Source organism: Symphalangus syndactylus, chromosome 24, assembly GCF_028878055.3.
Source record: "Symphalangus syndactylus isolate Jambi chromosome 24, NHGRI_mSymSyn1-v2.1_pri, whole genome shotgun sequence".
In the NCBI taxonomy this organism is placed as follows: domain Eukaryota; kingdom Metazoa; phylum Chordata; class Mammalia; order Primates; family Hylobatidae; genus Symphalangus; species Symphalangus syndactylus.
Window position 1 is genome coordinate 33,472,255 of NC_072446.2, and position 121,896 is coordinate 33,594,150.

At 44.3% G+C, this 121,896-nt stretch overlaps 1 protein-coding gene and 1 pseudogene across 5 annotated transcripts; one reads left to right on the forward strand and one right to left on the reverse strand.

Annotated features, from left to right (window-relative positions):
* Positions 1 to 11,800: 11,800 nt before the first annotated feature.
* On the reverse strand, positions 11,801 to 121,588 carry DHX35 (DEAH-box helicase 35). Of its 5 annotated transcripts, XM_055265499.2 has the most exons (23): positions 121,450 to 121,559; positions 114,024 to 114,157; positions 110,582 to 110,674; positions 99,289 to 99,366; positions 94,123 to 94,227; positions 91,540 to 91,601; positions 90,638 to 90,707; positions 88,210 to 88,269; positions 82,678 to 82,790; positions 81,657 to 81,753; positions 80,619 to 80,777; positions 78,173 to 78,383; positions 71,452 to 71,576; positions 66,885 to 66,939; positions 62,943 to 63,038; positions 53,721 to 53,815; positions 51,840 to 51,917; positions 50,262 to 50,391; positions 47,154 to 47,235; positions 44,871 to 44,942; positions 41,248 to 41,359; positions 14,420 to 14,531; positions 11,802 to 13,646 (listed from the first exon to the last, which is right to left on the reverse strand). In XM_055265499.2, exons 1-23 carry the CDS (start codon positions 121,487 to 121,489, stop codon positions 13,540 to 13,542), a joined length of 2,286 nt encoding a protein of 761 aa, XP_055121474.1. In that variant the 5' UTR covers positions 121,490 to 121,559; the 3' UTR covers positions 11,802 to 13,539. The 5 variants fall into 5 exon arrangements, with proteins under 5 accessions (XP_055121478.1, XP_055121474.1, XP_063490254.1 ...); XM_063634184.1 differs by lacking the exons at positions 11,802 to 13,646; positions 14,420 to 14,531 and adding an exon at positions 32,674 to 34,562 and having other exon boundaries at positions 121,450 to 121,531; XM_055265500.2 differs by lacking the exons at positions 11,802 to 13,646; positions 14,420 to 14,531 and adding an exon at positions 35,594 to 36,815 and having other exon boundaries at positions 121,450 to 121,588.
* LOC129474301 (nucleophosmin-like) lies at positions 104,585 to 105,757 on the forward strand (annotated as a pseudogene).
* Positions 121,589 to 121,896: the final 308 nt, after the last annotated feature.

Consider the following 121,896-nt stretch of genomic DNA (forward strand, 5'->3'; position numbering starts at 1 on the left):
TGTGTAATGCATGTATGTGTGTGAGTGTGAATGTGCATATGTGAGAGGGTTGTGTGTGTACGTAGCTACACGTATGTGCACGCGTCTGTGTTTGTGTTCATGTATTTTGTCTGGCCATTATTGGCAATGGTTGAAGAAGATAGGTCATAGGAAAATGAATATTGTTTTACCAAGGAGACGTGTGCTCTCCTTGTGTAAAACACGGCTGGATGTGGTGGCTCACTCCTATAATCCCAGCACCTTGGGAGACTGAGGTGGGAGGCTCACTTGAGCCCAGGAGTTCGAGACCAGCCTGGGCAACATAGCAAGACCCACCCCATCTTTACAAAAAATTTAGAAATCAGCCAGTAGCAGTGCACACCTGTAGTCCTGTTACTCTGGAAGCTGACGTGGGAGGATTGCTTGACTCTGGGAGGTCAAGGCTGCAGCAAGCTGCGATCACACCACTACCCTCCAGCCTGGGCAACAGAGCAATACCCCATCTCAAAAAAAAAAAAAAAAACGTAAAAGAAAAAAAGAAAGGGAAGGGAAGGAAGGGAAAGGGAAAGGGCACAACAGGCAAAATGAAAGAAATGAAAATTTCAACTGAGAGACAGTGATGGAAACTGGATCAGAGGTGGCTTGATGGTGAGGGGGGTGGGTGGGAGGTGACTGCAACAAAACTCCAGGGAACTTTCCAGAGTCATGGAAATGGTCTATGTTTTGATTGGGGTGCAGATTACACAGATGTATACATTTGTCAAAGGTGATTGATCTATAAACTTAAAATATACAAATTTTATGTAAATTATACCTCAATAAAGTCAGTTTTTTAAAAAAAACCTTTATGAAGGAGGAAGGGAGAGAAAGGAGAGAAGTTGCTTCTGACCTGAAGGGTAAGGGTCAAACCCAGCCTCTGGCATGCTGTGAAGTCCAGGGGGCAGTTCCTGAATGTATGACCAAATGAATGAATGAAATTGGGGCCAAACTTAATTCTCCCCAAAGACAAAGTCCACTGTGCAGGATGAAATAAGCCATGGAGAGTGGCCTTGGGGGGATGTCTTAGTATACCCATTTTACAGATGAGGCAATTGAGGCTTAGAAAGCTCACCTGACTTGACTTGCTACGGGTCACACAACAAACGAGAGGCGATGAAAGAAAGTGACCCAGGCTCAGTTAACTGCCCAAATTCATCATACCAATGATGGACGGTAGGATTCGCTTAGGATAACCCTGTTGGCTGCTCTGAGCCATCTCTGGACACGAAGCCTTAGATAGACTTGGTAGTGCCCACAGGGGAGGACGGTCCCCCCAACACAGCCTCTCAGGGCTGGGCTGGCCCCCCCTCCCCCTGGGTGGCTCCCACAGGAACACTGCTCTCAACACAGCCTGCTGGGATTCTGCAGAGATAAAATGAGGGGACTGTCAGAGGTGTGGGCAGGGTCAAGGGCCCCAACAGGGGAGGGGAGCCCCTGGAACCAGGACCAGCAGGAGCAGCCACGTCCCTGTACCTGAGGGTGAGAGGAGGAAGGGCAGCGTCATTAAGCCTGTGCCAGGGGAGCTGCAGGGAGGGCCGCTTCCAGGGAAGAGGGACACAGCTGTGGCAGGAGCAGGGGAATCGACTCCTGGCAGCTCTCCCCCATTTCTCTGATCCCAAGGGGGCTCCTAGGACCCACCCTGCCTGGAGCCCAGAAGCCCCAGCCCCCAGGAGTCAGCCTTCCTGGGGCACAGGACATGGTGGAGATAATAGAGTGGACCGCGCCCTGACGGAGTTGGAGCCTATGGAAGGAACTTGGCAACAGACCTCGCCTGGGTCCCCTGCCCTGACCGTAACCAAGGAAGATAGTATTTTGGAATGAGGTACAGGCAGATGAAATACACAACCTGCTCCAAGGTAGGCAAAAAGGTCATTCGGGGCACAGAGAGGATGCCCTGTCAGAGTTCCAACTCAGCCCAGTCCTCTGACCAACTCTCTGACCTGGCCTTAGAGAGGGTCAGAGATGACCTGCTTGGTGCCTGTGATGGTTAATTTTATGTGCCAACTTGAGTGGGCCATGGAGTGCCCAGATACTTGTTCAAACATTATTTTGGGTGTGTCTGTGAGGGTGTTTGGGGATGAGATTAACATTTAAATGGACAGACTGAGTTAAGTAGACTGTCCCCCACCACATATAATATGGGTGGGCCTCACTAATCAGTGGAAGGGCTGAATAGAAGAAAAAAGGCTGACCCTCCCCGCTGTAAAAGTGAATCTTTCCTCCCATCTAACCTCTTTCCAACTGGGACATTAACCTATTTTCCTGCCCTCTTCCTAGAATGGAAACATCAGTTCTTCCTGGGTGTCTCTCAGCATTCAGGCAGGAGCTCCAGCACCAGCAACCTGGGATCTCCGGCTTGCCAACTCACCCTGCAGACCTTGGGACTTGTCAGCCCCCATCATCACAGGAGTCACGCCCCTAGAATCAATCTGTTTCCACGTGTATACATACATCCTATTGGTCCTACTTCTCTGGAGGACCCTTATACACTGCTTCTTCTTCAGTGGTTAGGAAAAGAACAAGGTTTGGTGAGGCCAGAGCAGAATTTCCTACCCCAGGTGACCAAAGCAAAGTGTCAGAGCCAAACCTGGGGCTGGATGGGTGACTGAGTACCCAATACTGGAAGTAAAAGATGCCAGGAAGGAGACAGAGACAAGGTAGGGTCTGAGGTCAGTCTCCATGGGTCCTCTCTGCCTGGTCTCCATTCATCTTTGCTCTGCTTTTAGTACCCCAATTTCATTCCAAGGACCACCCCTCTCCCACGTTCAGGCTGTGTGGTTTGAGCTGGGCAGGGCCAACCTTCAGGGTGAGCACACATACATGCCCAGCCAGGCAAATTGCCACAACCTGCTGGGCCAGTGACTGGTTCATACCAGCGAGTAAGTCCTGAGGCTGTTGCTGGAACTGTCCTGAAAATAAAGGTCTTCTTTGCCCTGAGGTTGTTCAGCATGAAAGTCTAGGGTTGCAGCAGCTGTGTAGACTAAGACTCAAGAACACAGAGCCAGGAGCAGTGGCTCAGTCTGTAATCCTATAGACTTGGTAGGCTGAGGTAAGAGGATCCCTTAAACCCAGGAGTTGGAGGCCTCAGTGAGCTATGATCGCATGACTGCACTCCAGCGTGGGTGACAGAGTGAGACCTCGTGTCAAAAAAAAAAAAAATTCATAAAAAACTTTTCAAAGAACTCGAAAAGGAAAGGAGCATTGAAAGATAAAGCACAGCTGACTCCTGACACCACTGGCCAATCTCCTGGATCCAGCGCTTCCTGAAGGCAGATGTATCTCTAAGTGTCTCATTATACAAGTCAATAAAGTCCTTACAAATACAGAGTCCAGAGCTCAGAGAACAAAAGCAGAAACAGGGCTGGATTGAAGCAAAGGGTAGGGGTAAGGAGAAAAGGCAGGGAGGAACCAGTCCTGAGGGATGACCTTGAGTGGGTAGGGGCTTGGAGGGGAGGGGTGGGACATGGACTGTCCTCGCAGAGTCTCAGGATGCCCAACATCCAACTTCCTAAGGAAACACAGCCTTCAGAGAACACACTCTGCCTCTTTTCCCAGAAAGTGACCTCTTGTAGCTGAGTTTCTACCTGCCCTTCTGGAATTTCTACATGCAGGTATCATTAGGTATCATTCGTGCCTCAGAGCCAACCCCGGACAGGAGACTAAAGCTGCTGTATTTGTTACTCAAATGCCAGAGGCACTCATTATCCCCAGTGAACTTTACAGAAAACATGCTGTGTGTCATTCTTCCTCGTCCCCCTCCCTCCTGCACCATCTCCTCACCCACCCGCCGTAGGTACATCCTCTGAGCTTCATCAGCCTGACTGCTTAAATGTCTCTTAAACCCACCCACACTTCTCTCCATCCCCACCGCCTCCCCCTAGTCCAAACTCCATCATCCCTCCCTGGATCATGTCAAGACCCTCATGCACAAGTTTATTCAAAGCAGAGGGACTGGGACCCTACACAAGGGGCTCAAAAACTCTCCAGTTCAAGAGCTCTGAGTTGAGAAACCTGACTTCACCCTTGGCCCAAGTTTGTCCTGGGGGTGGACAGTCTGGCCCCCTGGGCAGTGCAGTGAGCAGCTCTAAGCAGGGAGATGAGTGAATACCCGCAGGGCAGTGGCTCCCAGCAGGAGGAGGGAGTCAAACTGCTTTGGGCTGGAGCCCCACACAGACCCTGGGAGGACACATTGCCTTCCACTCTCCAAACAGAAGGTTTCAACATGAGGCTGGTTCACAGGGCAGGACATCTGCCCTTTTTTTTTTTTTTTTTTTTTTAAAGACAAAAACGGGATCTTGCTGTGTTGCACAGCCAGGTCTCGAACTACTGGGCTCAAGTGATCTTCCTGCCTGTGCCTCCCTAAGTGCTGGGATTACAGGCGTGAGCCACCACTCCTGACTTCATCTGCCTATTTTGATCTGCAGCAGGCTTCATATGGGGACTGAAACCCACCCCCCCACCTCAGTCCCACCACCCTCACACACACACACACGTGCGCACACACACACAGCTGCGCATTGCCCAGTGCTGCTGCAGTGTACAGGGTCCTAGGTCATCAACATCCGGCTCTGGGTGTGGGGAGGGGACAAAAGGACCTGAAATTGCAGGTTGGGAAGGGAGTGGAAAGGGCAGGTGAGCTCTAAGGAGGAAGAGGTTGGGCTTGCCCATCTTGGGGATGTGTAGGATGGGTCTGCAATGTTCATAGACAGCCCAGCCCTGAGACCACAGAGGAGAAAGGGCTTGGAAGGAAAATCAGATCCCACAGGGAGACCCTATTTCGCCAGGTCAGATGCCCAAAAAGGAGAAAGCTCTCAGCATCTGCCCCTCTAGAGGGTCTCAGGCATCTCCACCTCCAGCCACACCCTAAGTAAAGGCTCCTCCTCTCTGAGAACCTGAGGATTCCTGTCCCTCCTCAAGCTTCAGGATGTGAATCTGGAATCCTGGTTGGAAGGTCTGGAGTGAAGTGTTCCTCCCCCATCCCACAGCAGAGAGAGATTCCTTTCTAGGCAAAATAGCCTTAGCTCCAATGACAGGACCAAGAGAATAGAACACCTGGCTCTTTAGAACCTGCAAAACCCACTTTCTCTGACACTCAATTTCTTTGGCTAAGCAAAAGCCATGAAAAAAAGGCTGATCTTGTACAGCTAGTCCAGCTGAATGTGAGCCTATTTATGTGTACACCCTGTGTGGTAGGCAGCCTCTGAGATGGTCCCCAGTGATCCCCCCACTCCTTTCACACTTCATGTAATCCCCTCTCCTTTCTCCTTGAGTGTGGGCTGGATCTCGTGACTTTTTCTAACAAATATGGCAAAAATAATGGGATGTCACTCCTGCAATAAGGTTACAAAAAGACCATTGCTTCTCTCTCTCCCTCTCTCTCTCTCTCTCTCTCTCACTCTGTCTCACTCTGCAATGTTGTAAGCTTGCCATGTGGAAAATCCCACATGGCAAGGAATTGAGGGAGACCCCCCCCACAACCAATCACCATCAAGGAACAGAATCCTGACAACAACCTGTGAGTGAAAATGGAAGTGGATACTCCCTCAGTTGAGTCTTCAGATGATACTGCAGCCCCAATAATATGACAGTAACCTCATGAAAGACCTTGAGCCAAAGACATTCAGCTACACCATGCCCTGAATCCTGAGCCACAGAAACTATGAGATAATAAATGTTTGTGTGTTAAGCTTCTAAATTTTGGAGTAATTTGTAACAGCAACAGATAACTAACAAATACTTTTAGTACACAGAGCCATCAATCCTATGTGTATGTCTGTGGTATATGCTTTTGCTGTGTGTGTACATCATCTGTGTGTATGCTGAGTATTTAGTTAGTAATGAGTTAGGCACTGCAACAATAATGCTGCATAACAAATCACCCCAATACTCACGAGACTTAAAAACAACTGTAATTGCTCACAGGTCTGTGAGTCAGCAGGGCTCACACATGTGTCTGTGGTCAGCTAAAGGTTAGGAAGGGCAGCTCTACTGGTCTTGGCTGGACTCTCTCATGTATTTGCAAGTCAGTTGGCTGTAAGATGGTGTAGGATGACTGCAGCCAGGATAACTGGGCTGTTCTCCCCCTAGTCTCTAATGGTCCCTCATCCTCCAGCAGCCTAGCTCAGCCTTGTTCATGTGCAGCTGGGCACAGTTCAAGCTGTCTTGAGGCCTAGGCTCAGAATGGACTCATCGTCCCTTCCACTTCATTCTATTGCCCAAAGCAAGTTTCAAGTCCAGTCCAGGTCAAGAGGGTAGGGGAATAAACTTTATCTTCTATTAGGAGGAACTGCAAAGTCACATTGAAAGGGCAAGGATTCCCGCAGGGACAAATGAGTGGGGACATTTTTGCAATCTACCCCAGCTACTAAAATGTGCAGTGTGCATATCTTCCATACTATCCAAACCCTATGCCTTCATCTCAGGTGTCTCTGGCTTAGGTCAGCACCCTGATTTTACAGTCTATTTTTTGGTTCTCATAACAATGTGTACAATGTTCACATGCAGGCCTGCTCAGAAGTTGCCTACACATGTGCTCAGGCCCTACAGTCAGAGCCCCATGAAGACAAACACATTTGATAGCTACATATTCAATGTGTACCCACCCAGCTCTTCCTTGCTTTGTCTACAATGTGCACACACAGCCACATGTTATCATATGAGTGCAGGCAAGCAGGCATACCTAGGTTGCCTAGTCTAGTCAAAGTGGGCACACACATTCGGACACATGCAGACGTGTGCACATACCATTTTAGGAGCTGTACACAGTGAGCACACAATAACCACAGACACACTCACAGGATTGTGGCTCTGGACAAAGCCACTCTGAGAGGTCTGCTTGCTACATGCACACATTCCCACACCCCAAACCCACGTGCACATGCAATTCCAGGTCGGTAACTCCGGATCAGTGTGTGAATCCACAAACAGAACCACTCGGGAACTGTTGAATTCATCTCCATTGGGCGGTTTTCTGCTTCCAAAAAGATAAATGTCCTCCTCTCAAAGATAAGCTGCCAGCCCCACAAATCACTGCTCCTCTGCTCCTGCACCCTCCCACCCCCCGACCCTCCCCCATCACTCACCCAAAAGGAAAATGCAAAGAGTAATAATAATTAGACAAGGACAAATCACTGGGCTGAGTTGGGGATGGCTCCACTTAATAAAGAGCCGTTTCCCTGGCAACCAGGGCAGGTGCTGGGTGGCGGGTGGTCCTCGGAGGCCCACTAGAGGTGGGTGCAGAGAATGCAGCCCAAGGCTCAGCCCCTCCTCCATGTCCAGCAGGAGAAGTTTAAGGAACCCCCAATCTAGGGAATTAGGCAAGTCCAACCCCAATCCCGGGAACACCCATAAATTTTGCTCTGGAAGCTCACATGCAGTGGAAGGGAGACTGACGACAATCTGTCATGTCTTATATTCCACACTAAAAGGTGCAAAGCTTATCATATTTTTGCAAAAACTTATATTTTACTTTAAAAAGTTAAAATTTCTGAGGCTGGGCACAGTGGCTCACGCCTGTAATCCCAGCACTTTGGGAGGCCAAGATGGGCAGATCACCTGAGGTCAGGAGTTCAAGACCAGCCTGACCAACACAGTGAAACCCCGTCTCTACTAAAAATACAAAAATCAACCAGGTGTGGTGGCAGGTGCCTGTAATCCCAGCTACTTGGGAGGCTGAGGCAGGAGAATTGCTTGAACCTAGGAGGCAGAGGTCGCAGTAAGTGGAAATCTCGCCACTGCACTCCAGCCTGAGAAACAGAGTGAGACTCCATCTCAAAAAAAAAAAAAAAGTTAACATTTCTAGAGCAAATATGTTATTCCTAAATACTATTACAAGTGCTTGTTTTAAAAATTTTAAATAAGGCCAGACACTGTGGCTCATGATTGTAATTCCAGAGCTTTGGGAGGCCAAGGTGGGAGGATCACTTGAGACCAAGAGTTTAAGACCAGCCTGGGAAACATAGCAAGACCCTGTCTCTACCAAAAATAACTCAGTAAAAATTAGCTGAGTGTGGTGGGGTGGCTCATGTCTATAGGTGGCTCATATCTATAGTCCCAGCTGTGTGGGAGGCTGAGGCAGGAAGACTGCTTGAGCCTAGACGTTTGGAGTTGCAGTGAGCTACGATTCCCCCACTGCACTCCAGTCTGAGACTGCACTCCAACAGAGCAAGGCTCTGTCTCAAAAAAAAATTTTTTTTCAATAATATAAAGTAAGTATTTTTAAAAAGTGAAAGTTTTTCTCCTGTAGGCCCGGCTCTACTCCCATGAGGTGGCACCATTAGCCATCTCTAGAACTTTCTTTTTTTTCCCCCGCCCCGATACAGAGTTCCGCTCTTGGCACTCCAGGCTGGAGTGCAATGGCGTGATCTTGGCTCACTGCAACCTCCACCTCCCAAGTCCAGGTGATTCTCCTGCCTCAGCCTCCCGAGTGGCTGGAACCATAGGCACACACGACCACGCCCAGCTAATTTTTTCTATTTTTAGTAGAGATAGTGTTTTACCATGTTGGCCAGGCTGGTCTCGAACTCCTGACTTCAGGTGATCCACCTGCCTCGGCCTCCCAAAGTGCTGGGATTACAGGCATCAGCCACCATGCCTGGCCAGCCAGCTCTAGAACTTTCTATAGCACATTCAAAATAGAGACACACCTAGCAAAGTAATAATAGAGCTAACTCTTACATAGCACTTACTATATGTCAGGCACTGTTCTAAGCACTTTCTATCCATTAGCTCATTTAATGCTCAGAATAACTCTGTAAGATAGATATTGTCATATCCCCACTTTTCAGATAGAGAGCTGAGGCACAGGGAGGTTAGGTAACTTACCCAAGGTTCCATAGCCAGTGAGTAGCAAATCCAGGATCCAAACCCAGGCAACCTGGCCCAGAACCCAAACTCATCTCCCACACTCTGCTGTCTGTGATCATCCCTAAGATGCTGATGTTCATCTTGTTTTATGCTTTTCTTTATAGAAACCTCGATTCCCTGAGGCAATAGACCTGAAGAATCTGGGAGGGGAAGGGTTCCAAGGCTTGTTAAAGAGGAGGGGGTGGGGGGCCAGGTGGGGAGGTGGGGGAGCTGCAAGTCAGGGATGCTGAACTGCACTCCTCCATGGCAGCCGGGAGGGCTGTGGGGTGCTGGGGGAGGCCTGTATTGACTGCCACAACAACAGAGCCTCATGAAGAGCCCCTCGTCCTGGCTGCGCATAGAGGAAGTGCAGCTGCCCAGCTTCAGATAGGTCATGTGGTTCAGGATCACCTGGAGAGGCCATCTGGATGGAAAAATCAGCCTCTCCTCCCATTTTGCTGGGCTATGTTGGTCTTGGGGGGGTCTCCTAGTTTTCTAGCAGAGGAAGGACAGCCCCCAGAAGGACTGGCAGACGCTGGGAGCAGCTGGGGCTGTGTACTGAGTCGTTCTTCATGGGCGCCCCAACCTGCACCCATTCTCTGCCCCTCTTAGCCCTGCTCTGCTCCCTGGGGCTGATCTCAGAAGGCAGCACCCCTGAACCCCCTCAGCCCTGGCTCCTGGCTGAGTCCAGCCAGCGGGAGGCCACCCAGGGGTGGGTGGAAAGAAAGACAGGGAAGGGGGTCTGTTCTCTGGTCCCTTCTCTGCCTCCCCTCAGTTTGGCTCTTCCCTCTGGCTCCTGCAGCCTCAACAAGAGCAGTCACGCCCCCAAGAGTGTGACCACTGGTTCCTGGGGAGTCATAACCTTACATATTGCAATAATTTGTGACCCTCCACAGAGCCACAGCACAGGGCCAGGCATGGTGGCTCATGCCTGTAATCCTAGCACTTTGGGAAGCCGAGGCGGGAGGATCACTTGAGGTCAGGAGTTCGAGACCAGTCTATGATACTTTGCTCTAGCAGCCTGAGCTAAGACAGATTTCATCTTAACTTGATTACATCTGCAAAGACCCTATTTCCAAATAAGGTCCCATTCACAGATAATGGACTTGAACATATGTTGGATGGTGACACAATTCAACCCACAACAGGGTGTCATGATGAAAAACAGGTTGAGGCCGGGCATGGTGGCTCACACCTGTAATCCCAGCACTTTGGGAGACTGAAGTGGGTGGATCACTAGAGGTTAGGAGTTCAAGACCAGTCTAGCCAACATGGTGAAACCCCATCTGTACTAAAAATACAAAAATTAGCCAGATGTGGTGGTGGGTGCCTGTAATCCCAGCTACTCTGGAGATGAGGCACAAGAATCGCTTGAACCTGGAAGGCAGAGGCTGCAGTGAGCCAAGATCGCACAACTTCACTGCAGAGTGAGACTCCGTCTCAAAAAAGAGAGAAGAGAGAAAGAGAAAGAAAGAAAGAAAGAGAGAGAGAGAGAGAGAAAGAAAAGAAAAGAAAAGAAAAGAAGGAAGGAAGGAAGGAAAGAAAGGAAAGAAAGAAGAAAGAGAGAAAGAACGAAAGAAAGAGAACGAACGAAAGAAAGAAAAAAGAAAAGAAAAGAAGGAAGGAAGGAAGGAAGCAAGAAAGGAAGGAAAGAAAGAAAAAAAGAAAGAAGAAAGAGAGAGAGAAAGAGGGAAAGAACGAAAGAAAAATAAAAGAAAAGAAAGAAAGAGAAGAAGAAAGAAAGAAAGAAAGAAAGAAAGAAAGAAAGAAAGAAAGAAAGAAAGAGGAAGGAAGGAAAGAAAGACAGGTTGAGAAACACTGATGTGTGCTTACAGCGCAGGCAGGGACCTCCGCTTTCCCCTCTTCTCCCTCCTGTCCCTTCAGCCCCAGAGGCAGCAACAGCTTCCTGCTGCCCTAGTGCCTGGGTGTCTCAGCATTTCTTATTGGTTCCTTTCATCCTGGCCACTCTTGTATAAATAATCTCTTCATTATATTATCTTAAATAGAACCCTAGCATTGTTATAAGCATTTTGTGTACATCTTTTTCCTGCCAGAATCTTGACTGATTCATTTTGATTTCAAAAAATAATGATGTCTGTTACTGAGGACTAGGGAAAAAAATAATGATAGGGCACACTGAGAACTTGATGCTGCAGGTGGGGCTGTAAATTGGTACAACCACTTTGGAAGAAAGTCTGGCAGTATCTAGCCCAGCTGAAGACATGGAAATTCTTTAGCCAAAGTTTCCTCTCCTGGATATTTATCTCCTGGTTTCCTCTCCTAGAGCAATGTGGGCCCAACTATTTCAGGAGATATGTAATAAGAATGCTTCAGCCATCGGCCGGGCGCAGTGACGCACACCTATAATCTCAGCACTTTGGGAGGCCAAGGCAGGCGGATCACTTGAGGTCAGGAGTTTGAGACCAGCCTGGCCAACATGGTGAAACCCCATCTCTACTAAAAAACAAAACAAAACAAAACAAAAAAATTAGCCAGTCATGTTGACACCCACCTGTAGTCCCACCTACTCATGAGGCTGAACTAAGAGAATTGCTTGAACCCGGGAGGCAGGGGTTACAGTGAGCCAAGATGGGGCCACTGCACTCCAGCCTGGGTGACAGAGTGAGACCCTGTCTCAAAAAAAAGAATGCTTAGAACAAATACCTAATGCATGCGGGGCTTAAAACCTAGATGACAGTTTGGTAGGTGCAGCAAACCACCACGGCACATGTATACCTATGTAACAAACCTGCACGTTCAGCACATGTATCCCAGAACTTAAAGTAAAATAAAAAGAAAGAATGCATCAGCCAGCATTGTTTGCAATAGCCAAAACCTAGAAACAACCCAGAATTATAGCCATTGCATTATTATTATTATAGCCATACAACGGAATAATATTCAGCAAGAAAAATGAACTCCAGTTGCACACAAAAACATGAATGGCTCCCCCGAAAACATAATGTTAAATGAAAAAGGTAAGGCACAAAAGAATATGCGTGTATTAGTTCACTTAGATAAAATTCAAAACAGTCCAAACCCAAATATGTTGTTCAGGGATACATACTTAGGAGAGGAAAATTACAAAGAAAAGCAAGGATTCTACCTGGCTTTTTTTACTTTTCTACTTAAATTTCTGACAAGCACTCTTTATAAGTGCCAAAGTCATGAAAACACAAGAAGAGACTAAGAAAGAGTCATGGATGGAAGATACTAAGGAGAAATGATAACTAAATCCAATATGGGATCCTGGAGTGGATCCCGGAACAGAAAGAGAATATTCATAGGAAAACTGGCGACATCCATAAAGTCTGTAGTTCAGTAAATAGTGTCGGACCAGTGAAAATCTCTGAGTTTTGATAAACATGCTGTGGTTATGTAAGATGTTTCCATTAGGGGAAGGCGAGTGAAGGGTATGTGAGTATACAAAGGGCATACAGAAATTCTCTGTTTTATTTTTGCAACTCTTCTATCAATCTAAAATTATTCAAAATAAAACGATTTTTTTTTTTTTGAGATGGAGTCTCGTTCTGTTGCCCAGGCTGAAATGCAGTGGCGCCATCTCAGTTCACTGCAAGCTCCGCCTCCCAGGTTCACGCCATTCTCCCGCCTCAGCCTCCCGAGTAGCTGGGAATACAGGCTCCTGCCACCACGCCTGGCTAATTTTTGTATTTTTTAGTGGAGACGGGGTTTCACCGTGTTAGTAAGGATGGTCTCGATCTCCTGACCTCATGATCCGCCCTCCTCGGCCTCCCAAAGTGCTGGGATTACAGGCGTAATAAAATGAGTTTTTAAAAGCAATGATTGTTACTATAAATGAAGAACAGTTACCTCTTGAGGGAGTTAATTGGGGAGGGCACACGAGGGGGCTTAGCACTGTTCAATGTCTAGGCCTGGGTGGTAGATACGTGGGTGTTTACTTTGTAAGTTTGAACTAGACATCTCTGTTTTATGCACTTTTCTGTATATTAGTTATCTCTCAAAATTTTTTACATGTTAAAAATAGATGAAGGCTGGGTGCAGTGGCTCATGCCTGTAATCCCAGGGCTTTGGGAGGCTGAGGTGGGTGGATCTCCTGAGGTCAGGAGTTCAAGACCAGCCTGACCAACTTGGTGAAGCCTCGTCTCTACTAAAAATACAAAAATTAGCTGGGTATGGTGGCAGCCGTCTGTAATCCCAGCTACTTGGGAGGCTGAGGCAGGAGAATCGCTTGAACCCAGGAGGCGGAGGTTGCAGTGAACAGAGATCATGCCACTGCACTCCAGCCTGGGCAACACAGAGAATCAGGCCCCCTCCAAAAAAAAAAGATGAAAATAACTATCAGGCACAGTAGACACGTAGACTAGAAAATCACAGCTGTGGAAAGAGGAAAAAGAAGTAAGGAAAGCAAATATAAATCCTTATCTGGTAAAGAGAAAAAAGGGAGGGAGCCGAGAGGGAGGTCGCATTTCCTTTACCTCAAATGTCCAGTAAATTCATACCCATTCCATATATATAGGCCTTTTTACACAAACAAGATGCTACCACACACATTATTCTGCTCCCTGCACAATACATCGTGGGCATCTTCCACGTCAGCACATACACGGAGCAGGGCGCATTGTTCATCCCGCTGCACAGCATGGCATTGTGTGGCTCCGCCATCATTTATTCACTTGGTCCCCCATTGATGGATACTCAGGTTGTCTCCCTTGTCTCACGATGACATGCCAGGCTGCTGCTACGCACCCCCCTGCACTCGAGCTGGGTACACCTCGGCCAGGGTTTCCACAGACTCAAGACCCCTAAATGGAACAACGGGGCAAAGTCAGAAAGCTGTTGTCAAGTATTGGCTGATGTGATGTGGGATTTTTATTTTCTGCTCTGTTGCTGGCATTTATTTATTTTTTACTATTTTTATTATGCTAATGTATATATAACATAACACTGGTCGTTTTAACTATGAAATGTACAGTTCATTCAGAGACATTAAATACATGCTTGCTGCTGCACAACCATCACCATTACCCATCTCCAAGACTTTTTACGTACGTCACCCCAAACAAAACCATGTACCTGTTAAGCAATAACCCTCCATTTCCCCCTCCCTGCAGCCTTGGTAACCTCTATTCCACCCTCTGTCTCCATGAATTTGCCTGGTCTATATATTTCATATAAGGAGAACACAAAAGGACAAGTGTTGTATGAGCCCCATTGTTTTTTGGTTTTTTTGTTTGTTTGGTTGGTTTTAAGACGGAGTTTCCCTCTTGTCGCCGAGGCTGGAGTGCAGTGGCACAATCTCGGTTCACTGCAACCTCCGCTTCCAGGTTCAAGCGATTCTCCTGCCTCAACCTCCTGAGTAGCTGGGATTACAGGTGCGCACCACCATGCCTGGCTAATTTTTGTATTTTAGTAGAGCTGGGGTTTCACCATATTGGCCAGGTTGGTCTCAAACTCCTGACCTCAGGTGATCCACCGGCCTCGGTCTCCCAAAGTGCTGGGATTAAAGGTATGAACCACCGTGCCCGGCCCCCACTGGTTTTTTTCTCCCAGAACTCACTCCAATTTAGGCACCCACCTGGCAGAAGGAGCGATGTGGAGCAGCATAGACGAGGAAAGTTGGGATGTTCCTGGCTTTGAGGTTCGAGAGGTAAGATGCAGAAGAGTGCTTGTTGAGTGAGCTTTTCTTCCTGCAAAAAGGGAATCAAAACAAGGGAAACATTCTCAGCTGGAGGGAGGAGGTCGAGAACAGAGTGGGGAGAGGGAGCTGATGAAGGTCTCCAGAGAAGGGCCATGTGGGTTGCTATGCTGCTCAGGTAGGTGCTGAGTATGGGATGGGGGAGATGGTGCCTTGAATGAGTTTGGAGATCTGAAAGTAGAGGTGACCTGGGCCCCAGCTCCCATCTGCAATCTTCAGCCATGCTAGCAGAGATGGTGGGGGAGATACGCAGCCGCAGGCCACTCCCCTATATGTTCACAGCTCCAAAGTAGCACGGAGGAAGAGCTGAATGAGTGTGTGCACCTGAGAAGATCAGAAAAGTGAGCTGGGACCCACACCAGAAAGGCTCTCAGTTCTGCACAGTAAGGAGCAAATGGCACAGATAACTCAGCCCTGGTCCACAGACACCTTCACCAGCACCACTGTTGCAGTGAGGGGTCACAGCCTAGCAAGGACTCACTACATAAGCACCCCCAAATACAGTGCCCCACCCCCCAGGAAGCAAGGAAAGTTTCTTTACTAAGGTAAAGCAAAGATCCCCCAGGAAGGAAAGTAAGAAAAGAGGTCTTAATTGGCTGAAGACTCCCTCAAATGGCGAGTTTACCTTGAATTAACTAGAATTAATTTTCTACCTTCTGGTGGAAAGGTATGTATATTAGGGAGGGTGAGGGAGGTATTGAGACAAAAACCAAATTCAATCACAGAGTAACTAAAACTGACATATCTTGCCCACCTGAATTTCACTTTTTTTTTTTTTTTTTTTGAGACAGAGTCTTGCTGTGTCACCCAGCCTGAAGTGCAGTGGCGCCATCTTGGCTCACTGCAACCTCCAACTTCTCAGGCTGAAGCGATTCTCCTGCCTCAGCCTCCTGAGCAGCTGGGACTACAACCTGTGTCACCATATCCAGCTAATTTTTATTTATTTATTTATTTATTTTAGTAGAGACAGGGTTTCACCATATTGGCCAGGCTGGTCTCCAACTCCTGACCTCAGGTGATCCGCCCACCTCGGCCTCCCAAAGTGCTGGGATTATAGGCATGAGCCATCACGCCCGGCCGCCCACCTGAATTTTAGAGACTAAAAAACTCGAAACCACCATGCACGTTTTGCATTTTACGTCATTTCCAAGTTGATATCGATTGGGGTTGGACCAATTTGTGTTCCCTTAATAAACACATCAGTGTGCCATTTCCCCACACCCACACCAGCATTTGTTACCAACCTGAAAGGTACGCTTTTATTAAAAATAAAATAAAATAAGTCCACTTCTTTCTGACTGCACAATCGGTTACATCCACCACTCCATGGTATTATGAATTCTGTCCACAACGTCTCTTGGCACAGAAATGGGAAGAGAATATCACAGCAATTTTAATGAATTTGGAACAGCAAGTTCTTGGCTGGGAAAATAGTATGGCTTATTGAGGGATGTTGTTCCCTTTGGTGATTGTGAACATCATGTTCAAGGCAATATCCAAATGGAAACGACCCTATCAGAAGAAAGCAGGGAGGGGGTGTGGTAGGGTGGCCCGCAAAGCTCACTGAGGGCAGAACCCAGAGGCTGGGGCCCCCAGAGCCCCAAAGATACCCCTGCCTGCCTGGCAGTCAGGCTCTCTTCCTCTTCCTCCTCCTCTCCAACAGACCTATATCCCCACCAACCGTTGTCACCATCTCTCAGGCCCCTGGACAGCATCCTGGACTTTAGCTCTAGGTCCTCTGTCACCTCTCTAAACATGTACCTCTTTCTTTGCACCAGTGCATAGAATCTCAGGGCTGGAGGGGGCCTCACAAATGGTCAAGTTCAACTACACAACAGATGCCAGTTGAAACTCCCTGGTGGCATATCAGTAATGGGGTGCTCACACCTCCCCAGCGCAGCCCACTCCATCCCTGAACCCCCTGACTGTACGGAGCCCTATTCCTAAGGACCTAGAAGCTCAGAGGAAAGCTCACATTCCTCCAGGACACAGAGTGAGTAGGGACCCTCTTCCACATGACAACCCTCGTTTCTTCGAGGACGGCATCCTACCCCCCCAGTATGAGTTCCCCAGGGCTGCTGGACCAAATGGCCACAAGCTTGGTGGTGTCAAACAACAGACATTTCTCCTTCTCACACAGTTCTGAGAAGGAGGGCAGTCCGAAATAGAGGTGTTGGCAGGGTTGGTTCCTCCTGGAGGGTCCGAAAGAGAACCTGTCCCATGCCTGTCTCTGAGCTCCTGCAGCCGCCCGCCATCTTTGGCATTCCCGGCTTGCAGCTGCACCTCTCCAGTCTCTGCCTCTGTCTCCACAGCAGCTTCTCCTCTGTCTATGTCTTTTCCTCTTCTGCATTTAGGGCTCACCCAGATAATCCCAAATGATCTCATCTTAAGATCCTTAGTTTAATTGCATCTGCAAGAACTTCTTTTCTCTTTTTTTTTCTTTTTCTTTTTTTTTTTTTGAGACGGAGTTTCACCCTGCCACCCAGGCTGGAGTGCAGTGGCACAGTCTCAGCTCACTGCAACCTCCACCTCCCAGGTTCAAGCAATTCTCCTGCCTCAGCCTCCCAAGTAGCTGGGATTACAAGCGTGTACCACTAAGCCTGGCTAATTTTTGTATTTTTAGTAGAGATGGGGTTTCACCATGTTGGCCAGGCTAGTCTCAAACTCCTGACCTCAGGATATCCGCCTGCCTTGGCCTCCCAAAGTGCTGGGATTACAGGTTTGAGCCACTGTGCTTGGCCATTCCTTTTTCAAAAAAAAAAAAAAGGCTACATTCACAAGTTCTCAGTGGACATATCTTTTGGGGCAAATCATTCAACTCAACGCACCCCCTAAGTTTTTTATTCTTCCGACAGAATGGTCTCAGTCCTCCTGCCATTCCTCAGATGGTGAAATGTCAAGGCTGCTCTATTCCCATTGGTACTGATGCGACGTACCCAATTGTCCCAAATACCAGCAGACATATCTCCATCTCTCCCACCAAAATGTCACACAAACACTTGTCAAGAGCCAGCTGAAGTTTCAAAACACTCTTCATCAAATTTCCTTGAGCTACAAGGGGCAGCATTAAGAAAAGAAAGCACTTAGGCCCACTTAGTTCTGCCGTTGACTGTGGTGAGGTTTTCCGCTGCTCTGAGCCTTGGTTTCCTTGTCTGAAACATGGGGACAATCATACCCAACTCATATATCAATGCTCCAAGCTCTCGAATAATCTCGTCTCACCTTAGGCTTCAGATTCTTCTCAGCAAGGCCCTTCCCAGTTCGGACTCCCTGTATCGTCCCCACCGCACTGCCTCTGCCCTTTCAAGACCCTTGGCCCCTTCCTGGGCTATATCTGCTGCAGTGTCCTGGTTACGTGCTACTGATTGAAGAAACAGAGGCCCAGACAAGCTCATCCTCACAAACAGACGCTGGTCCAAGACCAGCAAACAAAGCACAGATGGCCTCATGACCCAACGTAACTGCCTCCACCCCTGCACCTACACCAATGCTTCCCAATCTTCTTCACATTATGGCACACAGAGAATGTGATAAAATCCTTAAGGTTCACTGGGTACACAAATGAAGCTGTTCAGGTCCAAAGGTCCCAGCCTGGGGGCTCCACCAGGGCCAGACCTCCTCAGCCTCTCACCAACGGCAGAGGGGATCTGTACCCCAGCATCTTTGGAGCCCATGTGCCGTCCACCTTCAGGGCAAACACAGTGACCTGAGTGTCTGTGTCGCCCAGTCCTCCAGAAGAGGAACTCAATTGGTCCTTTGCCAGCCTTGGATCTGAGAGTTCCCCTCCCAGAGAGATTTCCCCAAAATTGACTGAGAGCCAGTGCAACAGAAAGAGTTAAGGAGTCTACTTAAGATGTGAAATTAGCATGTCTACCAGTACCTATAGTTTCTGAGTTTTTTTGTTTTTTGTTGAGACAGGGTCTCGCTCTGTCATCCAGGCTGGAGCACAGCAACGCAATCATAGCTCACTGCAGCTTCAAACTTCTGAGCTCAAGTGATCCTCCCGCCTCAGATTCCCAAAGTGCGGGGATGACAGGCATGAACCACTGTGCCTGGCCAGTCGCTGGGATTATCATTGCTGATATTCCTTAAGGAAGAAGGCGAGGGAAGTAAATGGGGGAGACACCGAAGATAATGTGCTGGATGCAGAATTCAGACGTAGAAGAAGACAAGAGAAGACGTTTCTTCTTGGTCACTCTCCTAACAGTTTCATTGGTCCTTAGGGTGGAGGGGTAGGGAATTACTACCAGAACAAGGAAGCTTATGGCTTTTTGTTTTCACAGTATACACCATGCTTAGGATACAGTCATTATGTTGAGCACCCACTAAGCCTTGGGCACTTTGCATGCATTATCCCCTCCCCCATATCAACCTCTCCTAGACCCAATACAGTTTACTGAGGGTGCAACCCTGAGCAAGGCAGGCCAGCCCTGCCCTCGGAGAGCTTTGCCTCTCAGGGAGCAGACCAAAAGGTGCAAATAAGCACACTGCTAAGGCTGATATGGATTAAACGGCTTTATCATGTATTGTTATCTATATTGTACACTATATATTATTTATTTATATATAGTTAGCATCCATGCAGCTAAAAATAATAACATAATAAAGCACAGCAAGAGTATTGAGAATGCAAGGGGTATTATTTTAGGTAAGATAGCAGGAAAGACCCCTCTGAGGAAAGGATATTTGAACAGAGATCTAAAGGAGTGAAAGTGGGAGCCAAAGAGAGATCTACAGGGAGAGCATGCCAGGTGGAGGGAACAGCAAATACAAAGGATCAGATTAGAATGTGCAGAAGAATTACTCAAGACATTTTTTTAAATGCAGATCCCTTGGCCACTAGACTCAGAGATTCTGGTTCAGTAGATCTGGGAGGGACCCAGGAATCTCCATTTTTATATATCTCCAGTGATTCTGATGCAGGTGGTTCAATGACCACATTTTAAGAAAACATAGTTTTATATTTCTCCCATGGTTTCGATCCTTGATCATTCTCAATGACTCTGTTCTGTGCTTTTATAAAACCAAAAAAGGCTTTGGGGGTTTAAGGTCTACACATTCTAAAGTCAGAGCCCGGTATATCCTCCCAGCCCCTTCCAATGCATCCATGCGCCCTTCAGCAATCAAGAGAGAAGATGATGCCCAGCCAGTGGATCTTGGGGGAGGGATCTTGGGGCTAGATGGGCTGTAACTGCTGGTGGATGAAGGGTCTGAATGGTGTGCAAGCCAAATGCTCTGCCCCTCTCCTCAGGGCTCTACTCACCTATCTTGGGGCAAGATACAGGGATGGCAAATGTTCCTCCATTGGTCTACCTGTCTGACCCCCCAGCTTCCCCACTGTACTCAGGAATAATGGCCAAGGCAGCCTGGGCTCTGGAGTCAGAGGGCTGAGTTCAAATGCCATTTCCACCTCCTATAAGCTACCTGACTTAAGCAAGTGATTAAGCCTCTGAGCTCCAATGAATTCATCCAAAAAATGGAACTAAAAGTAGTATCCATACCTTCGAGTTAGTATATGACACATGGAAAAGCTCTTAATAAAACCTCTCATCTGCAAAAGCATTCCAATAAAATTTCATTCTCAATGTGAGTGATGTAATTATTAAATCAAAATAAATTCAGTGTATGCACAAGCCCAGTCTAATATGGTAGCACATTTAACAAAACACAGTCCAACAATCAGAAAGTGACCGGGAGAGATTCTACTCTTTTTTACTTGGATTCCTGAAAGAATGTCAAAGGATGTCATTACCCAACATAGTTCTTAAAATTCTATTTGCAGCCGGGCACGATGGCTCATGCCTGTAATTCCAGCACTTTGGGAGGCCGAGGTGGGTGGGTCATCTGAGGTCAGGAGTTCGAGACCAGCCTGAGCAATATGGTGAAACCCTGTCTCTACTAAAAATATAAAAATTAGCCGGGCGTGGCGGCATGAGACTGTAGTCCCAGCTACCCTGGAGGCTGAGACGGGAGAATTGCTTGAACCCAGAAGGTGGAGGTTGCAGTGAGCTGAGATCACGCCACTGCACTCCAGCCTGGGGAACAGAATGAGACTCTATCTCAAAAAAAATAAATCAGTAAAAGTAAAAATTATATTTGCATATGCTTTATTCTTTAATTTTCTCCCCCAACAGCTACCCAGCCACCCCTGAATCCTGCCATTTTCTCTCCCTCAACTCCCAGTCGAAACGCTCTTTAGCCCTTACCATGCTGGCCCTTCACTTTTCCTCCCCCTCCTTCTTCCTGTTCACACCTGCCTCTCTCTGTTGTACAGCTTAGCTGTTTAGATACAGTTTTCCAGTCCCTACTTTTCTGTCCATCTCCCCACCCCATAATAATCATGACTGTCATTACAAACGTGGCACCTTTGGGACTATAGGCAGAGAAAGTGGTGATATCAGTGAAACAGTGGAGAAAGAGTTTAACCCCCAAGCACACACACTCACCCTTCAAAGGCCGATTCTGTGTGCTGCGGCACATGCACGTATACACACACATGCAAGGCACATTTGTGCCCACATATGTGCCGTAGCATATGCATGTGTAAATGCCATGTGATGCGGTGCACACATGTATATGTACACATGCAAGGCATATTTGTACACATGTGTGCTGTAGTACATGCATATATGTGCACACATGCCATAAGCAAACGTAGGTTGTAGCATGTGCACGGGCGTGCAAAGACATGTGCAGGCACATTTGAATGTGTGCGACATAGTGTGCACATATGTGTGTGCACATGCCCTGTGTAAATGGCATGTGCTGTAGTGCAAGCACACCTGCCATACAAGCACCAGGGTTCTGTGGTCCAGACCTGGGGCAAACCATGAGTCCCAGGCCAAACAGGAGCCGAGCCAGGCCTCCCCACAGTCTGTCCTCCCTCCCACTTGCCTCAAGAAACAAAGACAGTTTATCAAGAACTCCCCAGTAAGCGGTTTTTTTAAGACCTTCAGCAGCAGCCGCCGGGCTGAGCTGAACGTCTCACTTTATTAGTGAGTTTGGCCTTGGGTGTCTGGCTGTTTGATCAATCCTGCCGGGGGTCAGTGCTATTTCCTCCCGGCCCCCCCGCCCCTGCCCCCGCCCCTCTGCCGCACCTGATGAACAGCTTGCCCCTGGACCGCTGATCACCTATTGATTTTCCAGCCCGAGGCTACATCCGCCACCAGCTGCCATCTCCAGCCCTGTCACCGGGACCACTTGGTGACTAACTGATCCCCCGGGCCCCTCCCACACCCGCCCCTCACTGCACACCCGGCTCCCCCACTCATGGCCCAACCTGCCCTTCCAGCTTTGTCTGTGCCCAGTTCCGACCCTCTCTTTCAGGGCTCAGTGCTGGGACCCAGGACACCAAAATCAAGGTCTTTTCCCAGTGACTCCCCAGCTGGCTTTGATGCCTGGCTGCATGACCTTGGACAAGTCACTTTATCTCCTTGTGCCTCAGTTTCCTCATATGTAAAACTGGGGCAATATTGGAAGCTACCCATCATGTATATCAGGCAGCAGTTTCCACAGTGTATTATGGGCACCTCTGGGGTCTCTGAGACCCTTTCAGATGGTCCATAAAAGTCAGAATAATGTTGACAATAATACTAAGATGTTATTTGTGGGGGTTTTTTGCTCTCAGTGAAAGCTTTTTAAAACTCCCAGTGGAATATTACAGGGGATACATGACATGTGGTATCTCAAAAACTTGCAGAAGCAGATATAAAAATCGAACTGTCTTCTATTAAGGCTGACATTATAGAGATCTGCAAAAATATAAAACAAAGCCACACTTCCTTCTCCTTAAATTTTGTGTGTTGTGAAATATAGTTATTTTTCATAGGAATATATTATTTATGCTCACATGTAGTGTGTTTATTATTGCTATTTTAAATAAATTATAAAGAAATATTATTAAAATTTGTTTTGACTCCTAAAATGGTAATTAGTGATAGATACAACCCACATGAACAAGAGCTTTGAGAGCCTTGATCATTCTTAGGGTGTAAAGGGTTCCTGAAGCCAAAAAGTTTGAGAACTGCTAGTACAAAATGCTAGCACCATGCCTGGCTCACTGTAAGCACTCAGTAAATTATTATTGCTATGATTTGGAGTTACTATCTTTGGGAGTTACAGTGATTTCTCCAGTCAAGCTGGGGAGGGGATTTGGGGGTGCAGATTTGGGGAGGTTGCCCCTGATTAGGGACATAGGTGGCACAAAGGTGAGATCCCCCCTGCTGGCTCCTAGCAGTCCCCCCACCTGGCACTCACTGTCAGCTTGGAGTGTTCAAAGCCATGGCCAAGGGAAAGGAGCACCTGGCTGATCTTGGCCCTAGCAGCTGGGATTGGCTGCACCTCGAGATACACCTCCCTCAAAATGGCTCAGAGGGAGGCAGCTGGTGCAAAGAAGGAAGAGGCTGGAGGAGGAGATGTAACAATAGCTACTCCTCGATTAGCCTTACCATGTGTCAGGCATCGTTGTAAGCACTTTAGAAAAGTTAAGTCATTTGAGCCCTGCAACAGTCTTAGACAGTTGTTTAAAAATGTACGTGGGATGATTTTGCTGTAATCAGGTATGGGAGAACGACAGACACAGAGTCAACTGCCTGAAAGGAAGATTGCATTACTTACAGTTCCCAAGAGGAGGGGACAACATTCAGGGCCACCTGGGGAAGTGCCAGATTGGGTCAGGAGGCAGAATGAACAAGGGAAAAGCATGGACAAAAGCCTTTATTGTGGCTTTCGTGGGGAAGGAACAGGTGAGGCAAGATTCGAGGTTTAAGATTGGCTAGTTTTAATCATCTTCGTTTACAGTCCAGGTTGTAGTGGTCATTCCTAATTATCTGGTATGCGGCCCTGGAGTGATTTAGGGCAGGGGGAATATTGGCCTGGTGTTTGAGAGTTTTATAAAGGGGATGTTTGGGGATACGGGCTTTGGACAGGTTGGTGTGTATATGAAAGGCAAGCTTGTAGGCCAGGCACGGTGGCTCACGTCTATAATCTCAGCACTTTGGGAGTCCAAGATAGGCGGACCACCTGAGGCCAGGAGTTCAAGACCAGCCCGGCCAACATGGTGAAACCTCGTCTCCACTAAAAATACAAAAATTAGCTGGGCAGGATGGCGGGTGCTTGTAATCCTAGCTACTTGGGAGGCTGAGGCAGGAGAATCACTTGAACCCGGGAGGTGGAAGTTGCAGTAAGCCAAGATCGCGCCATTGCATTCCAGCCTGGGCGACAGATCAAGACTCCATCAAAAAAAAAAAAAAAAAAAAAAAAGGGAAACTTGCTGGCAAGTTGTTCACTCTAAGGATTAGCCAGCCTTCCTAGGGGCAGTCCCTCCCTGGGTTCATCAGACTCCAAGATGTCAAAGCATCATAAAACAAACAAAAATAACATGCTTTACACAGAGCTGTATTCTATTATTCTCTTTATCGTACAGATGAGGAAACTGAGGCAGGAGGCTAAGGGTCACGCCAAGGTCACACAGTTGGTGAGTGGTGGCAGCAGGACTTGAACCCAGGCACTGCCATTCCACAGGCCAAGCTCTTCACCACTACGCCACATTGCATTGTGCCAGGCCTGCTTCCAGACCGGGGGCTGCTCACTGGTTGGTCTCCAATGGACCAGCACCTGGAATGAGATGGGGCCAGGCCTTGAGAACTCTTGGCCGTGACTGTGGCCTCATGGTCCTAGCACAGATGGGCACAGCTCTGGGATCAAGCTGTAGCTGCAAGCACCATGCCCTTGGGCAAGGCTGCTTGGTAGGTGCCCAGCCTCCTGTTCCCAGGGCCACTCCCCAGGCACTCTGGCCACTTAAACCTGCAGGAGGAATGTCTGCAATGAACAAAAATGCAGAAATGGGGTGACCTGGGACAGTCTGGGCATCCCAATGGCCCCTCAGATTTACCATGACCCATCTGCTCCTCCTGGCAGGCCCTCGGGTCTGCAAGAGCCCTGATGGTGGAGAGGGGGCTGTGCAGGTGGCCCCCTCCTGCGGGCTGGCTTTTGACCCCTCTGCCGCACCCACCCCAACTCCACTCTGAAGGACTCTGGCAGGCCAGGTCAATAATTAGAACTCCATAAAGGTTTGCTGCTGTTATTTGATTTTTGTCGTTGCTTTTTGAACTGGGCCTGTAAAATGGAGAGGTTCATGCCTTCCTTGGTGAAGTGGTCAAGATATAAAGACTTGGTGAGTACAGTACAGCTTCTTGCAACGTGGACAGAGAAAAGGACACCGTCACGAGCGGTGCGGGGGCTCTTTTCACTCCGAGGCGCTCAGGCCGGGACCGAGCTGCTGTGGGCGTGCCCGGTGGGCAGGCGGTGAGCTCGCACCGGGCAAGACACGGGTCTGACCCCTCCCCGCACTCACCCCCTCCCTGGGCACTCGCAGGACCCGGAGCAGCGCAAGGGCATCCTGGTTGCGCAAACGCGGGGCTCCAGCGCCGCCTGCCGGCCGCCGTGTGCAACGCTGACCCGGAGGTCTCGCAGACCGTCTTGGCCTGCGCTGGGGACGCGCGGGACACCCGGTTCCGGGAATCCCGGTGCGGGTCCGACCTTGCTGGGCGCAGGGAACGCGGCTCTGCAGGACGGGCCAACGCCGAGGGCATCGGCAAGCTTCGGGGTGTGGACCCTGCCTGCGCCCGCTGCATCCGTTTTGGGCAAGGCTGGGGCTTTTTGAGCCTCAGTCACTCCTTGCGGAGGACGAACAGGGTGGGAATTCGACTTCTCCCACCGCAGCGTCCCTGCAATCTCGTTCTCGACGACGTCCCAGCCTCCCTTCTAGTCCAGTCCCGCCCCCAACATTCCTCCTACCCTACTCGCTGGACACTTCCCGCAATTCCAAATCCCGGCGTGTGGCTCATCCACGTGAAAACCCTTCAGGGCTCCTGGTTGTCGCATAAAACGTTGCTTTCATATTAAAACGAACATGGATTCTGGGAGGCAGAGGCTGGACGATCCCTTGGGCCCAGGAGTTGAAGGTTACAGTGAGCCATGATCCCCACTGCACTCCAGCCTGGGCAACAGATCGAGATTCTATGTCAGAAAAATTAAAAACACATAAAAAGTAAATAAAACTAACATGGATCAGACAGAATGAAATTGAGAGAATGTGGAGCTGCCCAGCTCAGAGCTACCAAGCCCCTAGGAGTCACAGGGGAAGGAGGCTCCCAGAGCTCCTGCAAGCCAGCCGGCGGGGGGGGTGGGCCCATTCTCCCAGGGAAACAGCATTGTCAAGGTGGGCTCCGTCTCCAAACCAAGCTCCAGAAGCCAGGTCAGGAATTGGGACAGGGCACAGGAGGGACGGCTTGTCTATGCTGCTGCATGTCTGGGCCTCAGCTGACAGTGATCCAGAAGGCTGGGCCCTGGAAGAGCTGGGCCAGAGGACCCACTTCTGAGATAGCACCACGGACCAGAGCCCATGAGTGGCCTCTCCAGCATGCTGGTATCAGGTAGCTGGCTTGCTCAGGTGGCAGTGTTCCAGCAAGCCAGGCAGGAGCTGCATGGCCTTTCGTGACCCAGCCTCAGAAGTCACACCACATCACTTCACACAACCCTGGGTCAAAACCACCACCAACCTGGCCAGATTCATGAGAGGGACACAGACCCCACCTCTGCATGGGAGGCATGTCAAAGAATCTGTGGGGAAAAAAAAAGGCACGGCACCAGTCCATCTATTTTTTTTTTTTAAAGACAAGGTCTCACTGTGTTGACCAGGCTGACATGCAGTGGTACAACTGATCACAGCTCACTGCAACCTCAAACTCCTGGGCTCAGGTGACCTTCCCGCAACCTCATGAGTAGCTAGGGCTGGAGGCACACATACCACACCTGGCTAATTTTTTAAATTATTTTTTTGTATAGACAGGGCCCATGTTGCCCAGGCTGGTCTCAAACTCCTGGCCTCAAGCCATCCTCTAGCCTCAGCCTTCCAAAGTGCTAGGATTATAGGCATGAGCCACCATGCCCAGCTCCATCTAGAAACTATGGTTTTGTGGCCTAGGGAAGGTGTCACCTGGATAACGTATCGCCTATGTTTCACCTCTCCAAACTCAGGTGCTCCCTCCAGAAATGGCAGTGGTCTCTCCATCCCCACTGGATGAAAGATGGCCAAGACAGACCTCCCTGAACCAGTTGCAACAGCTGGGGGCCATGAGAGGATGAGGCCATGGAAAGGGGACACCGCAGGAGATGGCCGAAAAAGCAACATGATTTGCCTCAACTGTCATTTCTTAAATCCAGACACTTATAGGGAAGGGAGGGGAAGCGGGGGACACACAGGGAATAACAGGGAGATCAGGGCACTGGGAGAAGTGTTCTTATAGTGCCTCTGCCCTTTCATATCTGCTCTGCCAGGTTGTCAGAAGCAAAGGACCAGAAACACGGTCCACTTCCCCTGAGCCCTTTGCCAGGAGTGGACAGCAGTGTGGGACTCACTGCCTCCATGTGGCCAGCAGAGGGCAGCATAGCGCTGCGCTGCTGCGTCAGATGCTAGGCAGTTTGGCAGGGCCAGTCTGGAGGACTCAGGACTTAACAGGACCAGACTCGGGACCTTCCACATCCCTGGCTAAGGATGGGCTGCAGCCTGGATGTGGGTCATGTTTTAGCACGTGAGCTCCAGGGAAGCAGGGACTGTGCTGTGTGTGCAGTGGTCTCTGATCTGCAAGTGCTTGTGGGTGTGTCCAGTGTCAGTGAGTTGTGTTGTGAAGGGCACAAAGGTGTCCATCAGATTGTGCCTGGGTGGTTCTGAGCAGTGTGTGTGTCCTGATGCCAACACTCACCTGGTGGCCAGCAGCTCCACAGGCCTTCCACTCACTGGTCCCCCTGAAAACTCCAGTGTCCCGAGCCCCAGGGCCTGAGGCTGGGGGCAAAGTTGGGGTGGTCATTGACTACAAAAGATCATGAGAAACTTTTTGGGTGAAAATGTTCTATATTTGATTTTGGTGGTCACTGTGGTGTTTTGATTTGTCAAAACGTATTGACTATCCAATTAAATGAGTGCATTTATTATATGTGAATTATACCTCATTAAAGGTGGTAGTTTTTTAATTCGGGTCTTCTGACTTGGAGCTCAGTGCTCCTGTCCTCCCTACTTAGGTGATGCCCAGTTGTGGTGTCACTAATCTGGGTCCTGTGGCCTGTAAGGGTTATTCGCATACCCAAAGGGTGTCCGAATTCCATCTGTGCACGAACAAGGAGATAAATCAAGAGAGGCTGTGGGGATGCAAAGCCCTTTTATCCTAATCCTGGCTGGGGCAACAGACTAATCAATTGGCAAAAATCCCATGTGAAAATTTAACTCTCACGCCTGTAATCCCAGCACTTTGGGAGGCTGAGGCGGGAAGATCGCTTGAGTCCAGGAGTTTGAGACCAGCTTGGGTAACATAGTGAGACCTCGCCTCCAAAAAAAAAAAAAAATTTAACTCCATCTATGCCCACTAAGAACAGGGCCAAGCATCATCACAGTTCAGGAGAAGTGACCTTGGTTTATTAATCTGGGGACAGGAAACCTACCCTGTCTCCCTAGAAGCTGAGTTCCCATGACCCCATCACCACTGGGTCAGGAAATCGCCCCAGAATCTGCCCTCCTTCTGAGTCTGCAACTGAAGTCAGGAAGACCGAGGGTGATTTAGAACACCCTTCTCCAAGCAATGGAAAGTTTGGAGTAAGACTTACATTGAACAAGTTCCCTGGTGGTCTCTTCCAGTTTGCATGCTGCCTCACTAACCTGGCCCAGATTTCTGCCTCCTACCAGGCAATCTTTGGAAAACCAGACATGCAGTGCTAATTAAACTGGTTCTAAATGATCAGCAAGCCCAAGAGAGAGGAGGGAGCCACATCTGCGTGTAGCAAACACAGCTAAAGTCTACATGCTCCTCAGATGGCAAAAGCTCATCAAAGGATCTTCAAAGTCTTGTAGTATCCAGTTCTCTTTCGCCTCCTGAAGGCCAAAGGCTCAGAAGCACAGTGCCAAGTGCCGAAGTGGAGGGAACAAGAGTCCCTGTGGGCTGAGGGCATAAATTCCATCCTAAGGATACTGATCAGCAGGAAGGACTTAAATGACACGGTCTGTCCTACTGGTTCCTGCCTTGGAAGTATGAAGGCGTTCTGCCCAGATAAATCCCATAAGCTACCCTCCATTTTAGTAGCCTATTTAATCATAAACTGGGGAGGGCTTTTCCAGTGAGTTCCTTCGCCTCTACTGAAAGGGGCTGCGGGGCTGCATGCCTTTGAATCCTTGGTGATTAGACAAGCTCTGCGGCTGTTGCTGGCTTTCAGATTGCCGGTGAAAATTGACTGTACCATGGGGCATGTAGAATAAACATGAGTTAAAAGGGTGTCCCAAGGAGATCATGTATCTGAGTAAAAACGCACTGTGATAGGGAAAAAAAAAGCATCAAAATGTCTCATGTTGTTGGCCGACTCACTCCATCCAGGGTAGAAGTGGTTCCTGCCAGGATATGAGCTTGGAGGTGGGAGGCAGGCTCCTGAAGCCAACTCCACAACCTCCTGCCTCCCGGGGCCACTGGTGAGCAGGTCTAAAACCTTAGACAAGAAGGGCTACGTGTCCTAAAATCCACATCTCTTGCAGATGAACATTTGAGGCTCCTTCTCTCCATCTTATTTCATTTTACATTTTCTTTTATTGCCAATCCTTGTGTCCTACTCCCACCCCCCACAGGCAACACTTCCAATGCACATCTTGTTTGTACATATTTTTGCAATCGTATTGCTTTTGTGTGCATGTAGTTTTAGTCTCTGTGAACAGAACTATCAAATCAGTTCCTTTTTTTTTTTTTTTTGAGACGGACTCTCGCTCTGTTGCCAGGCTGGAGTGCAGTGGCACGATCTCAGCTCACTGCAACCACAGCCTCCCGGGTTCAAGTGATTCTCCTGCCTCAGCCTCCCAAGTAGCTGTGACTACAGGTGTGCACCACCATGCCCAGCTAATTTTTGTATTTTTAGTAGAGATGGGGTTTCACCATGTTGGCCAGGATGGCCTCAATCTCTTGACCTTGTGATCTGCCCACCTCGGCCTCCCAAAGTGCTGGGATTACAGCAGTTTCTTAATTCTTCCACTCAGCTATTTCTCAGGTCTGTGTTCTATGAACCTGCTATGTACTGATCCACAGTGTCATCCAATACATTGTCCCTGCACACCTCCCAGGGATGGACATTAGTCCCCACCCCATCCATCACACCAGTAAGCATCCTTACATGTGCCTCCTAAGGACCTTAGTGAGAATTTTGTTGGGACCACATCCCCAGAAGCAGAGTTTCCGGGCTGTGGGGCAGAAACACACTTTATTGGATGAGTAGTCCTAGGTGGCTCTCCAGGACTGCTGTACCAGCTGTGCAGAGCCTGCCGCATCTCCATCTGCCACCTTTCCAGTGTGTTGCAAATCTCATGGGTGCAGAGTGATGTCTAATTGTTGCTTTAGCTCGTGTTTTTCTGATGACTAACTTTGAATATCTCTTCGGTGGTTTGGTGGAGTTTTGGGTCTGCCTCTATACACTGCCTTCCATTCCCTTTGCCCATTTTTTTCTGCTGGGGTTGTCTTTTCGCTGATGATTTATAGGAGCTCCTTGTACATTCTTGGCATTTAATCCTTTGTTTGAAATACCTTCCCCCAGCTCCCACACCTACAGGTAGGCCTTTTGCCAACCACTAAAGCAAATTAAGCGTAATAAGAAATGAAGAGGCCGGGCTCGGTGGCTCATGCCTGTAATCCCAGCACTTTCGGAGGCCAAGGTGGGCGGATCACAAGGTCAGGAGATCCAGACCACGGTGAAACCCCGTTCCTATTAAAAAATACAAAAAATTAGCCAGGCACGGTGGCGGGCGCCTGTAGTCCCAGCTACTCAGTAGGCTGAGGCAAGAGAATGGCGTGAACTCGGGAGGCGGAGCTTGCAGTGGGCCGAGATCCCACCACTGCACTCCAGCCTGGGCAATAGAGCGAGACTCCGTCTCAAAAAAAAAAAAAAAAAAAAGAAAGAAATGAACAGAAGGGGGGCAAAGGAAGTAAAATAAAATGGGAAGTCACTGTTGAGTTTTAAACTAATACACTAAAGTGGAAGATGAAAATCACAGAAAAGGCCATAGTGGCTCACACCTGTAATCCCAGCACTTTGGGAGGCCGAGGTGGGTGGATCACTAGGGCTCAGTAGTTTGAGACCAGCTTGTGCAACATCAAGAAATCCCATCTTTACAAAAATGCAAAAATTAGCCAGGCATGGTGGCGCACGCCTGTGGTCCCAGCTACCAGGGAGGCTGAGATGGGAGGATCAATTGGGCCCAGGAGGCCGAGGCGGCAGTGAGCCCATATTGCACCACTGCACTCCAGCCTGGGTGACAGAGCGAGACTTTGTATCAAAACAAAACAAGAAGGCCAGGCGCGGTGGCTCACGCTTGTAATCCCAGCACTTTGGGAGGCCGAGGCGGGCGGATCACGAGGTCAGGAGATCGAGACCACAGCGAAACCCCGTCTCTACTAAAAATACAAAAAAAAATTAGCCGGGCGTGATGGCAGGCGCCTGTAGTCCCAGCTACACGGAGAGGCTGAGGCAGGAGAATGGCGTGAACCCGGGAGGCGGAGCTTGCAATGAGCCGAGATTGCGCCACTGCACTCCAGCCTGGGCGACAGAGCGAGACTCCGTCTCAAAAAAAAAAAAAAAAAAAACAAAAACAAGAAGAAACAAACGAAGACCACAGAAGAAAATATTTATAGAACCACAACAACAAAACTAAACGAGACTTTTTGTACCTGAATGTCCAAAATAAAAGTTAAACAAGCAGAGTACAAAAAAGACCAAGATGTTAACATAAACGTCAAGGAAAAAATATTTTTGAAGAGCATTAAAAATAAACACAACTGCATTCTTTTTAAAACTTCACGGTAAAAAGGAAAATAACGCAGAGGTCAGAGAGGTGGAGATTAAAGGGGCGAGGCACACCCATGAGGAAAAACAAAAAAACAAAGAACAGCAAAGGGAAAACACAGGGACAGCAGACACCAAGCAAACTGAAGACCGCACTTGAAAACAGAACAAGCCTAAAATGCAGGGAAGAAAAGCAACCAAGAGAACCAGGCTAAAATAAACAGCCTGAGGGTGAGCTGGTAAGGCCTTATCAGCCAGCTCCTGCTCTCCTGGGGTCCGGGGCGATGTAGAGGCTGATGGCAGTGGTGGGGACGCAGGAAGGAACTCAGGCGACCTTTGGGTCCTATATGGGTCCGCCCATCAGGCTGAGGCCAGCAAAGAGCCTGGCTAGGACGTTCATACTTGGAGCCACTGATGAGGCAATGGTCAAGAAGCCATGGGCAGTAGCCTGTGCTGGGTGTTCACCTGGCTATAGAGATCCTGGGGTATTAAATCCTGTACCCACACCCTGTGCTGGTCGTTCACCTGGCTATGGAGATCCTGGGGTATTAAATCCTGTACCTGCCCCACCCCTCCCTTGTGAACCTCCCAGCCTCCCTAGGCTGCTCATTGCCTTCAGGAGAACCCACAAGTGGGAGTGGTGGCCATGTGTGCCAGAGGGCCTGGGGGAACGCTGCGCTGGGCATCTCTTTGTCCATGCTTAAGCAGGCAAGGAGACGCCCTGTTCCAGCAAGTCCAATGCCACCCAAGAGTGCAAAAGGGAACACCGCCAGGATTCACTAGAGACATCAGCGTGTCATCCTTGCTTGCTGGAGGGAGCAATGACTGTGAGGACCCAGGGACAAGCCCTCTCCAGACCGCCTGCCACGCAAATTCCACCTGGTCATCCACAGTAGCCAGCTGTTGGTGCAATTATTTGATTGGCTATTTCCAGTTCCAATGACTCAGAAAAAAAGAAAAAAAAAAAAACAACAGATCAAACTGACGAGAAATCCAGAGTTCCATCATCCTCTTTCATCACAAATTAGAAGGCTGAGGAGAAAATTCAGATGAATCATTGGAGAGTGGAAAATATCTGATCTTATCTTGAGGTGAAGAAGGGATATGGGGCTGAGACTTGCCAACTCGAATTCTTCCAGGGGACAAAAATGTCCCCCAGCGGCACCAAAGTTCACTTGAAACCCAGGTGGGTGCTTGGCAGTTCAGATCCACTTCCCAGAACGATGATCTTGGTGCTGATGCTGCCAGATGCCCTGCCCGGCCCACTCAGCCACAACCCAGTAGTTCCCAGACTTGAGGATTACATCAATCAGTTTTTGTTTCATCATTTTGAATTGGTTTTTAATTGGGTGACAGATGAACGACTGTTGACATTTTATTTTTCCAAAGAAAACATTAAAAAATAAAACCACCATCTACTATCAGCATTGTTTCCTAAAAGCATCTTAGCACCAAGAAAAGACTAAAGGATGGCCAGGCACTGTGGCTCATACCTGTAATCCCAGCACTTTGGGAGGCCAAGGTGGGCAGATCACTTGAGGTCAGGAGTTCGAGACCAGCCTGGCCAACACAATGAAACCCTGTCTCCACTAAAAATACAAAAATTAGCTGGGTGTGGTGGCAGGTGCCTGTAGTCCCAGCTACTTGGGAGACTGAGGCAGGAGAATCGCTTGAACCCGGGAAGCGGAGGTTGCAATGAGCCGAGATCATGCCATTGCACTCTAGCCTGGGTGACAGAGCAAGACTCTGACTCAAAAAATAAAAAATAAAAAACACTAAAGGATGGTCTTTTATAGAGAATAAACTTAAGCTTTATAAAATGCTCATTACTACACATTCCTCATTTTTGCAGGACTCAGGAAAATTCATAGTGAGCTGACATTGATGCCTGCTGCCACAACCTGCCTGGGGAAGAATCCCAACCCCACAGATCTGTGTTCTGGGGAAACACGTAAGAGGGATTGGGCTGGGGTCTAAGCACACTTGTGAAGAAACAATTTATCAGCTTTCACTCAGACCTGACGCTCTGATCTCGAAGCTCTGATCTCCCCAGTGGGGGCTATCTGTCCATTGGGCTGCATGTCTTCACATCTTCAACTCCTGTCCCCAGAATTCCCAAGCCCACCACTTCACCAGAACCACCCGAGATGGGGCTTTCACAACTTACAGCTTCCCAGGCCTCACTGCCAGACATCCAGTCTTGTGACTCCAGGACGGAGTCTCGTGGTTTTCCAGATTTAGGTCCCTTGGCCTGCACCTCCCTCCCCCAGCCACCCAACCCTCCGTCTGGTCAGCAGCAGACATTCTTGCTCAGGCTAGGAGATATGTCAGCCACACTGTCAGCCCTGGGCCCTGGAAAACAGAGCTGAGGGCAGGGCTGGGGTGCTGGGGACAACCCAGGACTGAATGGCAGGGCCCAGCCCATGAAGCTGGAGCAGCACTGGTAGCAGGCTGTGCTGACACCAGGACGAAACAGTGGAGATGGGAGCATGGAGCTGGGGCACTAGGCAGCTCTCCAAGTTCATGGCCCACGTGAAATGCTCAGCAGTGCGGGGATGGCCAGGGAAGAACATGAGAGCAGTCTGTCCTTTCACCAGGAAAGCATCTTGTCATGGAGAAGTCTCTGTGGATATAGCCCTGGCCTTAACAACCCCTACTGGACCTCTGCCATCTCCTGCCACCCTGTCCTTCTCACGCGCCCAGCTCCATCCTGGTCCACTCATCTGGTTACTTGCTGTCAAGTGTCTCCACCTCATCCTTGTGCCATGCACATGGCCTGAGGGCTCAACGCTTGCTGGCTGGATTGAGCGGCGCACTGGCTGAACAGGGGCTCCCTGTGATGACAACGTCCAACCCCCGGGGAAGCCAGCTATGGCAGAGAACTGGCAGGGTCTCTGCAAGCCACCAACACAGAAAGCTGCCATCTCTGGGCCTACAGGGCACCACCACCTCCATGCTTTCCAGTGCCAGCTTCTCTCTGCCCTCTCACTTGCTCCAAAGGGAAGACACAGCAATGCTGTAGGCAATTTCACTAGCAGTATCTGAAGACCTTTGTGTAGCCCGAGGGGACTAATTCTGTGGAAGTACTGGGGGACAGTCTGTGAGGTACTAGGCCCTGCTGTCACATCTGTGGGCTGACGATGGGAACAGGGACACAGACCTGCAACAGACAAAGTCAAAAGCTCTCATCTCTCTCACCCAGGCCGGGCCCCACTCCCTGGTGAGTTGTGTGGTCCCAGCCTTAACCACCCCTACTGTAAAGGGGCCTCCTCATGGGCCCAGGATTTTGCAGTTGCTTCGGACAGCAAGGACCTGTCCCACCCATCACAGACTGTGACATAACACAGGACACAACACTGGGAGGTGTCCCCTGGGGAGGGCTGTCTTCTGAGAGGTGGAGGGACAGAGGGGAGGCACGTGCTCAGGATCAGGCGCCCAGGGGTAGAGGCAGCATGCAGGGACAGGCTTGCCTCTGGGTGCTCCCTCCAGATTGTCCGGGTTCCCGGTGGACTCTGGTCTCCAACCTGAGGGTGTGAACCCTGTACCTTTCCCCTTCCACCGCCACATAAGCTTTTTAGGATCAGCCCCAGTCCTAAAGCCAAACTTGAAAAATAATGTTTCTGACCTGTCTACAGGAAGATCCCAGTTGGAAACTGGCAAGAATTAGCACCTCTTTGGGACTTCTTTTTTTTTTTTTTTTTTTTTTTTTTTTTTTTGAGACGGAGTCTCGCTCTGTCACCCAGGCTGGAGTGCAGTGGCGCAGTCTCGGCTCACTGCAAGCTCCGTCTCCCAGGTTCACGCCATTCTCCTGCCTCAGCCTCTCCGAGTGGCTGGGACTACAGGCGCTCGCCACCACGTCCGGCTAATTTTTTGTGTTTTTTTAGTAGAGACGGGGTTTCACCGTGGTCTCGATCTCCTGACCTCGTGATCCACCCGCCTCGGCCTCCCAAAGTGCTGGGATTACAAGCGTGAGCCACCGCGCCCGGCCGGGACTTCTTTTAAACATCCCACAGTTTACTCTAATCAGGTCTTGAGGTCATTCAGTCACATCATCTTGCTTTAGGGGGCTTCCTGTGTCCCTGAGGTCCCAAAGCTGCTGTATGCCACAGCATTAAGTTTCTTAGCTCATGTCAGGCCCTCACTCCGAACGATTCATTAGAACATCTTAACATACAGACCATGAGAACCAGGTGCGGGAGGGAAGACATTTACTTTAGGTAGAAAGGTTTACTATTATTAACAAGTTATCACTATTATTTACATGTTTATAAAATGGAAATAAAAATGACATACACGTTTGGTGCCAAAAGTGGCACATCCAAACTAATATCAGTACAAAAATAAATTTTCAAGCTATGTGTTTTTAAAATAAAGGTCATTGAAACAGTAAGGGGGAAAAAATCTGCATCTGGCATGTGTTGAAATGCAATCATCATCACAGCAAAGCAGCCCTGGGGCAACAAAACCAGTGCCTGCTGGAAGAACCACCCCCGCGCACTCTTGCAAGAACCCAAGCAAACAAACAAAAAACAAATACACCAGTGATGCTCCTGAGCTACAGAAGTTTAGGGCATCCAAACTGTTGTGAATTCCTGCTAAAGAGGAGGCCCTGTGGGATCCGAGCTGATGAACTCTCCTGAGTGCTCAGCTAGCGTGGCACCAGGACCTGGCACTGCACTCTGAGAAGACGCTAAGCCCACTTGTGAAACAAATCCTCGGCTAACACAAAACAGCGCACGAGTCCTCTCTGTCAATCACCAATCCCTTGCAAGTCTCCTGGCTGCAGATAAACAGGGACAAGGGCTGAGGACAGACAGAAGCCACTGGGTTTGGGAGCCCCTGTGCCCATCAGACATGCCCCTTGGTGGTTTCGGCAGAGATCCCCAATGTTTCGTTCCTTCGTAGAGACACGCTTGTTCACACCTGGCAGCGGACCTCATTGGTTAACACAGCCGTGGCCCCAGCAGGGAAAGCAAAGCCAGCCCAGCAAACCCTCTGTCCACCCCACATGGTGTTTCGGCCTTTAGTGGCTAACTTTCCTCCTTGTTTCCCATAGAGCTGGGCCAGGACTGCGTGCCTGCTGGAAGTGGCATGCTGGGTCAGTGAGCATGCTGAGTGAGCCAACTCCCACTCTGCCCGCTGCAGCACAGAAGGATGCCTGCCCATGCACAAAGTCCTCCAGGATCCCAGCAAGGATGCAAATGCTGTGGGCAGCGGGAAGAAAGGACTAATGAACAGGCCGCAGCCCCCTTCAGAGCAACCAAACATTCCACAGGAGCTGGTGCCAGCTCACCCCACCTGGGGCCAGGGTCAGCAGCATGGAGGAGAGGACACCAGCAGTCACTGCAGCCGCGGCTGTGGGCTCCCCTCACTGGTCCTGGACCTTGGCCCTTTTGGCTTTCAGAGACAGGTGCTGCAACAGAAGAGAAGACACTACAGTTGGGGTTGATTAGACAAAGAAACTAGACTGCAACATAATCCCCATATGAATGACCACATCAAATCTTCCATCTGGTCCACACCTTCCCAGTAAATGCTGAGCTGTTCATGAAATAGCCTGGAAGGAAAAAGCCCAAGTGGCCAATGAAGAAGCCGATCTTAATTCAGCTGCCAGCAACCCGAGGCCCAAGCCACAGCAGCTGAAGCTGGTTATACAGGGCTCTGCGGAAGCTGTCAAGGAAAGGTTTTCTTTTTGAGACACGGCTCTCCCTCTGCCCCAGCTTAGAGGACAGCACCGCAGCCAGACAACTGTGCTCAGGAGACTGGGCTCAGTCTGGAAGTGACCTCAAATCTCCAGGAAGTTCCTGACAATAGTCAAGAAAAAGTATCCTCTCTTTAGGAACAAGGAAGTCAATTCACCAAGCATCTCAACACGCCAGGTACCCATGCTCAAGGATGGAGATAAAGACACGGCCTCTGCCCACATGGAGGGTACAAGCTTGCTGGGAAGACAGAAAGGACACCTCCTAGTGACACTTTTTTTTCCCCCAGAAATGTCACTTTCTACCATTATAAATAACATGAAGCACAATATTATAATCATAGGCATCAGATAATAGGATTGAAAAATGAAGTACTTTTTACATTCTAAAGCAAAGCCAAAAGTGGCAGAAATCTTTAAATATGGCTTTGAGGCAGAGTGTGTAAATATAAGCTTTTAATGAAAGACCTCCCTCCACTCATCAACTGGGATATACCCGACAGCCCATTACTAATCATCAATAACCAAGAGATCCTGGAGCCGTGCCAACTAACACACGGTGAGAGCCTCACATGAGAATGCCCACCCCGACTGCTCCGGAGCTGGTGTGCCCACTTCTTAGCACAGCCACATGGCCTCACAACATCACGCTGCATCGCCCCCACAGAGAACTGCAAGCCCTGAAAAAACGGAGGGCGTGAACGAAGACAGCGCACCACCAGGTATGACGTGAGAGACAACAGAGCGAACAGGAGCCAGGTCTAAAAGAGCTACAAGAACTCAGACTTTCCATCTGCTTACACCTGAGGGAGGACCACTACAGGCTCTTGCAAAGGCCACGTTAAAGGGTTTTCCCTAATAATGAACATATCTCTGAGAATAAGGAAAAATAATTTAAAAGCCAGAAGGCAAATCTCTGAATAGGCCACCCTGTTCTTCCCCTGTCTAGCTGTAGGTCTTGCTGAATTTCTCTGAATTCTCTTCTCTCTACACGTCACCTGATATAACCCCTACAGCTAATGTTAGATATCCACGGCCTTAGCTTGGGGATGGGAGATGACGCCATTATGCCTGTGGGGCCATTTTTGGTGCTTGTTTCTGGGAAGAATGTTGAATATAAATAAAGCTGACTCTGAACCATTTCAGGCCTCCACACAGGGTGAGAGCAACATTCCAAAAAACAGCAGTGATGGAAAGTCTCCAAAGGTGCCAGAACACAGCCGTGAATGATCTGTGGGCTGTGGATGGCTGCGAGGTGCTGCACTGTGTTCAATAAAGGAACATCTACCATACATGGGCAAGCCCTGCAGATCTGGAGGTTCTTTGAGAAATCAATCTGCTTTGGACACGTTAATAATAGAAGTGCCCTTGGACTATATAGTTAAGAAACAACACAAGTTTCTCTGTGGTTTGGGGACGATCGTTATACAATGAGGTTGTTGTATTAGGTGATTTCTTTTTTTTGGTGGGGGGACAGTCTTGCTCTGTTGCCTAGGCTGGAGTGCAGTGGCGTGATCTCGGCTCACTGCAGCCTCCACCTCCTGGGTTCAAGTGATTCTCCTGCCTCAGCCTCCCAAGTAGCTGGGATTACAGGCACATGCCACCATGCCCAGCTAATTTTTGTATTTTTAGTAGAGACGGGGTTTCACCATGTTGGCCAGGCTGGTCTCGAACTCCTGTCCTCATGTGATCCACCCACCTCAGCCTCCCAAAGTGCTGGGATTACAGGTGTGAGCCACTGTGGTCGGCCGCACTAGGTGATTTGTAAAGGTCTGTCCCAGCCTCTCTAAAAATACTCCGATGACAGTGGAGGTGATGGGCTTAAAAATAAAAAAGCCATTCGGAGAGAAGAGACCAAAATTTGGGCTTGTCATTTTCTTCAAACTTCTGAAGCTATTTGCTCTTTAACTTTGTGGGTTTGACCTAAAGAAACTGGAATTTTGAGCTGAGAAGGGAAAAATGACTCAGCTTCTGGGCTAATTCTGTTTCCAAGAGTCTAAATGAATCCAAGACAATTTCAGGCTTATCCTTCTCTGGCTGTCTGCATCTTCTTACTTTAACAGGCATTTTGACCACTGCACTATTCCTCTTTCAACCTCTACCTTTCTGATCCCTTCTCTTGACTCCTGAAGTCTGCTGCTTTCCACCTGAGAGGTTTTGAAGGAAAAGCCTTTCTTTCACCAGGTTTATTCTTATCAACCTAATTCAGCAAAGACAACACACTCTGCATTTTTATCAGTCCCTGCAGGCTGATCTGCTTTCTAGCTGAAATATCTGAATTGGGATGTGTGAAGAACTATAAAGGTATGAAATGGTTTTTGTTTGATTAGATAAAAATTAAATATTATAAAATTTTGAGAGGGCAATTTCCCTTGACTTTGCTGGAGCGGGAGAGATGAGGAGATTCTTCCATTTACAGGGTCACAAATTCAAATGTCTCCAAGAGTGGAGCAGGCAAGTAAGCAAGTGACGTGGGACTATGGCACCTGGCGATGTCACTGACAGCAGGCAGCCACCCCTAAGCCCCTGTGGTGCCACCACGTAGGAACTCAAGCCTAGTGTTGCCAGACTAAACATGTCTTTCAAGAGAAACCAGAAATTCATGTTTAATATGAAATCTCCCAATTTTTAAATGTGGCAATCAATTCAAGTATTGCTTTGGAAACACTGTGTAGTCCAATTCTGGCCCTAATGGAGAAAAACGTTTCAGACTTTCCCTTCTGCTGTAAACAACAGTAAACTTGGGCAAAATATGTAAAGCAAGTATTTCCAGGCAACAAACAGCACAGAGCTGTAACCCTTTTAAAAAAGGAGCTGGGCATGGTGGCTCACACCTGTAATCCCAGCACTTTGGGAGACCAAGGCGGGCGGATCACCAGAGGTCAGGAGTTCAAGACCAGCCTGGCCAATATGGCAAAACCCTGTCTCTACTAAAAATACCAAAATTAGCCAGGCGTGGTGGCACGCGCCTGTAATCCCAGCTGTTAGAGAGGCTGAGGCAGGAGAATCACTTGAACCTGGGAAGCGGAGGCTGCAGTGAGCTGAGACTATGCCACTGCATTCCAGCCAGGATGACAGAGCAAGACTCTGTCTCAAAAATAAATAAATAAAAATAAAAAACGAACTGGTGGGCATGGTGGCTCACATCTGTAATCCCAGCAATTTGGGAGACCAAGGCAGGAGGACCACTTGAGCCCAGGTATTCAAGACTAGTCTGGGCAACATAGTGAAACCCCATCCTTAAAAAAATTTTTTTTAATAAGCTCAGGCCAGGCCTGCTGGCTCATACCTGTAATTCCAGCACTTTGGGAGGCTGAGGTGGGTGGATCACTTGAGGCCAGGAGTTTGAAACCAGCCTGGCCAACATGGTGAAACTGTTGTCTCTATTAAAAATACAAAAAAAGGCTGGGCGTGGTGGCTCAAGCCTATAATCCCAGCACTTTGGGAGGCTGAGGCGGGCGGATCACTTGAGGTCGGGAGTTTGAGACCAGCCTGACCAACATGGAGAAACCCCGTCTCTACTAAAAAATACAAAATTAGCCGGGCGTGGTGGCACATGCCTGTAATCCCAGCTACTCGGGAGGCTGAGGCAGGAGAATCGCTTGAACCCAGGAGGCGGAGGTTGCAGTGAGCCAAGATCGCGCCATTGCACTCCAACCTGGGCAACAAGAATGAAACTCTGTCTCAAAAAAAAGAAAAAGAAAAAAAAATGAGCCAGACATGGTGGCACACACCTGTAATCCCAGCTACATGGGGGCTAAGGCAGGAGAATTGCTTGAATCCGGGAAACGGAGCTTGCAGTGAGCCATGATCACGCCATTGCACTCCGGCCTGGGCAACAGAGCGAGACTCTGTCTCAAAAAAAAAAAAAAAAAAAGTTTGGAAGAGCAAAAGGAGAAAGAAAGTGGTACCTTTTTTTTTTTCTTATGACGTTAGGGGGATTTATTTTTAATTGCACTTCACTATGAATTAAAAGCTAGAGTGCTTTCCCAGAATGTTTTGGGGATATGGTAATGGCCTTTCCACCCTATGCACCACTAGGGGGAACACACATAGAGCATTAAATTGGAGAAAAAAAGTGTTATTTAAAAATATGGAGAGGCTGCGAACAGGTGGCTGGGGCACAGGCTCAGTTCATTCCTACCGTTCCTTGTTGATAAAAGTGTGGAGCCAGCTCCAACAGCCAGGCCGATTCAATGGCAGTCACATCTCTCATGTAATACTTGGAGGTTTGTATAACTTCGTTATAGATAACCCTGAAATGAGAAAGAAACATGAGCTAATTTCCCCCTCTTGTGATGACAGTCAGGAACCATAGTTAGACATGCTGTTTCCTTTAACCTTTAACAGGTTCTACTCTATGTGCCAGACACTGTGCTAAACATATGCATTTATGTTGCTCACCACAGCCTCAAGACCTAGGTGCTGGGTAATGGTGTGTCCATTTTTCAGATAATACTCTAAATCCTAAATGACTTCTGGGACATCTCAGTTATCCGCGAAGGACCTTTCTGGATCCTTGATCTGCATTTACAGAACTCTGAACTGAGCCTAATGACTTTATTAGCAAATGCAGAAATAGAGACAAAGACTTGCCTGATTCTGAAAGAGGCTGGGAACTGACTGTAAAGAGACACAAAAGAATTTTCTAAAATGATAACAATATTGTATAACTTATGTGGGTCCAGGTTACATGGGTATACACATTTGTCAAAACTCATCTTGCACTGTAAATAAATTATACCTTTATTTAAGGGAAAAAATGTTTCTGAGGCTCAGGTAATAGACAACCAAAGAGCCAAGAGCGTAACATCCAGTCCCCTGATTTTAGGTGTGCATATGAGTAGATATTAGTTTCTGAAACATCCGAAGTGCTGATTCAGGGCTTCCCGCGTAACTATAAACATACCAGCCAGCCACACCGCGGTTCCCCACCCCTCAAAAACCAGTAAGTGAATCTCGGCTGGTGAAAGGAAAAAGGAGGGCCCCCCTGCAAAGAGGCCGTGATGGGGGTGGGGGTGGGGGGGCACTTTCTTTGCTACCTGAATGGTATGGCGTGGCCTCAGGCTGGCTCTATTTCCCCAACCTTTCTTTGCCCTTCAGAGCTCCTTAGGAATGAAGCAAGAAAAAGAAAAGCCTTTCTCTTCTAAGCAACTCCCAAATTTAACCACCCAAAAGTCAGCAAAAATAGGATCTAAAACTGAGGTTTTGCATCTCTCTTGATTTAAAAAATAATTTTTTTTTAAAGGCAGGGTCTCGCTCTGTCACCCAAGCTGGAGTGCAGTGGTACAATCATGGCTCACTGAAGCCTCAGCCTCCTGGGCTCAAGCGATCCTCTTGTCTCAGTCTCCTGAGTAGCTAGTACTACAGCCATGTGCCACCATGCCTGGCTAATTTTTTTTTTTTTGAGAGTTGAGGTCTGGCTATGGTACCCAGGCTGGTATTGAACTCCTGACCTCAAGCAATCCTCTAGCCTCAGCCTCTCAAAAGTGCTGAGATGACAGGCGTGGGCACTCTTCAAATTATCCTGCACACGAGTGTGCCTATCCTGACCACATTAGTGTGGTCACTGGGTAACATTTCTAAACCCAGAACTGACCAAGGTGCTTTCAACCTAAGAAACTTGTAGGTCTGCACTGGCTACAGCATAAATCTGATTCCTTGGTCTAGGGAAATAGAAGTCAAACTTTACTGCCCAACAGAAACATCAGGAGGGCTTGTTAAAGAACTCAAACTTTACTGCCCAACAGAAACATCTGGAGGGTTTGTTAAAATGGAGTCCTAGGCTCTAGTCCAGTTTCTGATTGAATGGGACTTGGCATGGCCTGAGAAGCTGCATTTCATACAAGTTTCCAGGTGATACTGATGCTGGGCTGGAGACCACACTTTGAAAGTCGCAATTCTAGGGTACAAAGTGTTTGACCACAGACCTTCTTGCCTTCAAATCTACCGCTATCTTCTCTCCCTCTCTTCACACATACCCCACCCTTTTTCCCAGGGCTTCCCCATCTTCAAACTGGAGAAGGAAAAGTTGTTGTTGTCTTTAAAATTTCCAATCTGGGCCAGGCACGGTCAGATACGGGCTCACGCCTGTAATCCCAGCACTCTGGGAGGCTGAGGTGGGCGGATCACCTGAGGTCAAGAGTTTGAGACCACCCTGGCCAACATGGCGAAACCACGTCTCTACTAAAAATACAAAAATTAGCTGGGCGTGGTGGCATGCACCTGTAATCCCAGCTACTCGGGAGGCTGAGGCAGGAGAATCACTTGAACCCCGGAGGCGGAGGTTGAAGTGAGCCAAGATCATACCACTGGGCAACAGATTGAGACACTGCCTCAGAAAAACAGAGTGAGACACTGTCTCAAAAAAAAACAAAATCCAATCCATGGTTGATGAGTACTTTTAATCAGTACTTTTTATTGGTAAAATACAATATAAATGAATTCTAGAAAAATGAAATTATAAACAAGAAAAATATAAGCCCCCAATTTTTATTATTCAATTGGACAAACATAAACTTAACCATTGAAATGCTATAAAGATGTCTAAAGGCCTACTCTAGACTTCTGTGCTTACCTCCTTCTTCCCAGGCAGTGTTACAGAGCAGCACCGTTGCATGGGCCACCCATACCAATGATTCCTCATTTCCCAAACACATGAGGTTCCTTTATGTTCCATGGCTCTGCCCCTGCTACTTCTCTACCTGGAATGCCCTCCGGGTCCTTTCTGCCTGAACACTCATTTCCAGGTTCAGAATGAACGTTATCTCCTCCATGAAGCCTGCCCTGACTCTCACTGGCACATGATGTGCCGAGCCCAGCACTTTATCCATGCCGCTAGTAAAGCCCTTCCCCTAAGGTAGTTGACTCTGTGTCTGTCTCTATGTCAAAACTGTGGGCTGGGGCCAGGTAAAGTGGCTCATCCTGTAATCCCAGAGCTTTGGGAGGCCGAGGTGGGTGGATCACCTGAGGTCAGGAGTTGGAGACCAGCCTGGCCAACACAATAAAACCCCATCTCTACTAAAAATACAAAAATTAGCCAGGCATGATTGCACACATCTATAGTCTCAGCTACTCAGGTGGCTGAGGCAGGAGAATCACTTGGACCTGGGAGGCAGAGGTTGCAGTGAGCCAAGATAGTGCCACTGCACTCCAGCTTGGGTGACAGAGCGAAATTCTGTCTCAAAAAAAAAAAAAAAAAAAAGAACCGTGAGCTGGGATCCCAATTCATCTCTGCATAGCTGTGCCTCGTGCAGGGCTAAGCATCCAGTCAGTGGGTGAAAATGAACGTTTGCTGAGTGGATGAGTGAGTAGACAAACATCACTGTTTGCTTAAGAAGCTCTTTGCCAGAGCAGAAATTCTCTCTTCTTTTTTTTATTTGACATGGAGTCTCACTCTCTCACCCAGGCTAGAGTGCAGTGGTGTGATCTCAGCTCACTGCAACCTCTGCCTCCCAGGTTCAAGCGATTCTCCTGCCTCAGCCTCCCAAGTAGCTCAGATTACAGACGCACCCATCACACCTGGCTAATTTTTGTATTTTTAGTAGAGACGAGGTTTCACCATGTTGGCCAGGCTGGTCTTGAACTCCTGACCTCAGGTGACCTGCCTGCATTGGCCTCCCAAAGTGCTGGGATTACAGGTGTGAGCCACCACGCCCAGCCCAGAGCAGAAATTCTAGAGGCAATGTCAAGAAACACGTACAGGAGAAAAACAAGAACATGGCCCTGCTCAAAGCTGGCACAGGCTAAGCAGCAGGACGCACTTACCAGCGAGGCGGCTTCTCTGCATAGAGGACTGATGCAGGGTGTATGTGCAGCTCATGGTCATCACGGATGGTCCTTGGAACACAGAAGAATTTTGTCTGAAGCACATTTTAAATACTTATAGCAAGATTTTCCCACAGATATTTTTAATATTACCAAAAAAGCATGCAGACTGAACTTGCCACAAGCAAAACAATTATCTCCACCTTCTCTCGCAACCTTTCTTGATCCCTCTCCTGGCTGCCACCCCAGAAGTCAAGAATAAATCATGTGGAAAAAGCGAAGAGGAGAAAAGCAACATGTGGACACTCAGAAAAAACATTTAGGAATAAAATGCTCTGCCTATGTTTATGTGTATCTTCTGCAGGTGATCTTTCAAAACAATTTCCTTTGGAATGGAAATAATACACGTGATTTCTTCTATAATCTAAAAAGCAAAGTTAAATACTAAAGATAATGACTATAGGGGGACGTAATGATAATGAAAAAAGAAAGCTCACGGCCAGGCGTGGTGGCTCATGCCCATAATCCCAGCAGTTTGGGAGGCCAATGCGGGCAGATCACTTGAGGTCAGGAGTTCAAGACCAGCCTGGCCAACATGGAGAAACCCTGTCTCTACTAAAAATACAAAATCAGCTGGGTGTGATGGCACATGCCTGTAATCCCAGCTACTCGGGAGGCTGAAGCAGGAGAATCGCTTGAACCCGGGAGGCAAAGGTTGCGATGAGCCAAGATCACCCCATTGCACTCTAGCACGGGCAACAAGAGCGAAACTCCATCTCAAAAAAAAAAAAAAGAAAGCTCAATACTGGACTATTAATTTCTCTGAAATAGTACTTCCAATTCCAACTCCATATAATGATCTGTTTCTTGGGGGAAGTGCTTCAAGTGCTGTGACGGAGCACTCTCGTCAGCGTTGTAATAAAGCCAGTGTCCTGGGGTCCTGGGCTGTCCTACCAGGTGGTGGTGAGCTGATCAACACTAAATGTTGTCTCAAAGGAATGACTAGCCTGGAACCTCTTAAGTAGCCCACATTGTTGCTGAGGACACTGATAAAAAGAATTTTCCAAACACTAGTCAAAACTGCTAACTCTCCAGGAGAGTGGGAGCAATCAAGATGACAAGCTGGCAGCACTCCTTAGGGAAGATCTCAGGCCACTGCGGGGGTCGCCTCCACATGGATGAATTGCCTCAAATACAGACAACTCAGGGTGGGGAGGTGAGCTCATACAATGGGCAAATGAATCACGATACTGACAGGCTACAACATGCCTGGAGTAACAAAGAGAACATACTAGAGATCAATGTAAAGTGCTATCCTGCAGTTCCAATAGTCGGCTACTAGGATACTAGATGGAGCAGATCTGGCTGCCAAAATTAAAAAAGGCTCAGTGCAACTCTGGACTCATTAACAGGAGCCCAGGACACAGTATATCTTGGCTGACCTCAAGATAACAGGGCAGTAATATCTTCTCAGGGAAAAAAAAAATTATGACAAAATAATACATAGAAGACCTGGGGAGAAATTCTTTGGAGTGTTCTTATTAAAGAACAGAAAATGATGACAGCTACACTTTTAACAGGCTACAGTGAGGTTATGAAACTAAAATGAGCCAAAGACAGAAAAGACAGTAAAAGTAACAATTCAAAGCACTGGAATGATTAGTTTGGAGAATCATGATGCTGACAGGTTACAATATGCCTAAGCTATGCTTAGTTTTCATTTTCACTGCATTTGAATATACTAAAGACCATTAGGAAGGCATCAATGAGTGGTTTCCTATGCCTAGAAAATGGAACTGGAAGAATCAGGTTATGTGGCAGGAGGCACATCCAGCACATGAGAAACACCTGGCTACCTCCAAAGACACCAGACATGGCCACACTATACCAGGGTGGGAGGGGACTTCAGTCCTGCAGACCTCTAAAGACATAATAAACTAGCCAAATGTAAAATAACTTCTCCGAGAAACATTATTTTTAATGGTTTCTTCAGGTCATATTATTCTATCATTAGAATTGAAATATTACCAGCCTCAAGATGTTTAATTGTCATCCTTCTAAAACATACAACATATAGATGAGCTGAATATGTGAGAATCATTTTTAGAAAGTCAAGATATTTTGCTTAAAGCTATGTCACTAACCTCAACTCAGTTTTGGAAGGAGACATGGTAGAAATTACAAATAATTATGCAATTACTATCTCTGCACAGCTTTCTGTGGGGTTTGGGTCATTTGTAAGATTGTTCCTTTAACAAATGACTTCACCAAGTATCGTGTTACCTATAAGCTCCAGTAGAATGAAACCTCGCTGCATTGGCGAAGAAGCCGGAGACAATGCACCTCAGAACCGGATCCGGGTCACCTACATAGGCAGCCAACAGAGAGGCGGGTGAAACCCTTGCCTGCCCTATGCTCCGTGTGCTCTAACGCACAGGATCCACTCCCAGCACCACCCCAGGCTGCTTCAAGCCACCTCGAAACCCTCTCCTGAAGTGGCTCCAGCCCTACCCTTCCCGATGCTGGATGCCTGCCCCAGCACCATCTAAGGAGGTCCCACTCCCCACAACTGCTGCTGAGAACAATGCTGGTCTGCTCCTTGAACCTGGGACCCCTCCAACCTCCCCTAAGCCACAGATGACTGGACCATGGCTGGGCACCAGAACCTGAGTGCTGCTCTGCAGGCTGGTCAGTGACCTCAGAACTCCTTTGTAAAACAGTGTCATATGGCAATGATGCTCTTCCTATAAAACACAAACTGGAAATACTATACAATGTTACTTCTGTGGTTATGAGCTAGTGTTTAAAAATTGAAGTAATTCTTCAAATTTTTCAAATGTTCCATTTTATTTGGTGTTTCTATTGCTACAGCTAACATCTTCCATGAATAAAGCTTCCCCACTATTAGATGATGTCCATAGGATACATTCCAAATTGTTGTGCAAGAGGCTAATATTTTTATGGTTAATGACATATCACATCTCATCATTTTAAGACTCACTCTTTCTAACTTTAATTCACTGAAATTAGGATAGCATTTTACAATTATAACTGGCAGCATTTTTTTTTCCTTGGTGATACACAAAATAACAATGTTTCTTACACATGATGGTATCTTAGATCCAGTGGAATATAGCATGTTGGTAAGTAAGTTCCCTAAAGGTGGTACTATTTCCAAAGCCATCAACAATACATAAAAATGGCAATTTCACTGCATTCTTACTAGCAATGTTTTGGCAAAAAGGGTTACCTTCTTTTATATTACATTTATTTGATTACTATCGGCATATTTCTTCTTTTGTGAATTTTTTGTTCTAATCCTTAGCCCATTTATCAACCTGAAAACTATTTTTTCCTAAATATATTAAATAAAATCATTCTATAATAAAGTTTTTAATCTTTATTATTTATCTCATGACTGCTGAAAGTATCTTTCACTAATTGCTTTCTATTTTTTAACACTTAGATGTTTTAAATATACATGTAATTTATTTAGTCTTCATGATTTTCTTTATTGTTCCTAAGCACTAAGCTGATAAATCTCAAATCTATATGTCTAAATATAATCTAATCCAATATCCAGTCTCTTCTCTCCTATTGTCCATAAGAAATTTCCATGTAAAATATGCACTCTAAACAGGGGTGATATCACTTCCAAAGGGGTGGAAACTGGTTCTTGGAGGCAAGGGTAGAGGAGTATCTTAGACACCACAATGGCCTGTGGCCCTCCAAAGCTCAATCCTACCCTACAAAATCTTATTCCTTAGTATTTAATTTCTCAGGCTGGGTAGAATTTAAATTTAACTTTTCTCCTGGGCAGGGGTCTGATAATGAAACACAGGTGAAGAACACCAATTGCTGAAGTACGGCTGTCATCTACCTGCTGGGTGACAGGCGTTTGACCAGCTGCTCTCCAACTGGGTGCTCCTTCTAAGTGTCCTGTTTCTATCAATGACTCCAACATGGCTCAATGGCCCAGGTTTCAACTCTTCCCTCTCTCGTGAGTGTATTCACCCATCAAATATTCTCTGAGCGTCTCACATACTCCTCACTCCAAGCACTTGTCTCCAGTCCTCCTTCCCTAGAGTGCTCTTTGCCACCATTCTCTAATTCAACCAGACCCCAAAGCTTGACCGGACTCCCACCACACCTCAAGGAAGCTGCAAGACTTCCCAAGCCAGCCCTCTCTGGATTCCTTCTTCCTGGCATTCCTTCCACATTTGCCAGCATGTCTTCTATGATTACTAAAGTATCTACTACTTTAACTTCTAAGAGGACTGATAGTCTCAGTACTTTGTCTATCCATATGAATCTCTCCCTTCATTGCACTGTTCCCTTAGAGTAGAAGCCAAGACTCCGTCATTGTTTACTTCCTCTTAGTATAAAGACAAAAGAAGACTGAAATGGAACCACCTGGGCTCAAGTTCTGACTCACTGTGTGACTTCAGCAAGTTACGTTTTACCTCTAAGCCACGCTTTTCTCAACTATAAGGTGGGGAAAAGAGCACACATTTCATAGCATTGTTGTGAGCATTAAATTAATAAACACATGGAACACTCAGAGCACTGTCTAGCCACTTATAAGCACTCAGGAAATGTTACCAAGTACTAATGGTGCTGAGGATGTGGCTGAGTACCTGGCACACAGTAGGCTTTCAGGCTGACTGCTGAGGCGGGTGTGTTACTTCCTTAAAAGCATAGACTTCAGAGCCACATACAGATCTGGCTCTCCTCCTTACCAGTTGCGTTGTCCTGAATTTAATCTAACTTCTCCCTATGATCTTATAACTAATTGTAAAATGAGGATAATATTACCGACACCTCACAGAGTGCGAGATTGAGCAAGAGAATATTTGGAGAACCCCTACCACAGTGTAACCTACTATGTCCCTGATTAATAGTAGTCACTGTCACTGCTAGAGGCCAGAGACTAAGTCTTACATAGAACTTTTCTGCCTTACCCTTAGCGACTGCCTAGGCTAAATACCCAGCACTTGCTTTAACAATACTTGTCTTTGAAAATAAAATTTAATTTTTATGTAATAGCTACTAATATCACTGACCAAAAAGTAATTTTTCTTGCAAAGCCTACATGGGAAAATCAATGACATGATGTGCACTGATGTGACTGTTAGTGATTCTTAAGTATTGTCATGGGCTATGAAATTCCTTTAGTAAGAATGCCCATCAGAAAGAAAAATGGACCTCTTTGGAAAAAACATGCAACTTGACCTTCAGCTTTTCATAGATGCAGGCAACTCAAAATATAAAACCCAGTGTTGGTACAGAGCACGCCACGCTGCCTCGCACCAGCCCAGCATGAGAACTTTAGGAAGACAACTCAACAGAATGAAGCAAGGGAAGTCACCAGCTGGGACAGTTTCTTCTCACCTTCACTAGACTTCTTGGGCACTTGAAACTTGACAAGAAGCTTTTTCAATTGTTCTCTTACAGTCGCAGCTCTGACAAGACCCTTGTAATTCAGGAAATGTTCCTGACACCATTGAGAGTTCTTATTGTGCTACAGAACAACCCAGAGAGAGGGAGTTAGAAAACAGACATGTTCTCGACTAAGGCTATGTTGTAAAGATCATTCTTCTCTCTTCCCCCACGTGCTGTTCAATGGCATAAGATCTAAAGATGGGAACTGGCCCCATCTCTCAAAACAGATGTTAACACCCTTGCACACATCTGATTGCTCTGCAACCTCACTCTTTACACTAAAGGGCAAATGAGAACTTAATGACACGCAGAGACAGTTTCAATCTTAAATACCTTCATGAGATGTGAACTAACAGAAAGAACCACTTCTCCATGTGGTTCTTTGTAAATCAACTTTTCTTCTTTGGCATGCTTGAATGTATCACTTTATTATACTAGAAGCCAACAATATGACACTTGCCAATGTAGAAATAATTTACAAATTACTATTATTTGTCCCCAAAGCATGATTTTTCTATCAATAGTATTTAATTTTTTCTCCATTCATAAGTATGATCATTATGTCTTAAATTATTGCTGTGGAAATGTACCTCTGAAATTATACTGTAAGTTAAAGTGCTTTAAAAAAGAAAATGTAATTAATAGAAGATATTCCAAGAAGGCAACCATAAAATAATACAATGTAGACCTATACCCACTTTCTACCAGTAGAGAAAGCTTCAGACTGCAGATGATACATTGTGCCTGTACAAATGAATTTTAACTGATTTAAGCCATAAGTCTCAAAAACAGGTGAATTTCTTTTTTCTGAAAACTTTTCGCCAACTGAATAATCTTCCTCAAATCACTGGTAAACAAAAATTTAGTATTTCTTCACTTCTAAAAGAGTATTTAAGAAACGAATATTAAAAATCTGAAATATTATACCCTTTCTTTTATGTAAGGTTTTTTTTTTCATCATTTTCATCACCTTTATTAACAATTTTTCATGAGAACTTTAAGCTGTATTATTTGCTTAGTTTTAAAGAATATTAACAATAAAAAATTAACATCACTTATAGCTAAATATGGATGGGATAGGTGAATATGCACAGATCTCAACTAAATGTCTCCTCATGGCAGCTGGGACAGCTTTGAAGATTCAACCCAGGACTACAAGTTGCTCTCAGCCTCATTCACCTGGCAGAAAATGTAACAGAACTTCCTATTCAAATGTTGCCTTTCTGTCTACTACACAGTGGATATGAGATGACGTGAGGCTGGGCCACTGGCCTGCCACTAGTGTACCATATCTCCAAGCAAGGGAAAGCAATGAATGATTCCCGTGTTCTTCTCAGCAATACCTCACCACAAACTCAGGCAGAAAGCCCGACTCACCAGTTAGAAGTACTGGCAATAAATCTAATAGGAAAATCAAGGGCTCTCTTGGCCATTCCCTTACGAACTGAACGTCTGGGATCTGCCCTCCTAGATCACCTCCAAAGGGTGGTGTGTTGAGGCTGCACTTCAAGCAGTAGTTGTGCTTACTTTGATAAATGCTTCATATACGTTGAGCATAGTGAGGTGGTCGCCCTCCTCCACAGCAAATTTACGGTGCACTCGAATCTGGAATAAAGCAACATTCAGAATTTGACTCTTGGCTGGGTGTGGTGGCTCACCCCGGTAATCCCAGCATTTGGGAAGGTTAAAGTGGGAGGATTGCTTGAGCCCAGAAGTTCAAGACCAGCCTCGGCAACATAGGTAAACCCCATGTCTACAAAAACTAAAAAAAAAAAAATCAGCAGGGCATGGTGGTGTGTGCCTCCAAGTCCCAGCTACTAGGCTGAGGTGGGAGGATCGCTTGAGCCCAGGAGCCATGTTTGCACTACTGCACTGCAACCACGGCAACAGGGCGAGACCCTGTCTCAAAAAAAAAAAAAAAAAGAAAAAAGAAAAAAGAAAAAAAAAAGAAAAGAAAAAAGAAAGAAAGAAAGAAATTGACTCCTGTTAGCCTTTTGCACTGGGAAGTAATATTGCATGGTGAATAGCGTGTGGGTTATGGATTCAGAAAGACCTGGTTTGCAGCATTCTAGCTCTGCCATATCTTGAAAGAACTCAGCTTGGTTACTTAACCTCTCTCAGCCTTGATTTCCTTATCTGTAAAATCAGGAAACTAAACCTATCAAGACTGCTGTGGATTAAGATAATTTACTATAAGGTATCTGGCAAAGAAATTCGATAAAATGTTAGTGTTCTTGTCTCTCTCCTCCTCCAGGTTAATTAAAAACAAAACTAAACGAAAACAGATATAAGCATCCGGGCATAGAGGCAGAAAAACTTTGCAATCTATAGTTATACAACTGACAAGAAGGATCCCAACAATCCCTAAGAAAGTCTCTCTCCTCCTCATTACACATACAAATTCAGCCCCTCCATGCATAAGGCTGCTAATTCTCTGACTTTCAAACAGGAACTGACTTTGAACTCATCTCTGACCTACCTCTATCAGCACACCTTACTTCTGAGTATCTATCTCTTCAGTATCAAAACTTTTCCTTCCGTCTTTCCAGTGTTCACTCAATTAGTCATTGCTGATGACTGCACCTTAGGTGGGGACTGGATCTCTCTAGCTTATAATGGCCCACCTGCAACACCACCATGATGCCATGTGGTGCCCAGAATCAGCCTGCTATACCCTGGCACCTGACTTCTTATGTCACTAATGTGCCCACCAAGGTTTCTGGCAGAGCAGTCTGAATGACAATTTCCCTGACAGAAACTAGAAGTTGGTAGTTCAATGGTTAAGGTGTGGGGCTCTGGACTGTGAATCCAGAGCCAACAATTCTGGCTGTGCAACTGTGAATGAGTTATCTAACCTCTCTGTGCCTCCATCTTTAAAACATGATAATAGGCCAGGCACGGTGGCTCACGCTTGTAATACCAGCACTTTGGGAGGTCAAGGTGGGCGGATCACCTGAGGTCAGGAGTTCGAGACCGGCCTGGCCAATATGGTGAAACCCCATCTCTACCAAAAATACAAAAATTAGCCCGGCGTGGTGGAGCACGCCCGTAATCCTAGCTATATGGGAGGCAGGAGAATTGCTTGAACCTGGGAGGCAGAGTGCAGCTGCAGTGAGCTGAGATCACACCACTGCACTCCAAGCTGAGCAACAGAGTGAGACTCCCTCTCAATAAATAAATAAATAAATAATGATAATAATATCTACTTCCCATGCTTATGATGAAGATAAAGTGGAATGATGAATGCAAAACACCTGACACAACATCAAGGACACAATAAACACTCAAAACATGAGCAGATCACATTTGTACAGCTCTGTCTTCAGCAGTTCCTGAGTACAGTTTTGACAAGGAAAGCTCAAAGCAAAAGAGACTGGTACAGACAGCCTGGGGACAGAGCTGACTTACTGCCTGAGACTTCTGGTTTGGGGGGACCACAAAGATATTCTGGATCTGCATCATGGCAGCGATGCTTAGAATTTCCTGAGAACAGCCGAAGTTTCCTGCAAAACAAAAAGCAAGTTTGGTTTCAACCATATAATGTGTCAACAAGAAGTCAAAGACATTTTCTGATACTTTCCTTGCACCACACTGAAGACTAAGATCATATTTTTTCTAGAGCTTAATTTTTAAAGTTTATGGTATATAAGCCTGGGCAACATGGCAAACCCCATCTCTACAAAAAATTAAACAATTAGCCAGGCATGGTGGTATGTGCCTGTGGTCCAGCTACTCAGTAGGATTGCTTAAAGCCAGGAGGTCAAGGCTGCAGTGAGCCAAGTTCACAACACTGCACTCCAGCCAGGGTGGCAGAGCAAGACCCTCTCTCAGAAAAATTAAAAAAAAATAGGGTGGAGCCAAGATGGCCGAATAGGAACAGCTCCGGTCTCCAGCTCCCAGCCCCAGTGACACAGAAGACGGGTGATTTCTGCATTTCTGCTTGAGGTACCGGTTTCATCTCACTAGGGAGTGCCTAACAGTGAGTTCAGGACAGTCGGTGAAGCGCACTGTGCGCGAGCCGAAGCAGGGCGAGGCATTGCCTCACTCGGGAAGCGCAAGGGGTCAGGGAGTTCCCTTTCCTAGTCAAAGAAAGGGGAAACAGACGGCACCTGGAATATCGGGTCAGTCCCGTCCTAATACTGCGCTTTTCCAACGGGCCTGGAAAACGGCTCACTAGGAGATTGTGCCCCGCACCTGGCTCGGAGAGTCCTATGCCCACAGAGTCTTGCTGATTGCTAGCACAGCAGTCTGAAATCAAGCTGCAAGGCGGCAGCGAGGCTGGGGGAGGGGCGCCCGCCATTGCCCAGGCTTGCTTAGGTAAACAAAGCAGCCAGGAAGCTCGAACTGGGTGGAGCTCACCACAGCTCAAGGAGGCCTGCCTGCCTCTGTAGGCTCCACCTCTGGGGGCAGGGCACAGACAACCAAAAACTCAGCCAGAACCTCCACAGCCTTAAATGTCCCTGTCTGACTGACAGCTTTGAAGAGAGTAGTGGTTCTCCCAGCACACAGCTGGAGATCTGAGAACGGACAGACTGCCTCCTAAAGTGGGTCCCTCACCCCTGAGCAGCCTAACTGGGAGGCACCCCCCCAGTAGGGACAGACTGACACCTCATTCAACCGGGTACTCCTCTGAGACAAAACTTTCAGAGGAACTATCAGACAGCTGAATTTGTGGTCTCACGAAAATCCGCTGTTCTGCAGCCACCGGTGCTGACACCCAGCCAAACAGGGTCTGGAGTGGACGTCTAGTAAACTCCAACAGACCTGCAGCTGAGGGTCTTGTCTGGTAGAAGGAAAATTAACAAACAGAAAGGACATCCACACCAAAAACCCATCTGTACATCACCATCATCGAAGACAAAAAGTAGACAAAACCACAAAGATGGGGAAAAAACAGACCAAAAAAACTGGAAACTCTAAAAAACAGAGCACCTCTCCTCCTCCAAAGGAACGCAGTTCCTCACCAGCAACGGAACAAAGCTGGATGGAGGATGACTTTGATGAGTTGAGAGAAGAAGGCTTCAGACGATCAAACTACTCTGAGCTACGAGAGGAAATTCAAAACAATAGCAAAGAAGTTAAAAACTTTGAAAAAAAATTAGAAGAATGGATAACTAGAATAACCAATGGAGAGAAGGGCTTAAAGGAGATGATGGAGCTGAAAGCCAAGTTTCGAGAACTACGCGAAGAATGCAGAAGCCTCAGTAGCAGATGCGATCAACTGGAAGAAAGGGTATCGCTGATAGAAGATGAAATGAATGAAATGAAGAGAGAAGGGAAGTTTAGAGAAAAAAGAATAAAAAGAAATGAACAAAGCCTCCAAGAAATTTGGGACTATGTGAAAAGACCAAACCTACGTCTGATTGGTGTACCTGAAAATGATGGGGAGAATGGAGCCAAGTTGGAAAACACTCTGCAAGATATTATCCAGGAGAACTTCCCCAATCTAGCAAGGCAGGCCAGCATTCAGATTCAGGAAATACAGAGAACGCCACAAAGATACTCCTCGAGAAGGGCAACTCCAAGACACATAATTGTCAGATTCACCAAAGTTGAAATGAAGGAAAAAATGTTAAGGGCAGCCAGAGAGAAAGGTCGGGTTACCCACAAAGGGAAGCCCATCAGACTAACAGCTGATCTCTCAGCAGAAACTCTACAAGCCAGAAGAGAGTGGGGGCCGATATTCAACATTCTTAAAGAAAAGAATTTTCAACCCAGAATTTCCTATCCCGCCAAACTAAGCTTCATAAGTGAAGGAGAAATAAAATACTTTACAGACAAGCAAACGCTGAGTGATTTTGTCACCACCAGGCCTGCCCTAAAAGAGCTCCTGAAGGAAGCACTAAACATGGAAAGGAACAACCGGTACCAGCCCCTGCAAAAACATGCCAAATTGTAAAGACCATCGAGGCTAGGAAGAAACTATAGCAACTAACGAGCAAAATAACCAACTAACATCATAATGACAGGATCAGATTCACACATAACAATATTCACGTTAAATGTAAATGGGCTAAATGCTCCAATCAAAAGACACAGACTGGCAAACTGGATAAGGAGTCAGGACCCATCAGTGTGCTGTATTCAGGAAACCCATCTCACATGCAAAGACACACATAGACTCAAAATAAAGGGATGGAGGAAGATCTATCAAGCAACTGGAAAACAAAAAAAGGCAGGGGTTGCAATCCTAGTCTCTGATAAAATAGACTTTAAACCAACAAAGATCAAAAGAGACAAAGAAGGCCATTACATAATGGTAAAGGGATCAATTCAACAAGAAGAGCTAACTATCCTAAATATATATGCACCCAACACAGGAGCACCCAGATTCATAAAGCAAGTCCTCAGTGACCTACAAAGGGACTTAAACTCCCACACAATAATAATGGGAGATTTTAACACCCCACTGTCAGCATTAGACAGATCAACGAGACAGAAAGTTAACAAGGATATCCAGGAATTGAACTCAGCTCTACATAAAGTGGACCTAATAGACATCTACAGAACTCTCCACCCCAAATCAACAGAATATACATTTTTTTCAGCACCACACCACACCTATTCCAAAATTGACCACATAGTTGGAAGTAAAGCTCTTCTCAGCAAATGTAAAAGAACAGAGATTATAACAAACTGTCTCTCAGACCACAGTGCAATCAAACTAGAACTCAGGATTAAGAAACTCAGTCAAAACCGCTCAACTACATGGAAACTGAACAACCTGCTCCTGAATGACTATTGGGTACATAATGAAATGAAGGCAGAAATAAAGATGTTCTTTGAAACCAACGAGAACAAAGACACAACATACCAGAATCTCTGGGACACGTTCAAAGCAGTGTGTAGAGGGAAATTTATAGCACTAAATGCCCAAAAGAGAAAGCAGGAAAGATCCAAAATTGACACCCTAACATCACAATTAAAAGAACTAGAAAAGCAAGAGCAAACACATTCAAAAGCTAGCAGAAGGCTAGAAATAACTAAAATCAGAGCAGAACTGAAGGAAATAGAGACACAAAAAACCCTTCAAAAAATTAATGAATCCAGGAGCTGGTTTTTTGAAAAGATCAACAAAATTGATGGACCGCTAGCAAGACTAATAAAGAAGAAAAGAGAGAAGAATCAAATAGATGCAATAAAAAACGAAAAAGGGGATATCACCACCGATCCCACAGAAATACAATCTACCATCAGAGAATACTACAAACACCTCTATGCAAATAAACTAGAAAATCTAGAAGAAATGGATAAATTCCTTGACAAATACACCCTCCCAAGACTAAACCAGGAAGAAGTTGAATCTCTGAATAGACCAATAACAGGTTCTGAAATTGTGGCAATAATCAATAGCTTACCAACCAAAAAGAGTCCAGGACCTGATGGATTCACAGCTGAATTCTACCAGAGGTACAAGGAGGAACTGGTACCATTCCTTCTGAAACTATTCCAATCGATAGAAAAAGAGGGAATCCTCCCTAACACATTTTACGAAGCCAGCATCGTCCTGATACCAAAACCTGGCAGAGACATAACCAAAAAAGAGAATTTCAGACCAATATCCTTGATGAACATTGATGCAAAAATCCTCAATAAAATACTGGCAAACCGAATCCAGCAGCACATCAAAAAGCTCATCCACCATGATCAAATGGGCTTCATCCCTGGGATGCAAGGCTGGTTCAACATACGCAAATCAATAAATGTAATCCAGCATATAAACAGAACCAAAGACAAAAACCACATGATTATCTCAATAGATGCAGAAAAGGCCTTTGACAAAATTCAACAACCCTTCATGCTAAAAACTCTCAATAAATTAGGTATTGATGGGACGTATCTCAAAATAATAAGAGCTATCTACAACAAACCCACAGCCAATATCATACTGAATGGGCAAAAACTGGAAGCATTCCCTCTGAAAACTGGCACAAGACAGGGATGCCCTCTCTCACCGCTCCTATTCAACATAGTGCTGGAAGTTCTGGCCAGAGCAATCAGGCAGGAGAAGGAAATAAAGGGTATTCAATTAGGAAAAGAGGAAGTCAAATTGTCCCTGTTTGCAGATGACATGATTGTATATCTAGAAAACCCCATTGTCTCAGCCCAAAATCTCCTTAAGCTGATTAGCAACTTCAGCAAAGTCTCAGGATACAAAATTAATGTACAAAAATCACAAGCATTCTTGTACACCAATCACAGACAAACAGAGAGCCAAATCATGAGTGAACTCCCATTCACAATTGCTTCAAAGAGAATAAAATACCTAGGAATCCAACTTACAAGGGATGTGAAGGACCTCTTCAAGGAGAACTACAAACCACTGCTCAATGAAATAAAAGAGGATACAAACAAATGGAAGAACATTCCATGCTCATAGGTTGGAAGAATCAATATCGTGAAAATGGCCATACTGCCCAAGGTAATTTATAGATTCAATGCCATCCCCATCAAGCTACCAATGACTTTCTTCACAGAATTGGAAAAAACTACTTTAAAGTTCATATGGAACCAAAAAAGAGCCCGCATCGCCAAGTCAATCCTAAGCCAAAAGAACAAAGCTGGAGGCATCACGCTACCTGACTTTAAACTATACTACAAGGCTACAGTAACCAAAACAGCACGGTACTGGTACCACAACAGAGACATAGATCAATGGAACAGAACAGAGCCCTCAGAAATGATGCCGCATAGCTACAACTATCTGATCTTTGACAAACCTGACAAAAACAAGAAATGGGGAAAGGATTCCCTATTTAATAAATGGTGCTGGGAAAACTGGCTAGCCATATGTAGAAAGCTGCAACTGGATCCCTTCCTTACACCTTATACAAAAATTAATTCAAGATGGATTAAAGACTTATATGTTAGACCTAAAACCATTAAAATCCTACAAGAAAACCTAGGCAATACCATTCAGGACATAGGCGTGGGCAAGGACTTCATGTCTAAAACACCAAAAGCAATGGCAACAAAAGCCAAAATCGACAAATGGGATCTCATTAAACTAAAGAGCTTCTGCACAGCAAAAGAAACTATCATCAGAGTGAACAGGCAACCTACACAATGGGAGAAAATTTTTGCAACCTACTCATCTGACAAAGGGCTAATATCCAGAATCTACAATGAACTCAAACAAATTTACAAGAAAAAAACAAACAACCCCATCAAAAAGTGGGCAGAGGACATGAACAGACACTTCTCAAAAGAAGACATTTATGCAGCCAAAAAACACATGAAGAAATGCTCGTCATCACTGGCCATCAGAGAAATGCAAATCAAAACCACAATGAGATACCATCTCACACCAGTTAGAATGGCCATCATTAAAAAATCAGGAAACAACAGGTGCTGGAGAGGATGTGGAGAAATAGGAACACTTTTACACTGTTGGTGGGACTGTAAACTAGTTCAACCATTGTGGAAGTCAGTGTGGCGATTCCTCAGGGATCTAGAACTAGAAATACCATTTGACCCAGCCATCCCATTACTGGGTATATACCCAAAGGACTATAAATCATGCTGCTATAAAGACACATGCACACGTATGTTTATTGCGGCACTATTCACAATAGCAAAGAGTTGGAACCAACCCAAATGTCCAACAACGATAGACTGGATTAAGAAAATGTGGCACATATACACCATGGAATACTATGCAGCCATAAAAAATGATGAGTTCGTGTCTTTTGTAGGGACATGGATGAAACTGGAAAACATCATTCTCAGTAAACTATCGCAAGGACAAAAAACCAAACACCGCATGTTCTCACTCATAGGTGGGAATTGAACAATGAGAACTCATGGACACAGGAAGGGGAACATCACGCTCCGGGGACTGTTGTGGGGTGGGGGGAGGGGGGAGGGACAGCATTAGGAGATACACCTAATGCTAAATGACGAGTTAATGGGTGCAGGAAATCAACATGGCACATGGATACATATGTAACAAACCTGCACATTGTGCACATGTACCCTAAAACCCTAAAGTATAATAAAAGTAGATATACATAATAAAAATAAATAAATAAATAAATAAATAAAGTTTATAATATATAAATATTTCACTCAGCCAAATGTGAAGTCCCATATGTAACCCAGATGAACAGTAGCCTTGAAAGACTCCAAAAAAAGGAGGTGTTACTGCCCTTTGCAGCTGAAATACGAGGGACTCTGACTATCAGCCAAGGTCAAGACTGGCCCCACCACTAAGGGCAGGTCAGCTCCACACCTGCTCCCTACCCTCCTGTGGGAACATCTGGAATCCTGGCAGGAAGTCAGAGAGGGGAAGGGGACAGGGAATGAGCAGCTTGTGCCCCTTCTGCTGTTTCTCTGCTCCTGACCTCTTCTATGAAGTGGCTCCCTTCTCAAAAGGGTTCACCTCAGCTGGGAAGCCCAAGGCACAACTAGAGCAGCAAAGCACGCTGGGGGCTGCTGGGGCACCCAGAAACAGAGTCGCCAGCAATCACCACTCCAGGGCACAAGGCAGAGCACACTGCATTGCTCGTCCCATCTCCCCACCGCCTCCCACCTCATGAATGATGCACTTCCCCAGTTCACACTTAGAATCCTGTTTCTCGGCTGGGTGCGGTAGCTCACACCTGTAATCCCAGCACTTTGGGAGGCCGAGGCGGGCAGATGACCTGAGGTCAGGAGTTCAAAACCAGCCTGGCCAACATGGTGAAACGCCGTCTCTACTAAAAATACAAAATTAGCTGGGCATGGTGGCACATGCTTATAATCCCAGCTACTCAGGAGGCTGAGGCACGAGAATCGCTTGAACTGAACCCAGGAGGCAGAGGTTGTAGTGAGCCGAGATTACGCCACTGCATTCACTCCAGCCTGGGCGAGAGTGAGACACTGTCTCAAAAAAAAAAAAAAGAATCCTGTTTCTAAATGGAAGGCTGAGAACAAGTGGTTGTTTCAAAACATAATTAGTTAGCTTTCCCCATAGTGGGTCTAAAGTACATCTTCATAAATTGCCAGTTGACATAAAAGTTAGACAAAAGCAAGAAAAAATTAAACTATCTTTCCCAGAGGTAAAAAAAAACAAATTATACTTTCTAGTTTGATTTCTAATTATGAGAAGAATTCCAGATCTTTTAACCTAGAACCCATGTCCTCACAAAAATCTGAAGAAGTCAAAGAAATTGGAACCCTTGTGCACTGCTGGCAGAAATGCAAAATGGTACACCCATTAATGGAAAATAGTAGGGCACTACCTCAAAAAAACTAAAAATGGACTTACATGCTCTAACAATCGCACTTCTAGGTATATATCCAAAGGAACTGAAACTGATATTTCAAGGAGATATCTGCATTCCCATATTCATTTCAGCATTATTTACAACAGCCAAAATTTGGAAGCAATCCAAGTGTCCATTCATTGGATGAATGAATAAAGAAAATGTGGTATATATAAATATGTACACACACAATGAAATAACATGCAGCCTTAAAAAAGAAGAGAACACTGTCATTCACGACAGCATAAATGGAACTGGAGGACATTATGCCAAGTGAAATAAGGCAGGCACAGAAAGACAAACACCATATGATCTCACTCATATATGGAATCTAAAGAAGTCAATCTCATAGAAACAGAGAGTAGAAAGGTGGTTACCAGAGGCCGGGAGATGCCCTGGGTCAGTGGGTGAATGGAGAAAGAGGAGGTGTTGATCAAAGGGTACAAAGTTTCAGTTAGACTGGAGGAATAGGTTTTAGTGATCTATTGCACTGCATGGTGACCACACTTAATAATAATGTATTGTATATTTCAAAATTGCTAAAAGAATAGAATTTTAACATTCTTAGCACAAATTCTTAGCACGAAAAAATGATAAGTTGGTGAGTTGGTGAATACGTTAATTTGCTTGACTGAATCTACAATGTGTACATAGATTAAAACATCACACTGTATCTCATAAATATATACAATTATTGTCAATTAAAAATAAATTTTTAAAAATTAAAGAATTATCATGATTTAGTAATTCCACTTCTGGCTATATACCCAAAAAGCGTAAAAGCAGGGACTCAAAATGATATTTGTGTATCCATGTTCATAGCAGCATTATTCACAATAGCCAAAAGTTAGAAGCAACCGAAATGTCAACAGATAAATAAACAAAACATGGTATAGATATACAGTAAAATACTATTCCGCCTTAAAAATGAAGAAAATTTTAACACATACTACAACATGGATGAACCTGGAAGACATTATGCTAACAGAAACAAGAGAGTCACAAAGGACAAATACTGTGTGATTGCACTTCTGAAGGTTCTTAGAGCAGTCAAATTCATAGAGACAGAAAGTAGTGGTGGTTGCCAGGGGCTGGGCAGAGGAGAGAATAGGGAATTTGTGTTTACTAAGTATGGAGTTTCAATGGAAAAGATGGAAAAAGTTCTAGAAATGGATGGTGCTGATGGTTGCACAACAATGTGAACATATTTTGTATCACAGAACTACACACTTAAAATGGTTAAAACAATAAATGTTACGTTACAGATATATATATATGCTTTTTTACCATATTGTAACCTCTTCCCCAGGGTGCTCAGAATTCAGGCAAACAATACCTCTGACAGTCAAAATAAAATCAATTCAAGCTATCAGGCTCTACCCACCTGATTCAAGCAGCATTTTGGCAAACATGGGATTCAAAGGAAACTCTGCAATTCTCATGCCAAGTGGTTCAGTCAGGCGACAGTCTTTGTCCAGACCTGCCGTAAGAACAACAAAAGAAATCAGAAGGCAGGTACCATTGTGTTGGAAGGCATACAGTTGTTGAGAGAATAAAAGAGAATGTATGCTAAAAAGAAGAAAGTACCCAAAAGATGATTCATGCACTACCAAACTCCATTTGACACTAGAGTGCCATTACATTAAAAGAAGAAAAGATCTCCACTGAGCTCTTGAATACCCAATTTTTAAAAGCTGATACTTCTAAAGACTTCTATTCAAGAACTTAATTATAAGGAAATGCCCCTGCAGCCTTCTCCTGCTTGTACCCTCTCCTCAATCCACAACAGCCTCACCTGTTCCCACTACTCCCAAGAGACCACTCTTCCCAAGAACCTAACAACCGGGTAGCACCAAACGCAAGGCATCTTCCTGATGGCCTCAGCAGCACTCGGCTCTGCTGGCTGCTGCTTCTTGGAAATACTCTTCGCCAGCTCCTGGCCCCCCATTCTCCTGGTTCTCTGCCATCTCCCTTGCCCCCTCACTGTCTGGACTTTCTTCCACCTCCAGGACCGGACAGGCCAAAGATGTGCCAACATGGCATCGATGGCATCCCGTGTCCTGTGCCCTTCTCATACTAAATGAGTGATACAGTTTGGCTGTGTCCCCACCCAAATCTCCCCTTGAATTGTAAACATGTCAAGGGTGGGGCCAGGTGGAGATAACTGAATCACAGAGGCAGTCTCCCCCATACTGTTCTCGTGATAATGAATAAGTCTCACAAGATCTGATGGCTTTATAAATGGGAGTTCCCCTGCACAAGTTCTCTTGCCTGCTGCCATGTAAGACATGCCTTTGCTCTTCCATGACTGTGAGGCCTCCCCAGCCATGTGGAACTGTGAGTCCATTAAACCTTTCCTTTATAAATTACCCAGTCTTGAGTATCTCTTTATTAGCAGCAATGAGAACAACGAGGAGCAACTACAAGGCCAGCAACTTGGAATCTAAACACTAACCCAGATCCCTCTGGTGCCAACACCAGCCCTGTTCATGCAACTGCCTCCTGAGCATTTTGCTGAACTGGGCTGACTCTTTCAGCTCCCCAGCTGCCCTTCTTGCCCTCTACCACTTGCCAATATCCAAGTATTGGATTCCCAAGATATAGACTACTGTTTTACTACTTAAATGCTGCAAGATCTCAGAGTAAGGCAGAGCTCAGTAAGACATCTCTTTAAAGGTGGTAATTCAGCTTGAAATCAAATGAAGCTGGCGGGGGGGGGGGTCCCTCTACCTTTTCAAGCTCATTTAGGGTATTGAAGAAGCAGGAAATATTTTAAATTTCATTCTGTTTGACTGGAGAAAAACCAGCCCAAATAAAAACTCCTATGCTGTCAACATTCTCTCATCCTCACTACAGATCAGCCCAGGAAACGTGCTTTCGAGTTCCTATTACATGCTTGAGAAGATGGGGTGGAAACCTTCTCCGACACACATTCACTCCAGGCTGATCTTACACAAATCCAGCTGAAGGTCTTTTAAATCACTGGAGATCTTTTAAATCAGTAACTGGCTATTCACAGAGAAGTAAAATCAACATAATGAATGAAGATGGACCCCTACCTCACTCCACACCAAAAAAGTAACTTAAAATGGATCAGACCTAATGTAAGGGCCAAAACTATAAAACCTAGGAGAATATCTTAATGACTACAGGTTAGGCAAGTTTCTTAGACATGACACCAAGGGCACACGTAATGAAAGAAAAATCAGATAAACGGAACCACACAAAAACTTAAAATTTTTGTACTGCAAACAATACTAATAAGTAAAAAGTAGGTACATGTAAGTAAAAAGCCAAAACATAAAAATGGGAGAAATATTTGCAAACCACATATCTGATAAGAATACGTGCCCAGAATATATAAAGAACTTCAACTCAATTTAAAAAAAAAGACTACAGCACAAATAAAAGTGGGCAAAGGATTTGAACAGACTTTTCTCCAAAGAAGATTTACAAATGGGCAGCAAGCACATGAAAAGGTGCTCAACATCATGACTCATCAGGGAAATGCAAATCAAAACCAAGAGATACCATTTCACACCCACTAGGATGGCTATAACACAAAAGACAGACAATTACAAGCATTGGCAACAATGTGGAAAAACTGGAACTCTGATACATTGCTGGTGGGAATGTCCACCAAAACCATATTTATATGCTAATATTTATAGCAGCATTATTTATATTAGCCAAAAAGTGGAAACAACCCAAATGTCCACCAACTAATGAATGGATAAAAATATGTGGTATATCCATACAACAGAATATTATTCAGTGATAAAAAGGGATAAGGTACGAATATATGCTACATGAAGGAACCTGTGAAACATCATACTAAACGAAAGAGGCTGCTATGGTTTGGATGTAGTTTGTCCCCACCAAATCTCATGTTGCAATTTGATCCCCAATGTGACAGTGTTGGGAGATGGGACCTAGTGTGAGGTGTATGGGTCATGAGAGTGATCCCTCATGAACAGATTAATGCCCTTACCGAGGGTGAGTAATGGATTAGTTCCCATGACAGCAGTTTCTTAAAAGAGCCTGGCTTCCTCTGTTTCTCTTTCTGGCTTCCTCTATTGCCATGTGATCTCTGCACCCGCCCATTCTCCTTTTGCTTCCTGCCTTGAGTGGAAGCAGGCTGAGGCCCTCCTCAAATACAGCTGCCTAATCTTGGAGCTTTCAGACACCTGAATCGTGAGCCAAATAAATGATTTAGAAATTACCCAGCCTCCGGCATTCTGTTATAGCAACAGCAGACAGACTGAGACAGAAGCCAATCACAAAAGACCACATATTATACAATTCCATTTACATGAAATGTCCAGAAAAGGCACACCTATAGAGATAAAAAGTCTCTATAGAGATTGAACCAGAGAGTGGTTGCCTTGGGCTGGGGGACTAGGGGGAAAGAGAATGAGAAGTTCGGCGCTAATGGGTAAAGATTTCTTTTTTGGGTGATGAATATGCTCTACAATTAGACTGTGGTGATGGTTGCACAACCCTGAAAATACGCTAAAAGCCTCTGAATTTGTACACTGTAAATGAGTGAATTGTATAGTACATAAACTATACTTCAATACAGCTATTTAAAAAAAAAGTAACACTCAAATCTCAAAAAGCAAAATCTCCACTAAAACTTAATTCAAAATTGGAAATTATATTCATTTGTGGTACCAGTCACAGAAGAGACAGCAATCCCCGAAGAGGTGAATTCAGACTATGATTTTCTCTGTGTCAAGATAAATGCTATTAAGGTTGGGACAAAAGCAACTGCAGGTTTTGCCATTATTTTCAATGGCAAAAACCACAATTATTTTTGCACCAACCTAATAAATAACATCTTCAATCGACAACTGAATAGAAGTTCCCCCGTAACATGGTGTTAGAAGCTGATAATGTCCCCAATTCTCCACAAGCAACTCCAGGAATGAAATGAAGAGGATTTAGGGAAAGAATACTGAGCCACGATTTTTAAGGATATAGTTGTTGGGTGGAGAAAAAAGGTCTGGGGAGGTAAGATCTGACATCCTGGTAGGGAACTGCTGATCTCTAGACGTCTCTTAGGAGTGTAGCCCTGGTGATTCTTACTAATAGCTTTTGATGAACTGGCATGTTTTATATACTGGCTGTCATAATTAGCTTTCATGTGTCTAATTATGGTCCCAACTTCCTATTTCAATAAAGTATCATTAAGGGGATTATATATATGGGGAGAACCAATCCCATTCCTGAAGATACTAACAGCCCTAAAGTGAATACGACCTCACTAATATCGCAAAAGAGAACACATAATAATAAGAGAGAATGATGAGAGAAACTGGCATACCTCCCAGAGCATACAGTAACTCCAAGGCTTGAACCATCGACTGTGCTGGAGGGGGCTGGAAAAAACATAAAAATCATCCTAAATCAATTTATTTGGGCAACAAACATTAAAATGTGGCTATTTCCTTTTCAAATCCATTTTCCCCTCTAACATGCCCCATTCTTCCCAGCCTCCATGTTTCTGTTCCTGCTGTTGGCACCTCTTGAAATGTCCTTCCCATCCTTCTAAGCACCCTTGTACTGCTTGGCCTTTAAGGCTCAGCGTGATGAAACATTTCCCTTTGAAGCGCTGCCTCATCCTCCCCTCCATCAGATGTGATAGGTCCCTATCTTAAACTACCTCTTCATTTTCCTTAAACCCTCCTGAGACTTTTCTAATTTTTACTTCACAGACTCAACCTTCTACCACACTGGGGCCCCAGGACACTGCAGCACTCAGGGCTCGGGGATGATTTATCTTTGCATCCCCCATAGACCCACTCCAGGCCCCGTGGTGGGTAAATAACATACGCTGAATTTGTCTTTTTAATCCCTGTCTGGAAACTGCAACATATGTTGAATCTGAATTTCAAAAAATAATAGTTCTAGAGAACCTAAAGTTCATAAGCAAAGCTGATGTAGTGAGCCTCAGTCTGATTTTCCAGATCTTTACCTCCTTTCCTTCTACAAATCTTGACTGAGCACCTAAGTGCCAGGCATCATATTTTTTCTCTCTAAATTATGTGGTTTCTAATAACCCAGGTAATAAAAGTATAGTACATTTTTAAACTGCATAGCACGTTTTCTAAATGCATTTTTTCTAAATTCAAATAGTATTTTTTTCTAAATGCATTCACATAACAAATGTATTTTAATCATCACATTGTTTTAGCTCGGTTTTACAGATGAGGAAACTGAACTGCAATAAGGAAAAGACATCTGAACAAGGTCATATAGGCAGTTGGTGGCAAAGCTGAACTCAGGCCTCGTTTTTCCCAGTCTACCTTCCCTACTTTGTTTGCCAAAGACCAAAGTTAAACTTTTTAAACGTTGTAGTGGCTGTACACACAGGTGAACACACTTACGAGGGCAGGAACTAAACCTATTGGATTCACTACACAGAGGGGATTCAACAAATCACCATTGAGCAAATCATGTAAATGATCCACTAACTAGCCCTTCCTTGGTGCTTACAACATCTTTCTCTACAAAGAGGCAAAATGGGCAACACCTAATGAAGGAGCTTAAACCCTCTGGGATCTTTTATACTGAGAGTGGATGAGGTAACAGGAATAGCAATCTCTGAACTAGGCTTTTAACAGTTACAGAAAAAACTAACAAGGTCATCTCTGACTCAATTCCTGGCCCAATTTCCAGTCAATTAACAAAAAAAACTTATCCCCCTCTCCACAAAAATCTTATCCGTATTATTTTCATCTAATCACATTCACTAGTATTTCTCTATGACCTCAACTGATTTGGGATAATACAGAAACACTGTTTTAACATATCTGGAATTACTGTTTATGTATAGTTTTAGTGTGGTCTTCTCACTACATGTTTTTCTGTTTTCATTGTTTCTTGTACCCACACAAACTTCACAGTAACTACTTGGGATGGCTGCATAATACTCTATGACAATCACACTCCATAAAAAAGTCAATTTTCTTATTGCTGGGCAATTAAATTGTTTCCAGTTTTTCATCATTGTAAATAACACTGCTAAATATACAAAATTATATGTACTCTGTAATTTCAATCATAAAAACCACAATTTCAGGGGATAATAACCAGAAGGAAATATGTGAAGATAAATTTGTATTTTTTTTTCATTTTTCAACTGTCCAAAAGTTTTACGATAATTTTCATTATTTATATTTTTCAATGTAATATAAATGCTATAAGCATTATCATATATGTAAGCTTTTTTTCTTCTTCTGACTTATTTTTTCAGCAGAAATTTTTATAAGAAATAGCAGGCATTTCTACGGCTCATTAAATGTTGTCAGAAAGTCCTCCATGGGGACAGAAACGGTATAACATGGGAGGAATTTACTTTCCCAAATTGTGGCAGTTTTGGATTTCACCATTTGTCTTTATACTTGATCATTTAATTAGTGCAAAGTCAACTGCGCACGGTGGCTCACAACTGTAATCCCAGCACTTTGGGAGGCCAAGGTGGGCAGATCACCTGAGGTCAGGCGTTCAAGACCATCCTGGCCAACATGGCAAAACCCCATCTCTACTAAAAATACAAAAAATTAACCGAGCATGGTGGCTCTTACCTGTAGTCCCAGCTACTTGGGAGGCTGAGACACGAGAATCGCTTGAACCCAAGAGGCAGAGGTTGCAGTGAGCTGAGATCGCACAACTGCACTCCAGCCTGGGTGACAGAGTGAGACTCTGTCTCAAAAAAACAAAAAAAAATTAGTGTAAAGTCATCCTTTATAGCTATATCAACGTGCAGTCACCTCTCGCCTAGAGAAGCTCAACATGTCCTAATGATAGTTGAAATTTGAATTTGTGCTGTTTTTTTCCTTTAGCTTTATTTAGTGAATAATTACTGTGAATGATGTACATATAAAAACTTCGTATTTTTTGAGATACTGACCTGTCATTTCTGTCACTGTATGTTTTTCTTTAATTTTACATGTGCGGCTTTTCATAAGCTTTTAAATCAGCACACACTGTTTATCTTTTCTCTTTTTTTTTTTTTTTTTTTTTTAAGAAGGAGTCTCGCCCTATTGCCCAGGCTGGAGTGCAGTGGCACAATCTCGGCTCACTGCAACCTCCACCTCCCAGTTCAAGCGTTTCTCCTGCCTCAAGCCTCCCAAGTAGCTGGGACTACAGGCGCATGCCACCATGCCTGACTAATTTTTGTATTTTTAGTAGAGATGGGGTTTCACCACGTTGGCCAGGCTGGTCTTGAACTCCAGACCTCAGGTGATCTGCCTGCCTCGGCCTCCCAAAGTGCTGGGATTACAGGCATAAGCCGCCACGCTCAGCCTATTTATCTTTTCTTTATAATATCTTCTACTCTACACCAATAATCAAAGGGTCCATTTTCCCTATACTTATGGTGAGGTAAGTACACAATTTTCTTTGGGGGAGTTGATATTTGTATGTTCTATTCTTTCATTCACCTAGTTTACCATCACATATGACATTAGGGACTTTACTATCCAAGAATCCAGACTTTCCAGACTTGTCATATCATATACAGTTGGGAAAAAACAAAGTTCTCAATTATAAAAATTCTAGAAGAAAATATGAGTGACTATGTATTAACTGACCCAAATATAAGAAGTACTTCATAAGGGCAAGAATAACCAAAGAGGCCGGGGGTGGTGGCTCACGCCTATAATCCTAGCACTTCGGGAGGCCCAGACGGGTGGATCACCTGACCTGCTCAGGAGTTTGAGACCAGCCTGGGCAACAAGGCAAAACCCTGTCTCTACTAAAAATATAAAAAATTAGCCGGGCATGGTGGCACACACCTGTAACCCCAGCTACTCAGGAGGCTAAAGCACATGAATCACTTGAGCCTGGGAGGCAGAGGTTGCAGTGAGCCAAGATGGCACCACTGCACTCCAGCCTGGGCTACAGAGTGAGACTGTCTCAGAAAATAAAGAAAGAAAAAAAGAATAGCCAAAGAAATCATAAAGGCAAAAACAGATTACTGTGAATATGTTTAGAATGTCCACACATTAAAAAAAAAAAGTAAAATATAAATAGAAAATATTTGTAAGAAATATTATAAAAATTAATGTATTTAATACTCAAAGGACTGAAAATCACTAACAGACACAAATTCTAACAGATAAATAGCTTAACAATTCAGAATAAATACAAACTGACTAATAAATGTTTTTATAAAAATCTACCTTATGAGAAATTTAAAAATAATTATAATAAAGGCGATTTCCTCTCTCTCTCTGGCCAATCAAATCAGCAAAACTAAAGAAGATAACATGGCACAATGGAAGTATCACGAGGTGGGCATTCATGCACTGCTAGAGTTGACATTGGTAAAGCAATCTGGCCATGTAACACGACCCTAAACAGGACTATGGCCCTTTGACCCAGTCATTCCACTCCTAGAAATCATCTCGGGAAGCAATCAGGCACAACGGTCTTCCTGCAGCTCTATCTAAACCCTCCAGGATCCCCCAATCATGGTACTCCTGCATCTAGGCCTGTACAAAGACTAGCTGTCCTGGAACTCTCCACCCCTCCTAACTGGTGAGATCCTATTTGGGTTTCAGGTTTCACCTGGGACGTGACTGACTAAGCTGGAGGCCCTTCCTTTGTCTCTCAGAGCCCTGGGCACACTGCTCTGTAATTACCCACTTACTTGTCTCTATTCCCCAGCAGACAAGAGCAGGAACTATGTAAGAACAAGAATTGAGGCTACCTTGTCTGGCTGTTTTCCCCTATGTCCTGCACAGGGCCTGGTTGCAAAGCAGACACACAACACATGACCTGAGTAGGGAAAAAAAAGAAAGATGGCATGCCCTACAACACTGTCCTGACATCCCCCTGTGAGCTCCCTAGCCTCCCTATGGCCCCAGACAGCAGGCAGGACTTACCGACATGAAGTGGAACCTGAGGACATTGTCAATTCCTAGTGCTTTCAGCTGCAGGATGACAGGTGCCAAATTACTACGCTGCATCTCAGGAACCGTAGACTGAGGCAACTTGTCAAAGGCTTCCTCTGAGGATAAGAAATCAGAACGGTTTGGGACCAAATGTCACAATCAACTGCAATCACTATGCCAAGGGACAAATTTTCTTCTGTATCTTGAACAAGGGGCTCTAGGATTCTAGAAGCAGATGCACATGATACCATGATATAAAGTTATTTTTATACTTAGGAAAGACCATTCTATTTTTAAAATGCCTTAGATAAATATCTTTGAATACACCTTTATAAAACTTCATCTAAAATTCTGTTTTTTAATGTTTTTTGTCAGCAAAACATTACATCAAACCAACAAGTACTTGCTGAATCACTATCAGTTCCCAGTTGCCACCATCTCTCTTTGGAATAAGTCAAGGAAGCAACAGCTTCACATACAAGCAAAGAACAATTTCAAGATAAATCACCAAAATACAACAAATGACCAAATCTTATAAAGAGCAAAAATTGTCCAAATCAAAGTTTTTAAATCAACGAGCCAGGTACACAATATCATTCCCAGAATCCAATGCTGCCCCAGACCAAGAAATGAATGTTTACATGCCCTACCAGGAAGAAAAGGTGACCTTACACAGGAAAAAGCATCCTAAGACACAGAGATCCCAAGACAGGAAGAGCAGAAAGGGAGGGGGAAGGAGAAGAGACTATGGAAGAAGGCCTTTTTATAAAAGCTAGGCAGGAAGGGTGGGGAAAAAAGAGGAAGAGATTAACTCATTTTCATGTATATTCAGAAAGCTTAAGGATTATATAGAGAATGCTCCACTCACCAAAACCTCCCACATCAGTCAACATTTTAACTGATGTACACCCTTCTTAAACAATACAAGGGTGACCCAACTTCCATTTAGATCATAAAGCTTTAGTTAACTAGAGGGGGGAAAAAAGTGCCATGAAGAAATACCACTATCCCCAAAGAACTTCAAAAAGGTTTTCTTTGAGAAAATAGACAACCAATATTCTGTGGACTAATTGATACAAATTGGGTCCAACTGGAAGGTTCTGGATGATGGCAAACAGCAGGAAGTTCCAAATGAGATACTTCCTTTAGTTTCAAGAGCATTTGGTGTACAGCTTCTTGATAGGATAACCCCATTTTCCAAGCACACTACTAACCAAAGGAGAAACAAAGTTACCATATAAGAGGACCACCCTGCTGAAAAGCTCACAGGAAGTGGATGTTTCCTAAGAGTTCAATGACACCCAAGCTTTCCTGAGGACTCAAGTGTATGAGGCATGGGGCCAGAAGCTGTAGGAGTCACAGGCAATCCCCTTGAAAAGCTTCAGTGATATGCAGGGACCTGGGACCTGGACCAGAAACAGTTGACCCTCAAGGAGAAATAGGAAAAGTCCCAAGGAGTGGTCCTCCCAAAGAGAAATGGAGGCTCAGGGAAGGAGGAAGCAGGGTGGCTGGAAGAAGACCTCCAGGGAAGTGCATGTTGCCATTTGAGGGAGGATTTGAAGGACAAGGAGGATCTGTTGGGCAAAGAGGAAACAGCTCAAGGAAAAGGTAGCTAAGCGTTTCTCATGCAGAGAGCATGTCGTGTAGTAGTTCAGCTGAGAAGCAATGTGTAGTGGTTAGTAGGAGAAGATAAGCTGAGGAAAAATCCTAGATGGTCTGAGAAACTGAGGAGGGTCTGAGCAGGTGGTACCCTGTTCAAAGCAATACTTTCTGGAGGCTCCTGTGGAAGCCTAGAGGCTGGACACCAATGCACTCATTACAGTCAGGGGCCCTTCCCAACCCCACTTCCACTAAACTGCTCATGCAAAGGGATTCAGTGACTTTTCACCCAAATCCACCTGCCTATCTTTAGTCCATGATTTCTTGGCGCATGAGATAATGCTGGCCTCTTTAAAAGTAACTTGAGCTCCTTAAAAGTTAAACAAAATTACATGTAACCCTGTAATAGCCAAACGAATTAAAAACACCTACTCAAGTACATGTACATGCAGGTTCATACCAGCACTATTCACAATAGCCAAAAGGCAAAAACAGCCCAAATGTCCACAACTAATAAATGAATAAACAAAGTGTGGCTTGCTTTCTTTCTCTCTCTCTCTCTCTCTTTCTTTCTTTCTTTTTTCCCTCTCTGGCCCAGGCTGCAATCTACTCCGCTTGCTGCTGCCCACGCCGCGGACTGCCTGGGACTGCCGGCGCGCGCCACCGCCTGCCTTTTCTCCTTTCGCTGCAGGCACGCGTTCGCCATCTTGGCCACGCTGGTCGCCAGCTCCTGACGCCGAGTGCTCTGCCCGCCTCAGCCTCCCGAGGTACTGGGACTGCGGACGGAGTCTCGCTCACCCAGTGCTCGGTGTTGCCCGGGCTGGAGTGCGGTGGCGTGGTCTGGCCTCGCGGCAGCCCCCGCCCCCCAGCCGCCTACCTTGGCCTACCAGGGTGCTGGGATTGCAGCCCCTGCCCGGCCGCCGCCCCATCTGGGAGGTGGGAAGCGCCTCTGCCCGGCCGCCCCGTCTGGGAAGTGAGGAGCGCCTCTGCCCGGCCACCCACCGTCTGGGAAGTGAGGAGCGCCTCTGCCCGGCCGCCCCGTCCGGGAAGAAGTGAGGAGCGCCTCTGCCCGGCCTCCCATCGTCTGGGAGGTGAGGAGCGCCTCTGCCCGGCCACCCCGTCCGGGAGGAAGTGAGGAGCGCCTCTGCCCGGCCGCCCCGTCTGGGAAGAAGTGAGGAGCGCCTCTGCCCGGCCGCCCCATCCGGGAAGAAGTGAGGAGCGCCTCTGCTTGGGCGCCCCGTCCGGGAAGAAGTGAGGAGCGCCTCTGCCCGGCCGCCCCGTCTGGGAAGTGAGGAGCGCCTCTGCCCGGCCGCCCCGTCCGGGAAGAAATGAGGAGCGCCTCTGCCCGGGCGCCCCGTCCGGGAAGAAGTGAGGAGCGCCTCTGCCCGGCCGCCCCATCCGGGAAGAAGTGAGGAGCGCCTCTGCCCGGCCGCCCCATCTGGGAGGTGAGGAGCGCCTCTGCCCGGCCACCCATCGTCTGGGAAGTGAGGAGCGCCTCTGCCCGGCTGCCCCGTCTGGGAAGTGAGGAGTGCCTCTGCCCGGCCACCCATCGTCTGGGAAGTGAGAGGCGCCTCTGCCCGGCCACCCATCGTCTGGGAGGTGAGGAGCGCCTCTGCCCGGCCGCCCCGTCCGGGAAGAAGTGAGGAGCGCCTCTGCCCGGCCGCCCCGTCCGGGAAGAAGTGAGGAGCGCCTCTGCCCGGCCGCCCCGTCCGGGAAGAAGTGAGGAGCGCCTCTGCCCGGCCGCCCCGTCCGGGAAGAAGTGAGGAGCGCCTCTGCCCGGGCGCCCCGTCCGGGAAGAAGTGAGGAGCGCCTCTGCCCGGGCGCCCCGTCCGGGAAGAAGTGAGGAGCGCCTCTGCCCGGCCGCCCCGTCCGGGAAGAAGTGAGGAGCGCCTCTGCCCGGGCGCCCCGTCCGGGAAGAAGTGAGGAGCGCCTCTGCCCGGGCGCCCCGTCTGGGAAGAAGTGAGGAGCGCCTCTGCTCGGCCGCCCCGTCCGGGAAGAAGTGAGGAGCGCCTCTGCCCGGCCGCCCCGTCCGGGAAGAAGTGAGGAGCGCCTCTGCCCGGCCGCCCCGTCTGGGAAGTGAGGAGCGCCTCTGCCCGGCCGCCCCGTCCGGGAAGAAATGAGGAGCGCCTCTGCCCGGGCGCCCCGTCCGGGAAGAAATGAGGAGCGCCTCTGCCCGGGCGCCCCGTCCGGGAAGAAGTGAGGAGTGCCTCTGCCCGGCCGCCTCGTCTGGGAGGTGAGGAGCGCCTCTGCCCGGCCACCCATCGTCTGGGAGGTGAGGAGCGCCTCTGCCCGGCCACCCATCGTCTGGGAGGTGAGGAGTGCCTCTGCCCGGCCACCCATCGTCTGGGAGGTGAAGAGCGCCTCTGCCCGGCCACCCATCGTCTGGGAGGTGAGGAGCGCCTCTGCCCGGCCGCCCCATCTGGGAAGTGAGGAGTGCCTCTGCCCGGCCACCCATCGTCTGGGAGGTGAGGAGCGCCTCTGCCCGGCCACCCATCGTCTGGGAGGTGAGGAGCGCCTCTGCCCGGCCGCCCCATCTGGGAAGTGAGGAGTGCCTCTGCCCGGCCACCTATCGTCTGGGAAGAAGTGAGGAGCGTCTCTGCCTGGCCGCCCCGTCTGGGAAGTGAGGAGCTCCTCTGCCCGGCCGCCCCGTGTCTGGGTAGAAGTGAGGAGCTCCTCTGCCTGGCCGCTCCGTCTGGGAGGTCTACCACGGAGGCCAGAAGCAATGTGGGGGCTGGACGTGGTGGCTCACGCCTGTGGTCCCGGCACTCTGGGGGGTGAGGCGGGTTGATCACTTCGGGCTAGGAGTTCGAGACCAGTCTGGCCAACTTGGCGAAACATGAAGAATACAACAGACAAACCAACCAACCAACTCAGTGACAACAAAACAGGTCTACCCTGGAGTCATACTCTAATTTTTTCTATTTTCCTCCCTTTCTGATCCTTTATCCCACTTTCTTTTTCTTCCTCTTCCTTCTCCCTCTTCTTTGTCAAATAGAGGATTGAGTTATTATCACTGATCCATATAAAGTCCCTCTCTCATTTATTTTAACTCCCACCCCCCATTTCTATTCCCCGACTTCCCATGTGCAACCTTCCTAATATGTTTGATACGCATCTTTTTGTTTGTATGTATTTTTAGAAAATGTTTATTGTTTTTGTATGCAAAAAAAATTAATTAAAAAAAAAAAGTTAAAAAAAAAAAAAGTGTGGTTTATCTATACAACAGAATATTAGTCACTAATAAAAAGGAATGAAGTACATGCTACAATGTAGATAAACCTCAAAACCATTATGCTAAAAGAAGCCAGACACAAAAGGTCACATATTGTGTGACTCTTTATATGAAATATCCAAAAGAGAGAAATCCATTGAGAAGAACACAGGTTGGTGATTTCCAGGGACTGGCAGCCAGAAAGAATGGGGAGAAACTGCTTAATGCATAAGGGATTTTATTCTGGAGTGGCTGAAATGTTCTGAAATTAGATGGAGGCGGTGGTCACACAACCTGGTGAATATAACAAATTGTTTACTTTAATGTGGTTAATGTTGTGTTATGTAAATTTCACCTCAATAAATAATTTTTGAAGAGAAAAATGTCTTGAAACCTTCTCTGCATGTCAGAATCCCTTTCAGTCCTGGCTCTCCCTTTTCCACTCTAGTCATTCCTTCTTAGCATCTTCAGTGGTTGCCCTTGGTCTTCGGGCCCTGGGTTCTGCCTATTCCTTCCCTTCTGTGAATGTTCCAAACCCACTTCCTTCCCTGCAAGTACTTGTACATTCCATTCCCTCTGCCTGGTGCGCTGAAATTGAATCTCCCCAATTACCTCTTCGCCTAGATAAGGACTGTACTGCCAATAAGATCAGGCTCAAACAACATCCTGGTTGTGAAGCGCTCCCCAAATCCCCAGAAGGATAACACCAGCTTCTAGGAGAAGGCATCTAAGGTAGCTTCATGAGGGAACTGCCATCTGAGAGAGGATTTGAAAGATAAGGAAGATCTGCTGGGCAGAGAAAACAGCCCAAGGAAAAGCCTCTGCTCTCTGCTTCCAAGGCTCCCAATTCTTTATGGCTCCCTATCATACCATAATATGCTGATCTGTTTTGAGGTCTACCTCCACCACCAGACTGTCAGCCACTGTGGCCACAGACCATGGTTACTAGCCCCCGATCTCCAAGCTCTAGCACTGTGGCCAGCATACAGCAGGTGCTCTGCAAACATCTGCTAAAAGAAAGATCAACATCAAAGACTGAACATGGACAATAATAACCTGAAAGGAAAAGAAGAGACAAATGGCAGAGCTGAAACCCCTGGACCTTCTTCACGGGTAGCCACACCAGAAGAAACAAAACAAAACAAAAAACCCTGGGCCTGGTTAAGTGAATGCAGATGGATACTGGATAGAGAATAGAATTAACAATGACTTGGAAATTGAGTCTGGACAACTGGGAAAAATCTCAGCAGCATTCCCCACAAAAGAGAAGTGCAGAGAGAAAGAGCAGCTCTGGGTCCATCACTGTCTACAGGTAAGGCTGTCTTCAAGCTCGACAGAAAGCTCCAGAAAGGTTGAGACAGTATTAAAATTGCCTTCTGTTCCCTCAGAGCCTAGCATGATGCACAGCACAGAGCAGGAGTTCACCAACTGTTTGTTTTCTATGAATGAGTCTCCGGACAGACCTTCCATTTTCACTTGGCAAAGATGCTCTGAACCAGAAGTAAAAGGGCAACCCAATGTGAGGCGCCGCAAGACTCAGGGATCTTGGAATACAAAAACAGCACATTAAGTCAAGAAAGAAAGGCAAGAAAGACAGGCTCCAGGACACACAGCCCACAACCTAGGGGCAAATGGCTACACAGGCCTGTGCCCAGATGTTAGGTTAGAACAGGATAGCAAATAAACAGTCACTCACAGGCCAGCTTTGGCCAATGGGGACTAGTAACAAAGAAACACCATATTTAGAGTGAGGAAGGCAGTGGGGATCTGATTACACAGGGCCTTGTGAGGAAGGTCTGTATTTTATGCTAAGTTCTACCATTAGGAGTAAACATTTGCTACACTCTGATGCCCAGGCTGACTACAAGAAAGTCAAAAACCCTTAGGGAAAGCCACACTAACCTGTATAAAGGCGATAACATTTTCCCGAGCGACTACGACCACCACGTCCTGCTCGCTGGTTAGCTGATGCCTGGGAGACTGGCACCACCACCAAGCATTCAATAGCTGTCCTGGGATTGTAAGCTCGGAGTTTCACAAAGCCACAGTCGATCACATACACAACGCCACTGATTGTGATAGAGGTTTCTGCCACATTGGTGGCCACTATCACCTAAGTTCCCCACAGAAAGAAGAATAAAACTCATTTTATTCCTTTTGCTTTTAATAAACTCATAAAAATCCTAAAAGATTTAACATTTCCAACATTGCAGAATCTGTGAGAGGCAGTTTAATATACTAGAAAGACTGTGAGTTTCCAAGTCAGGGGGTGCCCTGGGTTTGAATTCTCCCTAACCATGTGACCCTGGACAAGTTACTCAACCTCCTGAACCTGTTTCCTCATCTACATAATAAGATTTACCACCTCCCCTAGAGCTACTGAAGGGACTATATACAATTAATATATAAAGTGATCAAAGCCTAGCATTTGTTAGTTTTTCCCTTTGGCATAACCAAAGTAAATCACCCTCCATCTTGCGCAGGTATAGTCATTTATTCATTCATATCATGATTACTTTCTGAGGGTGTGCACTTTGCCAAGCACCGTTCAAGGTGCTGGGATGTAGGATAAACGAGACAGACAAGGCCCCTGCTCTGCCAGAGCTTACATTCTAGTTTGAGTGTTTGGGGTGAAGACATGCTGAACATAAACAAGAAGATAATTTCAGAGTACAACAAATACTACAAAGAAAATATTAATACAATGAGGCAATATGATATGATGTAGTACGTAACATGTATATTATATAATTATAATAATAGGGAATGCTACTCTACATTTGTTGGCCAGGCAGAGCCTCTGTGAAAGATTTTGAGCAGAGACCTCAGTAACAAGAAGCAGCCAATCCTATAGAGATCCAAGAAGAAGAAACAGTTCAAAGGAAGGAGAAACAGCCAGTGCAGCCAAAATTACAAGATGTACAAGATGAGGTTGCAGAGGGAGGCAGATATGCAATCATATGTGGTCTCTGGGCCACAATGAGGTATTTGAATTTTATTCCCAGTACATTGGGAGCTGCCCCTGGAGGGTTTAAGTAGCAGGGGACACATACATATAGCAGTTAGAACTTTTTTCAGGCACTTTACATTTTATAAATCATTTTAAAAAATTATTTTATAAATGATCATTTTATAAAATAATCTTCCGAATATTTTTACGTAGTTGGGATTAAGATATTATGCTATAAAACTACCTATCTGAAAGTTATTATTATTTATGCTTTACAGCTGCAAAAACTCAGATTCGAGGTTAAGTCAGTTGTCTCAAGGCACATAGTAGCTCAGGGGCAGAATCCAGGTCTCCTGATTGGCTGGCTGCAATACTGTTTGACGGGGCAGACTCAAGTTGCTCCATCCCAATGGTCAAGAGGCTGAGCACCCTCTTCCAGGTGGTCTGAAACTGGGAGTGGATCCTCAGACCATCCCTCACCTGCTCTATTCTCTGCCATCTGTTGATAAATAGCTACTACAGTAAAAGCTATCCTCGGGCTGGTTCTGTGCAGTCCTCATCTAATGAAAGGAAAAGGCAGAGTCATGAACAGCAGGCAGACTGGCTGCCTGCCGGCTCCTTCAAACCAATGCTTTTCACCACACCCTTCCTCACTCTCACGTCAAGGCTAAACATTTTTAAGCCACATCTTGAATTAATTGATTTAAACTTGGCCCTTTAAAATAGGCAAGCTGATACTTAAAACAAATTATTTAGAAACCATGTGTACCAACTTTTCTATTGCTCCTGACTGACCTCAATCCCCCCAAACAATCCCGTACGCCAAAGTAAGCATGTGTCATGGGAAATATTAGGAAGGCAAAAGAGAAGAGAGAAGTCACCTGATCTGATAACTACTGTCAAAGTGATCATTCAGTGGGTTGGGTTTAGAATCTTCACAATAGGCCGGGCGCGGTGACTCACGCTTGTATCCCAGCACTTTGGGAGGCCAAGGTGGGCGGATCACAAGGTCAGGAGATCGAGACCATCCTGGCTAACTTAGTGAAACCCCGTCTCTACTAAAAATACAAAAAAAATTAGCCGGGCGTGGTGGCAGGCACCTGTCGTCCCAGCTACTCAGGAGGCTGAGGCAGGAGAATGGCGTGAACCCGGGAGGTGGAGCTTGCAGCGAGCTGAGATTGCGCCACTGCACTCCAGCCTGGGCAACAGAGAGATTCCGTCTCAAAAAAAAAAAAGAAATCTTCACAATGTATTATTTATTGTGTGCTTTTAGATCTACTACACAGAAATATGGACCTAGAAGTCTGCTTTGTGTTTACCAAGTTTCAAAACAAGTAAAGGAGCATCATTATGATTATAGACGGCTGCCAACACCCTTGGTCATCAGGATAGTCTCACCTTTCTGACATTGCGTGACACCCTTTCAAACACTTTCATTTGCTCAAAGGAAGGCAGTCCTGCATACATGGGGAGAACTCGGAGGTGTCTCTTCATCCCAGTGCGAGCTAGTGCTCGAGCCTGCTCGATGAGCATTGACACAACAGTTTCTACCTCTTCCTAAAGACGTTGAACCAGGAACCAAAGAAACCAAAATCAATTTAAAGCATGCTATTTTATCATACTGAAAGAAAATAAAAGTTGGGATCTGGACTTTAATTTTGGTCAGATTCAAGAATTTCAGTGCTGTCATGTTCTACTCTGGGATGGTATTTAATTAAATGCTAATAAACAATGATGACAATGGGTGAAATTTTGCAACTACACTATTAGTTACTAAAAAATCGATATGATCTGCAATGAATGGAAGAGTTCCCAATAAATAAAAACAATGACTATTTTACCCAGCACACATATATGGTGTCAAACAAGCATCTCATGCATATGGAAAAGTTGTAGCATATAAAGTCACTATAAGCTTTCTCCAAAGAAGATTACTTAACCATGGAAAGTGTTTGGCAGTGGGAAAGATTACAGTTGGAGGGCAGGTCTGAATAGTGCTGCCACTGTCAGCGAGCACTTGAGCCTGTTCAGTTGTTTTACCAGTAATATGGCCATTTATCACCTCCAGGATGAGCTGTAAAGGTGTCACTGGCAAAAGAGGTACCCAGCAGCAACATGTGTGCAGGACCATGGACCTAATGTAGTATCCAATTCTGGCAAACAAAATAGCCCTCACTCAGCTACCTAGTTTATTTTGGAATCAGCTAATACATTTAAAAAACATTTAACCCTCTGCAGACAGAACAGGCAGGGGCTAACGACTCCCTGACAACCTAGATGGTAGATGAATGACATCAAATCAATTTTTTGCACAATTGTGGAACCACAAAATACAACAAAACATGAAATAAACGGCTGAGTAAAGTAACAAGGCTCTGTACTAATTTTGGTGCTGTCTTAACATGTCTGTTCATCAGAGAAGTACAATGGCATTACCTGGCCAGTAAGAAATGCTAAAATGTCTCCGTCTCCCTCTGTCTGGTGAATTTTCACCACAGTTTCCACAGTTGATTTGATATAATCTGGAACAGGACTGAAAAGACAAATGGGATGAATTCATCACTAGAATATGCTCGTTAATTACAGATCAATTACCCTAATAATCTGGCAGCAAAGCTCATCAAAGTGAGTTTGGGCCTGCCCGGTAAGTAATTAGTACATGGATAAATAAATATTCATTTTTTTCAAATCTAATATTCAAGAATAATCCATAATTATATGTCAACTATTATTTTTAGCTTTATTTGCAAAGAAATAAAATGATATACCCATACAAATAGACGTGCTATCTTTAGTATGCAAAGACATCGGACCCATGAAAATCAGGAGCTGTGGTCCCAGTGCTGAAGCCCACGCTCTTCCCAGCCCATTTTCCCTCCTAACCAATAGCAGCATCTATGAGACGGCTGGATGGCCCTGATGGATGAGCTCTCCAACAAAACGATTCAGAAATCAAGTCCACGACTCTGGATTTATCAGCCACTGGAACAGGCTCCTGGTCTTTGTCTGCCAGTGACTAGTACAGGAATTAGGATGGCCAATTCCTTGTCCAAGTAGGCTACTCCTAAAAGTGCCAACTGGGCCTTCTCGCTAGGGATGTAGAGAACTGAGAGCCAAATGATTCAAATCACCAATACTGCCCCTGCTGACAGGCAGCCTTGTAAACTCCAGTTCTGAAAACTATCAAGCTTCCCTCCCCAAAACCTTTCACCACTTTTGCTCTCTCTGGCTGAGCTACTGGCCACAGATTTACAGAAACTTGCATGTCAGTGTGAAGAGTTTAAACTAAATTCAGCAGTGATCCGGAGCAGGGTAAGAACATTCTAGACCAATGACAAGGGACACAAAACATGCTCCTCCCCATCCTTTAGAGTTGTGAGCAAATGCAGTTCTGACATTCTACATCAGAGGCCGAGTTTTCTAAACACCATCATCAAGAATTCAAGCATCATCAAACCTTTGTAGATAAAAGATATCCACCGGAAATGTTCGCCCTTCCACTGTAAGGATCACACATGTATCCCTTGCTGGATCACTGGTTTCATTTTGATTAAAGAAATCCCGGAATTTCTAAAAAGAAAAAAATTAATTCTTCATTTCTCAAAAAAGAAAGGTTCATAGCGATTCATGGAAAGAATAAGTAATATAAAACTTGCCAAAGACAGGTGAGTAGCAAGATTATATATGTGCAATACAGATTATGGGTTGCAAAATACATTTTTTAAATTCACATTTTTCTAACTGTAATTGTGGGGAATCACATTTCAATGACAGAGTCTTTACTGAAGTTTTAATAAAAATAATAAAGGTTAGATTTCAAAACTGCATTCAATATAGCATCTGAGTTAACATGTAGCTGTAGTATTATTTATATTATTCTCATGCTCTGTATTTCATTTAAGCAAAAATTAGGTCAAACGTGTCATTCAAGTTCAGTACAGGTTGGATCAGGTTGGTGGGTAACTCTATCTGGAAAACATAGATATGATCATTCGATAGGAAACTTTTCCTTCTATGAACAGGATGGGCAAGACAAGGGTGAGGATGGGCATGATATTATCAGACCTGTGAGCTGGATCCCAGACTCCAGTGGCCATTTTGGAGGAGGGCAGAGGAAATAAGAGATTCGAGGCAAACAAACTAATTAATGAAGCTATCACAATAGTGCAGGGGAGACAAAGTGTGAACCTGGGCAAAGCATTCCAGAGATACAACTGGTGGGAACTGGCAATCAGTGAGTGAATGTGCACACACGTGCACACTGGAAAGAAGGCTGGAGTGACTTCTTACTCAACCGGGGATAAAAACTTCTTAAGGCAATGGAGGTCTTGGCCTGAAAGACTATGATCACGAGAAAGAGACTGAGATGGAGAATCCGAGAGTCACAAGTTTATGAGTTTAGGATGTCTGTGGCTAGCCAGCTGCCAGACAGCTAAGGCTGGTGTGCAGGCACACAGTCAACACTGCCACAAGCACGAAGGCTCAGTTGAACCAGGGGCCACAGGGGTATGCAGCCTTGAGGAGGAAGAGCAGACAGAGAAGGGACCCAAGAGGAAGCCAACAAGGAGGTGGGAGAGGGGAGTCGGCAGGGCTCCAGGAGCTATAGAAGGAGGAGGAGGAAGATTTTACCAAAGGGCTTGGACAGGGGTGAATGTTACCAAAAAAGCAAGCAGAACAAGGAAGAAGATGATGCCTTGACAATTTTATTAGAGTAGATGCCTAAACGTTACCGTTAAGGAATATGTGGTACTGAAAAGTAAAGATAGGGAGTTACTCTTTCAAGAATTAAGACTCTGCCGGATGTGGTGGCTCATGCAGTGGCACTTTGGGAGGCCAAGGCGGGTGGATCGCCTGAGGTCAGGAGTTCAAAACCAGCCTGGCCAACATAGTGAAACCCCATCTCTACTAAAAATACAAAAAAATTGGCTGGGCGTGGTGGCGGGCGCCTGTAATCCCAGCTACTAGGAAGGCTGAGGCAGGAGAATCGTTTGAACCTGGGAGGCGGAGGTTGCAGTGAGCCGAGATCACGCCATTGCACACCAGCCTGGGCAACAAGAGTGAAACTCCGTCTCAAAACAAGAAGAATTAAGACTCAGCATTTACTGAGAAGGCACAAGACCTTTAAGATCTTTATCTTGTATCTTTATTTGGAAATACAAAATACATAAAAAAGTAAATAAATATAGTACCAACAATGCAAGAATCTTGAGGCAGAATCAAGGAACAAGAAGAGTAAAATGAGTTCAACACACCCAGAAGAGTTTCAGTCAGGTTTGAAAGAGGTGGAGTCACATTGACATATAGACATGTTAAGAAGCATACATCACATAAAGGCAGGGGACAGTCTATGAAATGGAATGTAAATGACGTGGCCATCTGCAGGGTTGTCCTCTAGCTCACCATAGGCTCCTTCCCTGGTAGCTGCTCCTCCCTAACCCACTGGAGTGGCCACCAAGCAGCCATGTCTACCCAAAACGCCCATGATTGGCCAACAGCCCTTGGCCCATGTAGACTGGTCCAGGGTGGGGACCTGACCCCAGCTGATCCTAAGTTCCTTCTCTAAGAACCTGGAAAGAGAAATTAGTCTCTCTTCAAGTAGCTGGACTTATGACAAAAAAACTATGGGAGCTACCAGCAACCATATATTCTGCCATGTAGTTGGACGCAAATAAAAGAAAAGCAATATCATCATGTGATACAGGATCAATAAATACTTCATAATTATATCCAGTCATGTTATATAATTGTTCGTTTAATTGGGCTTACATTAAGAAAGCAGCTAAAGCAACCAAAGCAGCTATTTGATCAGCCCCATCATGCTCTGCAGGTCTCTGCTTCCCAGCTGCAGCCACTGCTGTCTTTGTCTGCAGGCTGGGCCACCCCAGTCCCTGAGAGAAACCACAGCAGGTGGCCTATCAGCAGCCCTAGCTCTAGGAGGTTTGAAATTAGTCTGTCACCCACAGACCCAACCGCTGGGGGGGGAAGGGGATGAGTTCTGGACTTCCCTGCGCCACTAGATCAAAATGTTTCCTAAGCCACACCCAACCCCACTGCCACTCCCACATAGTCCTCCTCATTCTTGCCCTCTTTCGCCCACTTATACCCTCTTTCTTTCTTTCACTCACATACAAACTCACATCCCATACCTCACGTAGGCCCCTCACACACGGACCCACAACCCACACAGAGATGACTCACACACACAGATCCCCCATTCACAGACACTTAGAAACCACCGTTCCCCTCACACAGGAGGTACTGGCTGAGCAGTGAGGACAGGATAAGAAGGAATGGCCCAGCTCACCAAAGGTCCAGCACGTCCCGTACCACAGCAGAGCAAGGCATGACAAAGTTCCTACATGCTGCCTTCCTGCTTACAAAATTGCTTCCAGAAAGTCATCTATATCAACTACCATAGACAGAACTGAAAGAAGCTATTGTTTTCATCTCTGTGTCACACCAAGACAATAAAAGGCAATTGTGAACAATTAGTAAGTATTAATTAACAATGAATCTGGCCAGGCGTGGTGGTTCATGCCTGTAAATCCAGAACTTTGGGAGTCCAAGGCGGGAGGATCACCTGAGGTCCGGAGTTCGAGACTAGCCTGGCCAACATGATGAAACCCCATCTCTACTAAAAATACAAAAATTAACCAGGCATGGTGGCTCATGCCTGTAGTCCCAGCTACTTGGGAGGCTGAGGCACGAGAATCACTTGAACCTGGGAGGCAGAGGTTGCAGTGAGCTGAGATCACACCACTGTACTCCAGCCTGGGCAAGAGAGTGAGACTTGGTCTCAAAAAAAATAATAAAATAACTAAATAAAATGAATCTAAGAAAAGACTTGGACATTATAGTTTTCAACATAATAAAAACTGGAATAATTTTTAACTTAATAATTTTTAAGGGGAGGGTGAAAAAGAGATAGAGATGTTCTGTGTAATGTGGCCACAGAGGAGCTAACTGGAGGTGAAGTCAGCCATAGTCCACAAAATAGCACGCCAGCAGATACCATGGGTGAGGGAGATGACAATTAAACAGGGCAACAGAGGAGCTTTAACCCAAAAGTTACCATGGGCAGACCTAAAACAACAGACTCCTACAGCCTGTGGAAAAGTCTGAGAAACCAGTCTCAGGACACACTGGGCATTTACCTTCGCCATGGTGAGCTTTCTCTCTCCAAGCTGTTGTGTATCCCAGAAGCCACAGGGAGACTAGGAGCCAGGGGCCAGGGACCACATCTCACCTGGATTTCAGAACTGGCCTCCTTACTAGAGACTCCATATGTACTCTTGTCTCCTATACACAGCACTCAGAATGATCTTTATAGAGCCCAAACATGATGAAGTCACTACCCTCTCTCACATGTTCCCATGGCTCCCAACCAGATACAGGATGGAGTTCATCCTCTCTGGCTGAGCCCGTAAGGCTTTCCGTCATCTGACCCCAACCTCCCCATTTTAATCTTCCATTGCTTCCCATTCAGTCAAAATTCATTCAACCCAAGTGCCTACTCTGTACTAGACATTGTTTTAGGTGGAAGAGATAAAATAAGACAAAGTCCTGATCTTCATGGAGCTTATATTTTAGTGATAGGAGACACAAAATAAACAATGCATATAATGTTAAGTAGTGACAGACAAGTGAGAAACATAAAAAAAAAAAATCAGAATAAGGGAATAAAGAGCAATTGCGGTACTGCTTTACAGAGTGCCTCTCTAAGGAGATACTAAATGCTCAAAACTGGAATGAAATTAGGAGAGAACCTTAGGCCGTCCGGGGAAGGAACAGCCTTCTAAAAAGAGGGTTCCTCCAGAGCAGAAGCATGTCTGGGTTGTTTTGAGGAACAGCAAGGAGACCAGTGAGGCTGAAATGTAGGGAGCACTGGAGAAAATGGAAGAAGATAAAGTCAGAGAGGGAGTTCGAGGGTAATTCACCCATGAGGGCCTGGCAGGTTAAGATAAGACTCGAAGCTCCGTGAACTCACGGTCATGTCCCTGTGATTTCACTTATATTTAGGATGCCCTTCCCCACCTTCATCCATCTGGAAAACGGCTGTCCATCTTTCAAGCACAGCTGGTAGGTCACCACCTCTACCAAAGTTTCTGGGCACCCCCCAGCTGGCTGGAGTTAAGGGCTCCCTCCTTAGCTGCCTCAGTACTTTGAACACGCTGAACTCCAAACATCTATTTCTGCATGTAAATATAGTAAGTGGTCAAAAGTATTTGTCGAGTTGAGCTGCTGTTTAAACTATCGGTCAACAAGAGAGAAAAATAATGTAAACCTAGCCACAGAAAACTTTAACATGGAAATTATTATATATACAGGAGAAACTTTTTTTTTTTTTTGAGATGAAGTTTCGCTCTTGTTGCCCAAGCTGGAGTGCAATGGAGCGATCTTGGCTCACTGCAACCTCTGCCTCCCAGGTTCAAGCGATTCTCCTGCCTCAGCCTCCCAAGTAGCTGGGATTATAGGCATGCGCCACCACGCCCAGCTAATTTTGTATTTTTAGTAGAGATGGTGTTTTACCATGTTGGCCAGGCTGGCCTCAAACTCCTGACCTCAAGTGATCCACCCACCTCAGCCTCCCAAAGTGCTAGGATTACAGGTGTGAGCCACCGTGCCCAGCCCAGGAGAAACTTCAATTGCACAGAAAAATCTAAATATATACAGTATAGTCATAAATAAACAAATTCAAGAAATACAGGCTCATACTGAAAAAACAAAAAGAAGCTGCCTAAGTGGGGAGAAAGATAGCATGTAGATAAACAAGACAGGTAGGTAATTATGAGCTCAATTAATTACAGTCTAATTTCACAAGCTGAAAAGGAGTATCCTCTGATTATATGAAATCTAGGACATCAGATGGTCCCATAAAGAAGATAGGGCATTCTGCCAAAGACAAGCTCTTGCTAGAGGTAACTTCCCAAGGATATATAGGACAAAAGTGTTTGTGAGGAGAGGAGGAAAGGGGAGGCAAGGCTCTTACGTCTGCATCCAGAGTGGCTGAAGCCACGATCAGTCGAAGATCCCCTCGCTTTTTCTGAATCTAAAAAAGAAGACATTAGGAAATAATGATAATAGTGCAATACTTATGGATGACATCATTTGATATCTGAAATGTATTTCAAAAATTCAGTGTCTTTTTTTTTTTTTTGCCTGAGGAGGAGGTAGGGGAGCTTACAGATGAAAGTACTACAAATTAATAATTGTCAATAAAGGGGGGGGTCATTACACTATTATTTCCAATTTTGTAAATGTATGCAATTTTCCAAAGTAAATTTCTTTAAATTATAAAAACTATAAAGAAGCTTTAAGACCCAAATTTGAATTTACTGAGAATAAAACCATTTTTTTCCTGACACCTGGGTCTCAAGACAGTTTGGATCTATGTATGAAAAAGTATATCAAAAGCAAACAAACAATAAATGATAACACCAAGACAGAAATATGGCAAAAAAAAGAGATAAAAGATACTAACAGTTACTCAAAGAAACACATAATCAACAGGCATTGGAGAAGTGACCAAATGAGCTACAGCCAAGATATATATTAACAATGAGATTTTTTCCCCATCTATCCCATTGGCAAGGATTTAGTTTTTTAAGGCTAATACTCAGTGTTGGCAAAGATTCAGTGAAATCGGCCCTCTTATTATACTGTTCCTGAAAAAGGTAATAACATGGTACAATAATTCCCTCAAAGTATCAAAAAGTCTAAATCTTTGGCAATGGAATAAAATAACAATGAAAATAATAATAATAACAACTAATACAGACTAACTTATGTGCTAGCCCAGAAGCCCTGCATACAGGTACACACTGTACCCACTGTGCAAAGATGCCTGGCTGAGGGGGCTAGGGGCTTCAGCAATCCAGCCTACCTGCCTCCTACCTAGCTCTAGACATCCTCCCAGAGGGGACGTCTTTTTCTAATTTGCACAAAAGAACCTCACAGTCTAGCTGTGACCCTATGCCAGGCACCAACCTAAAAGTTTTTTGCTATCTTACTTAAGCTTCATAACAAATCACAATATACAGCACCTACGTCTAACAGAACTCTCTGCAATGATGAAAACTTTCCTTATTTGTACTGTCCAATGCATAAGCCACTAAGGCCTAGAGCCCTTGAAAAATAGCCAATGTGGGGAAAAAAAAAAAAAAAGAAAAGAAAAATAGCCAATGTGGCCGGACGCAGTGGCTCACGCCTGTAATCCCAACACTTTGGGAGGCCGAGTCAGGTGGATCACCTGAGGTTGGGGGTTCAAGACCAGCCTGACCAAGATGGAGGAACTAAACCCCATCTCTACTAAAAATACAAAATTAGCCAGGCATGGTGGCAAATGCCTGTAATCCCAGCTACTCGGAAAGGCTGAGGCAGAAGAATCGCTTGAACCTGGGAGGCAGAGGTTGCGGTGAGCCAAGATCACGCCATTGTACTCCCGCCTGGGCAACAAGGGCAAATCTCCATCTCAAAAAAAGAGAGAAGAAAAGAAAAATTGCCAACGTGACTGAGAACCTGAATTTTTTTTCTTTCTTCTATTTTAATTAATTTTTATCTCAATAGCTACAGGTGGCTAGTGGCTACCATAAAGGAAAGTATACCAGAACAGATATAGAGATTACTATTTTTCCCATTTTAGAGATGAGTAAACTCAGCAAAGCCAGAATTTGAACCCAGGTAGTCTGACTCAATGCCTATGCTCTTAATCACCCTGTTCTACCACTTCTTTCTAGACTCTAATTGGGAATCTGTCCAAAGAAAACAATCAGAAAATATGGGAAGGGAGGAAAGAGTGCAGGTTAAGATTGAAACAAGATTGGCTGTGAGTTGTCATTGTCGAAGCCAGATGAAGGGTACTTGGGGGTCATTATATACTTCTTTAGGATATGTCTGAAACCTTAATAATAAACAGTTAAAGAAAATAAACAGAAATGCAGCAGATTCAATTACAAGGGTGCTTGCTGCAACAGTATTTATAACATTTAAAATCTGCAAGCCATATCAATTGCTAACAGTAGGGGAAGTTAAATACTTTATGATAGAGATGTGATTAAATAGCCATTAAAAATAATATCTTCAGAGAATATTTAAATGACACAGAAAAATGATCCTAATGTAATGTTAAGGGAAATATGCAAGATACAAATTAGTATATATAATTCAATCAATCCCTAGTATGCCAAAACAGATCCAAGTACACACACACACACACACACACACACACACACACACACAGAAAAGAGAAGAAAATATACCAACATTCTACCACTGATATCCTCTGAATGGGTAGGATTATGGATGATTTTAATTTTCTTCCTTGGTATTTTGTTGTATTTTCCAAGTTGCTACAATTGCTTTTGTAATTAGGCAATAAAATAAACACACACAATAAAAAGCTGGCAGTGAAGTCATACCTTTTTTAGCAAGCCAATGGCAATGTCAGTGTACAAGGTCCTCTCGTGGGCTTCATCCAGCATGATGACACTAAGAATCAAAGAGAAGCTCTCAATGAGCCTCTAAAAAAGCCACACATCATCTCATCTTGACCATCAAAGAGCTTCTGGGTATTTAGTCCTCATACAATCACTTTGCATCAAAAGTAAACCTAAGTCACTCTTCTTTGACAATGAGGCAATTCTTAGGTTAATAAAAATGGTGACATTAACATATCTGAATTTTAGAAAGTGTACTATTGTTATCTTTAAGCATTTTACCATCCACACTGAATTCCAACAGAATATCTGATTTTAAATGAAAACATAACGTATAACCCCACAGAACACATAAAAATCAGAACAAAGCCCAACCAGCTGAAGACTGTTAAGCTAAAACAACAGTCAAAGAGGTAGCTGACTACAGTTGTGACACACGTGGGCCATGGGGTCAAATGTGACACCCTCCTTGAGAATACCAGAGCCTGGGAAGGACAGCTTTAATGCTGTGAGTGACAGACAGATATACAAGGAGGGGGAAAGTGAAAAAAAATTATTTGGACTCCGTATATTACATTTAACACAGGCCAGTTGGTTCTCTGCAGTCACCATCAATACTGGAGTGTGATAAGGCAAAATAAAAAGGACATGTCACCAGACTAAGTAATGACAGGAATTTTAATGTGCTCATTTCTGAGTGTCTATAAAGGGCCATACTATTTAAATTCTGAGAAAAACACCAAGGGTCCCAACAGCCAAGGTCAAGAGAAAAGCTTTGGGGCAGCTGAACACAGATGTGAATCCCAGCTACTAACGCACCTGCTTCTCTGTCTACCTGGGGACTTTGGAAACTAGGAAAGCTATCATAAGAAAAACACATTTACCTATATTTTGTTAACAATGGATCAACCATCATTTCCCTGACCAGCATTCCATCAGTAAGAAACTAAAAAATAAAAACACAAAGCTTTAGAAATAATTCACTTACATTATATATTAATGATATTTTTTAAGTTCAAGTGCAACCTCTTTGCCAGCAATGTGTACAAGTAAATTCCCACAAAGGACTGTGAGAAAATGCCCCCATATTTTCATTATCAAGCAATGTAATTGTTCACAAAAGGCTTTAAACACAGGGTCCTCAGCTGGAGTTGCAAATCTTTGAGCAGAATTTCATTTGCATTTATTATGGGAACATCAGCTAAGCCCAATTTCCTCTGGGCTTGCACCACCAGCACTATCGATAAAGAGGCAGTGAAGACCAACTGGTATCTGCCCAAAGAAACACCCTAAGTCTAAGACAATTGCTCTTCAAATGTCCCAAATACTATAGATTGCAGTTCTTGAGGTTATTAACTTAAACTTCAATTAATATTATTTTACAGAATCTAGACAGGATCATAGTTAAGCACATGGGCTATGGTGTCAGACTGCTGGGAGTTCAGATCCTGGCTCTACCTCTTATTAAGCTGTGCGAACCTTGGACAAGTTACTTATCTCCTCTGTCCCTGATTGCTCATTTGTAAAATGAGGTAATCAAAGTATTTACCTCACCAAATTAATGTGAAAAATAAATAAGATAGTATAGTAGTTCCTTGGTATCCTTGTGGGGTTGGTTCTAGAAACCCCCCAAACCACACCAAAATCTGCAGATGCTCAAGTCCATTATATAAAATGGCATAGTATTTGCATGTAACCTATGCATACCCTCCCATATACTTTAAATCATCTCTAGATTATTTAGAGTGCCTAAAACAATGTAAATGTTATGTAAATAGTTGTTATACTGTATTTTTTAAAATTTACATTATTTTTTATTTTTATTTTGTAATATTAGCAATTCAAGGTTGGTTGAATCCACGGATGCAGAACCCGCAGGATGCAGAGGACTGACTGTACATGTAAAGCCTTTATTTAGCATAGCACCTAGGACAGAGTAGTGTTTAAGAAAAGTCAGCTAATATTATTTCAGATTAATGAATCTTTATAAAATGCTTCAGACACATAAGTAACAGCCTTCTTAACGTACTGAATTTGTTTTCAGGTTAAACCATCTCCCTTGCATGCTGTATCTTAGTGTTTTTTACTTTTTTTGTTTTAAGAGCAGGATGCATTGCCATCATATTTTTCTTGGACCTGGTACTAGCTGCCACATACCTACGTAAGAGTAAAAGTGAGAACTTGCCACCAATGACAAATCACCAGTCGAGAACTGAGCACCTTGAAATTGTGACCAAATGGAATACAAAAGGTTTTTATGGATGGCTCAAAGGTTTTTATGGTTATGCAAACCACTGAAAATTAGCTAGTTCAAATATATTTGATGGTACAGAAAAATATTCCCTTCACCTAGCAAAATGAATATAACAAAATATGGCAATCTGGAAAATAAGGTCCATATTTTTACAAATCACTACATTGGTCATTCAGCTCATCTGATTTGTAATTTTCCTCTGTTGCAAATTAAGAGGTAACTGAGATTCTAATAATCAATTTTCATTTCATCAGATTATTTTCATTCACCGTTTTATTGCACTGTCTGATTAGACTTTGATTCTAGCACGGTGGTAGGTAGTACACACCCTGTTGAGTTGATTATTGATTACTATTGATACTAATTATTTTAATATTAGCAACAAGGCCAAAGAACACACATATAAAATCCATTTTCATATGAAAATGGAAAAGTACTAATTAGTGAAACAACATTCATGAATTCTACACTTCATCAACTTATACTATTCTATTTTTAAGTCTTTTACAGGCTTGTTTCTATATTTCGATAGCTATTTGAGTCAGTGAAAACACAATAAAATACACATAAGAAAAGACAGCTTTGAGTCTTGGTCCTATCACTGATTGGCATATAATATCAGGCAAGTCATTCAACCTTCCAAGCCCTTAACCTCTTCATCTTTGGAACCAAGGACTAAACCTTACTTCCAAGCTCCTTTCTGAGCTAAGACTGCAGGACTCTTTGAAAGAGCTCTGTGTTGGCCGGGTGCAGTGGCTCACGCCTGTAATCCCGGCGCTTTGGGAGGCCAAGGCAGGTGGATCACGAGGTCAGGAGATCGAGACCATCCTGGCTAACACAGCGAAACCCCATCTCTACTAAAAATACAAAAAAAAAATTAGCCGGGTGTGGTGGCGGTCGCCTGTAGTCCCAGCTACTCGGGAGGCTGAGGAAGGAGAATGGCGTGAACCCAGGAGGAGGCAGAGCTTGCAGTGAGCAGAGATCGTGCCACTGCACTCCAGCCTGGGTGACAGAACGAGACTCCGTCTCCAAAAAAAAAAAAAAGAGCTCTGTGTCTCCCAGCTGACTAAAGTCTCTGAATGTCAGGTTACTTTTCTTCACTTTCTGCCATGGTGTCAATGTCCTGTACAGCAGCAAGGACTACGTGTTTTTAATTCTCCCAAAATAATCTTCTTCCTTATTTCCACTAGGAAAAGCAGCTTGAGCACTTTACCTTAATTCTCGTGGCCAGCTGGTCGGTGCAGTCATCAAAGCGGATGCAGTAGCCCACCTCGTGGCCCAGCACTGCACCCCTTTCTTCAGCTACTCTCCCTGCAACCTTTGGGAAGAAAGATCATGCTGAAAATAGAGACATAGAAATTACTGCACAGCTCACATACTATGGAAAATCTAAAGGTCATTTATATTTTAAATAGTATGTGAACACAATGAAAAATGAAAAGAGACAAGTTATTAGAGAACAAGCATAATAACTTTTGCAATTTTTATTATTATTATTATTATTGAGATGGAGTCTCACTCTGTCACCCAGGCCGGAGGGCAGTGGCACAATCTCGGCTCACTGCAACCTCCACCTCCCAGGTTCAAGCAATCCTCCTGCCTCAACCTCCTAAGTAGCTGGGATTACAGGCAAGCGCCACCAGGCCCAGCTGATTTTTGTATTTTTAGTGGAGATGGGGTTTCGCCATGTTGGCCAGGCTGGTCTCGAACTCCTGACCTCAAGCAATTTGCCTGCCTCAGCGTCTCAAAGTATGGGGATTACAGGCGTGAGCCACCGCACCCAGCCAATTACTAACTTATATATCTCACTTCATTCTATAATGGTCTTGGGGCAACTTATAAGAACATACACAATGAAAAACAAAATCACATAAAAATGTTACGGATCAAGATCCAAAAAATTACAGAAAAAATTTCAAAAGATCAAAGCCAATGGGAAAATGTTAAACATAGATATGCCAAAATTATTCAAGTTGAGCCACAAATTCAGCTCTAAATTTGGTGGCCAAAGCAAAAAGGAAAGTAAAAGAAATGACAAGATTCACTCTGTTCCTAAACAAAGGGCACACCAACCAGGGACAACTTTTCATCTCCACGCTTGAAAAGAAAACCCATCCCTCTGGACCATGAAGGCAGAACAGGAATTACCATATTCAATGCTGGGCCAGTTTCATTTTCTCATTGAAGGCAAAAAGGTAAGTTTCAAGAATGAGAAACCTGAAACAGTTCACAACTGTGTCCCAGCTGCCAAAGCCACTGAGAGGGGAAATACAGACAAGAACTCAGGTTTAAAATAAAGGGGGCAGATGAGTGGATGAGAAGATTAATAAAAAATCCAAGGTAGCATAATAAAGTGAAAGACAAAATATGTAATACATTATGAAGACCATAAACTATAGACAAAATTTCACCCATCAAAACATAACAAATAAAAAGTGAACGCAGGAAAGAGAAAGATGAATCCAACAGCAAGATCTCTGCATTCCCCCAAGAAGGCTATTCAAAAGCTAACTTATTAATAGAAAATATTTAAAAGAATGAACAAGCACAAAAGTGGAAGAGCAATAATGAATATCATTTAGTTTAATTTAAAAGAAAATAGGACCAGACGCGGTGGTTCACACCTATAATCCCAGCACTTTGGGAGGCAAATCACCTGAGGTCACAAGTTCAAGACCAGCCTGGCCAACATGGTGAAACCCCATCTCTACTAAAAATACAAAAAGTTAGTTAGGCATGGTGGCATGCGCCTGTAATCCCAGCTACTCGCAGGAGGCTGAGGCAGAAGAATCACTTGAACCCAGGGAGGTGGAGGTTGCAATAAGCCGAGGTCACGCCACTACACTCCAGCCTGGGTGACAAAGAGGCTGTGTCAAAAAAAAAGAAAGAAAGAAAAGAAAGTTTAGTATTCATCACCACAAAAACTACCTAAATGAAAAGAACCAAAGAGAAACAATATTAATAGAGATTTCCCAGGGCCCAGCACACCAATCCCCACAGAAGGAAGGAGTTCAGTCTCCCTCTTTCACAGGTGAGACAACCTCCCCAGCACCCAGGCAGTTCCCAAGTGCTGACTTTAGAACATGGCTGGCACAGGAGGTGTCCTGAGGCAGAGCTTACTGCTCCAGCCTTTCCACCCCCGCAGCCCCAGGCTCAGGAGGGCAGAGGCTCCCTGCACTCAGCTTCTGAGCTAGGCACACCCAGGCGTTTCCTGCCCATCAGTGTTTAAGACACTGAAGAGCAGATGAGGATCAGAAGCAGCTCTGCCTGGTGACTTGAAATTACAGATTGGGGAGGCCAAAACCAAATCAATCATCCGGCAGCTGGTCTGTATCATGTAGGCTTTCAAAACATCTTATGAAACCAGAAAGTTATCCTACACTGCTCTACCTCTGGTGGTTGTATTTCCCAACGACCAGCATTTCACCAGGACAGATTTGTTATTGTTACTGTTCCAATTTCAACCCTACATGTCGTTATATTATAAATCTCAGAATATGGTACAGGTAGAGAATGTGTGCATAGAGATACTAGGAACTTATGGAGAAAATAGGCTTATAAGAATGAGCATACATAAATATATACACCTATGATGTACCCACAAAAATTTTAAATTAAAAAAAGAGCATAAATTAACAAATCTCTGTAAAAATATAATCATTTTATGGGTCTATAAGGTAAAAGCCAAACCTGTTTATTCTTACTCCTTCACTATTTGAATACATTTGCTATAAAAAGTACGTATTTTTATTTTCAAACTCTATTTTTAAATTTTTATTATTTATAATCACACAAGGTTATATTCTATTGGCTTTTTAATAGAGTTTTATCTCTATCACTTTAGTTTTGCTCCCAATAACCTCATCAACTAGACTGGACAAATACTATCTTTTTGACAGACCAAAAGGAAAGGGAGGTAAAAGACCAAAAAAAAAAAAAAAAAAAAAAATCACTGAGCATCTACTACTGGCAAGTGCTCTGCTCTAAGCTTTCACAAATTTGTATCTCATTAAATAGACACACAGCCCATGAGGTAGACAAGACACTGCTGTATTTACAAATGAGGAAACTGAAATAAGACAGGTTTAGAGCTTATTCTGAATCACAGGTCAGGGAGGACCTACCTGGTCTTGAAGTCAAACACAGACCACATGAGTTCAACAAGCATACTCACTACTAATTGCCTCTCACAGAGATCAAGCAACAGCTTATGCAATCTGTTTTTAGGCTCTGAGATTGTTTGCAGATTTTAGTCTGCACATAAAGTACTTTCTGAGATGTAGCATTTCAAACTTGACAGCTCTATTAATACTACATGCTCTTTCAAGAGAAAGCTGTGGTTTCATGGAAGTTATCTATGGCTACAAACTTGGAACTAAAATGCAAACTGATTAAGAGCTGGGATTCCAAACCACAAACAGGAAAAATTGCTCTAATTTTAGGTAACTGAGTCATCTTTTAGTGACAAAAAAGATTAACTCCAGTAGCATTTGCAACTTGGTTTCCAAACTGTTAGCCCCATTTTCATACAAAAACACAACACACACACACAACTTGTAAAACTGTGTAACTTCTTAATTGAACACCATTAGAAAATGAACTTTGGGCAAAACGACCACACAATAATTAAAACTCAGTACAGAACAAAAATTACTTGGGGAAATAGAATTAATTTTTTGTCCAGGTAAAGGCCACAAACTAAAGGCCCTACTTCCTTTTCTTTAAGCTTTTTTTTTTTTTTTTTTGGAGATAGGGTAAAGGTTGGAGTACAATGACACGATCATAACTCACTGCAACCTTAAAACTCCTCGGCTCAAGAGATCCTCCTGGCTCAGCCTCCCAAGTAGTTGGGACCACAGGCAGGTGCCAGCATGCCCAGCTAATTTTTTAAAAAATTGTTTTGTAGAGACAGGGTCTTGCTATGTTGCCTAAAAAATTGTTTTGTAGAGACAGGGTCTTGCTATGTTCTCAAACTCCCAGGCTCAAGCAATCCTCTTGCCTCGGCCTCCCAATGTGCTGGGAATACAGGCATTAGCCACCACACCCAATCTCTCAGAGCTAATTTAAAAACAACAAAAGAATTTAAACATACTATCAACAAAAAACTTATGGTGGCTCAGACTTCTACACAGTGATCCTCAATGCCAAAAGGCAGTGAGCAAAGTCTGCAGTTCGCAGGGACAGTGTGAATCAAGAATTTTATATCAACAAAACCCACAACTGAACATTCTCAAGCATACTAAAAAAAAAAAAAAAAAAAAAAGCTGAATGATAAAGTTCAGCCAATACAAGAAATAAAAGCAAAACAAGCAATTCAAGGTTGGCAAAACCATAGAAAATAACTAATGATGAGTACTGAATCCATTTAAGCTAGAATTAAGGTTAAACACTGTGAGAATTATGATTAAGAACATGTACGTTATAAATCTTGAAATGAAAATGACAGGACTGTTATGACAAATGGAGAAAGGGAAGGCGGAAAGAAGAATACATGTGCTAATTTCCTCTTCTTTCATAACAGGAAACTATAAGGTGTAATTTGAAATATAGGTAACATCCTGAAGTTTTTTGTACTCTTTTTTCTTACTTTTCAAGCTTTAATAAATTATCTTGTGGTGAACATTTATCCACAGTACAGTCGCTACTCCTATTTCACTAAAGTTTCCTATTTTGTTAAAATCAATAAAAAATAAATATTAAATATGATCTCATTTTTATAAAATTATTTCTATCCAGCCAGTCAACCATTCATCTTCATCTTTAGGAGAAGCTTGGAATGATGTTCACAAATGTTCACATTGTTTATGTTGGATGGTGAAATTTGGGGTTTAAAAAATATTTTGTTTTTTTATTTCCTCAGCACTTTATTGTTTAAAACGTTCATAATGTGCAGGATCAATTTAACAAAAATATTCAAATCATAATTCTTTTAAAACAGAAGACCTGGCCAGGCACAGTGGCTCATGCCTGTAATCCCAGCACTTTGGGAGGCTGAGGCGGGCAGATCACAAGGTCAGGAGTTTGAGAACAGCCTGGTCAACATGGTGAAACCCTGTCTCTACTAAAAATACAAAAAAAATTAGCCAGGCGTGATGGCACATGCCTGTAATCCCAGCTACTTGGGAGGCTGAGGCAGGAGAATTGCTTGAACCCAGGAGGCGGAGGTTGCAGTGAGTTGAGATCGCTCCATTGCACTCCAGCCTGGGCAACAGAGTGAGACTCTGTCTCAGGAAAAAAATAAAAATAAAAAAAACATAAAAACTGAAGACCTAAATTCTTAAGGAGCAACTTCTATTTATTTAAAGCCTTTAGGAAATGTAAATAAATCACAAATGTAGACAACACAGATAGAATCTTTCCAATACAAAAAGAAACTCACTGTAACAGCAGCCACTCTTCGAGGCTGGGTCACTCCTACCACTCTTCCTTCAGCTGTCCAGCCAGCTTCTGCAAGGTACTACAAACAAAATCACATCTAAGTATACATATGACACCACTTTTCCAGAACAATCTCCCCCAAGATGCTCCCATATTGTGTTAAAATCACTAAGAAAGGAAAAAGTACAGCTCTTGTCCCAGCAGAACTTCGGGAATTATTTTACAGATGGAGGATCTGAGGCTTGGTAATGTTAGGTAATTTACTTAAATTCACATCAAAGCTGATCAACCGAAGAACTAAGGCACAATTCCAGCATTCTGACACTCCAGTCCTGGAAAATCACCATGTACTACAGATGCCTCAGGGAACAAAAAATTATCCACAGGTCACTCAAAACAGTGCTAATCTGTAGAACAAAGAATTTTTAAGCACATATAGAGATGGCTCAATATAAATATCAACCACACAACACATTTCAGCCATATTAAATAAAACTGGATTTTATATATATGACTATACACCATTAGATTATATTAGTACACATATATAAAATTTGATTGAACAAGCGCAGCAGCTCATGCCTGTAATCCCAGCACTTTGGGAGGCCGAGGCAGGCAGATCACTTGAAGTCAAAAGTTCAAGACCAGCCTGGCCAACATGGTGAAACCCCATCTCTACCAAAAATATAAAAACGTAGGTGGGTGTGGTGGCACATGCCTGTAATCGTGGCTACTTGGGAGGCTGAGGCAGGAGAATCGCCTGAACCTGGGAGGCGGAGGTTGCAGTGAGCCAAGATCGTGCCACTGCATTCCAGCCTGGGTGACAGAGAGAGACTCTGTCTCAAAAAAAAAAAAAAAAAACAAATTTGATTAAGTGTATTTATCTGAGTTATGTACTTATTTAATATCTATGTATTTATTTGATTATATGCACTTAAAATCCAATATGGATAACAGTGGTTATCAGTTACATGTTTTTCTAACATCTAATAGTTTTACAATGAACATATATTACTTCTACAATAGAAAAAAGATTTTTTAAAAGTTATCGCATGTACCTGCTCATGTGTTCAAAAGAAATAAAGGAAGGATAATATAGATACTAAGAAATGGTTGTCTACAGGGAATGGGTGGGAAAGGTGTAGAAAGAAGGGGAAATGGAGGCAGGGGAACAGGGATAAAGAGGGCACGTCAATTCTCTCAATAGATCTTTTTGTATAGCTCTGACTCTGAGAATCATAGCCATGCATGTTTCACATACTTTTTAAATACCCAAAAGACAAATAAAACCAACCAGGATGTGGAGGAAAACCTAAAGGAAATATAAACACTAACAGATGACCCTTTCTATACTACAAATGAAAACAAAACCACACTGCAGGGGGTGGAGAAGAAAAGAACTTACCTAAGCAATGATGGAAAAATATATCTTGACTGGATGTTGTAAGGCTAAAGACAGAAAGAACTGTACATAAATGCTGTAATCTAGTTAGTAAATATCCAAACAAGATTATGAGTTAGCAATTCTGAAACTATTTTAATGAATCCACAAATACACTGTAGATAATGAGGACTAAGCTTCTCATTGTTGCAGAGAAGTTATAAATAAAGAAAGGCTCAAAAGAGCCCTATGGTATTAGATTGGAATCAGAAGCATTTGCATAAACTCATGGTGTTTAAGATATAGATGAACAGACAGATACAGATGGATAGATGTTTTTATAATGTATGGCTTAATATTCATACATACATTTCCTAAGTCTGCTCACTGAGACTCAGCAATGACATCTCAGTAGCAATGAGCACTCTAGCATCCAGATCATGATTTCTTTTTTTTTTTTTTTTGAGACAGAGTCTCGCGCTGTTGCCCAGGCTGGAGTGCAATGGCACGATCTCGGCTCACTGCAACCTCCGCCTCCTGGGTTTAAGCAATTCTCTTGCCTCAGCCTCCCTAGTAGCTGGGATTACAGGTATGCAACACCATGCCCGGCTAATTTTTTGTATTTTTAGTAGAGACCAGGTTTTGCCATGTTGGCCAGGCTGGTCTCAAACTCCTGACCTCAGGTGATCCACCCACCTTGGCCTCCCAAAGTGCTGGGATTACAGGTGTGAGCCACCACGCCTGGCCCCAGATCATGATTTCTAAACATCATTCTCCAATAAAAGAAACCAGGGCTTGTGTAGGAAAAATATAAGACAATCCTGAAACATCTTGTAGTACTAGAAAGTAAGGAAGTGGTCAAAAAAATGAAAGCTTTTAGAAAGAAAACAGGAGCCAAAATGAAGGAGCTCCTAATGTTCAAAGATGAAACAATTTGAGCAACACAATAAATAATGACAGTATTGGGCTTTAACACATAGAAAAAAATAAGTATCTATGAATCCAGATTGATATATGCAAATAATCTAAGAAATAAGCGAGGAAGAAAGCACAGTTCTTCCTTACAGAAAATTACATTTAATAAAGATAGAGGGAAAGAGAAGAAAAGAAAATCATCACTGCTACAGACAAGATCCACTGAGGGGGATGCTAAACTTAGTAGGTGAGAGTTTGAAGAAAAGCAGACTATTCGCAGTGTGAAAATATGTCCCCCAAGATACATATCAACTAAAATGGGAAAGAGAGTAGCTTCATAGGCAAAAGCTGGAACCAAGTGACCAAAGTTGCTATTACCAGTGACAAGACATATCAACATTATGAACCCTTGAAATGATGCACTAAGGATAGAATATCATTTCTGTAGTATTCTTGCCAAAAATACATAAGCTCCTTCTAATCATGAGAAAACATGACATAAACCCAAACTGAGGAACATTCTACAAAGTAAATCCCATTATTCTTTTAAAGTGTCAAGTTCATGAAAGATGAAGACATACTGAGGAATTTGCACAACCTAGAAAAGATTAGGGAGAAATAACAACTAAATCAACTAAATGCAATGTAGGATCCTAGAACTAAAAAAGAACCTTAGTAGGAAAACTGATGAGATTTAAATAAGACCTATAGTCTAATTACTATTATTGTACCAATGTTAATGTCCTGCTTTCGATTTCTGCACTAGTAGTGAAGAGTATAAGGGAATTCTGTATTGTTTTTTGCAATTTTTCTATTAGTCTAAAAGTAGTTAAAAATAAAGTTTAGAAAATGACTGTAAGAAACAAAGGGTTGAAGATAATGTAGAGTTTTTGCTATAAAAACTATAAAGTTTATCTTCTATTAAATACATACACAAAATACTACCAACCACCCCAATCAACACAAATACAAAAAAAACAGAACTATAAGAATAATAGCTAAGAGTCAATGAGCAACTTACTAAGTGCCAGGAACTATGCTGAGTGCCTTATATGCATTAACCCATTTAATCCTCAAAACAAATTCTATAAGGAAGGTAACATCATCATCAACAATACACAGATGAGGAAACAAAGAGGCTACATAATTTGTCTAAGGAAACAAATAAAAATCTGTGTCCTGGACTTAAAGCTCAGCAAACCAAAGTCATGACACATAAACAGAACACAACATATTATCCAACTTCAAACACACATAGCCAATCTCTTAGCAGTAGTGTTAAGTGAAAGAAAAATAATTTCCATAAAAATAAGCCTGTCCATAAAGCTAGTCACCTCAATACCCTGTGTGATTCAGACTTCTACGGCATGCTTATGATTGCTGAGAGGTGGAAATTTAAAGCTACTGAAAAAGCAGGTGTAGTGCTGATGTCAAGAGGCAGTGGAGAGTCACGGAGGGAGATCACTAAAACGTAGCTGAAGTCCATCTGAGTTCTCCACTCTTTTTAAGGATCACCAAATCTGGGCTTCTGGCTAAAGGACAGAATTAGGAAGAACTCCACCAATAACAGTACTAATAAAAACTGTACTTAAGAAGAGCTTGTGTTCACAGCCCTTTTTTTTATTTACAGAACTCTAGTAAAAAAAAAATCATCTAGGTTCTACATATAGTTTGTAGAATTTCAAAATTATTAAGTATCTAGTGCTTTTGCATGTTGTTTTTTCCCAAGGAAAGGTACTATACAAATCTAACAAGAGAGAAAAACCTGCTCCGTATCCTTGCTGTAACCTTTAGTTCCTCAGCCATTCCAATTTTCCTAGGTCACAGCCCAAATTTAGCTTCACAATAAGTTGGAAACAGTGACTGTCTCAGGGATGGGGAACTGAGTGGCTAGGAGAAAAGGGAATACTCCATAGGAGGGGTAGCAGATATTTGGACCAATAATACAGTCTATTACAATGATCTAGTCATTTTCAACGGCAAAGCTTAGGAGATTAACTTTTCACCATTTATTCCTTTGTTCTTTTTGAATTTTGTACCATGTAAATGTATTTCCTGTTTTTAAAAAGTGTTTATAATAAAATGCAATTCCTTAAAATTCAATTCAAATGCACGTGTTTTGAGCCAGCAACCCCACACGTATTTTATTTATTCTATAAAAATATCTATATGTGTGCAAAATGATTTATGTGCAAACTGACTCCACTGCATCATTGTGATAATACAAAACTGTAAATAACCTAAATGTCTATCAATTGGGGATTGGTAAATTATGTTCACATACTAGCATCTATGGAACTGGAAAAAAAACCAGTAATACATTATGTGAAAAAAAAGACCAAGTGTGAAGGCATTACCTGACTTCAAAAAACACTACAAAGCTATAAACAAAACAGCATGGTCCTCACATAAAAACAGACACATAGACCAATGGAACAGAATAGAAAATCCAGAAATAAATCCACACATTTAAAGTCAAGTGATTTTCAACAAAAGCACCAAGAACACATCTTAGGGAAAGGACAATCTGTTTAATAAACGGTGCTGGGAAAACTGGATAATCACATGTAGAAAAATGAAACCAGTTCCCTAACTCTCACCACATATAAAAATCAAATCAAAATGGATAAAAGACTTAAATGAAAGGACCAAAGTTATGAAACTACCAGAACAAAAGAGAAGGGAAACACTTCATGACACTGGTCTGGGCAACGATTTTTTGGATATGACCTCAAAAACACAGGCAACAAAAAGCAAAAATAGACAAACGGGATTGCATCAAACTAAAAAGCTTCTGTACAGCAAAGAAAACAACAGCGTGAAGAGAAAATCTACAGAATGGGAGAAAATAAATGCAAACTATTATCTGATAAAGGGTTAATATCTAGAATATATAAGGTGCTCAAACAATTCAATAGCAAAAAACTAAAAATCCAATTTAAAATGAGCAAAAGGGTGTGATTCCGCCCTGCACGGCTGTTCTCTGGAGCAGGAGTCATTTATCTCCATCCGCCTTCTCTCCCACCTAAGTACGCGCCACCACTCCATGGAAGATTCGATGGACATGGACATGAGCCCTCTGAGGCCCCAGAACTATCTTTTTGGTTGTGAACTAAAGGCCATCAAAGATCATCATTTTAAGGTGGATAATGATGAAAATGAGCACCAGTTATCTTTAAGAACGGTCAGCTCAAGGGCTGGTGCAAAGGATGAATTGCACATTGTTGAAGCAGAGGCAATGAATTACGAAGGCAGTCCAATTAAAGTAACACTGGCAACTTTGAAAATGTCTGTACAGCCAATGATTTCCCTTAGGGGCTTTGAAATAACACCACCAGTGGTCTTACAGTTGAAGTGTGGCTCAGGGCCAGTGCATATTAGTGGACTGCACTTAGTAGCTGCAGAGGAAGATGCAGAGTCAGATGATGAAGAGGAAGAAGATGTGAAACTCTTAAGTATATCTGGAAGGTGATCTGCCCCTGGAGGTGGTAGCAAGGTTCCAGAGAAAAAAGTAAAACTTGCTGCTGCTGCTGCTGCTGCTGCTGCTGATGATAATGATTTTGATGATGAGGAAACTGAAGAAAAAGCCCCAGTAAAGAAAGCTATACAAGATACTCCAGCCAAAAAATGCACAAAAGTCAAATCAGAATGGAAAAGACTCAATACCATCAACACCAAGATCGAAAGGACAAGAATCCTTCAAAAAACAGGAAAAAAATTCCTAAAATATCAAAAGTTCTGCAGAAAACACTAAAGCAAAAAATGCAAGCAAGTATAGAAAAAGGTGGTTCTCTTCTCAAAGCAGAAGCCGAGTTCATCAATTATGTGAAGAATTGCTTCCAGATGACTGACCAGGAGGCTATTCAAGATCTCTGGTAGCGGAGGAAGTCTCTTTAAGAAAATAGTTTAAACAATATGTTTAAAATTTTCCATCTTATTTCTTTTCTGCGACAGTTGATATCTGGCTGTCCTTTTTATAATGCAGAGTGAGAACTTTCCCTACCGTGTTTGATAAATGTTGTCCAGGTTCCATTGCCAACACTGCGTTGTCCAAAATGTCTGTTTCATTTTTAAAGATGGAACTCCACCCTTTGCTTGGTTTTAGGTATGTATGGAAAGTTATGATAGGACATAATAGTAGTGGTGGTCAGACATGGAAATGGTGGGGAGATAAAAATATGTGAAATAAAACTCAGTATTTTAATAAAGTTAAAAAAAAAGATGGGCAAAAGACCTGAACAGACATTTCTCAAAAGAAGATGCACAAACGGTGTATTATTTCATATATACGAAATAATGCTCAACATCACTAATCATCAGGAAAATGCAAATCAAAACCACAATGAGATACCACCTCACCCCAGTTAGAATGGCTACTATCAAAAAGATGAACGACAGCAAATTTTGACAAGAGTGTGGAGAAAAGGGAACTCTTGCACACTGTTGGTGACAATGTAAACTAGTACAGCCACTATGGGCGACAATATCGAGGTTTTTCAAAAAATTAAAAACAGAACTACCATATGATGCAGCAATCCCACTACTGGGTATTTATTCCCAGGAAAGGAAACCAGAACATCAAAGAGACATCTGCACTCCCATCACTATTCACAACAGCCAAGACATGGAATCAGCCTAGGTGTCCATCAACAGATTAATTGGTTTTTAAAATGTGATATATATACACAATAGAATACTATTCAGTCATAAAAAAGAATGAAATCCTGTCATTTGCACCAACACAGATGAACCTAGAGGACATGATGTTAAGTGAAATAAGCTAAGCACAGAAGGACAAACACTGCATGAGCTCACTCACATGTGGAATCTAAAAAAGTTGATCTTACAAAAGTAGAGAATAGAACAGTGGATACTAGGGGCTGCAGAGGGAAGAGGGTAACGGGGAGTAGGGAGAATAAGAGGTTGGTCAACAAGCACAGAGTTATAGTTATATAGGAGGAATAAGTTCTGGTGTTCTACTGCACAGCAGAGTGACTATAGTTAACAATAATGTGCCATAGACTTCAAAATAGCTAAGGGAGATTTTGAAGGTTCTCACCACAAAGAAATGATAAATGTTTGAGGTGATGGATATGCTAATGACCCTGATTTGATCATTATACAACAAATACATATATCAAAACATTACACTAAATCCCATAAATATGCAGTTATTGTGTCAATTCAAAACAGCTTTTTTTAAAAATGAAAGAATAAGTAAAAAAAAAAGTCAAGGCATACTAAAACATGTATAGATGTTTCATGTTTAAAATAGGGCATATATGTGCATGCATACACACACACACACACACACACTTCTCTGTAAATGCATGAAAACATTTCTACCAAGAAACTCATAATATTGATCATAACTGCACAAAGGAAATGAGTACCAGGAAGACAGGGCAGAAGGAAATCTTTTTATGTCCCTTTGTGCCTTTTGAATTTTAAATCATGTGAACCTATTAATGTTCAAAAATATTAAAAATATTCAAATCTTAAAATTAAAAGAAAAAAAAACTACCTTTGTTTGCCCACATTACCCAGCCTAGATCCTCAGCCTCTGCCCTTTATCCTTCCCGCCAGCTTTCCCTGGACTTAGTAACACAGCAGGCCCTCTCTTATTCCCTGGCAGCTAAGCCTTGCAGGAGTAAATGGCCAAATCACTGTGATATATTTATCACTGTTCCAAATACCTGCCACCCATCCCTATGGGAGGATTATATACACTGTCACCCCGTTGCTATCAGGCCTGGCCAGATAACTTGCTTTGACCAATGAAATGTGAGCAGAAGGGCCACTTTTGGTCAGAAGTTTTAAGAGCTAGCTCATGATTCTGCCATCTACCACAAGATCAACAAGTGCCTCATAAGAGCAGTACCATCAGCCTAAGGCCCAATGATGATGTCATAGAATCTCAAAGCCAACCCAAGATAACCACATAGTATGAGCAAGAAATAAACCTTTGTGTTTTTAAGCCACTGAGATTTTCAGGTTCTTTGTTACCAGAACATAGTTTATCCTAAGCTGACTACATAACGTCACAGACTAATTCCCAAACAATTCTGGAACATCATGTGGCCTTTTACCTCCGTTCTATATTCCATAACCTCACTACTCTCTACAGTGCCCCCACCTATAAAATGAAGATAATAATGGTGTTTGCTTCATAGGATCACTGAGGATTAAACAGATCAACATGTGTAAAATCACTTTATGTAGCACTTATTACTGTTATTACTTGTTATATTATTGTTATATTACTCTCTAACTGACAATCACACAGTAATTTAACCTTTCTCCTGTTTCTTCCTGTAAGAAATGGGTAACTTACTGGGCTCTCAATTCCATCTGCATATATGGTTATCTTTTTCCTCCAGGCCACCATTTCCTCTGCTGTATGCATTTCAAATTGTCCTTTACTAGGTCATCTACCTTTACTAGGTCTGTCTACCTTTCCCTAGCTGTCTACTGGGAAACTTTAAAAAAATACCTATATCTGGTTCCCAACCTATTAATAAACTCATTATTCAGAATGGAGTTGGGGAGCAGACAAAAAAAAAGACCTACACAGATCCTGGCATGACCACAAGTCTGGACCAAATAGTCAACAATATATCGTTAACATATTCAAAAATGCAAAGGGATTTTTATCATCTTCCCCTTAGACACCCTTAACCCTAAAACCCTACCACTGGACATGCTATCTCCAAGATGAACAACCCAGGACTGAACCAGTTCTCCTGCTCCCCGGCCGCTCTGTTGGCTGAAACTGCCACCTACCCACCTCTCCAGAAACCTCACTCTGTCTTTGCTTTCTCTAACCATGAACAGTCTCCTGGTTCCTCTGTCATTTCCCTGGCTGCCATTCTATCTCCTTTCTGCTCCTGACTCCTAAATGTTGATGCTCCACAGACTTTGTCCTTAATCCTCTTCTCAGTTATTTCTGTTCCATCTCCTTCCTACATGTATGAGGATGTTCAATCCCTATGTCCACACCTTCTACGTCTGACCTCTGCCAAGCTTCAGATTCCCATTCCAATCTTCCTGCTAATAATGTCATCAAAGGCCATCAATAATATAGGAAAAAATAAATCTGTTTAAAAGCAAACACATTAATTTCCCCTCAGAAAACAATGTTTACTTTTCTATCACATTTAATACTAGCACTGTTTGCCAAGGCAGCAAGTCGTGATCAGAGTGCACCTTTGTCCCTTCCCCTCTGTCATCACAAATATCCATCTATTAGATGGGTGCAAAAGCACCAGCCTAAATTTCTAATGTCTGCAGACCCTAATGCTAAAATTGTAAATTGTTCTCCTTCCTATCCTCACCAGATTATCCCATTATCACCTCTTGGTCGAGGACCCCGTTACACCATCCTTCTCCAGACCACTGCAATAGCTTTCTATGGCCTGCCTCCTCCAGTTTGTAAGTCACCTTATATCTCAATATAATCATTTATCTAAAGCTCAGCTTGTCATGTTGTTTACTTGCTTGCAAACCCTACAAGGACACAACCACTTTGAATATCTTAGACATTATTTACTAAAGTTGAACACAGGATCCAGCAATGCTACTCCTAGGTAGAGCCCAGCAGGAGAATGTGCACGTATGTTCACCAAAGACAAGCACATGAATGTTCACAGCAGCACTATCCATAACTGAAAACTGGGAATGACTCAATTGTCAGTAACAATAGGAAAAATAAACAAACTACAGAATACTTATATAGTGGAATACTAACTAGCAGGGGTTAGCACTACATTTTACATTTCTGTAAAGGGCCAGATGGTACATTTTTAGGTTTTGAGGATCATAGGGTCTCTGTCAAAACTGTTCAGCCCTGTGTGGTAGCCTGAAAGGAGCCACTGGCAATATATCAACAAGTAGGTGTGGCTGTGTGCCAGCAAAGATTTCTCTACAAAACAGGCAGTGAGCTGCATCTGGCCCACTAGCTGTGAATTGCTGAACCCTGCTATGCAGCAATGAGAATGAACTGCAACTAATTCAACAGCAAGGAAGATTCACACATAATGTTGGACAAAACAAGCTATATTATTCCTTTATAAAATTCCAAAGATAGGCAAAACTAATTTATAAGGTCAGTAGCCAGAATAAGAGCTACCCTTGTGTTCATGATTGTAGGGGTAAGCAGAGAGGGCAGTTAGAGACCAGAACAGAACACAGAAGAAGAGTTCTTGAGGTTTTGGTAATGTTGTGTTTATTGATCTGGGTGCTAGTAACACAGATGTATTCCATTTGCAGAAATGTATCAAGGTGTACAAGTATGATATAGGTACTTTCCTACATACATTTCACACCTCAAGAAAATTAACATTAAAAAAGGAAATAAGAAACTGCAAGGTCTCTCATGCTCGGTCAGTCTTCACTCTTCAAGTTAAGGTTCTCAAGACACACTCTGAACTCACCCTACACTTCTCCACCCCAGTATCTCTAACCACAATATTCACTGGCTTGGAATATCTTTTCAGTCAGCTCCCACAGATAATTCAAGGTCAATTTCAAATGCCAATTCCTTTACAAGGCCTTTCTTGATCCTTCTTTCTACTCCTATCCACATCACATAGGATTTCTCCTAGTAAGAAAGGGTTCTTCCGTAGCACTGCATAATTCTATAACAGCCAATTTTTATTTACAACTATAGCAAAATTCATTTTACCCCACCTCTTCAACTGTAACTATTTAAGGATAAAAACTCTGTATTTCACATCTTTGAATAAATCTCCATTGTAACTTTCAGAGGATGGCTATTCCATTACTATTTTGGAATTATAATAAATCGAAGACAAACTGTTACTTTAGCACTCACCAAAGAAATTACAGCCCTAAAAGTTTAATAAAAAATATCTAGTTGAAGTGAACATTTCCTGAAAGGAGACCTTAAAAATGTAAATGATAGTAAAGAGAGTTCTCAGGTTACAAAATTCTTCCAGCCAAATCGAAGTGTAAAGACACGTATTAAATACGTACTCACCTGAGGAATCTGTGTGCTCTTCCCACATCCCGTTTCACCAACAATCACCACTGTCTGATAATTTTCTATCAAGTATAAAATATGATTCCTAAGCTGAAAAAGAAAAACACGCCTTGCAAATAGCCATATATTGTCTCAAAAGACCTAAACAACGATATTTAAACATTGTGAAATGAGCTGTTTTCAAAGGAAAGTAAATTTTAAATAGAACTATCAAAATGTATTTCTAACCCTCAGGTACTCTCCCTCTCAGTATGAGCGAATACAACTGCAATAAAGTGTAACACTTATCAAAATACATAATGCATACGCCCTTTACGATTTTCACTTATAAGAAATTATAGGCCGGGCGGGGTGGCTCACACCTGTAATCCCAGCACTTTGGGAGGCCAAGGCGGGGGTGGATCATGAGGTCAGGAGTTCAAGACCAGCCTGGCCCAACATGGTGAAACCCCGTCTCTACTAAAAATACAAAAATTAGCTGGGAGCAGTGGAAAGTGCCTGTAATACTAGCTACTCAGGACGCTAAGGCAGCAGAATTGCCTGAACCCAGGGCGGGGGGAGGCTGCAGTGAGGCAAGACCATGCCACTGCACTTCAGCCTGAGCAACAGGGTGAGACTCTGTCTCAAAAAAAAAAAAAAAACAAGAAATTATAGACATACTACTACATACTATATGTGTACAAAGACATAAATACAAGCATACTCATTGCAGAGTTGTTTATAATAGCCAAAAATTCAAACAGCCTAAATGTTGATCAACAAAATTTGGTTAAATCAGTTATAAAATATTCCAATAATGGAATAATTTGTAGTTATTAAGAGGAAATATCTATTTGTACTGATATGGAATGATCTATAAGATATGTTAAGAAAAGGAACTAAGATACAGAACCGTGTGAATAATACACCAGTAACTGCATTTTTTTAAGGGCAAACACGTATCTACTTGTTTATGTGTAGACTATTTTTGGGGAAAAACGAAACAAAACAAGAAGCTGTCAATAGTGCTGCCCCCAGAGAGGTTGACATGTTCTTACACTAAGGACAATATACAAAGCAGAAATCAGGAGGCATTTATAAGACTGGGTCTAATCAGAAGTGAACATGGCAGACTTGCATCCAAGATGGAGTCACTTTTGTCTATACAGCAGCCTAAAGAAGGCAGACAAGGGAACAGGTGGCCTCATAATGGTGCTGGGGAAGAGGCAGTGATCTTTAACAATCTGTTGCTGCTTTAGTTCCAACATTGTTTTGTTTTGTTTTGTTTTTTGAGATGGAGTCTCGCTCTGTTGCCCAGGCAGGAGTGCAGTGGCGCAATCTTGGCTCACTGCAACCTCCACCTCCTGGGTTCAAGAGTTCTCCTGCCTCAGCCTCCCAAGTAGCTGGGATTACAAACATGTGCCACCAGGCCCTGCTAATTTTTAATATTTTTAGTAGAGATGGGGTTTCACTATGTTTGCCAGGTTGGTCTCGAACTCCTTGTCTCAAGTGATCTGCCCGCCTCAGCCTCCCAAAGCCTATAGGATTACAGGTGTAAGCCACCACACCCGGCCTCCAATTTCTGTTTTTAAAGCTACTTTTACTTTTTGTTTGAAAGGAAAAAAGGATGGTGTAGAGGTAATTTGTTTTCCTTTTTGTCTCAATTTATCTTTAACATCTAATAAGATCTCAACTGTACTTAAACTCTGCTTTGCTTTATATCAGTAATTTATACCCTTCTTCTTACCATTTTAATTTCATAAACATTTCTCAACTTCTTGTTGTTTTTCTTTTTTTTTTTCATTTGCTGTTTCATTTATGTTATCTTATAAGTACAGTTGGGAGACAAAGAATAGTCAAGAAAAGGCCAAAATTTAAATACTTGAGTAAACAGTAATTTCCTTGTACTTGAGCATTTACTACATGTCAGGTATCTTGCTAAATGCTCTGCATGAATGATCTCATCTGGTCCTCATAACAGTCCTCTGAGGTAGGTGCTCCTGTAGTCCCACATCACAGATAAGGAAAAGCTTGGGTTTGAACCCTGAAGTCTAGCTCCAGAGTCCGGACACTTCATCACAGCTCAAACTGTCCCTCAGTGGTGAGAAAGCAATAGTAAACCTACCATCTCATCTTCTGAGAGTCAAACTTGCTAACATTCATACATAGTGAATGTGTTAGTCACTTGAGGAAGAAACCCAGAGACAGTCAGTTCACTTGTGACTAGAATATTGGGAGCCACATAAAACTCCAAGTAAGGCAATCTGGCTAAATTAAGAAGGCTGTTCTTGCCTATCTATTTGGAGAAAGAACATATTAATAGAAGAGGAATTATCAGGACAGTCTAGACAAAAGAACTCCATGAGTATAAGAACTTGGCACCTTTTGGCTGCTCACACCTGTAATCCCAGCACTTTGGGAGGCCGAGGCAGGAGAACTGCTTGAGCCCAGGGGTTCGTGACCAGCCTGAACAACATAGGAAGACCCTGTCTGATGGATAGATAGATAGATAGACAGACAGACAGACAGACAGACAGATAGATAGAACATGGCAACTTTCACCCAGCACCGTACAGACAGACAGACAGACAGACAGATAGATAGATAGAACATGGCAACTTTCACCCAGCACCGTCCAGGAGAAGGGAAGAGACACAGGTCCTGGTGGCCACACCTACTCGGGTCATTCCAGGGGCATGCTGTGGAGCAGGAAGAATTCACCCCTCATCAGGGGCTGTATGACATTTCTGTAACCTGTCTTGGCTCTGTACTTCCTGATTACAATTTGGCTTCCCATGTGGATGTGCCAACAGGGAGAAAGTGTATGTATCAACTGTGTCCATCTGTACTGGAGAACTATCGCTAGCCATAAATGAACAGTTCTGAATGAATTCTAGTTTGCACTTTGGTCTCTTGTAGCTGAGCATGCATCTATTTCGTGAGCGCTAATAAAACTGAGTGTCTGGATGTGCACTTGGTAAGTAGCAACCATAACAAAATCCTGTCACTGTCTCAGAGGAAGTCAGAGTATTAACTGATGTCTTCAGCAGAAACAACCTCATATTCCCAATTAAACTTGTTTAAAGGAGTGACTTTAAAAATAAAGCAAAAATTGGCCATATGTTGGTAATCTGTTATATAGGAATTAACTGCTATTTTCTCTACTTTTCTGTATGTCTGAAATTGTCCATAACTGAAAGGAATAAAGGGGAAAACAAAAGTCATTCTAATTCTTCCAGTTTTCCAGTATGTACGATACAACTGAAAAAATCTTAAGGACTTTCAAGATTTATAATGTTAACTAAAAAATACACAGTATGAAAAGTCATCCCTTACGATAAGGGTTTCTCTGAGTTCACTGTGTTCTAGAAAGAGGACATCATTCTCTTCAGTGCTGAGCATAAAGCTAATGCAGACACACGATTCAAGCCCACAGGTTGAACATGATTATTTGACGTACCTTGAATACCGGCAGCTTCTGCCTCTGCTGCTCAATGGAAAGGGCAGCATAAGGGTTGTAAACAACCGTTGTCCCAGAGTTTTCAGCCAGACTTTGTCTCTCTTCAGAGATGCTTACACCTGGCCCCTCTGTACCTGCGGCAGAAATGTTTTTTTCAGATTCTCTGATACAATGAACAGAAAAAGGTGTTAAGGTTACAAACTTTCAAAGATGAAGATATACAAGAGAAGCAATACTTTTTATCTCAAACTACTCAAAGGCATTCAACTTCAACTTTAGGAAAGAATCCAGAAAAGTGCCCACGAGGAACTAAAAATCTTCCCTAAAAGCTTCACCGCAGTGTCAAAAACAAACAAGACAGGGTTAGGTACAGTGGCTCACGCCTGTAATCCCAGCACTTTGGGAGGCCGAGGAGGGCGGATTGCGTGAGCTCAGGGGTTCGAGACCAGTCTGGGCAAAAGGTGAAACCCCACCTGTACTAAAATACAAAAAATTAGCCGGGCGTGCGTGGTGGTGTGTGTCTGTAGTCCCAGCTACTTGGGAGGCTGAGGCAGAATTGCTTGAATCCAGGAGACAGGGGTTGCAGTGAGCCAAGATCGCGCCCCTGCACTCCGGCCTGGGCGACAGAGCAAGACTCTGTCTCCAAAAAAAAAAAAAAAAAAGAAAGAAAAAAGAAATGAGATGGCAGTCCCACTGGGCTCCAAACTGGCTACTCAGAACTGTGTATTACAGAGCACAGTGTCTTTACTTCTGGCCTCCATGTCCATGTTATTACTGAATTCTTAACAGAAGTGAAAGAAACCCAATGGGAATTAGCTGAGGTGAAAGGATGAATCCTGTTACTGTAGGATGGCAGTAAGGCTCAGAGATGACAGAAACTGGGCACTCAAAGCAGCCATGGCTTTCTCCTTCTCTCATCTTGGCAACTCTTCAGGTTCCTTCCAGCCCCTTAGGTTGGCTACTGTACAGGAGCTGGAAATATGGCTGCCGGCAGTGCCAGGGTTCACACTTACAACTCCTCTACCAATCATTCATCATTCACACAGCAAGGACCAGCAAGGATGGACCGAGGGCCCACTCCAAGCCACGCACTGCTCTAAGCACTAGAAACACTGCAGTGAACAATATAGATGCCAGTCCTAACCTCACGGAGCTCACTTGCTTTAATTCCTCCTCTCAGTGGAAAGTAACTTGGTGCATGAAGTGGTCATAAGTGCTATGGAGAGAAATAAAGACACCATAAGGGGGACTGGGAGTCCCAGGTATGTGTTGTAATGGGAGGTGGGGGAGGCTCTTTTATACTGGACAGACAGGGACTGACTTCTCCCAGCTTAGGTCCAATCCCCACCCCAATACAATCAACCATGGCCAGTGGAATGGGATGAGGTAAATGACAGTCCCCATTGGAACCATGGAATCGAGAGTGGATAGATGGGAAATGCAATTCTCAGAAACCGCCATGCTGGGCAGATTAAACAAGAGATCTTCACCCCGGCTTCTTGCTAAGAACAATGACAAACTGGTGCTCATGATGGTGAAGAATAGGGAAGCCATATCCCATCATGAAAATCTGTTGAAGGTTCCATACATTTTTAGCTCCAACAGAAAAAAAAACTCAGGAGAAACATAACTTTAAATTTTGTGATCAGCTTCCATAACTTTTCATGCTGATTTGCTGCTGTAACCCCAGGACAGAACTAGGAGTAATAAGTAAATGACACAGGGTTCAGAATTCAACTCAATGTAAGGAAGATATTTCCCAAGGGTCACACCGTTCAGCACTGGAGTACGCTGCCTTGTAAATGAATAAAAATCCTCCCTAGATCAAACACATGCTATACAGCCTCCTGCTGGGGCACTACAGTGACAATAACCAATAACCATCATCTCCTAGGTCTTCTGAACTCAGAATCTGTGATGCTATGTGAAAGCACAGGAGCTTTGTAACAAGAATATTCAGCTCAGTGACTTACTTTTACACTTTTTAGGGTTCTCAGATTGCTTCCACAATCTGATAAAGGCCATGAACTCCCTCTCCTAAAAAACCCACCAGAATTTACCAGAATATAAAATTCTGGGGGTCCATAGACCCCCTAGAGCTAAGTTTAGAATCACTGCTTTAGATCTCTGACCCTTTTCCATTTACTTCCAAGAATACAGTTGTGTTTCAGAGGTTCAACATGGCCAAAAATCAGGTAAGTGGGGCACTGTTATGTTGCTTTTGCCAAAATGTTGACCTTCCTTTCAACAAGATAAAAGATGGAACAGGACCTGGAACAATGCCTGTCCTCAAAGAGACAGGCTTTCTTTCTTTTCTTCCCTTCTTGTCACTACATCTTAATAATTCCTTGTAATTGTTACCCAAGTAAACAATTACAAAGAATACCTTATCCTCTTCTGCTGTGTTTTTGTCCTGAATTCCTGCCTTTTCAAACCATGTTTTGAACCTTCATATCCTCTTTGGAATATTTTTTTTTTCTTTTTTTTTTTTTTGAGATGGAGTCTCGCTCTGTCCCCCAGGCTGGAGTGCAGTGGCACGATCTCGGCTCACTGCAAGCTCCGCCTCCCGGGTTCACGCCATTCTCCTGCCTTAGCCTCCTGAGTAGCTGGGACTACAGGTGCCCGCCAACACACCCGGCTAATTTTTTGTATTTTTAGTAGAGACGGGGTTTCACCGTGTTAGCCAGGATGGTCTCGATCTCCTGACCTCGTGATCCGCCCGCCTCGGCCTCCCAAAGTGCTGGGATTACAGGCTTGAGCCACCGCGCCCGGCCTCCTCTCTGGAATATTTTAACGCGTCTTTTGTACTACCGCATTCCTCTCTTGTCTCTAACCTACAGCCCCAATCTATCTCTTCTGTTATGAGCCTTTTTTTTTTTTTTTGGAGATGGAGTCTCTGTCGCTCAGGCTGGAGTGCAGTGGCGAGATGCCGGCTCACTGCAACATCCACCTTCCGGGTTCAAGCGATTCTCCTGCCTGGGTATCCTGAGTAGCTGGGATTACAGGCGCACACCACCGCGCCCAGCTGATTTTGTATTTTTAGTAGAGACAGGGTCACACCATGTTAGCCAGGCTGGTCTCGAACTCCTGACCTCAGGTGATCCACCCACTTCGGCCTCCCAAAGTGCTAGGATTACAGGCATGAGCCACCAAGCCCAGCTGAGCTCTTTTATAAGAACAGCTATGTCAGTTGATAAACAGTATACCTTCTCCGCATAAAAGACTTCCTTCAACCAAACCAGAACATCAGGGCTGCTTTCCCTCTATAAACATCCCTCTGTGGCTGCCTATGATTGATTTTTCCTTGAGAGTACGCTCTATGCTTAAGGGAGTAACAACTTTATAACTTTTGCAAACTATGAACATCTTCATTTCCCTATCTTAACAAGGCTGATATCCCTAAATTCCTCATTCCCTTTAACTTGGTTTTTAAAAATTTGACTGATGACCCATTAGTGGTTATGAAATCAATGTAGTATGTCATACCAGCACTTTTTAAATAATGAAATAGAATAGAAAGCATCAGAGCACATTCCAGAAAGCAATACTGTTTATGAACTTTTTTTTCAGTTGTGTATGTGTGCTATATCTTACTGTGGGTCAAGTCAAAAAAAGCTTAAAAGCTATTGTAAAGTTTTCATCATGCACATGGTCAACAATCATGAAATATTTATCAAATGAGCAAACAAAAATGGGCAGGCCCTTCTGATCCACGTGTACTTGCAAATTAAGTAAAAGATTTTTGTAGAAAACTCTCACGCAGGTCACACAAGGCTCTTAAGTCACACTCCTAAGGTAGACACCACAAATGGGTATGTTAAGGTACCCGGACATGCTATTGTTAAAATGTTTTAAATCGTTCATTTAAAACAACACATAAAATCTTCCCATTCAGATCTGGATATTAGGCTTCTTAAAAAAACAAATTGGGCCGGGCGCGGTGGCTCACGCTTGTAATCCCAGCACTTTGGGAGGCCGAGGCGGGTGGATCACGAGGTCAGGAGATCGAGACCACGGTGAAACCCCGTCTCTACTAAAAATACAAAAAATTAGCCGGGCGTGGTGGTGGGCGCCTGTAGTCCCAGCTACTCGGAGAGGCTGAGGCAGGAGAATGGCGTGAACCCGGGAGGCGGAGCTTGCAGTGAGCCGAGATTGCGCCACTGCACTCCAGCCTGGGCGACAGAGCGAGACTCCGTCTCAAAAAAAAAAAAAAAAAAAAAAAAAAACAAATTGGGCAACTCTGAACCCATATGATAACAATTAGGTGGACCTGAGTACAGCTCCCTATTTTGGAAAGCATATGTAAGCTCTACTGTAGATCTCCACTATACATATCTATCCAGTGTACGCACACTCTGCCACAGTCCCCACGACTCCCTATTACCTCCAGTAAGCAACTTCACTCACTTAGACTGTCTGAAAGACCTCTGTAGTCACAGGCTCAGGCCTACAGGGGATGTTCATGATTCGACTGTCTAGCCTTATATCAGCTTCCCAGACTTTCACCTTGCATTTCCCACAGCCTACTTCATATCTTGAATTTCCTCACTAAAAGAAGAGTATTATTGTCATCACAGAGATACTGTGACTGTTTAATAAGATGTGTAAATGAAAGTGACTAACACAAAGCAAGGGCCCAATAGCTGTGTACTAAAGCTATTCCCATGTCAACTAATGACAACACAATTTACCTAGACCAGTGGTTCCCAAATTTTGATGCATGCTGGAATTCCTTAGAGACTTTAAAAAACACTGATGTCTGGCTCCTAGCCCTCCAAAGTTCTCATTTATTGGTGTGGGGTGCAGCTGGACATCAGGACTTTTCATAGCTTCCCAAGTGATTCAACTATAAAGCAAAATTAGAGAATCACTAACCTAGACAGTCACCCAGCCCAGAAATCTGAGTTATTACTGACTTCATCCTCTCCCACATCTTCCTCTAAAATGTCTCTCCAACAGGCCCCTCCTCTAAGCTCCCAGGTCAGAATTAAGGTTTTTAACATCCCTCCTGGATTTCAGTAGTACCTTCTCTAATTTCCTCCCCTCCTCCATCCACTCTCTACTCCACTGCCAGTGTTATCTTTCTAAAGTAAACCTGATTTGTCCCTGCTTAAAAACAGTGAAGTCAGGCCAGGCCCGATGGCTCACGCCTGTAATCCCAACACTTTGGGAGGCCGAGGTGGGCGGATCAAGAGATCAAGATCATCCTGGCCAACATGGTGAAACTCCATCTCTACTAAAAATACAAAAATTAGCTAGGTGTGGTGGCACACACCTGTAGTCCCAGCTACTCAGTAGGCTGAGGCAGGAGAATCGCTTGAACCCGGGAGGTGGAGGTTCCAGTGAGCCGAGATTACACCACTGCACTCCAGCCTCGGCGGCTGAGCCAGACTCTGTCTCAAAAAAAAAAAAGAAAACAAAAAAACAGTGAAGTCTAAATTTTTTAACTTGTCATGAAGACCTTTCACAATGAGGCCCTTACCTACTTTTCTAGCTTCATCTCCTGTCATACCCCAAAATATACCCTAGCACTTAACACCATCACACTGCTCTGTTATTTTGGCTTTCTGGACATTAAAGGCACAAATCCCATTCTGCCTCTGTTCATGCTGCACCCTTTGCTTCGAGTTCCATTTCTCTATGAAACAAAACCTTATTCATCCTTTAATGTTCACTCCAAAAATACCACCTTAATGAAGTATTTCTTATCCATACATTCAACTTTCCCTCCCTCTTCCATACTTCCATATAATTATAATAGTAACCTATCTAGTGCCAAGATCCTTTTGTGTGTTATTCTCATTTAATCCTCACAACAATACTTTGGGTAGGTATTATACCCAATTTACAGATGGAGTAACTGAGACTTTGAGAATTTAAGTGACTATCAAGTCATCAACTTAGTTAAGTGGTAGACATGACGGGCACTGCAATCTGACTCTAGAGCTCATCTTCTTTCATACCACCTTACTCCGCCTCATTGTAAAATCTCTTCTAGAGGACATCTAACTTTATATTCAATTAAGAGAGAGACCGTAACTTAAGGGCAGAGCCCTGAGCATCTATATTTGTCTCCCGAACACAGGATTAGGTTTTCAATAAGTGTACCCTCAATGGATGAACTAAATAATGAAATAGAACTCTTAGAGTAATTCCATGTTCTTTAACCAAAATAGTACCCTGGTCTGATTTCAAACAATTCATTCAGCTCTTTATTATACCTAACACTTTCACCTGTTACTAAAAGCGTGAATAAATTAAAAGTATTCATTACTTAGTAAGTTCCTAGTTTTGGATGCAAATAAAACTCAGGATAGATAATTGGCTGATGACTTGAAATGCTGAATCATAAAACTGTCAAGTGACAAACTACAAATTTTTAAAAAGCATTAAACACATCTCTTGCTTGCGTTTATCTCTCACATCACTTATATGCATGGTCAGAATTTCAGGGAACCACTGAAAAATTAAAAGCTTTGCTTATATTACATTCTTGGTGTCATTTCATTTTTGCTGCAATATACTTTGCACATCCAGACCTGCAGGGGTGCAGGTGGTGGAAAAAAATCAAGCTGGTAGCTGTAATTTAAAGACTTTTGTTTTTTACAAGAAACTGATTGCAGAGAGGAAGTAATGCCATCTAGTATGGTCTGGCATATACACATTCAATAAAAACCTGATTAATGAGTAAATATCAAGACAAAACAAGTAAAGCATTTTGTGATTGTGATTCGTGTCAGTCTGTAAGAGAGGAAGTAGCTGGCAGCCAATATGAAGGACTTTTCTCTTTTCTAGTAGACATTCGGAGTGGACAACAATTATCCTGAAAGAAAAACACACTTTCCCTTTTTTTGGGCATTTATTCTAAGTCTGACAACACGTTGTGCTTGTCATTTAAGCCCACAGGATAGAAGTTATTGTTCTGCCCACTTTACAGGTAAAGAGGTCACGGCTCAGAGGCGTTAACTGACTCGCCCAAGGTCACCCTACTACAAGGCAGAGACGAAAATTCGAACCCGGACAGTCTGACTCCATAACTTGGGCTTGCAAGCCTCGAGCAGCTAGCAGCGTTGTCTGCCGGGCCACAACGCAACCCCAGGGCGGTAACGAGACACGAGGGGGAGCTTTAGGATTCCCCATCTCGCGGGGTGGGCAGGGCAACCATCAGTAACGAGGAATACGAGGCCCGAGGAGGCTGGACCACTTTAACAAGGTCACACAGGTTCTGCTCACGCTAAGGGAGCACCCCCAAATCCCTCGGGACCACTGGAGCGCCTGAGCCAGAGTCCCCCCGCACAAAGGCGGCAGCGCGCAGCTCGCCGAGGTCAGGCTTGCGAGCAGGTCTGCTGGCCCCAGGGCGCCGGCCGCGGCGCCAAGACCGAAGTCAGGCCGCCGCATCTGCCCAGCGTTCCACCAAGGGCCTTACCGGGTCGCCAGAACTTCACCAGTCCCGCGGGGGCAGCCATGCTGGGGTAAAAGGTCACGAGGCTAGCTCCACCCCACCGTCGCGCGCTAGGCCCCCAGGGCCCGGGGGGCGTGGCCCCCGAAAAGCCGCTGCCCAGACGGATCGCTTCGTGTGACGGCCACGCCCCCATAGCTACCGCCCCCGTTTGAACCACGTGACCCACTGCCCGGTTCGGCGAGCGCACCGGCCCCGCCCCCGAGCCCACGTGACCCTGCTCAGCCATTTTGGAGAAAAGGGCGCGCTCCTCCGCCTGCCTCTTGAGCGTGGAGGGTAGATGCTCCAGGTGACCTTTTAGGAGCGTGGCGTGTCATGGATGGCGGCCGCACACTTAGGAAGAACTGGCTTTGGGAAAGGACCGCTGGCCCGAGAGTGGAACCTTGCACGCAGTGGGCGTTGAAGCAGTGCTTT

What these genes read in the sequence shown, in the direction of transcription:
- DHX35 (XM_055265499.2), bottom strand. Translation starts at nt 121,489, where the DNA reads ATGGCTGCCCCCGCGGGACTGGTGAAGTTCTGGCGACCCG. An exon ending in CAAAATGCTGCTTGAATCAG is followed by an intron (nt 53,816 to 62,942) that starts GTGGGTAGAGCC and finishes TTTGTTTTGCAG; the next exon opens with GAAACTTCGGCTGTTCTCAG. An exon ending in CAAACCAGAAGTCTCAGGCA is followed by an intron (nt 51,918 to 53,720) that starts GTAAGTCAGCTC and finishes GCTTTATTCCAG; the next exon opens with ATTCGAGTGCACCGTAAATT.